The 144,179-nt window shown below is 34.5% G+C and overlaps 8 protein-coding genes and 1 long non-coding RNA gene across 9 annotated transcripts; 6 read left to right on the forward strand and 3 right to left on the reverse strand.

Moving 5' to 3' along the window:
* Positions 1–23,359: 23,359 nt before the first annotated feature.
* On the forward strand, positions 23,360–31,954 carry LOC133313853 (arginine--tRNA ligase, cytoplasmic-like). The gene is made up of 17 exons (XM_061515261.1): positions 23,360–23,588; positions 23,733–23,881; positions 24,047–24,122; positions 24,259–24,360; positions 24,527–24,745; positions 25,306–25,386; positions 26,071–26,154; positions 26,248–26,352; positions 26,860–27,038; positions 28,003–28,087; positions 28,372–28,558; positions 28,726–28,789; positions 29,368–29,437; positions 30,091–30,180; positions 30,778–30,846; positions 31,056–31,157; positions 31,511–31,954. The coding sequence occupies exons 1-17, from the start codon at positions 23,580–23,582 to the stop codon at positions 31,619–31,621; spliced, it is 1,782 nt and encodes a 593-aa protein (XP_061371245.1). The 5' UTR covers positions 23,360–23,579; the 3' UTR covers positions 31,622–31,954.
* Positions 31,955–33,594: 1,640 nt separating this feature from the next.
* Positions 33,595–42,465, forward strand: LOC133313862 (serine/threonine-protein kinase VPS15). Its single transcript, XM_061515275.1, has 11 exons — positions 33,595–34,036; positions 34,887–35,009; positions 35,122–35,167; positions 35,310–35,470; positions 36,173–36,252; positions 37,015–37,120; positions 37,243–37,419; positions 37,518–40,640; positions 41,160–41,407; positions 41,491–41,590; positions 42,158–42,465. The coding sequence occupies exons 1-11, from the start codon at positions 33,764–33,766 to the stop codon at positions 42,332–42,334; spliced, it is 4,614 nt and encodes a 1,537-aa protein (XP_061371259.1). The 5' UTR covers positions 33,595–33,763; the 3' UTR covers positions 42,335–42,465.
* A 1,553-nt stretch (positions 42,466–44,018) lies between these two features.
* LOC133313860 (probable glutamate carboxypeptidase LAMP1) lies at positions 44,019–50,455 on the reverse strand. Its single transcript, XM_061515273.1, has 12 exons — positions 49,326–50,455; positions 48,655–48,722; positions 48,421–48,502; positions 48,225–48,317; positions 47,987–48,139; positions 47,803–47,871; positions 47,497–47,584; positions 46,750–46,842; positions 45,485–45,573; positions 45,255–45,371; positions 44,988–45,128; positions 44,019–44,464 (listed from the first exon to the last, which is right to left on the reverse strand). Exons 1-12 carry the CDS (start codon positions 50,268–50,270, stop codon positions 44,282–44,284), a joined length of 2,121 nt encoding a protein of 706 aa, XP_061371257.1. The 5' UTR covers positions 50,271–50,455; the 3' UTR covers positions 44,019–44,281.
* A 9,119-nt stretch (positions 50,456–59,574) lies between these two features.
* LOC133313874 (probable pectinesterase 53) lies at positions 59,575–64,243 on the forward strand. The gene is made up of 5 exons (XM_061515289.1): positions 59,575–59,936; positions 60,277–60,466; positions 60,839–61,045; positions 61,472–61,707; positions 64,096–64,243. Exons 1-5 carry the CDS (start codon positions 59,575–59,577, stop codon positions 64,241–64,243), a joined length of 1,143 nt encoding a protein of 380 aa, XP_061371273.1.
* Positions 64,244–68,266: 4,023 nt separating this feature from the next.
* LOC133313878 (protein IQ-domain 26-like) lies at positions 68,267–70,124 on the reverse strand. The gene is made up of 3 exons (XM_061515292.1): positions 69,699–70,124; positions 69,301–69,510; positions 68,267–68,965 (listed from the first exon to the last, which is right to left on the reverse strand). Exons 1-3 carry the CDS (start codon positions 70,122–70,124, stop codon positions 68,267–68,269), a joined length of 1,335 nt encoding a protein of 444 aa, XP_061371276.1.
* Positions 70,125–83,057: 12,933 nt separating this feature from the next.
* LOC133313880 (pentatricopeptide repeat-containing protein At2g17033-like) lies at positions 83,058–83,942 on the forward strand. Its single transcript, XM_061515293.1, is given in 4 exon segments — positions 83,058–83,090; positions 83,220–83,547; positions 83,550–83,859; positions 83,861–83,942. Coding segments are annotated over 4 exon segments (753 nt in total).
* Positions 83,943–84,161: 219 nt separating this feature from the next.
* On the forward strand, positions 84,162–85,569 carry LOC133313875 (uncharacterized). Its single transcript, XR_009751864.1, has 4 exons — positions 84,162–84,335; positions 84,504–84,728; positions 84,924–85,079; positions 85,246–85,569. It is a non-coding gene; the product is annotated as an uncharacterized LOC133313875 (long non-coding RNA).
* A 16,989-nt stretch (positions 85,570–102,558) lies between these two features.
* LOC133313881 (protein DETOXIFICATION 51-like) lies at positions 102,559–104,088 on the reverse strand. Its single transcript, XM_061515294.1, has one exon. It carries the CDS (start codon positions 104,086–104,088, stop codon positions 102,559–102,561), a length of 1,530 nt encoding a protein of 509 aa, XP_061371278.1.
* Positions 104,089–134,555: 30,467 nt separating this feature from the next.
* Positions 134,556–139,183, forward strand: LOC133313857 (hexokinase-1-like). Its single transcript, XM_061515268.1, has 9 exons — positions 134,556–134,980; positions 135,672–135,822; positions 135,900–136,082; positions 136,388–136,462; positions 136,659–136,814; positions 136,943–137,041; positions 137,112–137,242; positions 138,312–138,393; positions 138,614–139,183. Exons 1-9 carry the CDS (start codon positions 134,706–134,708, stop codon positions 138,959–138,961), a joined length of 1,500 nt encoding a protein of 499 aa, XP_061371252.1. The 5' UTR covers positions 134,556–134,705; the 3' UTR covers positions 138,962–139,183.
* The last annotated feature ends 4,996 nt before the right edge of the window (positions 139,184–144,179 follow it).

Consider the following 144,179-nt stretch of genomic DNA (forward strand, 5'->3'; position numbering starts at 1 on the left):
GGACACGTGTGCGGTTGTGAATTAAAATTAAAGAGTGTGCCAATAATACAACTTTTAGAAAAGTTATTTGTCTTATTGTATAATTATGTTTGGTGAGGTGTTCTTTACATGCCTATAAAAGGAATCCATTTGTGTGCTTGTATCCTGAGAATGAATTTGAAAGAAATAAAAATTTGTGTGTTTTCTCTATGAGTTTTTAAATAGTTTTTTTTTTTCTCTCTGAAAACTTAATATAATGTTCTTACTATAATTACTAATCTCTGAATTAGAAAGTTAGTATGCTCTACACTTGCCATGCAAAGGGATCCTGTGTATCATCATATATCTAAATGTAAATAACAGAAATATTAACGGTACACTCTTTAACATGTTTTTTTAATATATGTTTTAATATTAAATAAATTTTATATGATTTTTATCAAATAAATTTCTCATGTAAATAATTATTATTTTTAAGAGATTATGAACGCTTAACTTCTCAACTTGAAGACCGTTTAAATGATAACAATGGCTTCCAAAATCAAGTAAGTTATGACCATGTTAACTAACCTGTGTGTCGTACATTTGCCGAAGAAAATGGCATGAAAGTTAATGTTTTTTTTCTCGTAAACAAAGTTAATGGCTTTTAAGTTATATGTTTGTGGGTTTTAAATTAGAAATAAATTAGTGTATTACCCGTGCGATGTACGAAGAAAAAAGATCAAAAATTTTGTCGACCGTTGTAGTTGGTTAATCGCAATGCAAACCTTATATTTACAAAAAATGGTGGTGCTATTTTATTCTATTTTTTAGGTGAAAAAAACTACAGCGTTGACATAAAACTTTGCAAATATCAACCATAAATAAAAATCTGCTATTCAGAGTGATCAATTATTATGCAAATCAAATATAGTTATCTACTCGACGAGTTATGTAAAAAATAAATACGCCATAATAGACTATGTTAACATGAGGATGGCAAAAAGAAAAAGAAAAATACATACAACTTATTGCTAACTATAACAGCCACCAATAAAATCAATGTAACAGTCAGACTAAGCAAATATGGAATTAAAAGATCAGCTTGTACCTAAAATAAGAAAACACTATTAATTCAATGTTATTTCGCAGCAATCATTGGAGGGATGAGTTCAACACGTACCAAACATGTGATTTCTTATGATTATGCATTACCAGAGACATCCTCTTCTACTATCATATTTATGTCTGCGATACAGAATGCAAATACTCATTAAATCGATTATACTAATATGTTAACACCCAAAAGTAATAGTTTCAGCACAAAATAAAAATTGGACTAATTTTTTTGTTAGAACCCAAAAAACGTTGTCTGAAAGAGATTTGAAAGCAACTTAACCAAATGGGCATGTATGAGTCATATTTTTTGCTTACATTAGAACAATTGTGTTTGAACAGCATCAAGTCCACTCACTAATCGTTGAAATACTTCTTTGTAGATGATGTTAAAGGTACTATTTGTAACACAACTATTATCATCAAGTATCAATATATTAAAATTTGTTTGAAATAAATACCCGAGTACTTAACTCCTTCTCCAATTTAATCTTCTTACGAAGATGCACAACCGAACAATTAGATTTGTCTTCAACGGAATCAGTAAAATTCACAAAAGGTAAGGTGTCAACAAAGACAGGGAAATTTCAGCATCATTGGTATTCTCATAGATTTGACTCTCAACATCCTAGTAATAAATTAACTCTATAATAATTTTTTTAAAATTAACTCCAAGTAGTAACATTTGATTCTATCAGCATTCATTTGCATAACATTTTGCCGGTAGTGTTTGGTAGAGGTTTTCTTTGAAGATATCTATGCATCTGAGATTGGCATTTTATGGTGTCCTTGTTTGGTAGAAGACATTCAAAAAATTTGCTAGCAAACCAATTTGCCCAGCTTTAGACAATTGTGTGGAAATTGGGACCAGAAACACTGTGCAACAATACCACTTCCAATGTGGTATTCGAAGATAACCGACTAAATGGAAGAAAGAAGACCAAAAAGATTGTGCAACAATACCACTTTCTCGGTAGTATTTCGACATGCCAAACAACTTTTTTTTTAACTTTCCTACCAAACTCACTTTCTCACAATATTCCTAGTAATTGCATTTCCCTCCTAAAAAAATAATTTTCCCTTACCAAATGCCCCCATCTATGATTGTTATTTTGTGTGTCTACCTTTGTAGTAGGTAATGGCTATAACTGTTATTTTGTGGTTTCAAATTAACAGAACAGTGACCAAAATGTCACTGTTCATCAACTTTTTTACCTAAATGTCACGCGAACAGTGTTATTTCTCAAAATCTACCACGGGGGCAAGTTCGCTACTCGGTGTAGCGAACTCGGTTTGCTACCCGGTGTAGCGAACTCGGTTTGCTAACGTGTCACATTTCTAGTGAATAACAAGTACCAAGTAAAAAAAAAAGGGATGGAGTTCGCTACATTAGGTAGCGAACTTGGTTAAAACCAAGTTCGCGGTGTCCACTAGAAATTTGACACGTCTGCAAACCGAGTTCGCTACACCGGGTAACGAACTTGCACCCGTGGCAGATTGGGAAATAACATTGTTCGCGTGGCATTTAGGTAAAAAAGTTGGTGAACAGTGACATTTTGGTCACTGTTCCCAAATTAACACCATCATCAATCTTCAAGTCAATTTATAAGATAAATATACTGTATTTTCCTCCCATAATTTTTAAAAAATATCATTTTGTATTAGTTTTGAAATATTTTTTTCTTCATTTTTAATTTTTAAGATACTAATAAAAAGTTACTCAAATAATTTTTTAATATGCCATGTGAAAATATACTAAATTTAAATAACATAAATTGTATCAATGTATTACTTACATGGACTGATGTAGTGACGGACCAAGAAAATTATATGAAGGGCGGCGAAAATTTAATAAATTCAACTTATAGAATTTTAAATAAAATATAATTTAACAAGTATATTAAATTGACGAATTTAACACAAATTACTTCATTGCCATGTGCCATGTCAACAATGAAAAGTAGGAGAATCACAATCTTAAACCAAAAAACATGTACAACGGTCTCAAGAGATGCACCTATTAAATAATTTTAATAACAAATATAATCACATAATTAAAATAAATCCGAAAAGAGGGGGAAGCTCGTAGAACCCAACCTAAAACTAACATCATAAAGTTCCATAATGCCCACATCACTACAGACCCATATACTTCAGTTATCAAGCACCATAAAGCTAAACAAATAAATTCCAAAAATTATTGCAAACTATAAATATTTTATACCCATTTTTTTCTTTCACTTTCTGTTGGTTTTTGAGCATACGAACAGCATGAAATTACAAAAAGATCAAAACTTTACAAAGAGAAAGTGAAAATACTCAAAACAGGACAATGGGTATCAAGCTTCTCATGCTAACAGATTTTGGGTATCAAATGAAGCAAAAGAAGGAGACTCAGAAAGTGAAGTCGAAAGCTTTGAACAAAAAGACTGTACCGATCATCAATAAGATGAAATCAATGCAACTCATTTCAGATCCAAAGGGCACACAATACTAGTTTTACTAAAGTAACCCACCAGTTATGAAAAATGAAATATACTATATATTTTTTTGGGATGTAGATATTTTTTTCAGATTTTAGAGGGGGGCGGCCGCCCATGCACGCCCCCCATGTAGGTCCGCCCTTAGACTGATGGATATAACAAATGTCATTTCACGTGATAAATCTCATTTTTTAAAAATAGCATCTCACAATAACTGAAATAAATTTATATAAGCATCGCATCGTCATTACTAGTGGAGAAACTGAAGTAAATATTTAGTGCATCATATATATTGAATTTAGTTTATTTGTCTATTTATTTTTTTAGTGTATGGATAAAAAATATCATATTATTTAAAATAAATAATATAATATAATATTTTTTTATCCAAATGTCACAAATTAATTAGATAGATGCTATGATATGATGCACTAAAGATTTATTAAATTTGCCCATTAGATTAGCCCAATTATTTTTTTAATATACCTTTTTACCGTGACCAACCCGTCCCAAACCTAGTGCCTCTTTAAATCATCTCTTTTTTAAGCTAAAAATTACTTATAAGCTAAGCCAGACCAAACAAATTTTGAGAAAAGTCATTAAAATGAAAATCTATTTTTTTTATAACGAAGAAAAAAACTAAAGCTAAAAGCTCATAGGAGGAGTTTTTTTTAAGCTTTTATCTGCTTTTCTTAAATTATATGTTTTTAAAAAATAAAATAAAAAGCTATAGAGATAGAGAGATAGTTTTCTTGAAATATGTGCTTTTAAGCAAAAAATTTTATGTAATTACTAAGAAAATGTTATACTTACAACCTATTTTTCTTACTACCTCTTACTACCAAATTGTAATCGTTAATTTCTGTCAATCTAACGATTATAATTTATTAAAAATTAATAATTAATTAATAAGTATGACCCCATAAATTACAACTGTTAGTTTGACGAAAATCAACAGTTAAGATTTAGTAGCAAGAGATAGTAAGAAAATGATATAGTAAGTATAACCTCTTCCAATTACTAAACAATTTTTAACTTTTTTTTAAACACTTTTTTTTTAGCTTTAGCTTATATGTAGCTTCTAACTTTAAAAAGAGATGATCCAAACAATTTCCTTGTCTTTTTAACAAATTCAAGGAAAAAATCCTAAGGTGATGTTTGGTAGGTGTATATATTTTATTTTCCAAGAAAAGTGGCTGTGGCAATATAATATGGGATAGGTTATTGTGCCTACCTTTATTGTGCCTACCTTTGCCTACCTTTTTCGTTACCATTTGATTACAATTTAATCCAACGGTCCATATTTGCGAAATAAAATAAATCTTTTTTCTCCTTTCTTTCTCCTCACTTCCTCTCACACCCTTTCTCTCTCCTCCCCTTCCTCTCTTCCACTACGCCATACCTATTTTTTTTCCTTCGTTGTTGGTGTCTGCCGCCGTGGACAATTTTTGCTTTAGGATTATCATTCACACATTTTCTTTGGCGGGGATGCACTGTGAAGTGTTTGCTTTGCTTAGAGATGTCGTTGGATATTGTAACGAGGCCAAGTACAATGCTTTCAAATTATTTTCAGATTTGCTGGATTCACGCCACCATGTGGAAAGATCCATTATTGTGTTTGATATGCTCATAAAAGTATTTGCAACCAACTCTATGCTTGAAAATGCTCTTCATGTGTATATGAGTGCTAAGCATGTTCACGGCGGCAGAAACAACCGATTAACGGAAAATTTTATCACGAGCAATAAAAAGGAAGAAGCTATACAAACGATAAAAAAATAAAAAACCTGTTTTATTTCGCATTAAAAAGAAGCTACAAGCGAATTGTTAAGTGATTTAAAATTATGATATTCAACATTGGGTTGGTCGTGATTTAAAATTAATTCACAACCAAATCGGACGATCCATTTGGAGAGTATGAATATTCATACTAAATCTTATTTTGTATGTAGTTCGTGACTGAATTCAATCATCCTCCAACAATCTGATCCTTATTTCATACAAAATATTATTCATGCAAAATTCAATCTGATTCTTATTCCAAATTTGAGACTCCAAACCATTGTCAATGATTCATACCCTCTTAATCTAATTCTGTCAATTACAAGTGTATCAAGAAGGATGATTTTGATTCTGATGTCACAGAGAGGAAGAGAAAAGGGGGAGGAGAGAGAAATGGTGAGGGGAAATGAGAGAGAAGAAATGGTAAAAAGATTGATTTTATCTAGTAAATCTCTATCGTTGGATGATACTGTAATCTAACAGTGTTGAGGGAGGTAGCAAAAGTAGGCAAAATAGGAGTAGGTAGAATTACCTATCCCATATAATATTTACATGTTTGGTACAAAGACATTTATAAGTATCCTAGAAAAAAATTATTCTTGGAATTTCACATAACACACAAAAATGGCAACGTAGATGGCCATCGAAAATGTGGTATTCTAGGATACCAGTCTAGTAGGGAAAAGTTTTGTGAAATTTGAGACAAAATTACACTCCTCAAACAAAAAATCGTGCCCTAGTCATCGACTGAATCATACCCATATGTTCCAACAACAAGGCTCCGCTTATCCTCTGAGACACAAAATCGATTTGTGTGAAACTTAGCCAGTGAAGTAGCTTCTCATATGTTCCAACATACCCATAGTATAAGCTTATGCAGCAGAACCCCTTAATATATCAAAATGATGTATAACTTAATCATACCTAAGGGGTGGGATTAGGCCTGATAAGGGGTTGATGTATTAATATTGCTTACGAGTACAATTCTCAAGAACTAATATATTATTTTAATATTAATATATTAAAATATTTTTGTAATATATTAATTTTTAAAATATTAGAGGATATTATCTTATACAATACCATACCAAACGCTGGATAATATTAGAGGATATTATCTTATACTATCAGGCATTATCTTATACTATGCATCAAATATACCCTTAGGACAAAACATGGTATTCATGCAGTTTACAAAATGAATTATGAAATAATACAATTTTTAATATATCATCAAATTAATATACAGTTAGTCCGAGTTGGCAAAATAGGGTCGGTCTAACGGGTCGACCTACCCTGCCCACCAAACGAGACAAGGATGGATTATGTTTTACAATTTGTCAGCTCGCGTATTCTGTCCCGTCTAACTCGCCTAACCCATTTTTTTAATTTTTACTTTACACTTTTCAAAAGCGAGTAGGGCAGGTTGCCACCTCAGTAGTGTTGGGCTTCCTCCTTCAATGCTAAGCACAAGCCCATTGAGGGGTTTCCCAAAAATCCTAAACCTTAAACCCTAAATTCCACTTGCTCTATATATTCATTAGTTGATGGTGGAGGCTAGGTAAGATGAGAGAGATTTGATATTTGAGAGAAAATTGTTTGAGATTTGAGAGCAAAACTTTATGCTTTGTATTTGAGAGATCTCTAGAGAGAGTTTGAGTTAAACATCTCTAGGGTAGTTTGATTATCACCATTGTTGGAGAGGTTGAGTTAACCACCACATTGGTGTATTTGATTCTTTGTAACCATTATTTTCATAGTGGATTTTTGATTTGGACTAGGTCCCGTGGATTTTTACTTCTTCATTGGATAAGGTTTTCCCACGTTAAAACTGCTTGTGTTCTCTCTCTCTCCTTCTCTCTCTCCCGTTTTGTTTTGATTTTTCCGTTGCGCTGCCCGACCTGGTGAAGTTCAGGCCGAGGTATTGCCGAGATTCGAGATCGAGGATCTTGTTGATTGACTTCCGCAAAAGGCTGCTTAGCCGATCTGAGGAAACTGAGTTCCCAACAGTGGTATCAGAGCCCGAGTTCGACGGGTTTTGAGGGAGACGAGATGGAGACCAGTGGCATAACCAATGATGGAGACATGTTCAAGCTGACCGCAGACAATTTCACCTATTGGAGACCGATGATGGAAGATCATCTCTACTGCAAAGATTTACATAAGCCCATTACCCTTGATAAGAAACCGGAAGGCAAAACCGATAAGGAGTGGGAGATTCAGAGTCGTAAGGCAGTAGCTACGATAAGAAAATATATTGACAAGAGCCTCTTTGAGCACGTGTCCGAGTTCACGAACGCGTATGAGTTGTGGACGAAGTTGGAGTCCATGATTCAGAACAATACTCCCAGGAACAAAGCACACCTGGTTCGCCGACTTGTGAAGTTTGAATACAAGGACGACATGAGTATGATTGAACACCTCAACACCTACAAAGTTATTGTGAATCAGCTGTCAAAGGCTGAGATGAAAATTGATGACGAGATGCAGGCCTTGCTGCTGTTGAGCTCGCTGCCAGAAAGCTGGGATACTCTAGTGGTGACCTTGAATAATTCGACTGTAGATGGAAAATTGGAGATGGATGTCGTGACAGACAGCCTCTTGGGCGAAGAAGCCAGGAGAAGAGAACGAGATATTTCGAGCACGTCTGAGGCCAATATTGCTGAGAACAGAGGTAAATCCGACTCCCGGGGTAGAAGCAAGAGTCGGGGTCGAGAGCATGATAGAAGAGGAAAGTCCAGAGGTCGGTCAAAGCCGAGATATGAGTTGAAGTGCTTTTACCGTGGAAAGACAGGTCATAAGAAGCCAAACTGCTGAACTTTGCAAAATGATAAGAAGAACGGCTCTGTGAAGCCGGATCAGATTATTCCCAAGAAGAGGGAAGACAAGAGCACCACTGCGGTGGCTACCAACTTGAATGCCGAGATATTCCTCTTAGGTGAGGATAATTATTTGAATGTTGCATATGATGACTGCACCTAGATTGTTGACTCTGGTGCCTCCTTCCACGTTACTCCACACAAAGGTTTTTTCTCCTCTTACCAAGGTGGTGGTTTTGGAGTCGTGAAGATGGGAAATCAAGTGACTAGCAAGATTGTTAGTGTCGGTGATGTAACCCTGACCACAGATGTCAGATGCCGACTTGTGTTGAAGGATGTGAGACATGTACCTGATATGCGATTGAACCTAATCTCGGTAGGCAAACTTGACGATGTCGGGTTAGTGAACTACTTCAGTAGTGTGAGATGGAAGCTAGCCAAGGGAAACTTGGTCGTGGCCCGAGGTAAGAAGGAAGGCTCCTTGTACGTGATGCAAGGAAAGATCAATGGCAGAGAAGCCAATTCTGTACGAGATGAACCTAGCTTGGAGCTATGGCACAAGCGCCTCGGCCATATGAGCGACAAATGGCTCCAAATCCTGAACAAGAAAGGATTACTGACCGAGTTGAAAGGCCAAGCGTTAGAGAGTTGCACGCACTGCCTAGCTGGAAAGCAGCATCGAGTTTCTTTTGTGAGACCGGATCAACCTAGACGACACATGTATATTATTAACCTCGTCCATACTGATGTCTGATCCATGTCGGAAAGATCCCTTGGAGGAGCTCAGTACTTTGTTTCATTTATTGATGACCATTCCAGCAAAGTGTGGGTATATTTGTTGAAGTCTAAAGACCAGGTACTCCAATCCTTTAAAGAATTCCATGCAATGGGTGAAAGGGAGACTGGCAAGAAATTGAAGATGGTCTGATATGATAATGGTGGTGAGTATTGCGGCCCATTTGATGCATACTGCAGAGCGGCCGGGATCCGACTTGAGAAGACGCCCCCAAAACTCCACAGTTGAATGGACTGGCTGAGAGGATGAACCGAACAATTGAAGAGAAGGTCCGAAGCATGTTATCCAATGTCAGATTGCCGAAATCATTTTGGGGAGAAGCCGTCAGAACTGCTGTTGACTTGATCAATCTCTCACCATCACAGCCACTTGAAGGAGAAATTTCAGAAGAAGTCTAGATAGGTCTAAAAGCGGCCTATAATCAATTGAAAGTGTTTGGATGCCGAGCTTTCGTGCATATCCCTAAAGATGAAAGGGAAAAACTTGATACGAAGACAAAAGAATGCATCTATCTTGGTTTGTCGATATGAGTTCGGGTTTCGACTTTGGGATCCAATCAATAAGAAGATAGTGAGAAGCCGAGATGTGATCTTTCATGAAGATGAGACCATTCATGACATCTCGAAGCCCAATGTCCGGGTTACTGTCCGACGTGAAGAACCCATTCCTTCTGTCCGAGCTGAAGCAGGGGAAGAAAATCAAGAGAATGTAGAAATTGATGACCAGCAACAAGCTGAAGATGACCAAGACACTGAGGTCCGAGTTGATGTTGAGATCCAGGATGAGAATGATGAACCGAGTTCTCAAGTTGAAGAACAGCCGAGATATCCAACTCGAGAAAAAAGACCCTCTACAAGATACTGATAAGAACCTTGAGGTCACCACCCTAAAAGCTAGCTCAAGGGGTGGGAGTGCCCAAAGCCTTATAAAGGCCATATTAGTTGCCCATCCAATCAATGTGGGACTATATATCTCAACACGCCCCCTCACGCAAGAGCCCTTTGGGCTAGAAGTGTGGAATTGCACAGGCCCAATTTTTTGGTTTACCTTTTGTGTTTTTTTTATTTATTTATTTTAATTCCACTTTTTAAAGCGGGGGCGGTGAGGCTCTGATACCATGATAAGAACCTTGAGGTCACCACCCCAAAAGCTAGCTCAAGGGGTGGTAGTGCCCAAGGCCTTATAAAGGCCATATTAGTTGCCCATCCAATCAATGTGGGACTATATATCTCAACACGCCCCCTCACGCAAGAGCCATTTGGGCTAGAAGCGTGGAATTAAAGTTGGTATCAGAGCTCTCGACCCTGAGGGCTCTGCTTCCGCGCCTATTGTTTTTTTTTACAAAACCTTAATTTCTTTGCCTCTTGCCGCCATCAGCCGCCACCGGAAAAATTTTTCCGGGGACCTTTTGGACCAAGGGGACCACTGTTTACCTTCTTTTTTTCGTTCTATCATTCTACGCAATGTTCCTCCGCCACAAACGACCCAAACACCTCCGACCGCCTTCAACCAGTTCTGTCTTCACCGTTTAGAACCCTTTCCGGTGACTTTTCAACCGCAACCACCCACAGACAGGTGCGCGCTCACCAGACGACCACACCGGAGAAATTTCAGCCGGAGAAGCCTTGCCACGCGCTCTCACGCGCCGCCTCTTTGTCCGAGAGTGAAGCCCACGCGCAGCTGCTTTCTCCGGCGCGTGGAGGCGCGTCCGGCGGTGTTTCTGGACCGGACCACCATCATTCTTCTCGTCTCCTTGTTCTCTTCTGGATCTGTGTTGTTTTCTCAGATCGGACATCGTTTGGTATTTTTTCCGAATTTTTTGGCTTATTAGAGCCTTTTTCGTTGACCTTTTTTTGTGCAGTATGACCTCTTCTCAAAGGAGTTCCTTTACAAAGTTTTATGATGGGGCATCTTCTAAACCTAAGAGAGATGATCGATGATGTTCTTATTGTAAAAGAACAGGTCATATCAAGGATTTATGCTTTCGCCTCCAGGAAAGCAAACTGTCTTAGAAAAGATGGCAAAGATGCGTGGTCAAGCGCATTTTACTTCCTTTGGAATAACTCCTGCGCCTAATGAGACCCAACCTGCATTTCGTCTAGATGAGTTAGAACGAATCCGAACCATCATTGATTATCTGAGTAAGCCATCTGATACTAGTGCTTTGGCTTTGACTGGTATGAGCCCCAAAACTCATTCTTTCCTTTCTTCATGTAATGATTTTAAACATTCCTGGGTTGTTGATTCTGGTGCTACTGATCACATGGCTTGTTGTGCTGACTCCTTTGCTTCTCATCATCCTACCATTGGAACTCATACTATAGCCATAGCTGATGGCTCACATACATCAGTTGCGGGTTCTGGTGACATAAACTTACAGCAGTCCTTACATCTTAAAGATGCTCTTCATGTTCCTAAACTCTCCACGAATCTTCTTTCTATTCATAAAATTACAAAAGATCTGAATTGTACTGTAACCTTCTTCCCTACCCATTGTGTTTTTCAGGATCTTGCCACGGGGAAGACGATTGGTAGTGCTAAAGAGCAAGGAGGGCTGTACTATCTGGTGTCACAATCTCCAACAAATAAAGTAATAGATCACATCTTGATGTCTCATGGTCAATCAACTGCTGATTCTTTGATTTGGCTTCATCATAAGCGCTTGGGACATCCTCCATTTGGTTTACTCAAGTCTTTATTTCCGTCATTGTTTTTATCTAAGCCTGTTGAGTCTTTTCATTGTGATGTTTGTGAGTTTGCTAAGCATCATCGTGTGTCTTTTCCTTCTAGTAGTACTAAGAGTGTTGAACCTTTTGATCTTATTCATTATGATGTTTGGGGTTCTTCTAAAGTCCCTCATGCTTCTGGAAATAGATGGTTTGTTTCTTTTATTGATGATTGCACTCGTGTAACTTGGGTTTACTTAATGCATGAAAAGTCTGAGGTACCACATCTGTTCTTTCAGTTTTATAAAATGGTTGAGACCCAATTTGGTAGAAAAATCAAGAGACTAAGAACAGATAATGGTACTGAATATGATAATCACAGTTTTTCCCAATTTATACGAAATCAAGGTATGATTCATGAACTTACTTGTGTAGACACCCCTCAACAAAATGGGGTTGCTGAAAGAAAAAATCGTCACCTTCTTGAAGTTGCTCGTGCCTTACTGTTTCAAACATATGTACCCAAATGCTATTGGGGAGATGCCATTCTTACTGCAGTGTTCTTGATCAACCGTCTACCCACTCGGGTTCTCGATCATGTAAGTCATATTCACTCCATGACTTCTTTTTTCCTTCTGTTCCAACTTTGCAAAGTCTTCCTCCTCGAGTGTTTGGGTGTGTTGTCTTTGTTCATATTCATAAACAGCATCGCAGTAAATTGGATCCTAGGGCTCTTAAATGTGTCTTCCTTGGATATGCTCCTGATAAGAAGGGCTACAAGTGTTATCACCCTGGTAGTCGGAATTTTTTTGTTTCTATGGATGTTACATTTCAGGAATCTGAGTCCTTTTTCCAAGGTCCTCATCTTCAGGGGGAGAATAATTCACTAGAAGACTCATCACCTTCCTCATCACCTTCCTTCTTTGAATTTGAATCTTCAGTGTCTACTCCTTCACCTGAGTCAGTGTTTCTTCCTCTTGTTCCTGTTCCCAATGTGTCTATGTCTGATCCTCCTGTGACTGATCCTCCTATGACTGATACACAACCCACATTGCCTCAGCAGCAACCTCAATCGTCTGAACCACTGGTAAGTCTTGAATCTCATATTTCTGATCATGATACTTCTGATGACTTACCCATTACTACTGATTTTGATGATTTACCTATTGCTCTTAGAAAAGGAAAAAGATCATGTCCCAAGAAATCTTGTTCCTCTTGTATTCAATACCCTATCTCACATTTTGTTTACTCTGCTAATTTGTCTGTGCAGCACAAAAGCTTTGTTTCAGCACTAGACTCTATTGCAATCCCAAAATCAGTACATGAAGCCTTGAAAGATGGAAATTGGGCTCAAGCCATGCAAGAGGAGATGAATGCATTGGAGAAAAATAAAACATGGGAGGTTATTGATAGACCTACTGGAAAGAAAGCAGTAGGGTGCAGATGGGTTTATGCCCTGAAATATAATTCTGATGGAACTCTTGAGAGATACAAAGCTCGATTAGTTGCCAAAGGTTACTCTCAAACCTATGGCATTGATTATGAAGAAATATTTGCTCCAGTTGCAAAGATGAATACGGTGAGAGTTTTGTTATCCCTTGCTGCCCATTACAATTGGGATATAAACCAATTTGATGTGAAGAATGCTTTCCTCAATGGTGAGTTGGAAGAAGAAGTCTACATGGAAATTCCGCCTGGTTTTGATTCTGTGAAGGGAGAAAATAAAGTTTGTAAATTAAAAAAGGCCTTGTATGGATTAAAGCAGTCACCTCGTGCCTGGTTTGGAAAGTTTACTAAGGTTATGATGACCTTAGGATATAAACAAAGTCAAGGAGATCACACACTTTTTCTAAAGCACTCCCAAAATGGGAAGCTTACTGTACTCCTTGTATATGTTGATGATATTATTATCACAGGTGATGATTTTTTGGAGAGACAGATTCTGCAAACACGGCTTGCCTCTGAGTTTGAAGTCAAAGACCTTGGAAAACTGAGATATTTCCTAGGGATAGAAGTAGCTCATTCGAGCAAAGGAATCTTTATCAGCCAGAGGAAATATGTTCTTGATCTTCTCAAAGAAGCAGGAAAGCTCGGGTGTAAACCCTCTAATACTCCTATTGAGCAGAATCACAAGATGTGCTATGAAGAGGAGAGTCCTCCAGTTGATAAAGGACAATATCAACGGCTAGTTGGGAAATTGATATATTTGGCCCATACTAGACCAGACTTAGCTTATGATGTTAGTGTTGTCAGTCAGTTTATGCACGATCCAAAGGAGAAACATATGCAGGCAGTAGAGAGAATTCTTCAGTATCTGAAAGGTACTCCTGGTAAAGGGTTGTTATTCCGACGTGATGGCAATCTATCTTTAGAAGTCTACACAGATGCTGATTATGCTGGATCCGTGACTGACCGTCGTTCTACCACTGGTTATTGCATGTTTCTTTGTGGTAACTTGGTGACATGGAGAAGTAAGAAACAAGATGTGGTCGCCAGATCAAGTGCAGAAGCTGAATTTCGAGCTATGGCTCAAGGCATTTGTGAGTTACTGTGGCTGAAAATTGTAATTGATGATCTAAAAATAAAATGTGAGGGACCTATGAAGCTGCTATGTGATAATAAGTCCGCTATTTGTATAGCTCATAATCCAGTTCAACATGATCGAACTAAACATATTGAGGTCGACCGCCATTTCATCAAAGGGAAACTTGATAGCGGGTTGATTACCACTCCATACATTTCCACTAGGCGTCAATTAGCTGATCTATTGACAAAGGGGCTTCCTTCAGATAGATTTCAAGAACTTGCTAGCAAGCTAGGAATGATAAATATCTATTCCTCAGCTTGAGGGGGAGTGTTGTAAATAGTAATTATGTAGTCATTTATTAGTAATTATGTAGTCATTTATTTGTATTTATTTAGTCCGTTACTTGTATATTTGGCCAAGCCCATTAGGTCAAAATTAGGTCAAAAAGTTTCTATAAATAGAGACCCCTATGTACAGATTCAAATAAAAATCAATAATATTTCATAACTCTTTTTCAAGTGATACTCATCTAACGAATACACTGTTGTTGCTGAAGACGGTGAGCCTCAAAGATATGATAAGGCTGTGACGAGCTTAGAGAAAGAAGAATGGGAAAAGACAATGCAAGACGAGATGAAGTCTCTGCACGAGAATCAGACTTATGAGATGACCGAGTTGCCTGCAGGAAGACGAGCTCTGAAAAATAAATGGGTCTACAAGATTAAGAATGAAGAGAACAGGCCGAAGCTGAGATACAAAGCCCAGATTCTAGTGAAAGGATGCAATCAGAAGAAGAAATGTGTAGACTTTGAGGAGATTTTTTCTCTTGTAGTGGAAATGACCTCGGTCCGAACTGTGTTAGCCATGACGGCTTCGATGGACCTCGAGGTAGAACAAATGGACGTGAATACGACATTTCTTCACGGTGATTTAGAAGAAGAAATTTATATTGAGCAACCTGAAGGGTTCCGAGCTCCAGACCATAAAGACTTGGTATGTCGGTTGAAGAAGAGCCTCTATGGCTTGAAGCAAGCACCTCGGCAGTGGTACAAGAAGTTTGAATCATTCATGACTGATCACAAGTTTGAGAAGACAGAAGCCGACCACTGCGTATTTGTGAAGAGGTATGAGGCCAGAGATTTTCTGATATTGTTGTTATATGTTGACGACATGCTTATTGTAGGGAAAGACAAATCGAGGATAACCGCCCTGAAAAAGGCGTTGAGCTCATCCTTCGCAATGAAGGACCTCGGCCCTGCAAAGCAGATTCTCGGAATCAAGATTATCCGAGATAGACAAAAGAAGCTAATGTGGCTGAGTCAAGAGAAGTATATTGAGAAGATTCTGAAGAGATTCAGCATGGACAAAGCCAAAACAGTGAGCACCCCCTTAGCCGGACATATAAAGTTGAACCAGAAGCAATGTTCGAGATCTGATGAAGACAAAGATGAGATGATGAAGGTCCCCTACCAATCCGCCATCGGAAGCTTGATGTATGCAATGGTTTGCACTAGACCCGACTTGGCGTATGCTGTTGGAATGGTAAGCCGGTATTTGTCTAACCCTGGCAAAGAGCACTGGGAAGCAGTGAAGTGGATATTCAAATACTTCCGAGGTACGACCGACTTATGTCTCCGATTTAGAGAAGGCAAAGCCAAATTGCAAGGCTACTCGGATTCTGATTAAGGGGGAGATTCCGACTCGAGGAAATCGACGACGGAATACTTGATGAGATTTGCCGGAGGAGCTGTCTCTTGGCAATCAAGACTTCAGAAGTGTGTTGCACTATCGACAACTGAGGCTGAGTACATTGCCGCGACTGAGGCAAGCAAAGAGATGCTGTGGATGAAGAAGTTCCTCATGGAACTCGGCCATGATCAAGACAAGTACGAGCTGAGTTGTGACAATCAAAGCGCAATCCATCTTGCGAAGAATTTGACCTATCACTCCCGCACTAAGCACATTGATGTGAGGTATCATTGGATCCGAGATGTGGTGGAGAGCTCGAACTCGGCAAAGTGCACACTGACCAAAATTGGTCCGACATGATGACAAAGCCGGTTCCAGCAAGGAAATTTGAAGACTACTGTGAAGGAGCCGAGTTGATGTTGAAGCCGACGCATTGAAATCGGAGGGGGAGATTTGTTGGGCTTCCTCCTTCAATGCTAAGCCCAATCCCATGGAGGGGTTTCCCAAAAACCCTAAACCTTAAACCCTAAATTCCACTCCTCTATATATTCATTAGTTGAGGGTGGAGGCTAGGTAAGATGAGAGAGATTTGATATTTGAGAGAAAATTGTTTAAGATTTGAGAGCAAAGCTTTATGCTTTGTATTTGAGAGATCTCTAGAGACAGTTTGAGTGAAACATCTCTAGGGTAGTTTGATTATCACTATTGTTGGAGAGGTTGAGTTAACCACCACATTGGTGTATTTGATTATTTGTAACCATTATATTCATAGTGGATTTTGGATCTGGACTAGGTCCCGTGGGTTTTTACTTCTTCATTGGAGAAGGTTTTCCCACGTTAAAACTGCTTGTGTTCTCTCTCTTTCCTTCTCTCTCTCCCGTTTTGTTTAGATTTTTCCGCTGCGCTGCCCAACCTGGTGAAGTTCAGGCCGAGATATTGCCGAGATCCGAGATCGAGGATCTTGTTGATTGACTTCCGCAAAAGGCTGCTTAGCCGATCTAAGGGAACTGAGTTCCCAACAAGTAGGTCCCGCACGAAATGCATACAAGACTAACTACATATGTTTCTAATGCAAAATTATTACACTAATAATAGGTCATGTATTATAAACCCTAAATCCTAATCATAATCCCTAAACTTATGTACTTTGTGGGAAACTTTTTGGAATATGAATTTGGACATTGCATGGTCAGAATCATGCCATGTCTTTTTTTTTTTTTTTGTAAATAAAGAGGGGCTAAGCCCCATAAACAGAAAAAAATTACAAATCAGAAACTAACAAGCTAGACATATTTCTAGCATCAGCAACTATAAGTTCCATCAACTGAGGAGGAGGATCTTTAAAAATCTTGAAATGGAGATTATTAGTCTGCCCAGCTTTAGCTAACCAATGAGCACATTTGTTGTTTTCTCTCTTGGTATGAGCAAGATGAATAGTCCAATCTGCTTTTAACCATAATCTCAATCTGCTAGTGACTTGAGAGTCCCTAGGATCTTCATGCTGCTCCTTTAACATCTGGATGGCTTGGCTAGAATCACATTCTAGCTCTATTCTTTTTAATCCTGTTCCCCAAAGCAGTTCCAAACCTTTCAGTAATCCCCATAATTCTGCATCAAGAGGATTGCAGGAACCTAAATTACAATAGAAGCTTCCCAAAAAGGATCCATTGTGATCTCTTAATATACCACCACAACTAGCTTTTTTCATGCCACTAGAAGAAGCTCCATCACAATTCAACTTAACCCACCCTTGCTTAGGGGCTGTCCAAACGCTATCGTTGGAATCACCTCGGCGCTGATAAATTCGGGCTTGCAGAATCTGTTGGACAAACATCCAAATTGAAGCCTGCGATTGCTCATCATGACAGAAATGATCTTCATGGATCTCCAAATTTCTCCACTTCCACAAAAACCAACAAGTAGTAAAGAAAATATCCCTCTAGTCCTTCACTTTATTGGAGGACCACATGTTATCGATATTTAAAGTCAACCAATCCTGCAAATTTGAATTCATAAAGGAATTGGGTATCGAACCTGTAAACCAAGATTGCCAAATTTTCCTAGCATGTCTACAATCACGAAGAACATGAATAATAGTTTCCTCATGATTTGGACAACTTGGACAGACATTTGAACCTCCACTCCACTTACTGGTTCTGCTGCGCACTGAAAGTTTAGCAAGCAAAGTCATCCACATAAACATTTTCACTCGTTCAGGTCCCTTCCACGACCAAACTTTTTTCCATAAGCTAGTGTGAACATCTACTGGGAAGTTCATAAGATTACAGTAAGCGACCTTAACCAAAGAAGTTGAGTGATGATTATTGATCCAAACTAATCTATCCTCCCCATTCCTTGGAATAAGCCTGGGATGATTTGTTACTGCATCAGCCAAATCTGACTCCAGAAATTGATGAACAACTTCAAGACGGAAACCATCATCCACCATGTAATCTGCAATTGATTTCTGACTCTCCTCCCACGGCACCTGATTGCTCGACAACTGCTGCAAATTTTCCTCCCATCCCAACCAGTTATCAGTCCAAAGCTTTACTTCAGAACCATCTGCTATTTCCCATCTAAGACCAGCAAGGAAATTACTCCAACATTTAGCAAGATCACGCCAAAGTTTAGAGTCATATGATTTTGCCTTTATACCTCTCCTTAAGTCTTGACCTCTACCATACTTGGCTACTAAAATCTTAACCCATAAATCATTTTCTTAGTTAACACCTTCCACGCCAGTTTATGAATATAAGCTTCATTTTGGAGTCGAAGATTAATTATTCCTAAACCACCTCTATCTTTGGGTTTATACATTTGATCCCAAGCTACTAAATGAGCCCGCCTTCTGCTATCCTGATCTCCCCAAATGAAAGCCCTTTGTATCTGCTCAATTTCATCACAAAACGTTATTGGTAAAAGACCATTCTGCATATGGAAAGAAGGGATTGCAACAATGACCGATTTCACCAAAGTAACTCGACCAGCAAAAGAAAGGCAATGGCTTTTCCAACCATCCAGTTTTGAACGTATCCTATCCTTGATAGCTCCATAGTCTGCTTTAATATATCTCCCTTGTTTAACAATAAAGCCTAAATATCTGCCAATACTAGAAGTGCGCTTAAAGCCCATTCTGTTGACAATCCTTGCAGCAACTTGAGTATCAGTATTCGGGGAAAAATAAATCAAAGATTTATTTGCACTAACACTTTGCCCCGACATCTCACAAAAGAGATTAATACAATCCATAATCACCTTAGCTTGCTCCATATCTGCTTCCGCGAAGAGAATGATATCATCTGCAAATAAAAGGTGGGATACACTCGGCCCTCTTCTGCAGACTCTAATAGGCTTCCACGAACCCATAGTCACTTTTTCAGCGATCAAGTGGGAAAGCTTCTCAACACACAACACAAAAATATAAGGAGAGATTGGATCCCCTTGATGAATTCCTCTCTGAGGAACTATGCAATCCGAAGCCACACCATTTATCAAGACCCTCAAACGATTATAAGTTATAGAAGCCATTATAACACCAATCATCCAATCAGGAAACTGAACTTCAATAAGCACTTTATAGATAAAACTCCAACTGAGTTTATCATAAGCTTTTTCAAGGTCCAGTTTGATTGCTATTGTACCTTTCTTTCCTTTTACTCTCCCCATAGAATGAACCAGCTCCTTTGCTACTATAATATTATCCTGAAGCTGACGATTTGGCACGAAGCTAGCTTGGTAAGGAGAAAATAAATTCTCCATTGTAAGCTTAAGCCTATCCACAATGATCTTGCTCGTACCCTTATAAATGACATTACACAAAGAAATAGGCCTGAATTGAGAAACATACATTGGCTTAGGAACTTTGGGGATCAAAGTGATCAGAGTACCGTTGACTTCCTCAATGCTGGAAGGGTTTTCTGCGTAATACTTGATATCTCTCCAAATCTTTTCAACCAATAAATATTGCATGCTAACTATGTAAGACTTGTCAACTACAACGAGTGTGACATGTACAAGACTTGTCAACATATAACAACCGTAAGTATCACATGGCTGATAGGGAATGGATTCTCTCATGTAGAATAAAACATGATATGATTATGTGGGAAGATCACAATCATAAAAAAATAAATCAACGGTTATGATTTTGTAACTACCTATTATACTATTCTTTTTTTTCTTCCTTTATTACCATTGATCCACTTTTGTATGATTATAACTCTCCCATAAACATGTTATTTTTTCTTCACATGAGAGGATCCAGATCCTGGCTGACGTGCAGTACTAGTCTTGTCTAGTCAATGTATGAAAATGACTATTATATGTTTGAAAAGTAAATTACTCTAGTATTTATACAAAAAAGTAAATTACTTTAGTAATTAATTTTTAAAATTACATTAGTATACTCATTTTGCCCAAATGTAGGCATACCAAAACATTATACACAATTTGAAAATTTTCAATTAGGATGGTGAGAATTTAGCTCATCCCAAAATACTTGCGTCAAACTACATGAATTAGTTTGATTGATTCAGTCAGAACAAAAACACTTTTTATGCTATAAATAAGAATTATGTTATATAAATTAAAAAATTAATTAATTAATTTTAAAATTTTCAATGGGTTATATGGGCTGACCCAATAGGCCAAAATTGACACCGAGCCCTTTTTGCACAATCAGCATTATCTTACGTGTACCTTACTGCATAGAACCCGCCCCCACCGTTCTGTCAAAAAGGCCCGTGAGTTTTTAGCCCTCATTTAGTAGGGTTTTTTTCCAGCCCTCGTTCCTTTTGAGTTACAGAAGGGTGAACCGCATCAAAACCTAGGATCTGTTTGATTTCTGTTTTGTAAAACAGTTTTTTAGTTTTCGGAAAAAAAAAACAAAAAAACTCGTTTGGTAAGACTTGTTTTGTAAAAAATGTTTTGAAAACTATAACTGTTTTTTTTTTAATTTTTAAAATCAAATTTAGAGAACATGTGAGTTGTTTTTGTTTTCTGTTTTGGTTTTTAACTTTCAAAAAGAAAAAGTATAGAAAACAACTGTTTCCATAACTATTTTACAAAACAGTTTTAAGAACAAAAAAACCAGAACACAATCAAACAGGGCCCTAATTTCTCTTTATTGTCGTTCTTCTTCTCCACGCCCGATTTTTCCTCCTCCTCCTTCTCTTAGTTCTTCTTCTCTTCTGATTTCTTCTTGCTTCAACTAGTGCTTCTTCTTCTTTACAAAGGTACGGTTTCCATTCACAAGTTTTTTTTCTCCTGAATGGCTTTATATGTTTTTCTTAGGATTTTTCTGCATGTTATCTTAGGATTTTTCTGCTTGCTTCATATGTTATCATTGGGTGTTTGTCCTTTAACTTTGAAATTTCATCGGGGTCTTTTTTCTTTTTCAATTTAAGTTGTGCTATTGAGTAACTTTAAGGCTTCTTGTTTGAATTTTTCTTTGATTTTGTGGATTTGTTCGCAGAGCTTGATATACCAGCTTTGCAAGGGTGTTGTTTTCTGCCACTGTCATCGAATCTTGCATTGGTATAGCTGAATTTTCTTCCTTCTTCATTTACTTCTCAAGTAATCATATATGATTCTAATGAAAATTTATCTAGTGAAGATTTACTTGAAAATATCCCACGGTAATTCCTGATAACCACAAATGTCAGTCATAATTTTTAGGCATTAAATACATTAGTTCTACACAAATATTGGGTATTTGTTGTTTTGAAGGACCAATGAGATTTTTGTATTCTCATCAACCATTTGGTATTTTTTTTTTGTTCAAACTGATATGCCTTTGTTGCCTTGGTTCTAAAACTTTTAAGGATGGTACTGGCTGATGAGTATTTTGACTTGATCTGGTCTTGATAAAGTTTATTGTTTCCTCATCTCGTATGGATAAAGTTTTAGAAGTTTTAAGAAGCTATCTAGCAACTCAAAGATTTTGTCGGTATCTTCCGAATGGATTATGGGAATAATTGTTTTTGTCATCTATTGGCGAGTTATCATTCTCAAATTGTTTCATTAGTATTAACTGTCACAGTTAATTGATTTTACCATATCTTCTTCGTATCAACTCAATAATTATAATTAATTTCATTTATCATGGAGGCTTTATGAGTTCATACTCTGGTCTTGGAAGCTTTAGCTATGCTGCATTTTATTCACCTTTTTGTGAAGGAGATAAACCAGAGTTACGTCACAAGACACCAGTTGAAATCGTATTTCACTGCAACAATTTGGTAGGAAAAACAAAAAAGGCATTTTGTACATACGTATATACAAATCAAAATACTTCTTTGGAAAAGACAATTTGTACTGTGAGTACAAGACCCTGAAGTCTCTCAAAGGAGCTGATATTGCAAAAATGTGAGTAACAATATGGAAAAGGGATTTATACAAAACAAAATACAGCTTCTTCCTCTCTTGGCATTTTTTAACTTGTTTGTTATTCACCTTTGTGCTTTTTCTGGTTAAGTTCTCGTGTATTTCTTAAGGCAATTAGATTTCATTGCAAACTTTATATTCACAATATTAGAAGCAAAATGATTATTGACATGATCTGTTCTCCTTCAATATTCTCTATGGAGGGGGAAGGCATGAATATTTTTATTTTTTTTTTCCTGAAAAGACTTTCCTATTTAAAACCCTTTGGAACTAGGAAATTAGTCCTTACTAGTGGCGAAATTGGAGTAAATTTTTAGTGCATCAGATATATTATATTAAGTATTTTTGTCTATTTAGTTGGTAATATATAAATAAAAAATATCACATTATTTAAAAAAAAGTAAATAATAAAATATTTTTTATCCATATATCACAAAATAATTGATAGATTCTATGATATGATGCAATAAAAATTTATTAAACTGGCCTCACCCATCTTCATTTGGCAGATTGGATTTTCTGTGCTGAAGAATCTGTTATTTAAGAATTTTTTGTTTTTGTTTTTCTTTTTAACACTAGATTTGAATAACTGAAAAGCTATATAGGACCGAACACGAGACACGTGACACAATACGACACGTTAATTCTAAAAAATGTTAGATTTTGATATTAAATAATATTTTTTATTTATGTACTGAATATTATATTTAATATTCAATAATTTACCAAAAAAATGAATCTAAACTTATAATATTCATAAATTTTGCAAAGAAACATAAGATATCCCAGATATTTTATATTAAATTCAATAAAATGGTAATCACAATCCAACGAATCTAATAGTTGGAACTAAAAACTGAACGTAACGCAACCTTTGAACCTTTTTTTGAATTTTTATAACGCGTGTTGGAGTGTCGGGGTGTCCGAAACTGTCGGAAAGTGTCGGACACGACACGTCAGAATTTTTGAAGTGTCGGTGCTTCATAGCTGAAAAGTCCATGCGAAATTAAAAAAATAAAAATAAAATCATTCTGTACCGTAGTAGTGGTGGTCCCCACATGAATCAATTGAATTTGCTCCTAAAAAAAGAAGAAGCAACTAGGGTTAGTGTGCTTAAAACCCTCTTACTAGGACGCGCCGTCTCATTTTCTTTCACTTTCCTTTTCCTTGTTTTATGCTGAATTAAGCTCCCTCTCTTTCTATTCTTCTTCATTGCTTCAATGTTGTTAAAATTATTTCAAGGCCTGATTCACTAACACGACACCGTTTTGTTCGATTATTGTTGTTGTTGTTGTGTACACAGATTCACCAAAGGTTGCATATAGCAGTGCAACTAAGACACAATCCATATCCACCATGTTAATTGTAAGTTCATTGAGTTCCCATTTCCTAAATTAAAATAAATTATTTATTTATTTGTTTAATTTGTTTTCACTTTCAACACTGAATTGTTTTGTTGTTGCGCATGAAAATAAGATGGTGCTTTTTTGCTTATGTTTTTGGATGTAGGAAATAGATAATCCTTCTAGTGTCAAAAGGCAGTTAGCGAAGCTCTTTGAGGAATCTCTGAGGAAAACTGTCCCTGATGAGCCAGATGTAGTGCCCTTGGTTGATGCTTGCGTTGCAAAATCTGGTGTAAGATTTGCTGATTATCAATGGTGAGTTCAGTTTTTTTTATCCTTTACTAAGGTATATGTGAAATTTAAGGGTTTTTTTTTAAATTGCATTGTGCATGTCCAAAATATTGCAACTACCCATATAAGCAAATTAATGACTCGTGGTTCCTTTCTAAAGCTAACTAATTTCTCTTTTTCTTGATGCAGTAATAATGCAATGAGCCTATGGGCTAAGGTGAAAGGAAAGCAGACAGGATTTAGGGGTCCCCCATCTATTGGAAAGGTATAATTCCCTTACTTTTTGTTCCCCCCTACCCGTATGTATTTTCTTTTCAATCCTATTACTAATTACTGATTTTGAAATTAGATTATGATTCGATATCGTCAAATGATAACATGTATGTTTTTTGTTTGTGTAGGCCATCATTGACAATCTTCCGGCATCCGAAATGATAGAATCGTGCTCAACTGCCGGTCCCGGATTTGTCAATGTTGTCTTATCAAAGAAATATATCGCGCAGGTGACTGCTTTTTCTGTCTTCTAGTTATAAATTGGAAATATAATGTACCATGTGTCTGAGTTGATTGGAAGGGTGCTCGTATGAAGAGAGTTAAGTTTTTGTTTGGATTATTGAGCTTATTGAAGAGATCCATTAGTACTTAAAAAGAAGAAATTCCCTCCTGCAGAGAGTACAGAAGATGCTAAGTGATGGTATTGATGCTTTGTCACCTCGACTCCCAATCAAGAGGGTTCTGATTGATTTTTCCTCACCGAATATAGCAAAGGAAATGCATGTTGGTCACCTGAGATCTACCATTATTGGGGATACATTATGTCGAATGCTTGAATTTTGTCGCGTGGAATGTGTTATCCGCCGAAATCATATTGGTGACTGGGGAACACAGGTAGATTTGTCTTTCGAAGTCATGCTATTTTTGTGCCATAAAGTTGAAATTAGTGCATGTTTAATATGAGGTTAAATGTTTTCTGCCATTTCTTGTGACTAGATCTTTGCTATACCCCGTCAAAGCTAGGTTTCTTAATATACCTCATGACTTTGAGTAATTCATTAGCGGCAATCATTTAACTTGACAAGCCTATGTTTGTTAGCATTACTTGGTGGCTTGAAAACTAGTTATGTTTGGGACAAGGCCAAGGGCTAATGTAAGTTGATTTTTCTAACTGTCTTCACGATCAAGAACATGTATCACATTCCTTCTTGTAATTGGATGAAGTTATAATGTGTGTTCTCTGATATTCATATCTGTTGTTTAACCTAAAACAGCTGATGTCCTAAGAAATTGTTCCATCCCCGAGGAAAATAGTATAGATATTGAATTATTTCATTTAGTTACTAAAGTAGGCATGTCCATTGATTTTTCATAGGAGCAGAGCATTTTGATTATCTCTCTTCTCATTTTGTTATTCGCACCATAAGGCTCAATTCCGTGCATTTGCTTTGCAGTTTGGGATGCTGATTTCATACCTCTTTGAAAATTTTCCAAACGCAGATGATGTTAATGAAGCAGCCATTGGAGATCTTCAGGTGAGAAAAAAAATATTAAAATGCACTTTATTCCAATTTTTCTTATTTAGGTGTTTAATCATATGTTCTTATGTTGGTACTTCTGTTCATATCTTACATTGTTTTTAGTTCATTTGCCGCATGCTCATCTCATTCTAATTGATTAATTTGATGATGGAAGTAAAAACTATAACATTCCATGTTATTAAGGAGTAAACATGCTATAAATGCCATTAAACCTAGCTAGAAAATATGTACTTCTATTTTCACTCAAGCAAAGCCTTATAAAAAGCATTTGGTTTCTCTGCGTATATTGCTGTAAATAGTTGTTTATGCTTTGTTTGCGAATAATCTTTTTTAACATATAGATTTGCCATTTGAAATCAGCTCCAAATTTCTATTGTCATTTTTCCTTTTCTTTTTAAGTTGAAAGACGTTAAGGAGTTAAGTCAGAAATAATTGTTTGGGTTTATGTTTGACTATGAATATTGCTCTTTGTCAATTATTATAAATGAACCATCAACCCTGAAATGACAATGTTAATAGATCTTGAGGGATACTGTTCTCATTAATTGTCTCTAAGTTTCTTCGTATGGTTTTTGTCACATACATATGAGATATGATGATAATAAAACATCTGTGTTTCACTGGAAAAGTGAATATTATCAGTGATTATGAAGCTCATTTAAATTGGTGCTTTTTTAGGCATTCTATAAAGCCTCGAAAGTGAAGTTTGATAGTGATCCTGAATTTAAGCTGAGGGCACAACAGGCAGTGGTCAAGCTCCAGGTAAATTATACCTTGAGATTTTCCCTTTCTCCTGCAATGTGATCTTTGTGAACATGGTTTTTAATTTGATGCATGTATTAATTTTGATTTCAGGGGGGAGAACTTAGTTATCGCAAGGCATGGCAACAAATTTGTGATGTTAGTAGGACTGAATTTGACAAGGTCTATCAACGGCTTGGAGTTCGATTGGAGGAAAGGGTAAGGGTTCTAGTTTCCTTTTTTTTACTGATTCTGGAGTTTAACTGTGATGTCCATTTTTTGGTACCTTCCAGGAGGAATTTCCAAGCTGTTTTGTCAATCAATTATTAGACCACTAAGAACTCTATGCTTGCCTAATATTTGTTAGGTTATTCAGTTCATGTTGTGGCTTTGGTTTTGTCCGTTTGCTTAAAATAACCTTAGGAACTGGCATAGTCTCTCTTTCCAATAAGATGTTTGCTAACTTTGGTTTCCTATTGGAATTGCATTCTCAACTAAGTTTAAAATATGTATTTTGTATTAAACGTGGTTCCTCCATTTGCTTGATTGATTTCCAGGCTTTAGCATTTGCGGGAAAGTTATCTTTATTGTGTGTATACAGTGTTGCTATAAATCAGTTGAATATATTTAGTTTATTATGTTGCAGTGATTACAGATATTTTTACTTGAATCAGTAGTTGTGACATTTTTATACAGTGTACTGAAAGATGATATATTTGGTCACAGGGAGAGAGCTTCTATAATCCATATATACCTATGGTTTTGGAGAAACTGGATAAATTAGGACTGATTGAAGAAAATGATGGCGCTCGTGTGATATTTGTTGAGGGTGTAAACATACCACTTATTGCTGTGAAGAGTGATGGTGGCTACAACTATTGTACAACTGATCTAGCAGCACTTTGGTTAGTTTTACTACTTTAGTTTTTCATACATATTTTTGGAAATCATATTAAAGAGGGCGAGTTTAGAGCAGTGGTAAAGTTACTCTTTTGTGACTGAAAGGACACAGGTTTTGAATTCAGGAAATTGCTTCTTTGCAAATATGTATGGGTAAGACTGCGTACAAGGATTGTTCTCACCCCTAGCCTTGCTAGTCGGGCTTTAATGGGGAGTAGTTTATAGAGGGAAAGCTTGGAGTAGTGGTAAAACTACTCCTTTGTGACTGAAAGTCATAGATTTGAATCCGGGAAATAGCCTCTTTGCATATATGCAAGGTTAAGGCTGCGTACAAGGATCGTCTTCACTTTACCTACACTAGAATGGGTTTAATGGGGAGTTTTTTCTTTTTGGAAATCCTATTAGAGTTGTTGGCACACTTTGAAAGGTCACGGTTTCGAATCCAGGAAACAACTTCTTTGTATATATGTAAGGGTAAGGTTGCATACAAGGATTGTCCTCACCCCACCTTCGCCAGACATGGTTAAACGGGGAGTGCCCCCCTTCCCTCTCTCTCCTGCCGGAAATCATGTTAGAGTTGCTGGCATACTTGAGTGGTCAAACTTTGCTATGAATTATGTCAAATTTATCTTGTATGTCTATGAGGGTGACTCTTGGAGCAATTGTATAGTTGCTCCCTTGTGACCAGAAAATCACAGATTCAAGTCTTGAAATCAGCCTCTTTGCAAAAAATGTAAGGGTAAGGCTACGAACAATCGACCCTCCGCCCATCTTTGCAAAGTTGTGGAGTCTTTATCAATGGGGTTTGCCTTTTTTTTTTTTTTTTATCTTGGATATCTCTAAACTGCCCTTCATGTAAATTTTGGGATACCTATTTTTATATCTGCATTTTTGTAAGTACGAAACAGGAAATATTTCTACTGAAGAAAATGAACTGTTTTGCTTATCTGAGCTACTTGAACCATATAGGTATCGTCTGAATGAAGAAAAACTCGAGTGGATTGTATATGTTACCGACGTTGGGCAATTTCAACACTTTGATATGCTATGGAGGGTATGTCTCAAGTGATGATTTCATGGTATCTTATGGTTACTGCATTTTATTGTTGTCACAAGAACCCTTTCTACTTGCTTTTGCCAGTAGGGAGCTGTCCTTGGTTATTTATTAACTTGTCTGTGTTTTGCTGGTGGCATCCTTAAAAAATTATTTTCTGTTCAAATTGCTTTTCTTTGTTGCAATAAATAATCAGTAATTTCATAGTACTTTTTCATTTTTTGAAAAGTGAGAAGTCATGGAAAATTACATATTGCTAATGCTATTGCCAATATTCCTATCAGGCCTATAGGCGTGCAGGTTGGCTGCCAAAAGATGAAAATGAATATCCAAAATGTACTCACATAGGTTTTGGTCTTGTTCTTGGGGATGATGGAAAAAGATTCCGAAGTCGCAGCAGTGAGGTTGTTCGATTGGTTGATTTGCTTGATGAAGCTAAAAGGCGCTGTAAAGTTGCCCTTCTTGAACGAGGTAAAGTATCAGTTGCCTAGTGCTAACTTCTTCCTTATCCATGATGTGAATTCATGCTTGATTAAGATCTAGAAATGCATGTGCTTATATTAATCTTATTTAGTGAGATTGTAGTCATCAGAAACTTAATCTTATGATATGCAAATCCTATGTTCTTTTGGATACAGCTAAAGATTGGTCCGAGGAGGAGATAGAAAAAACAGCAGAGACAATTGGTTATGGGGCTGTTAAGTAGGTTCCTTTAACTCTGTTTTTGTAGGACTATATTATTTGTGTTAATGTGGAGTCGGATGTATTGGCTAACTAGTTCCTGTTGACTGAATTTTTAAAAGTGTTATGTACACAGTTTCTTTTCTTATTTATTTTTTATTTTCCCTCGATCTCTTTTTGCTTTTTATTTGGATTCATCAACTGCCAACTTCATTATTTTAGATATAGGTGATGTTGATGTTATATACATAGTGCTTTTAATTCTGAGCTAATGCTCTGAATCTTGTTAAAAAGTACTAGTTTTCACTTTGATGTTTCTGATTATTTGTGCTAAATGCTAAATAGAATGATCATAACAAAAGTAAAGCATGAGTTTGCTAGGTTACCTTTTTGTGATTTTTCCTGCTAAATGCCTGACCAGGTATTGTTTTTTTGTTCGACAGTTATGAGGATTTGTTTCAGTAACTTATGGTTCTACATATGGTTTTTCTTTGAATTAACAAGTCTTTCACTTGTAGTTTGCTTATGCCTATGATGAGAATGCTAAACGAGTTGTAGCCTTGTAGCCCCTTATGTTTGTCTTTATTTTGTGTTTTCAGGTATGCTGACTTGAAGATCAACAGATTAACGAATTACACATTCAACTTTGATCAGATGCTTAATGATAAGGTGCATTAACTACATGCAAATTTCGAGTGTGTGCCTGTGAGAAATTACAACGAAGGAGCTAGCAGATTCAGTGACCATTATTTATGGCCCTATCCTGCTTTTTTTTCCACATAACAAGAATTGTTTGAATTATAGGGTAACTTTCAAGAGTAATTTGTGGTTGATAGCCATTGTTGAAAATATCAATGTTTTGAAACTATGGTTGTGAGAAGTTACAGTGAAGGAGCTAGTAGATTTAATGATCATTATTTATAGGCTCTCTCGCGCTCTTTTTTCCCCATAATAAGGATTATCTGATGTATAGGGTAACTTCCTAGAGTAATGGTCTAAATTTTGATAAAATACAAACACATGGATAACAAACCATTTGATTTCTGATAACCCAATTTCTGTGATGTTCTCTTTAGTGGTTATCACTTGCAGTTGACCCTTGAAATTGCATACTTCACTTTAGTGGTTGAAAGTTTTTGTTTTTTGGTTTTGTTTTTGTTTTTGTTTTTGTTTTTGTTTTTTTAAATTTCTGTCTAAAGAGTTGAGATATGTCCATGAAATTTTCATTAGCAGTTGTTGACCTCTTTCTTCATCCGCAACAAAACTAATTACTGATCGGAAGTCTATTTATGTCTCACTTTCCTAATCTTGTTTTGAAACAGGGGAATACCGCTGTTTATTTGCAGTATGCACATGCTAGGATCTGTTCCATTATCAGGAAATCTGGTAAAGACATAGAAGAAGTAAAGCGAGTAAGTTTATTTTTCTTCCCAGGATTATGACTTACCAGTTTATTAAATATTTATTATAAAAAGCTAATATTTGATTTAATTATTTTGGTATTATATGTTTAGTAATGCTTAATTTTACAATATGATATACAAGTATAAGAGTTGTGCGGTAGGTTTGTACCCTACCATGGTTGACTTGATACCAGTGAGTTCAGCAGTCATGTAATATAATTGTGATATAACTTACTATTTGATGGAACCCAGAAAAATATTACTGAAATTGATTTAAACAGAAATGGAGACAAGCTCCTTACAAAGATTAAATGCATAAAAAATACACCAAAAGACCTCAATTCACCCTTAGAACCAACTACCCTAGGCTCCAAGAGATCCCCAAATTCCCCACTCACCAAATGCTCAATACATGCCTACCTCACTACACACACTTCCCTCCTTTTATCCTATTCTTTTAGAATATTCTAGAACAATCCCTTACTTACTAACTAATTATCTCAGGCCCATCAGTATTTCATGTGTTTATATGTAGTCAGTGAGCTAGATACCAACTTGTGCATATTTCTTCCTGTCAACTTCATGTTTTTGAAATTGTTGTGACAGAATGGGAATATAGTGTTGGTTCATGAAGATGAACGTGCATTGGGGCTTCATTTGGTACAATTTCCCGAGGTAGGACATGTCAATAGTAAATGTTCTTCTTCTTGAGCTTTGGACATTTGCGTAATAGACTTGTAACATTTATAACTTTGCTGCTGGGGCTCCATTTTCTTTGAGCAAAAGACTTGAGATATCATATGATTAAAGCGGCTGGTCATTCCTGCATATTTTTCTATAATCTAAAAGATACTTACACTCATGTGGGCTCTGTTATTTTTCAGGCTTTTGAGGAAGCATGCGTCAATTTATTGCCCAATGTGTTGTGTGAATACCTCTATAATTTGGCCGAAATCTTTACAAAAAAATTTTATACGAATTGTCAGGTATACTTCTAAAGCCATTTGCTTATGCTGCCTATTTAAGTTTCTATGCCCTTTCTATTCCTATTTACTAGTGATTGAGGTATGCTTAAACCTGCCAGTGGAAAATTTGTTTTATTTCCGTGACTCGTGTTAAAGATTAGAGTACCTCGTGATATTTTGTAAAGTATTATCAGCTGATATCTCTCCTTTATCCATAATATTTTCTCGGAATATTACTTCCGATGGGGTTTCATACATAATCTAGATTTCTATGTAAGGTGCGGTGAAAGAATAAAGTTTTGATTTAAGCTTGTACCAATTTTTTTTTTTTTTTTTTGATTTAAGCCATCTAATTTAACTCTTACCATTGTCAGGTTGTTGGGTCGGCTGAGGAAGCTAGTAGACTCTTGCTATGTGAAGCAACTGCAATTGTGATGAGGAAGTGCTTTTATCTCCTTGGTATTGAGCCTGTTTACAAGTTATAACCCATCTGAAGGGGATTCAAATGCAAATTTTTGCATCTGACATATTTTTTGGTGCACAAGTATTGGAAACTTCCAAAATGGAAAATTGTTTAAATTATCTATTCTCTTTTCGTTTTTTTGTATTTGAGGTTGAAAGCAGGAAAGTAGTGAATGATTGATAGCAATTTTACTGACAAGGTCCACTGAAATTGGTTTAGATGCTATATGATGTATATTTCTTTTAAGGGTTTTATAAGAGTTATGTTGTAAAAAAAGTGATTGTGTTATGTTATAGAGATTTGTTTTGCGTGCCGAAGTTTTTTTTTTTGCTGCGAGCTTCACAAAATGTTGTGTGTAGGAAATTTTTTGTGGTCATGTTAAATGATAGATGATAAACCCTTTTAACTGATGTTTGAGCCTTTGAACGTGTAAATTTCATTCTACGGTTGTTTTTTTTTTTAACTTCTTCCTTTTGTTGTTTATTTATTAACTTGTCTGAGGAAGTCCTCTATAGTCTATACCATGAGATTCTTAACGTGTTACTTTTTGACTCGTGGAGGAGAGCAACCTAGCACAATTTGATTACTTGTATGTAGATGATGATGGGAGATAATTTTTTTTATTTGTCAAATGAATGCAATTCGTAAAGGAAATTGAATATTTAAAAAGGTATAGATTAATTGGCAGAATGTAATGGCAACAAAAAGTAATTCATACGCATTAATACGAATGAAGAACGTCTGGAACGATAGAAAGTAATACTTACTAAACGTTTAATCAATGCTAGTCTTTTAGAAACGCCCGTTGAGAAAATATTCGTTTCTCATTTAGAATAAAGAAGAGAAAAGTTCTAATTGTGTACTGTGTTTGGTACTTAATTTTTTTTATTTTTATACAAAAGTGAAACTTGAATATTGAATACATAACTTAATATAAACTAGTTAAACTTCTTCTTACTATGAAAACGAGTTTCTTTTTGTTAATTAATAAAAATCATTACACAGATAAAAAAAAACCGTTCGGTAGATACTAGGTTTTTAGAAATTACCGTTAAGAAAATATTAGTATATCATTTTGATTAAAGTAGGGAAAAGTTCTAATTGTGTCCTCGTTTTTTTTTTTTTTTTTTTGGTGTTAATTGTGTCCTCTTTGGATAATAGTACTTCGGTATTTAATTTTTAATAATATGGAAACGTGCTCCCTTTGTTAATAAAAATTAAGGAAAAAATATTTATTATTTTAAAGGCTGTGTCTTGATACATGTTTAATGACTTTTTATATTCTCTTTTTTCCAAAGAAAGAGTGAAAATTTTTTGGAGGAGAAGATTATAGTTATAATCTATTTTTGTTTACAACCTCTTACAATCATATCTTAACCGTTGATTTCTATCAATTAACGGTTAAGATTTTCGCAAATCAAATTTATTAATTAATTATTAATTCACAATAAATAATAACCGTTGATTGACGGAAATCAACGGTTAAGATATGATTTTAAGAGGTTGTAAATGAAACTAGGTTGTAAATATAACTTTCTTCTAAAAAACAACCCAAAAATAACAAACATTTTTTTCAAAAAATATTACACTGAAATCATAAGATTAAAAATAACGGCCACAAAAAAATCTTAAAAACAATAATACATTCAAAAGAATGAGGAGAGATATTCTCACTAACAAATTTTTTTACTACCAACTTACTACCTATTTAATCACCGTTAAATTAACATTTTCTCTCTCTTCAAAACCTTTTTAACATTTTTTCTCTTTGATCCAACAGTGATGTGATGGATAATAAGTTATTAGTGATAATTTTTGATAGTTAAAATATGCTAAGTTAAAAAGAATTAGTTAGTTATCAATAGTAGCATTGGATATTATTACTCATTTCATTTTTTATTTTAGTTTTTCCTGACGTTGTAAAAGACCTTGTGTTGCACTCATGTACAAAAAGTCCAATGAACGAACCTGTTAGCTAGAACTGTACGCAAAATCAGATGAGCCTGAGAGTACCGGAGAGGGTTCAATCCAGCTTCAAGGTTTCGAGTGTACCAACAAACTCCGAATCCGAAACGTTTTTATTCAATAATCACAAAGCGCGAAACGCAAAACGCGATGGGAAGTTAGGAGTAAGAAAAAGTGCTTCTGCGACGGTGATTCATCGATGGGGAACAAAATCGCGCGAACGACGCAAGTTTCGGCGTCGGAGTACTACCTACACGACTTGCCGTCGACGTACAATCTGGTGCTGAAGGAGGTGCTTGGACGCGGTCGTTTCTTCAAGTCGATTCAGTGCAAGCACGACGAGGGTTTGGTCCTCGTCAAGGTCTATTTCAAGCGTGGTGATTTTCTCGATCTCTCTGATTACGAGCGCCGTCTCTCTCAGATCAAGGACATTTTCAGCGCCATTGAACACCCTCACGTTTGGCCCTTTCAGGTCCGAATTTCCATTACTTTACCTTTTTTTTTGGATTTTGAATTAAGTGCTTGCGTCGTGTTTCTGTTGCTGAATGCTGAGTCTATTTGAATTTGAAGAGCTTAATGTTCTCAACTTTGACGTAACAAAATGAAAATAGTTCAATTTGAAAGAGACATTGTTTTGGTTTATGTAAGTGTGTAGTTTGAGGGAATTTTCATGCTCTGTTTGGATGCTGAAAATACTTGTGCTAATTTGCGCTTTTTTTAGGAAAGAACAGTAAAGAAAAATGAGATGAATGTTCAGATTTATTGGAACCGAAATTTAACCGGCGCGCAAACTACTAAAATTATTGAAGTGAAAAAATATATAGGCATATTTCTTAGGATGAAAAGAATGCTTTTAGCATAGTCAGTGTAAATCTTGTCTATGTTTTTATTTATGTATTATGCATATATACATATAGGGGAGGGATCATTTGACTGTAGAGTAAGATTTAAAAATGTTACTCCTCATCCCAGCCGTTGATTTCTGTTCATCTAACGGTTATCATTTATTTGAAATTAATAATTAATTAATTGTTATAACTTATTAAATTATAACCGTTAGATGGACAGGAATCAACGGCTGGGATGAAAAGTAAGACTTTTAAGTCTTACTCTGGAGTTAAAAGATCCTTCCCTATATATAAATATTTTGTTTTTTCTGCTCAATCTGTTTGGGTTCATCATCCCAACCCAAATAAATTAGGTAATGTTGATGTGTTCGATTAATTGTGTGGAACTTTGTCTACTTTTCCTACTATTTTTTTTTATCTCTCTCAGTAGATCCCTCTAGTTTAGATTCCTCATGTGGCTGTGTCTGCTTGCAGTTTTGGCAAGAAACAGATAAAGCAGCATACCTTTTGAGGCAATATTTCTTTCATAATCTGCATGATCGATTAAGCACTCGGCCTTTTCTTAGTCCCGTTGAGAAGAAATGGTTGGCTTTTCAGGTCTTCTTCACTCATCCACTTTGCTAAAATTTTAGTATCCGATGGCTTTATATTTTAATTAACTGTTTCTTCTGTTTTTTTTTTTTTTTTGGTGTGTGGGGGTTATATGCAGTTGCTTTTAGCTGTAAAACAGTGCCACGAGAAAGGAGTATGTCATGGTAAGTCTTGATTTAATTTAAGCCTAGCCTTCAAAGACATAGAAAATTAGAGAAGAGAGAGTGGAGCTGAGAAGGATCTATTAACTGGCGGTATCTTGTCTTAATGATTTGATGTTATTTGTATAAATTTGCATTTTTGTAGGTGATATCAAGTGTGAGAATGTGCTGATTACGTCCTCGAATTGGCTTTACCTTGCTGACTTTGCATCTTTCAAACCCACTTACATTCCATATGATGACCCATCAGATTTCTCTTTTTTCTTTGATACTGGTGGAAGAAGACTCTGTTATCTAGCTCCTGAGGTTGGTTTCTTTTCCTTCTATTGCTATTTGATTTATTTTTGTTGTATAATATCTTATTTCATTTTGTTAATTCAACCATGATCATGATGCTCTTGTTCTATTATCGAGTTAGAAGTTAGATCTTACATGTTGTCTTGTGAAACTATTGCATATGATATTGCTATGTTTTCTCTCCTTTTTTCAATTAATGTAAATTTTAGTATAAAGATGCATGTAATGCTTACCAGGTAACCTTCTGTTTAGAGGCTTAATTAAATGGTGAAGTAAGCGAGTGACCTTGATGACTCAATTAGACCAAAGACACTTATGTTTATAATTTTTGTCTATCAATATGCTTTAGAATTGAAACTGAGGTGAACCTAAAATCTTTCATGATCTTAGAGAGCCAATATCTAGGCTTTGTTTTTTGTATGTTAACAATTTTGACCTGTACTGTAAAATTATTGTACAGGGATTGTTCATTGTTGTTTATTTAAAACAAAAAAGAAAAAGAAAATGCAATTAGTGTGGCAAAATGTTAACCTTCTGGTGTGCCACTACTTGTGTTATCTTGTTGGTCACTAGTTGTTCTTACTTAACATGGTTATGTTACTAATTCACTCTCATTCTCTCTATTTCTTTCTTTCGTTTATGTTACTAATTCACTCTCGTTCTCTCTATTTCTTTCTTTCGTTCATTTTTTTTGGGGCTATGGCTTTTCAGAGGTTTTACGAACATGGAGGGGAGATGCAGGTGCCACAAGATACCTCATTAAAGCCATCTATGGATATATTTGCTGTTGGGTGAGCATTCTTTGCTGCAAGAATCTTAATCTTGGAGAAAATGTTGTAGTTTTTCAACTATCAACATTTTACATTTCAGGCTGCAAATAGGAATATTTTTGTGCATGAATTTTGATTAACTGACTTTAACAATGGAGAAAAGTATTGTGTATATTTGTTATTTACAATAATATGATCAGCCAGACATTATGCTGCTGTAATTCTGGTGAGGTAGTGTTGATGTTTATTTTGCTATTGAGTTGATTTTTATATAAATTTATGTTCAACCTGAACTCTCTAGGGGGGCGTTTGGTAGAGGAGAAATTTTTTTTTACCAGGGATATACAATTACCGGGGAAATGGTGGGGAAATGATTTTTTTGGGAAAGTTAAAAAAAGTTGTTTGGTAGGCCGAAATATTACAAGGAAAATTTTGGTATAAAATTGCTACTAGTTTGAGTTTGCTGGGGAAATCAAAATACCACCATCAAGGTGGTATTCCCAAGTGGGCATTTTCCTTCATTTTTATACTACAAAAATTTCCCCATCAAATTTTTTTTTCCTAGGCAAATTTTCCCTACTCCCAAACATGGTCATTTGTGAATCCCATCTACTACTTTCCTAGCATTCTCAAAAAAATCCACCTACCAAACACCCCCTAGATTTATTTTGGGAAAGCAGTCATTACTGTGGTGTTGTATATATGGCATTTTTAATTACTGTTTTCTTGTTAATTTTTGTCTTCTAACTTTTCTAAGGTGCAAATATCATTTTTCTTCTTCAGGTGTGTGATTGCTGAACTTTTCCTTGAGGGGCAGCCACTATTTGAACTGTCTCAACTTCTTGCTTATCGTAGAGGGCAATATGATCCAAGTCAACATCTTGAAAAAGTACTCTATTGTGTGTTTGTTTTGTTTGGTCCTCCCATAGTCCCATTAGTAGGGATCCTTTCCTGGCCATGCTCATGACTCAGTGTTTTATATTTTAAATATTGTATTCTCTATGGGTGCAGATACCAGATATTGGAATCCGTAAAATGATACTGCACATGATTCAGTTAGAACCAGAGTTTCGATTTTCTGCTGAAAGATATATAAAGGAATATGCTGCGGTTGTATTTCCGATCTATTTTTCACCATTTCTGCATGATTTTTACCGTTGCTGGATTCCTCTCCATTCTGATATGAGGGTATATGGCTTTGCTGAAATATTTTAGTTCATTAATTATTTGATGCTTCATGTAACTCACTTATTTTTACCTTGCTGCTGTGTGAACAATCTATTTAGGTTTTACTATGTCAAAGTGCTTTCCAGGAGATACTTAAACAAATGATGAACAAGAAGTCATCTGATGATACGGGTGTTACTTCTGGAGAACTTTTGGAACAGATGGTTGCTAAAGAAAGTGTGAGTTTCATGAAGGACTCGCTTATGAAGAGAGAGGACATAGGCAAAGGCTTGGTTCATGATCACTATGAACTTCTTGGTGATATTAGTAGCCTACTGAGGGATGCTAAAAAAAATAATTTTCCATCTGGTCCCAGACATGTAACAGGAAATGCACACAATTCTACCTTTCCTGAAAGTCTAAAAAATATGCAGTCTCCTGGTGAGCTGCTTCAAACTATCTCCAATGCATTTCGAGGAAATGACCATCCATTTCTGAAAAATATTACTATGAATGATTTAAATTCATTGATGTCTGAGTATGATAGTCAATCAGATACATTTGGAACACCTTTTCTACCATTACCAAAGGATAGTATGAGATGTGAAGGCATGGTTTTGATAACTTCTTTGCTCTGCTCCTGCATACGCAATGTCAAGTTGCCTCACTTGAGGAGGGCGGCAATACTCTTGTTGAAGGCTTCTGCGCTATATATCGATGATGAAGATCGTTTACAGCGTGTTATCCCATATGTGATTGCAATGCTTTTGGATCCTGCAGCTATTGTACGTTGCGCTGCTTTAGAGACTTTGTGTGACATTCTGCCCTTAGTGCGAGATTTTCCCCCTAGTGATGCAAAGATATTTCCGGAGTATATTCTTCCAATGCTTTCTATGCTTCCTGATGATCCAGAGGAAAGTGTGAGGATATGCTATGCCAGCAATATAGCTAAGTTGTCACTAACTGCGTATGGATTCTTGATGCACTCAATAAGCTTGAGCGAGGCAGGTGTCCTTGATGAATTGAGTTTGCCACAGAAGCCATTGATATCATCCACTCAGACCTCTGGAAGAATGAAGAGGATAAATGGCGATGTCCAACTTCTGCAGCTGAGGAAATCCATTGCAGAGGTTGTCCAAGAGCTTGTTATGGGTCCAAAGCAAACACCAAATATTCGGAGAGCACTTCTTCAGGACATTGGTAAACTGTGCTTCTTCTTTGGTGTGAGACAGAGTAATGACTCTCTCTTACCTATCCTTCCTGCTTTCTTAAATGATCGAGATGAGCAATTAAGGACAGTATTCTATGAAAAGATTGTTTATGTGTGCTTTTTTGTGGGCCAAAGAAGTGTAGAAGAATATCTATTACCTTACATTGAGCAAGCTTTAAGTGACATGACAGAAGCTGTCATGGTTAGAGCATTAGATTGTTTGACTATTCTATGCAAAAGTGGGTTCTTCCGGAAGAGGATATTGCTTCAAATGATTGAGCGTGGCTTTCCTTTATTGTGTTATCCTAGTGAATGGGTACGAAGATCAACTGTCTCTTTCATTGCTGCTAGCAGTGAGAGCTTGGGTGCAGTAGATTCTTATGTTTTCCTTGCTCCTGTTATACGGCCTTTCCTTCGTAGACAACCTGTGTCTCTTGCTTCAGAGAAGGCTCTTTTGTCATGTCTAAAACCCCCTGTCTCAAGACAGGTTTTCTATGAAGTCTTGGAGAACTCCAGGAGTTCGGACATGTTAGAAAGACAGAGAAAGATATGGTATAGTTCATCACAATCTAAAATATGGGAAATGGATTTACTGAAAAAAGGAATTGATGAGTTGGACTCATTAAAGAACTGGACTGACAAGCAACAAGGTCCTGGGGTTCAACAAACTGTTGGCACTGCCTTCCAACAGCCGGAGCGAACTGATTGTGACAAAGCTGAGGCAAAATTAAGAGATATGGGGGCCTTTATGCATAATGATAGCAATATAGTAGGACATCGTGATCCTCAATGCATGGAGAAGTTACAGTTTTCAGGATTTATGTCACCACATTTTAGTGGTGTAAACAGTTTGACATTTGAAAAGCCATCAGAAGGCATACCTTTGTACTCCTTCAGTATGGACAGGCGAGGCATGGGAATCCCTCCTGCAGCATCTGATTCTCCATTACAAATGAATTCCCTGGGTGTTAGTTCATCTGCGATGCCTTGGGTTAATCCACTTAGTAAGTCCTTTGATTTGGCTAGTTCTGTTCCAGCACCAAAGCTTTTTTCCGGTTCTTTTAGCATCAGCAATGGTTCTAAACAGTTCCATCGAGTGGTACATGAACCAGATCCCAGGGAAAATGACACAGCCTATGTAAACAGCACATTTCAAGATGTGGGATTATCTACTAATATTAAAGGTACTTCAATTGCACTGGAAGATGCAACTGCCCAAACTGATCTGTCAGGATTTCAATCTTTTGCTCGAACATCCATTCCTGATTCTGGTTGGAGGCCCCGTGGGGTGTTGGTTGCACACCTCCAGGAGCACCGTTCAGCTGTCAGTGACATAGCAGTTTCTGGTGATCAAAGCTTCTTTGTGAGCGCATCTGATGACTCTACAGTCAAGATTTGGGATTCCAGAAAGCTGGAAAAGGACATTTCATTCAGGTCCAAGCTAACTTATCACCTGGAGGGAAGCCGTGCGTTATGTGCAACGATGCTTCCATATTCTGCACAAGTAATAGTTGGAGCATCTGATGGATTAATTCATATGTTTTCTATTGATCATATCTCTAGAGGTCTAGGAAATGTTGTTGAGAAGTATTCTGGTATTGCTGACATCACTAAGAAGGATATCAAGGAAGGTGCCTTACTCAGCCTTTTGAATTGCCCTGTGGATAATTATTCCATCATGTATAGCACCCAGAACTGTGGCATTCATCTGTGGGATACTAGATCAAATTCCAATACCTGGACCTTAAAAGCTACTCCTGAGGAGGGCTATGCTTCTTCTCTGGCATCTGGGCCTTGTGGTAATTGGTTTGTGTCAGGGTCTTCAAGGGGTGTTATTACACTTTGGGATCTGAGGTTTCTAATACCTGTGAACTCTTGGCAGTATTCTCTTGCATGCCCTATAGAAAAGATGTGTCTCTTTCTTCCTCCTCCAAATGTTTCTCCGTCTTCAACTGCCAGGCCCCTTGTTTATGTGGCAGCTGGTTGCAATGAAGTTTCTCTTTGGAATGCAGAGAATGGTAGCTGCCACCAGGTATGAAGTTACTGTTATGTTAGTAGAAAATAAAAGCAATATGTGCTAGAACAAAACCCTGTACCAACAAATATTCCAGCTAAGTTCAAATTTCTATTTATCAAGCGATGTGGTTTTCTAATGAAGTTTACCACCTTTTGTTTTTATCACTAGTACTTGGAGTGTTGTATAATTTATAATTGGGAAAAGTATTTGTCTTTTTAAATGACACAACATGTATCATTTCACTCTCACAAAGAGGTGAGACCCACATTTTTTTTTTTTTTTTTTTTGTGAACTCTTTCTCTTCTATAATCTATCTCTTTCTCTCACTTAAAATGACATAACTTTACATCCTTTAAAATGATACACACTTTTCCCTTAATAATTTATGATTTACATTGAGCTGGTTCCATAATGCTTATGATATGATCCTGTACCCTGATTGCTTACAACTATGTTGAATCATGAAATATATTCATATTTCATATTTATAATAATCTGATTATTGTCTTGTACTATTAACAAATCTTCTTGCAGGTATTGAGGATGGCCAATTATGACAGTGATGCAGAAATGTCTGATCTGCCTTGGGCCTTGGCCAGACCTTCAAGTAAACCAACTTCTCAATCAGATCCAAGACGAAATGTTAATCGCAAGTACAGAGTTGATGACCTAAATGAACCTCCTCATCGTCTTCCTGGTATTCGTTCATTACTTCCCTTACCAGGGGGTGATTTACTGACTGGGGGCACTGATTTAAAGATACGACGATGGGATCATTACAGGTTTTGTGCTGAACTTCAATCTTGTTTACTTGTTCTTGTGAAAATGGTCTGATTGAATTTATTTATGTATGCTTTTGTTGCAGTCCTGACAGAAGTTACTGTATTTGTGGACCAAACTTAAAAGGAATGGGAAATGATGATTTTTACGAAACAAAATCTAGTTTTGGAGTGCAAGTTGTACAGGTAATATATGTTTCATTAGATTGTCGTATTCAAGCTTTTTATTTCTTGTGTGCATTGATTTTTTGTTTGAGGGGGGAGGTTCTCAATCAGCATAGGGTGCATTAGCTGTATTTATGGTTCGAACATGCTGAATGAATTATAAATTTGGGTACTTCAACTGTCCTTGAGATATGACCTAGTAGTTTGCTTTCGGTTGGTTCAGCTCAACCATGCCTTTCTTCTTTTTTCTTCTCTCAGCTAATGATCGAGAAATTACACACCCAACTATCATGTATTCCTTGGATAAGTTTTTTTATTTTTTATTTTTTTAAACTACGTTGTGAAGGGGAACAAGGGGTAATGGGCTGCAAGAGGGAATCAATGTTTGATAGGATGACAGATAAGCATGGATAGCAGGAATCTTTACTTTCTCTAATGGCCAAATCTCCTGTTATCCCAGTGGATGTTTTATGGTTTAAATTTATCATGCCTTTGAAGTGCTGTTATATATTGCTTGATTCTCCTCAAAATTTCCAACTTTTTTAGAATATAGGCAGCTAAAATTTCGCCTTCTACTGTTATAAACAGGAGACAAAAAGACGTCCTCTTACAACCAAGCTGACAGCGAAGGCAATTCTTGCAGCTGCTGCCACTGATTCTGCCGGTTGCCATCGTGATTCTATTATTTCCTTGGCTTCTGTAAAGTTAAACCAGAGACTCTTACTGTCTAGTGGCAGAGATGGGGCCATAAAGGTTTGGAAGTAAATTACTAAAGTTCATCTTGGCATTGTTGTACATAAGTAGTGTCAGCTCCTAGTAGTTAAAACTGTACATAAAGTAAGTATAGGAACTAACCCATCAAATCGTCATTAAATCCTCCCTTCTTTAGTTTCCAATTTTTCTGAGTACCCTTGATCTGTACAGCAGGTATTATGAATAGGGAATTAGATAAATTTGATAATTAGTTTTATCCACAATACAACCTTAAGAGTGTTAAGGGCACGAGTAGTTTGTAAGATTAACTATTAACTTTTCTCAATACATCCGTGCTTGATGTTTTAACAAGCAGAGATTTCATCTAACAATTGAATACGTTTTTGTTCAGTATGATATTATTAACACAGGTTTTATATAATCTACTCCTATTTTCCGGGAAAAATTATTTTGCATTTTTGATATTTTTAGATAGACAAGGGAAGTTTCTTTGAAGGTGTCTTCTTTCTTGGCTGGCCTTGTGGTCTTCCGAACACATCAATTTGTATGAGGAATTTCTCTTTAAGAAAGATAAGTGCTTGTTCTTTGAAGATGTTCAAGTCTTGCGGCTCCAATTATTTAATAATCAATAATCGTTTCATATGACAATTAATAAGACCAACCCTCTCGCGTATGGATTATATATCCACCAAGATCTGTTTTCAGCTGTAGGCAATTGTATGTCACTGTCTCCTAAGCGAAGCGACAAGCAAAAGTGGCTTAAAATCTTTATTTTGAATGAATATTACAATATATGGAATTTTCTCAAATAATATTATCAGCACACAAGTTTTTCAGAATTTATCATGATATATGTTAAAAGGGAAAAGTGTTTGTCATATGTTAAATGTGAAAAATATTTTTATTTTTGTTGCAGAAAAAGTTTTTGTTACACACATAAAAGTGAGTGAATTTATTTACCAAAAAAAAAAAAAGTGAGTGAATTTTATTAATTATTTTTTTCTCTGTTCTTTTTATAATGAGATCTATTAATTTTTATGTGGATGTGACCAATTTTTTTTCCCCCTAAACTCATATTATATGAGTTTTATAAGAGCTATGTTGTAGAAAAATTGATTGTGTAATGTTATAGAGATTCGTTTTGTGTGCCGTAATATTCTTTTTTTTTTTCTTCAAAAAATGTGGGCCCACAAAATGTTGTGTACGTAGGAAAGTTTGTTGTGTCATGTTAAATGATAAATACAAATTCCATATTATATATACATAAAGGAGGGAAGAGGAACCATCAATCGAGTATTGTCGAACTATTTCAAAACAAACATCAAACCAGGAAAATCAAACAAGATACAGTTCGACCTAGATATATTTAAGACAGTTACACAACCTCTACCCCTTCAAAATACTGAACGTCCAATGTCTTTATCTTGTCCCTTCAGTCTTTTTTCTCATAGTTCCCTCTCTTTTGTCTCATCGTTCAACTGCCCCACTTTGTTTTGTGTGTCGTTTGTGTCACCAGATTTCTGTACTTCAATATTTGTTCCTTTAAACTTAGAATGATAGAATCAGATTGGCAGGAACTGGGAATAAAAAATGAACATTCCTTGATAGGTTGTCAGTTATGCAGTCCCTTTTTGTTTGGGTGCTGTGTCAATTTTAGTTTCTATCATAGATGTTTTTGAGATATATGCAAGCATGCAATGCAAAAGTGATGGTAGGGACGTTACGTACGTCTAGGTTGATATTCAGAAACTTAATATTTACAATCACGATGAAAAATATCCTATTCGGATCCAAAACTTACATGTTGGTTTCTCATCACAGAAGAGTGACGGCCTTGTAGCTTGAGAAAATCAACTTGCAAAGTGCATTTGACAGATGCTAGGTGGGGAAAATCCTAATTAGCTTCTGAGGTATGAAAGATTTATGAATCTTCCATCATATACACTTATTTATATATGTACGTTATCATCAATAGAAAATGTAAAAGTACATTGATATTCATGTTAGTTGGCCCAAGAGAACTAACGAGGCATGTATGATGACTCTTGAGATTCTCCAAACTTCGTGTTGCACACAATGCCATGATTCTGCAGTATGAAGTTTTTTTGCCATGTTTAGAGCATCATCAATTCCAGGGAAAGATTGGGAGCCATAGTCATTATGTTTTGATGGTCCATAGATCTGAAAAATGGGGGAAATTGAAATTAAAGGTAAGACTTGATAATTTAATGTTTCAATCACTTCCACGAAAAATTTCTACTAGATAGCTAGAATAAGTTCGATCTTCCCCAGCATCATCTTTGAAAGAGGTTTAAAGCATTAATTTTGAATCCGTCCAGCAAGATTGCTTTTCGTGGAGAATATCTGTGATTTATTCAAAAAAAAAAAAAAAAGATAGCTAGAATAACTCTGGAAACGAGAGAAGCTAAAAGGGAGGAGACATTGCCAAATTTTTTCCACTTTGTCTGTTCCTTCAATTTTATGTCTCTCTCTTTTTGTTCTTGTTGATAAAATCCTTCAATTTCATCTTTACTTAAGCACCCTTGGTTTAGTCATAAACCAGAAGAAGAATGAGGGAAGTGGTCTGAAAATGACTTCCTTCTTGAGTAAATACTTAACAAAATGCTTTGCAACTACCCCCCACAAAGAAAGAAAGAAAGAAAGATTTATCCAAAAAAAGAAAGAAAGAAAGAGAGACAGTTACCAAATGCTTATACCATGACCTTCCAAAGAGGCCATCTCTATCAGTGAATGCACGCTCAGCCATCATCAATCTATCATTTAGCTCTCTCACTTTCAAGTGGTCCTTCTTCCATGTTGTCCAACCTTTACTTGCTTCTATTTCCTGTAGAATCACTTTTCAATGTGTTGCACCTCTCCCACAAAAAAAAAAAAACAAAAAAAGTAGAAAAAAGAAAGAAATATGCTACTGGTTATTTAAGAATTATGGTCTAAATACACTCAACAATACCTTTCTTTGGTTCTTTATCTTGATTGCTGCTTTCTCAAGCTCCTTGATGTACGTGAATAATGGAGACAAATTTATGTCTTTATTTGAAATCTCATCTTCTAGTTTTTCCACGCTAAGCTGTGATTTAAATAGTTGGTGTTCTAAATATCTTTCATGCTCTCAAATTCAGTGAGAATTGTCTGTGTAAAATTATGAAGTTTAATAAAAATCACCATCTAATGTGGGCATACCTTGAGCTCCTTAGCATAAGATAGATAATCAAAAGGTAAGAATTCCTCATCTGCTAGCCAAAGTGCTACTAGACCCCAAACACTTGCCGCTGTTTTCCAAAACATAAAATATAAAAATTATTGGGGTAAGTGAATTAATATCTATGCTAATAATCATGTGGTAAAAAGTGGGATTCAATTAAGGCTTACTTTTATTTAATGAAACATAATGACAAAATTCTTGTTGTGTATGCTTATTGTGGAAAATTTAACATGTAAAGAAAATATATATATATATATATATATATATATATATATATATATATATATGGGACAGAATATTCTTACACCAGTGTAAGAGTTAGAAGTCTTACACTCAATCTTGAGCATTGATCCACTTGTATCCAATGGTTCACATTACTAAAAAATTAGAGCCCTTAGATATAAATGAGATCAATGGTCAAGATTGCGAGTGTAACTTACACTGGTGTAAAATGATCCTGACTCTATATATATATATATATATATATATATATATAGTACGAAAAGAAAATTATATCAAATTTTCAAATAAATTGAAGACATAATGATAAAACTAAGGAGAACTTTGTTAAGAACCTTGAGGTCATCACCCCAAAAGCTAGCTCAAAGGGTGGGAGTGCCCAAGACCTTATAAACTCCACATTAGTTGCACATACAACCAATGTGGGTCTATATATCTCAACACGCCCCCTCACACGAGAGCCCATTGGGCTTGAAGAGTGGACAATGCAACAAGCCTAGTCTACCAGTGCTAAGAAATGCCACAAGAGAAAGTGGGGGGCAGCGAGGCTCTGATATCATGTTAAGAACCTTGAGGTCACCACCTCAAAAGCTAGCTCAAAGGGTGAGAGTGCCCAAGGACTTATAAACCTCACATTAGTTGCCCATACAACTAATGTGGGACTATATTTCTCAACACGCCCCCTCATACGAGAGCCCACTGGGCTTGAAGGGTGGACAACATACAAGCCCACCTACACGTGGAAATTCCACTACAAAGAAAGTGGGAGGCGGTGAGATTTCGAACGCTCTGATACCATCAGTTAAGAACCTTGAGGTCACCACCCCAAAAGCTAGCTCAAAGGGTGAGATTGTCCAAGGCCTTATAAACCTCACATTAGTTGCCTATACAACTAATGTGGGACTATATTTCTCAACAAACCTTAATTCATTTTGATGTCAATAGAGTCTTTTGAGATAGATTTTACAGTGACAGAAACTGTAAGAGAATTTATGTGACCAACCTGCAACATGCCTTTGAAACATAGGATCACCGAATTTTTTCATCCAGATGAAATCATCATACAGTGAGTGGTATACCGGGTATGCCGCAACATCTGTGAAAAAAGTTGTTTTCAATGTTCACTCGTCGATGACAAAATGTTACTTCTATCTAGGCATAGAATCCTGAAGTTGCTTATGTTGCTGTACATATTACCCAGTTATCAATGAGCAAATAACGCCCTTGTAAAGTGAGATTGCATGAAAATGGGCAAATAAGGTGTATTTGTGTTACGCAGCGAGGTCAGAGGAACCCAAAATCCTTTACAAAGGATACTTTGGGTCAAATGACAAATCACAATAAGTGAGCTGACACCACGTCTCAATGTAAAATCTTAAGACCTTGAGTCTATGGTCTTTTTCATTTATATAGTACTCATTTTGTCCATTACTTATCAATAAACACTAATTCAAAAGGGAAGCTTTCTCAAATTCTGTTTTGCCCTAGTTTGAGCTTCTTGTTCAGAGATATTTGGACTTTGAAATTTCACCCAGTCTTAAAAGACTTGGACTGGTGCCAATTGAGCTAAAAGCTTCTTGGCATTTGGATTTTGAATTTTTCTAAAAGTATATTATGACTTCTATCTTTCATTTTGTTTATGAGAAATCATTTATCACAGGCTTCACCAGAACAATGACATGTATAGCACAAATGAGATTATTGATATATTTGCATCTTAATGATTAAAGGAATGAGTTTCGTCCTTTACCTCCTCCAAAGGCTATGTCAGCTGCCGGAATTCCGACATGCTGCAAAAAAGCTGCATAATCTGATCCTCCACCTCCTAACCTTCCAAACTTTCAATGCATAGAGAGAAATAGTTTATGAGCATAGATAGATATTCAGATTATACAGCAATTCTAAAGTTTAATCCCCACTTATAACTGGCTAAATTTTTGAAATTAAAAGCAAAGTAAATTGAATGTTTCTAATCTGCAATACTGATTTTGGTCTTCCCTCAGTCTCTTTTAATTAGATTTTTAGCATAAAGATGCAAACAAGTGAATATACTTACCACAGGAGAACTACCAGAACTAGTCCAAGATTCATAAATGCTCTGTGATGAGTTCTCTGGATCTTTGACCTTCAAAAGAATCAATATTAACAAAAGTTGTTGGTGCCACCATCATATATCTTCTTTAACTGATTAAGTACAAAAGAGCTTACTCTAATTATTTTTAGTTCAACTTTTGTGATACCTGCTGAGTTGCTCTTTTGATCAATTCATCAAGTTGTGGAGTAGCACGGGCCTGGAACCCTGGTCCTCCCACTGCACAGTCAGCATTCAAGTATGCAACAGCCTTTGAAGCAAGAATTTCTCTGTTCTCTTCTACCCATTCAGTTGATCCTATCTGGAGGGAATGATCACACAAAATTTTCATCTGGCGTGCAACTTTGTGTAAGAGAAAGTGAGAAAAGAGAGATAAAGAAAATTACAAGGCCATATTCCTCAGCATCCCAATTGCATAAGATAATTGTTCTTCTAGGTTTCCACCCTCTTTTCTGAAGCTTCCCCAGTCTTTGGGCTACCTGAATTTCAGGAGACATGTCAATTGTGCCATTGTGTCCATTTTTATCTCAATGGTTTGGCATGGATAGACAAAACAATGTCCACAAACAAAGCCATTGTTACCTCAAGTAGTGTTGCAGTGCCACTATTGGGATCAACTGCTCCAAATGTCCATGCATCCCTATGGTTACCTAGAATGACAAATCTACAACCAGTTGCAACAGTGACTAGATATAAAAAAAAAAAATTCAAGCAAACAAGGTTGTGAAGTGAATTTTCTAAGTTCTCAATCTTGGCTGCATCATATTTCATTGCTAATTAATGAATGCAAACGATAAATAAGGAATTCTGGCATACCGGTCAGGCTCTTCTGCTCCTTCAATCACACCAATGACATTTTGAATTGTGGCCATAACATCCTGCCCCTGAAAACCAATGTCCAAAAATCCACGTATCAATTCAGTAAGGGGGCGTTTGGTTCAGGAAATTTTTTTGGAATAGTAGGGAAATGAGATAGATAGAGAAATGATTGGAAAGATAGATAAAGTGAGATAGATAGAAAAATGTAAAAAAAAGTTGTTTGGTGGGGAAAAATTTTACTGGGAAAATTAGGTAACTTTATGAAATCAACAGTGCATTAAAAGTCAGATAACCAGTTTTCCGAAAAATCCCACCTTCAAATTGAGTTTCTAAACAGTGCGGATATCTATGTTTCTCATAAATCCAGACAAATTGGATAGATGAATTTTTGGTGAAAAACGTTGAAACAAACATGGTATTTCTAAAAGCCATACTTGAGAAAGATAGATATCCGCTAAAAAGCTCCCAACCAAACACCACCTAAAGGGTTCTTCTTTTATAGCCAATCAGATACCACTGGAGTGGTTTTTGCTTTTGACATTATCACAAGCCCTTTGCTTTTGACATTATCACAAGCCCTTAATTGATAATAAAATGAAAACAGAAAGAAAGGCTTTCAAGTAAGGAATTCATTGAAACTTCCACTAGATAGTAGAGAGATAAGATACCATGTAACTGAGGTTGAGAATTCCTGGTCCTGGTCCAACCCTATAAGTAGGAGCATCTTTGCTTCCTTGCCAATCATCATCTGCAACTTGGCCACCAATTGACATCATTATCTTTTCACCATCTGCTGCTGAAATTGGCAATGACGGTATAAGAGGAACACTTCCTTCCTTCTCCACCTCATCCTTGGAAAGCCTCTCACACTCACCACTACTAGCCCAACCAGGAGTTGTAGGATCCCCTACCCCACCATAAACTGTCCCCACCTGAACCCCACTTGGTGGCAACCACTTGTCATCAGGGAACCACTTTGCCACCCCAGCACCACCATAGTCCTTCCTATCTGAATATATCACCACCCCAACAGCACCTGCATCATATGCATTCTCCACAATATCCCCTCTATAGATTTTCCCATACTTTGCCAATACAACAGTGCCTGAAACATTGACCCCCATATTTTCCAATGTCAAATAGTCCTCAACTCTTCCATAGTTCACGTAAACCACAGGGCCAATGGCAGTGCCTGACTTTGCATAAGCATGGAATGTGGGAACAACCTCTTCTGCAACCTCAGCATAAGGATCACCCTCATAAATTTCTTGGCTGAGACTGAAGCTGGTGGAAGGTTCTGGTGGTGGGTTTGTTAGCACCAAGGAACGAGAAAAAGGGTATGTGAGGGAAACCTTATAGGAAGCCAAGTGTGATGGTATGTTGCAGGAGGTGAAGACTGAGAGAACATAAGCTGCAGCCTCAGCGTTGGCTTCAGAACCTGCTGTGTGGGGTCTGCGGGTGAGAGTTTCAAGGTGGTGGGATATAGAGGCATTGTCTGATAGGGAATTGGATATGAAGAGAGAATGATAGGTAGATTTTGGGGTTGGTGCAATGACAAGTAACAAGTAAGATATAACTATGGCTAATAAGGTGATAGAGCCTGTTTTGATCATGGCATGAGTTCAGAGGAAAGAAACAGATTCTAGTTCTATTACTTGCTATGTGGATAGTTTTTTTTCTTATGCTTATTTGATATTTGAGGGACTTAATCTTGAGCAGGTTTTTTGGCTTCTGTGGTGTTTCTGTTATGGTCTGTTTGAGAGAGAGAGAGAGAGATTGTTATGATGTATTTGCTTTTGTTTAGTTAGCACTAACTGATAACAAAACCAGGTCTAACGTTTATAGTTTGATAAATAAATCTAGGAGATATATCAAATCAAGGAGCATTGGATGCTTTAATCAAAGTCAAAGATAATAGGGATCAAATCAAAGTGTAAGCTATTTTTCATAATTATTATTATTATTAGGGTTAAGTGGATGTCTTTTTAATGGACTTGTGTCCTTTCAGTGTTTAACATTATATTTTACCAATAAGACATAATTATAATATGAAAAGTTGATATTTTTCTCTCTCCATGTCAGCTGAAGTGACTGAGGACAGAGGAAAAATAAAACTTTTCATACTATAACTATGTCTTATCGGTAAGATATAGTGTTAAACACTAAAATGACACAAACTCGTGTCCTTTAATAGCACAAACCTTTTTCCCTTATTATTATCATCATCAATATTTGCTGCTTTTTAGTTTGGCTCCTCATATTTCCCTTATGGCTTTCTCTTGAATGAGATGAATATCAACCTTTGATTTGTTATCTGGAAGTTTTGTATTTGGATATGGAGAACATACCAAAAACTAATACCAAATATTTCCAAGAAAGAAAAATAGCCTCAAAATTGGGAGGATTCATTCATTAAATCAAAATATTAAAAAAGTGTGATTGTTTTTTTTTTTTTTTTTATTTCCCCCTTCAAAACTTATTAGCTGACTTGAATGACATGTATGAATTTACAATAATTTTGAAGAGTTCAAATGGAGAATCTGCAGTGATTCTTCAAACTGGATTTTTAGTACATGTTCAAGGAACCTAATTAAGTAGGATGTCTTTGTCCCTGTATGTGTGTCGTTATGAATCATGACATTGCAACTAGCAATTTTAAAATTCTCATCTGACTCATTCTATTTGTTTTGTTTTTCAAATATCCAAATTTGAATGTCCGTGACTCATTCATGTCCCGGATGTGACTGCCCTTACAAGCATACGTGAACAAAAATTAAGGAGGCTATTCCTATGATTGAGATTCATGAACACTAAATGTTGGAATTATCTTCCTCCTTAATTATCTAGATGGAGACATATTTCAATGAAATATTGAAATGATTCCATTCTTAGAAAATTCTCCTAATAATTATAGAATTATCTAAATCATCGAATAATGGTTTGTTAAACGTTTATAAATAGATTGGAATATCTCCCCAGTACTATCTTTAAAAGGGGTTTAAAGTCTTAATCCTGGATTCACCCTGAATCGGATTAGTTGCGAAGCAATGAACATATTAAAATATTTCCAATAAAAAAACGTATATAAATAGAGGAGAAAAATATGAAAAATGAATCACACCTAAGGAAGTGAGAAAGAATAGTGTTTCTCCTTAAGTCTGAAAAATATGAAAAAAAATATGGAATAAGATCCATCCTTGCCAACACGGACAGTAGCCATTGGATCCCTTTTTGTATGGTCATCAATTTTTCGTTTTATATAATTTTAAAAGTAATTTTCATATTGGGATCAATTAGGAGAAGTTATCCATTTTTTAAAATTGAACTCGTGAACAATAAATACGATTTCCATTAATTTTAATTAAGGGTTTAATGTTTGTAATTTTAACATTTTTCCCATTAATTAATAATAGTTATGAGAAATCTTATTTGCTGTACACGACTTGATGAAATTCTGTTGTTATTATTAGTGATATAAAAGGCACGATTTAATTAAATTGTAACTTCCACCCATCACTTACCTTGAGTTTGTTGTAGGGTTTTACATTTGTCATGAAGATAAGTTAAGTTTCCTGAAGATACCACTTGAGGTGGCCCCATCATGTTTCAAAAAAGAAAAAAAGAAAAAAGGGAGGCACTCCTATCGATGGCTCAGCAGGAAGATGTTTCTATGTCTAGTAACATTATTCTTACATTATGTACCGAAAAAAAAAAAATTATACTTACATTTTCCTTTGTTTTATTATTATTATTATTATTATTATTTTGGTGGATGAATTTGTTTTATTACTAATACTATAGCTATGTGGCGAATGAATTATCATGAATTATTATTATTATTATTAGGGGAAATCAGTTGGTTCATTGTTGTGACTTCAATACTAAACAAATTCAAGCTACTAGGATTGATGGTTTGGATAAGTTGTATTAGGTTGTGTGTTTCATTTTCACTTATATCTTAAAAAAAAAAACTACTAACAAATTCTTTACATGGCAACCATTGCTTACTTGCAATCATGACAAAATCCAACGAGCTTAGCTTGCAGAAAAATTGTCAAAAGTTACTCAACCAGCTTTCGGAGAACTCAGAATGTAACGCCCCATTTTGAGCTGGTTTGTTAACATACAATATGGTAATAAAAGTGCAACATACTTAACTTATTAAGCGAAAGACTTAACAAGGTATCACTATTAATCTCTGTAATTACGTGACTTAACTTTTTCCTTTTGTATTGCCATGCATATTGTATTTCTTATATTAATACAAACTATACAATCCCATATTTGCACAGAATTTTGACTTGATAATCCTGTAATCATGATTAATGGTCAATGACTATCCGAGTATGATAATACATACCATCCCGGATAGAAACCTCACAGACAACATCTTAGCTGTAAACTGGACAATCTAGGGATAATATCCCACTATCATACATGTACTTGAAAACTAGACAAACCAGTCCAAACAGATAACAAACAGTCCAACAACAATGGACCTAGAATCCATCTATGGATTCATACAAAAAAATGGCTCCACGCCAACATTCATATAATTTACTATATCAAGCATAGTTCTATATAAATGCCAACATCAAAATATGTAACTGTATAAAGGCTACACATGCCTTCATTACAAAATATATACATCATATATACACGTCTCTCAAAACAAAAATCAGACTATATACAAATGTGCATGATCATATAACATGCTTCACAAAAAATACAGTCATCCTCAAAATAATAAACATCCACCAGCTGGGTCTTCTAACCTTGTGCAGGCCTCTTGCCTTGTGAGGGCCCCTCTCCTATTACTTGAGTACTGGAAATATGTCCTCAAATGGGGTGAGATTCAATATCTCAGTAAACTCAGGATTTATGGAGTAGTCTCCACCCATGTGTTCACTTCCTGCATTAAAAGTCAGATAACAAAGTATAGAGACATTATATATCTCATCATTAATATACGACTTCTAGGAGCTTGAGTTCTTCCATGGATAGTCTTAACAAATTCCTCTGAGAACCTGAGTCCTCACGAAAGATAAAAAATTCCTCTGAGAACCTTGGTACTCACAGAAGATCATACATGATAAGCCAAAGGCTTTAGTCCCTAAGGACCATATACTTCAAGGCTTGTGTCCCTCACAGAAAGTACACACTTGTAAATGTTCATTGGCCATGAATAATAAATCAGTCAAATCATATCATCTTATAAATATATCCTACATGAATGCAACTATACTATGTATCTAACATTTCCAATCACGCACACATAAAACCATGGTCCCATTGGACCATGGTGGAACAACAAAGAAGGAGAAAAACTTATAAACCAAAAGCTTACCTCTTGTAGCTTCCTTTCTAAGATAGCTTGTAATCCAAGAAACTTATCCAAATGACTTTCGAACTTACTTGCACCCCAAATCACCTATTTCAAGTATGATATTGGAGTCATTAACACATGTCATGTATCAAATATTAACCTAATGGTCAAAACACCAATCCAAACATAATTTAGCATACTTACCCTATTCTTGATTAGCCAAGAACTAGGGCTTCTAATACTTGTTTAATCCAAAGCTTATTCTTCTAGTACTTGATTACTTGTTTCGAGCCTAGATTACCAACCAAAAACAACCAACCCATCAAGGTTAATTTCAAGTGTTAAACTGACTAGTTCAACACTTAACTTTATCATCAAAATTTCGAATATGTTCTTAGGTTGGTTTCATCATTTATCCTTTATTATTGATCAATTCTCATCACATTGACATGCTGATTCAAGCCCATATAAAGTCTAGACCAACAATCCCAATTTATCAAGAATGCTTACATTTTCTAGCTCATCATGAATACTACATCAAAGTAAGGATATATTACCTTACAACTTCTTAAAATGACCCTAAAAATGCATTCCAAGTTCCAATTAAAATTAAACAAACTTCGTACATATGTTTCCTCGCATTGGCCGAAAATCAAGCATAGGAAATTCATCATGAAAGGCTATACAAAAGCTAAGCTTTCTTACCTTAAAAACATTTGGAATAACCTTAGAATCAACTTCTAAGCATCAACCTCAGTCTAGAAAGCTTCCAACACCATTATTCAAACCATAACCGAAAATGAACATGGTTGGTTCATCAACTTTTCAAGCTTTCCAATGGTCACTACAAGACCACTCAACACAACATCAATCAAGGAACACTAACCTCCATCAAACTCTCATAAAACAACCAAAATCATCAACATACAAAAGTCCTTCATAACCTAGAATATTGAACTACAAGAAGCAATGGTTCAAATTTCATTTTCTTACCATGGATGTCTCCAAAATCATTCAAAGATCCTTCTTCAAGCTTGAAAAACTCATCATTTCTCCAAGAAGATAAACAGTACTGAAATCATGAGATGATGATATCTCTCAAACTAAAGCTTCCCAAGGTAAACAAATGGTTGAGTTTTGTTCCTAAAGTCAAGAGCTTCAATTTTCATGACAAGCCCTAAGCTTTTTGGGGGCTAAATGAAGAAATGAAAAGCTTGGTATTTACTCCTATGGTGGCTTTGGTTGCTGCACATGACCGAGGAAGGAGAAGAGAGATTTGGTAAAATATTTAAGTCACTAGCTTCTTTAATAAGCTTTGGTCAAAGTCAATACTTACAAGTTTCTAAAAATTGCAAACTAGTCCTCCAATCTTCAACAATTAATAAGTTAATTTCTAAAAAGATTTAATAATTAATAACATCATTTCAAACCCATGAAATTTCCTAAATAATCTTATTATGACATCATAATTAAGTTTAGGCCAACTTTTGCATATTTGCAATTTGGTCCCTATACTTTCATGTAATAGCACTTTGACCCCTATACTGTTCATATTTGTATTTTTGTCCCCTAAATGATTTGATTGACAAGAATTGTATCCTTATTTACATTTATCACATTAAATCTCATCAAATACTCACATAAACTCACAAATAATTCCCATTTACACAACTTGATAATATATGTTATTACATTCACCCCACGTTTTAAAAATTTTGACCTCAAAATTAAGATCATACCTATCAACTAACTCAGGATATAGTCGGAGAATCTCATCCTCCCACTCACAAGTAATTGGACCTAACCACACACGGTTGAGTCTGGTTTAGATAAGTATTTTGATGGTTAAGTGAAAGCAACGAGATCTTTACTCTGTTATGCGGAATGAAATCAATGGGATGAGATCTTCAATCCTGCAGTTTTGTATTTTGACTGAATCAGGATATGTGGTACTTGCAAGGCACTCTGACGCTCAAATCAATTTTTGTTTAATGAAGTCAAGTATATTGAGAAATATGCATGTATTTGGATCTTGGCTTCTCTATTTACAGTATACGACATGACCTACTTGTTGGCTCAGGATACCACCTTAGTATGGCAACATGATTGATATATCTTTTGATGAGTTAGTTTAAGTTGCTTTTCTTTCCTATCCTTCACACAGGATGCCTTCTGGTGCGCTATGTTACCGAGGCTTAATTGAAAGCTTGTCTTTGTTGTCCGATTATTGGCTAATGAGTTATGAGGTTTATCAAACCTCTACAAATCTAGTTGTTTGCTTTTCGAAATGTTTTTTGGGATTTTGTATAAAGATATCCAACATGTTTTCTTACTAATTAAGTCTATAATTTGATCTTTTAGCTCATGCTCAGTTGTTGTTTCGCCTAGCCCTTTATGGCTTTTAATATAAGTTAAGATCACATTTCAACTCAATAATTTAAGTTATTAGATGAAACCAATGTTATTAAAACCAGTTCAGTCATTGACTGAGTCAAGGTACTGGGTCACTGGTTCAACCAGTGGGTCATTGGTTGAACCGCATGACCCGATTATTATATGTAATTATATAATTTGTATTAAAAAATTATAAACATACTCAAATATCTAAGAAAAATGATAAAAATTTAAAATTGTTTAATATAAAAAATAATAAATCACAAATTATTATCCAATAAAGGATCAAACAAATATAATGATAGTAATACGTGGCTTTAGATTCAGTAAACGACATCTCTAGCTATAAATCAAATTAAAATATTATGCATGGTGCATAATTGAGATAATATTAATGTTGTAGGTACATAACTTATGTAAGTCAATAAGCAAAAAATACTCAAATAAGTCTATTATGATTTTTTTTTTAAAAAAATTTTTGAAATTTTTTTTTTTTGGGATCGGGCCGGATTACCGGTTAACCGATCGGGTCATGATTTTCACAAAAATCGGTCGGGTCGTATCGTATCGATTCTGATGCATGGCCGGTCCGTTGTTTCACCCAGACCAGTTATATGACCGATTTACTGGTCCCAGATCGACCCGATCAACAAGGTCCGATTTTATTATGAAACCTCCATTAATGATTGTATATTATATTTTTTAGCAACAAAGGCTTTAGTTAACTTCAAGTTATAGTAATAATTTAGTAACGTGGATATTAAAAATGTGAATGGGCATGATCTGATGAGTGGTCCACGGAATTTGCCCAAACCTTGTGAATCTGACTCGTCATACACAAATAGAATCACCATTCACCATTGATACAATGGTATGTATGGTGTATTTTTCAACGGGTAATCAGTACCTTCAATTAAATTTTCTTATTTAAAGCTTGTGGTTAAAATTTTTGCCTTTTTTAAAGTCGCTACCAGCTTAGGATTATGTGCTATTTCTTAAGGAAGTCGATTAGGTTAGTTTTTAAGTTTCTTAGCATCCTTTGAAAAATCAATGTACTGTTAGCATTGTCTTTTCCACATACTTTACACATTATATTCTGGGTTAAGTGAGTGTTCTTTTAAAGAACACAAGTTATATCCTTTTAACTATATATTTTTGGAAATGTATAATTTTAATATCAAAATTGTATTTTTTTTTTTTCAGAAACTGTCTATTAACATGAAAAACAAAAAAAAGTATAACTTTATTGTTAACATGAAAAATAAAAAAAGTATAACTTTAATATTATAACTATACATTTTTTAGAGTTAAAAACTATTAAAATAACATAAACTTGTGTCTTTCATAAGGACATCTTTTTTTCCTTATATTCTAAATCACAAACATTGAGTTCAGATTACATCCTTGCACACTAATGTAAGAATCATTATCATGAACCTATTGGGTTTTTGTTATAATATTTTAATTTATATTTAGATGATATTTACTAAATGTAGTATATAATATATTTTTAGGGAATGATTCGTTTACAAATTTTTTTTACAAATTTTTATAAGTTACATTATGTATTTCGGAAGTACATAGTGTAACCTAGTATACTTATGGGAGTACATAGTATAGTTTATAAGAGTTTTTAAATAAAAAATTTGTAAATATAACTCTCCCTTATATTTTAAAATCAATTCTCTTTTTTTGTTTTTTTCAAGTTAACTTTAGCGCATCAACTTTAAATATTTATATTTTACAAACATCAAATTTTAAAAACATAGGAAAATGTTATATTTATAAACTTTTTATTTACAAACTCTTACAAATTATACTATGTCTGACCAGTCACACTTTAATCAAGAGTGTATGACCGGTCATACTTAATGTACTTTGTAAAAAAAATTTGTAAACGAATCGTTCCCAAAAACATAATACATTTCATTGAATATTAAGACGAAAAACAGACATTCATACCCCTTAATTAAGTAAGGGAAATATAAGAATCATGTTGCAGGGATGACACTGTTCATTCCTGCAACAAGGATACGGCGTCGTATCCTGACTTTGGTCTGACTTTTTTTTTTTTAAGCGTGAGACCTACACTTGATTTGTGTGTGTAGGAAAGTGCTCTTGTCATGTCAAATGACAAAAAGGGAACCCATTAAGTAATCATTTTTCTCGTAATTAAATTGCACAATATCTATCAAGATGCTTTGATTGTTACTTTCTTAACATCATTAATTAAGAGTTATGACTTCGGTGTAAAAAAAAAATGGTTATGACTATGGCCTCACCATTGTTGCTTCTGCCAAAGTGCAAAGTCCTTGGGAGGCCACAGAGTTTCTGTGATTCGCCAATTACATGGAATTTAGAATTGAGAATCAATCTGAACCACTACAAGTTATCAAATAACAGTAATCAGCTAAACAACAAGAAGATTAATCTAATTACATTAATTAATGAGGATCCAAATTTAAGGGTAGGTATTAACGGTCATGATTCAAGGGTAGGTATTATCAGCATTCAGCATGCATAAAAGCAGAAAAAGCTCACTTCAAATTTATATATGTATATATTCTCGAAAAGATTATATTTATAAACTTTTTGTTTACAAACTCTTACAAATTATACTATATCTCATCGGTAAAACACTCTTGAGTAGAGTATTACCAATCAAATATAATGTAGTTTGTAAGTTTGTAAAAAAAATAAATTATCAATATAACCCTACTATATATTCTCACATGAAATGTTGTATCATATATTAATCACAACCCAACCCAAACCAACCCATTATCTCAATAATAATATTTTCATGATCAAAGACACACACACACACACAGAGAAAGAGGGGCTCACGGGCCACACCAAACAAACAACAAGAACAAAGGGAAAATGACCAAATATTTCGAAGAGACAACATTTTTATACGCAAAAAGTGCAACCTGTCTTGTGGTTTAGACTTTAGATATTGTTTCTCTCTCTCTCTCTTTCGTTTTCTTCATGGATTTCAGTAGAAGCACCCGTGACCTCTCATTTTCTATCATTGCTTCTCTGAGTCAGCTTTACTTTCCACCCAAAAACAAAGTACCGTAACTTGTATATAAATAAACACCATAGCATGGAACAATTTCTACAGCACTTCAAATTCCAAACACCATTCCTTAATTATTATCTTTCTTTTTTTTTCTTTCACATTCTCTCTGAGAATGTCAAACTTGCATTACATTCTCAATGTGTTAGGAGTTCTCCTTCTTCTGCAAAATCCCATTAAAACACATTGCCATACCAAAGGATTTCAACCAGGACATTCTTCGGGGAATGGTTTATCAATCAATATGACAAGAGTACAGTTTTCAGAACAACAATTCATGAAATGGGTGAACTTTGTTGGTAGCCTCAAACACTCAGTTTTCAAGGCAGCAAAAAATAAGCTTTCTGCTTCTTACACTTTGCACGTTGATAAGAATCCTGCTTTTGGAGATTTTACGTCAATTCAAGAAGCCATTGATTCACTTCCTTTCATAAATCTTGTGAGAGTGGTCATCAAGGTCCATGCAGGGGTTTACACGTGAGTACTACTATATAGTACTATGTTTTCTTGTACTTCAAATTCAATTCTGCAACATTCTGGTCCCTAAGATGGAAAAAGGTTAACATTAACAGCTTTTTTGTTTCTTCTATTGTCTTTTTCCTTCTGATTCCAATCTTCAATCATTCAAATTCTCACAGCATTGGTTTTTGACTGAACAAGATTTTGCAGCTGATTGAACTTTCCTTTCTTTTAACTGTGTCCTTTTTTTTTTTTTTTTGCAAATTATTCTTCTATGTCTTGAAGCAAATTGTGACCAATTCCATTTGAATAAAAGTCTCTGATTTTTCCCTTGCATTTGTGTGTGCTTTATGTCCAGAGAGAAAGTTAACATTCCTACATTGAAATCCTTCATAACCATAGAAGGAGCTGGTGCAGATAAAACCATTGTTCAATGGGGTGACACTGCTCAAACACCTGGTCCTAGAGGGAGGCCAATGGGAACCTATGGTTCAGCAACTTTTGCAGTGAATTCACCTTATTTCATTGCCAAGAACGTCACATTCCAAGTAAGTAACAAGCCCCTTCATTTGTTTACAGAGTAAATATTCTTGCGGGTCTCTAATAAAAAATACGGTCCCCACTTTAGTTTCTTACAAAAAAAATTTATTCTCGAGCTCTTTAAAAAATTCAAAATGGACCCATTTTAGTCCTTTTGAAGGATTAATATGAGTCTTTTTTGAATTTGTGAGGGATCACAATTTCAACTAAATAGGTCCACTTTGAATTTCTTAGGAACCTCGAGACTAATTTTTTTTGTAAGGAACTAAAGTCCTGCGATCATATTTTTTGTTGTTAGGATATTTACTCTTATTTGTATCTAAAATTTAGTTGTGTGTGTGGCTTTTACAAGAAAAATATTGTGTTAACTGTTAATGCAGAATACTACTCCTGTTCCTGCACCAGGAGCAGTTGGAAAGCAAGCTGTGGCATTTAGGATTTCAGCAGACAATGCAGCATTCTTGGGATGCAAATTCTTAGGAGCACAAGATACACTTTATGATCATCTTGGCAGACATTACTATAAGGATTGTTATATTGAAGGCTCTGTTGATTTCATATTTGGCAATTCTCTCTCACTTTTTGAGGTTAGATTTTCTCTCCATAAATCATTAGTTCTAAGTTAGAATGATTTCATTTAATTAACCTTAGGCCTCATCAGCATAACCTAACCAAATTTGTCTCACATTATTTAACAAATGTGAGCAATTAATTTACCTACTATTTACTCACCGACAATTTTTTTTTTTTGTTGATATACAGACACTAATTATCTCTTTGAGACAAATCTGTCGACCGGATTTCCTCACAAACTTTAACTCTTTCTGTCAATTAAGAAATTAATCCCGAATCGAAACTTAGTCATAGTTAAAGCTGCTCGCCCCTCCGAACAAATTTTTTAATTGCAAACAAGTTGTGTTACTTTCTTCTATCCATATTAATTCCGTTAAGTTGTTTTCTAATTAAAAAGAGACGAAATTTGAATATATTATGTTATATTGGTGACACATTAGGGATGTCACGTGCATGCCATAGCACAGAATACAGGGGCACTTACAGCTCAAGGAAGGAGCAGTATATTGGAAGACACGGGGTTCTCATTTGTGAACTGTATGGTCACGGGGTCAGGGGCACTATACCTTGGAAGAGCTTGGGGTCCCTTTTCTCGCGTGGTCTTCGCTTATACCTATATGGACAACATCATCATTCCCAAAGGCTGGTATAACTGGGGTGACCCTAACCGTGAAATGTATGTTCATCCTTCTCACTCATGTACTAATGATTTGATTAGTGGTTACTATTCTTCTAATAAAAAAATAGTGGTTATTAACAATGTAGTGTTAATTCTGACTATTTTTTATTGGCGTTAATGTTTCTAAAGTGAATGTAGATAAGTTATCTATATTCGCTTCCAAAATGATGTTATTTTGGATTAAAAAATTATAATAAAAAAGACTATTATAACCCTGAAATAAATTATAATTACAAAAATAACTTGATTTCAGCATCAAAACGACGTCGTTTTGAGGTCAATGTAAATAAGTTATCTACATTGACCGTAGAAAAAACGAACTCTTTTTTATTTTGAAAAATGATTTAATGTTTCTCATCTCATAAAATATAAAATTATCTCTTACACACAGTGGCGGAGCCACTTAGAGGCAGGGTGAGGATGAGGCCTTGACCAGGGCTAAAATTCAAAAATTAACCATGTTTTATTGTTGATAAATAATCGTGGCTAAGTTTCTGAATAAAATTTAGTATTAGGTCCCACCTAAATTTTTGTTGCCCCTAGCTCAACGAATGAGCTAGCTCTGCCACTGCTTACACACACATAAAATTATATGAAGCTCGTATGAGGTCATATGAGGAGAAAAGAGAAAAAAGAAAATATGGGTTCTATATACTTTTATATTTGTGTAGGAGATAATTTTATCTCTTATAATATGAGAAACATTAAACCTTTGAAAAATATGTTAGTCTATTGATTATGCAAGAAATTTTGTTAACTGATAATTAACTTATCAATAACCATATTGTATAGCTAAAGTGTAGGTTTTGAGATATAAATGATGGGTTTTATAAGAGTTATGTTGTAGGAAAAATGATTGTATTATGTTATAGAGATTCGTTTTGCGTGCCAGAGTTTTTTTTTTTTTTTTGGTTTCAAAAATTGTGGGTCCCACAAAATATTGTGTGTGTAGGAAAATTGTTGTGGTCATGTTAAATGATAGATGCAAAACCCATAAATGATACATTTCAATATAATGAACCTTTCCTTTTCACTTGTTTATTTTTTTTTTTCTTCCCCTCTCATTTGAAGCAGTTGATTCCTATAGGCCATGATTATGATTAAGTAAATGCACGGCCAAAAGGTCATTTTATCTGTACAATTTATTATTTATCCACCGCGAACCAGGTTAAGGACAATGGAAAGGACAATTTGTTGCTCTTAAAAAATTACAACTAGAAAGAATATTTGACATCCTATAAAGTAGATTGAAAATTTCCTCCATTAATCTTGTTCTTATATATCAATTCAGTATTGTTCTGTTCTGAAGAACTTTAACCCCTTCTACACTACTAGTCAATAGAGGGACAATGGGGCGGTGCCACTCACTTAATATCTTACATAAACTATTTGTACTGTATCGGCGTGAAGGTTTGTTTGTCATCTTTGCCCTTCATCTAATGAAGTTCACACTTCAACAAATCACACACAGCCTTCCTTGGAAAATTCGTTCCGTCAAACTCCAATGTCAAGCGGGTCCAGGGGAAGCCCGTGGTGGGGAGCCACCACCAATGAGCTAAGGCTACACCAACCGTAGCAAGTGGATCCGACACCATGTCTCAACCCAAAATCTTAAGGCATTGGGTTTATATACTCTTCACTTAGCTCATTACCAACCAATGTGGGACTCATCACACTTGAATATCTCAACACCATCCTCATTCCTCAGTAGAGTAACTTTATGTTAAATGACAAACAAATCCCTCAGCATCTGCATAATCAGTCTCTGTCGTACTCTTATCAGAAATTAATAATTACTCTATTCTCATAATAGAATAATAAGGGAATATTGGGTATATCCACAAATATGGTGCAATACTACGTGCTATGCTATGAACCCTCCAATAAAATAAAAATTTATTATTTCTCATGTTATAGAAGATAAATTTATCTCTTATACACAGATAAAATTATGTAAGACCTATGTTTTTTTTTTTTCTCACACATGAATCCCACACACTTTTATATATATATATATATATATAGAAGATAAAATTTATTTCTTACAATATGATAAACATTAATCCCATCAAACAAACTAAGAACTTCCGTAAGAATAACAAATACATACCACTTTTGAGGGAAAGGGAAATAAATAGAGGGAGGGTTGTAGTTGTAGCCACCAAAGTTCATGTCTGTATTTGCTAATATAGATAAGGCATAGAAGCATCAAGCATGCGCATAGTGTCTGAAAAGGGCCTCAGCCACCTAATCCTATAGCTTCATATATTATATTTCGTTATTTGCTATACAGCTATAGATTAGACATATTGGGATGCACATGTGAGTGGATTTATAGTTATTTGTTCACATGTTTATGTATTCTATTGGGTCCACCACCACCAGGACTGTATTCTATGGACAGTACAAATGCACAGGACCTGGAGCAAGCTTTGCAGGGAGAGTATCATGGTCAAGAGAACTTACTGATGATGAAGCTAGACCTTTTCTTTCACTTAGCTTTATTGATGGGACTGAATGGATCAAATTTTAGTTGAATTCATACACAGTTTGTTTATTGATTTTTGAGAAAATTTATTTGAATTTCTCTTGAGGAATTTTTTTTTATGTATAAATTATATATTACAAATTTACAATTTAATAGTGATTTTCTTTTTCTTTTTGGATAACTTTAATAGTGATTTTCTGAGTCCCCAATCTCTGGTCCATGAATTAGAATTACAATTCATTTAACTTGGCAGATCTCAACTGCTTCACGATTTTTTTTTTTAATTTTCTTTTACCTATTTGTCAGATAATTACAAGTAGGCTTTAAAATTAGGGGTGAAATTTTTTAACACCGCATTAGAAATTCATGTTTGGGTCGATCTGATTTTAAATTTGTGTTGTATTCGGTTTAAAAAAAAAATTGTGCTTATTGTATGTCAATCCGTAAATGCGAAATTTATCCACATTAATTTCTTTATAGATTATTTGTTCACATTGTATCATGTCAAACCGCATAATTAATAACCCACTTTGAGATTGATGAGATATTTCTATTGTATCAATCAGAAAAATAAATGAGTCAAGTTCATATCGAATATTTTGGCCTATTTTTAAATTCATATTAAATTCGTGACTTGTCCGTCTTAACTTGAATCACCTCCCCTCCTTTAACTAGGGCTGACAAAACGGGCTCGACTCGACGGACCAATCTGCCTAGCCTGCCAAACAAGACAGAGCTGGTTAGTGTAAAAGAGAAGCGGGCTTGGCTCGACTGGTCAACCCGTCCTACCAGCCAAACAGGGCGAGGCGAGTCAAGTTTTTCAACTTATTCTCAAAAGAAAATTGGGGCGGACCGACTCGTTTTTTGGTAGGTCATGGCGGAATGGGGAGGGACAGCCCATTTGACTCCTCTACTTATAACTATATCCATATAATCTTATTTTATTTTTGCCTGCATATCCTATTTGTTTAGTAACCTACATTAATTCTAAATGGGTACACAATTGCTCAGATAATTTATTCAATTTTGGAGAGGTCTTGACATCAACTTCTAAACAAAGCATGCTGCAGCTTTACATCACATGAGCTTCCACATCTGGCCCTACTCTCTTTTTGGATAAAAACTCTGGCCTTACTTAATGTTCAAGAGCAAATAACATAAACTATTTAAGGTTCTCTATCATGACTTATTAACCACCTTATGAATCCATCCTCGCTTGAAATTTGGGCTTGAAATTTGTAAACGTTAGGCCTTTCATAGGCCCATTTTAAGAAAGTAATCTCTCAACAAACACCTTTCATAGGCCTTATGCCAACTTCATATTTTATTCAAACCTTTTGATGGTGAGAGTAGTGTGTCTTCATGGGGTACCCTCAAACGCTAAAGAGGTGGTAGACAGGAAGAGAGAAGTGAATTAGGCATATTCACATATGTTACTGACAAATAGCTCTGTCATCCAGATGCTTGCATCAGGGAAGGGTAAATTTGTACGAATATTTTGGTGTGGAAATTTCATCATCCGGTATTCCAAAAATACCACCTCTTTGGTGGTATTTTGGTATTCTAGGAAGGGAAATTTCAGCATAATTTCTACATAGATGAAAATCTTGGACAAATTAGATGTCAGAGAAAATTTTGTGAAAACTCCTACCAAACATGGATAAATACAAATCCCAAATTCAGTTTCCTGGCATTTTAAAAAAATGACTCCTACCAAACAGTCCCTAAAAGTGTGTGGGATCCACATGGATCCATGTAAGGAGAAGAGAGGAAAAAGAAAAAAAATATGAATTCTATATATTTTTATAGAAAATAAATTTATTTCTTATAACATGAGAAATAATAGGATGAGATATTTTATCAATATATTTTTTTCTTGTATACCTTACTTACGCAACTTTAATATCACTGGATCATAATCTCATTCTTTTTCTCTCCTCTTGATATTTTGATCCAATAATATTAAAAATAAGTAAGTAATATATGTAAAAAATGAATAAAAATAAAAGAACCTATCCGGATAAACAATAAACCTAGTATAAAATTATTAAAAACAAACGCACAAAAAATTGCTATTAGCCTACAAGAATTTGGTCCAAGCCTCCAGGGGTTACTTTCAACAGTGGTAAAAGAAGTTTCAGTTTCAGAATACAATTTCGAGGTGTTATTCAGACGTGTACTTAACTGGACGTGTGTGACAGAGAATACAAAACACGATACGTCAAGTCTCAATCTTATAAGTTTTAAAAAATAAATAAATAAAAATCTCAATCTTATAAAGAAATCAAAGGATTCATAAATGAATGAATGAATAAATAAATAAATAAAAAGATTAGCTCTTTGACAGTCTGTAAATTCAGATTATGAACAAAAGATACATAGTATCATCCAAAATGTTGTTTATGAATGCATCTTAAATTTCTGCTACAGCCTACAATTAATCAATTTTAAACGTCACAGCCTAAATCAAATTTGATTAGACCCCAGTTAGCCGAAGGTTAATAAAAGATAAAAAAAAAAAACATACAAACAGATGCACAATTTTTGAAACCATCAAAGGGGCAAGCATCAACAAGCAATTAAAAATACACAACCCTTCTTGTCTCATATTCCATTCAAAATTCAAAACAATAAAAAACTGTTCATAGCAGAATGAGCCAGAGGACTGTGTCCTTTGACATTAAATATTCCCATCACATTCAATCAAATCTTCAATCATTAATTGCTAACTATTATATGCGAATTGAAAAGGCTGAGCTTAATAACTGATTTTTTCGTGACTCCAATGCTTAGAACACAATCAATGTAGCTTTGCTTTGCTCTCAATGATTTGACAACAAAATTTACTTGATAACCCAAAAGTCTTACATGACATAATGATGTTGTTTCACTTTTAAGAGTTACATGAGTACACTTTTTGACTACACATCTCACACACAATGAACTGTATTAAGCCTTTAGACAAAAAATATAAAATAAAATAAATAGTATTAAACCTTAGCTTACACATGTCAAAGGCCATAAAAATTGCCTTTTTTTTTTTGTATGGAAAAACATTATGTGATGTCGTGGGAGACTTGTTTTTTTTCTATTAGTGACCATTTGATTTTTATGCAATATTTTTTTTTTAATAGATGTGGATCAAAAGGGCCGGCTTGGCTCAGCGGTAAGCTTGCTTGCCGTGGTGTGTCAGGTCGCGGGTTCGAATCAGCCTCTCTGCAAAAGGCAGGGGAAAGACTGCCTAGAGTATTCCCTTCCCCAGACACTCACGAAGTGGGTATTTGAACTGGGTCGGCCCTTTTTTAATAGATGTGGATCCCACATAAATATGTCTACAGCATGAAAAAAATTTGTCCTAACACTTGAGAAAATCGAAACCCTTTTTTTATACATATTAAAGAAAAACATAAATTTTTTATCTGCAGCACACTATCTTACTGATAAAATAAATGTAATTTTTTAATTGACTCATTTTTTGTGTGATCCATTTTTCTTTTGTGGGACTCACTTCTTTTTTTATGAGAGTGGCTGACAAAATTGTCTGCCTGAAAAAAAAAAAAAGTTGGACCCTCCATAGAACAACAAAAGTATAGTTTGAACCATGTTGTAACATAACTCTTGTAAAAACTCTCTTTCATATCCTCCTCTTTTTCTTATAGGCAAGTTGTTTACAGTATTTTACTTTTTGTGAATCTCGTTTTGGAATTGTTTTTATCAGCTACTGGCCTACTTCAGCTGAATTTAGGTTTCATTATCACTAGCAAAACAAGCTCAGCTACCAAATAAAAAAAGAAAAAGAAATCATGTAGGGAGTTCACAGGCAAATTAATTACTCTTGCATTTGATTATAATGACAACATAAGAAAATTCCATGGCCAAACTTCTTACAAAACAATGAGGAACTTGTCATTTTTTCTCCTTCTAATTTGTCTACACACTCAATTGTTTCCCACCCACTTTGTACCTCCAAATTGCAAATCTTGGGGAGCAGAAATAGAGAGTCTACTAACAGTGTGAAAAGCAAAAGAGATCTAACTATGATTATGAATCTATCTTAAGTTGCACCAGTCACCACCCTCTCTGGTGGAAGCACTTTCTATCTGTCTCCCTAGCAGATTCTGTGGACTTGTGAAGCTTACCCATCACAGCATTCTTGAAACTAATGGCTTCTTGAACCTGTGAGCAAGACCTTTGCATTCTAACCCCACTCAAACTATTCCTAGACTCCAACATTTCATTGAGGGAAAGCCTCCTCTTTGGACCTGGTTCTGGCCGTTGCTTTGGAGCACTATGAGACCTCAATTTAGCCTTGAAAGACTGAGTGCTAGCCATGTAATTTGGAAAATTCCCATATTGCCTGAGGAATATATTTTCAGTGCATACACTCTTTGGTGTCATAGGTGCAACTGACCCACAACTACAACGTGGAGTGCTTTGTGCTGTAGAGAATCTGCATTCTTCACCTGTTAACCCCCAATCAAACTCATGCAAATTCCTTTGGTCTGGTGTGGATAAACGAGATGGGTTCCTACATGGAATTGGAAGAGCAGAAGAAAGTGTCTGAAATGATGGGTCATCACCAAAATCTGATATTGAGGTGTTGGTCCTGCGAGACCTTGACTTAGGCCTTCCAGTGTCCACTTCCACTATTTTGGGGCTTTCATAAACACCATTGTTGTTGTAGTTAATTGTGCCATCAAAAGAAGATGAGAGCCTTCTACTGTGTATTGGAGCTGTGTACTCACTCCTAGTGTCATCAAATCTCTCCTGCAAAGAATTTTAATGACAACAATTAGGACAAAAAGTAGCCACCAACCAAGCAAGTGGACATGTTAATTTGTTGCACATAAATGTGAATTCTAGACCTGCAAAGTGTGGCTTAGTTGGTTTGTTGCTAACTCCAAAGGTTTCGGACTGTGAGTCTAAAGGGCTTGAGTTCGACTCCTGTTAAACACACTTTGTGGATAGCGGAGAACTCCTTGCCCTCTCAATCCGCGAAAGGGGATTAGTCCCATCCTATGTGGGGTGGGGATACCCTTGGGTTTACTCAAAAAAAAAAAAAAAAGTGAATTCTAGCTACAATAGATAATATGTATCAATACCATGGATCTTCTTGCTTGGTTTTGGAATCTGTAAGGTTCATTCTTTGTGCTCATGAACCTGCGAGATTTCTGAGACCGAACTGTAGCTTGAGCTCTAATAAGAGCCTGCATACTATGCAGTGTTGCTGTTGCTTGCTTCCTCACTAAATACCCTCTGACAAGTGCCTGTAACTTAACCAATCCTTTTAAGGCTCTCAGTGCCTTTCTTGCCTATTCAGTATTCACAATCCAAAAAAAAAAAAAAACTCATGTCAATTTTTGATATTCCAAAGTGCAAGCAGAAAAAAAGACTAGAGCAAAATTCCAAATCTATGAACATGTTACCACTGAAGTTAAAAACTTGTACAAAACTTTTGATTATGTATTTTGGGCTTAATAAGAAGCAAAGGAAAACTTACAAGGTATCCTCTAAATACTGTTTGAATCTTGATAGTAGCAGCACACATCTCATGTCCACCACCAAACATGGTGGTGCTTCTGCCACGGCTGGTGAGCCTAACCACAGCCACCGCAGCATGTGCAGCAGCCACGGCGGCATCAGCCGCTGCTGCGGTGGCGGCGGCAACAGCAATAGCATGCTTGTTCTGTTCCTTCTCTGTTTCTGTGTGGAAAGATTGTAACCAAGAAGCTTCTGCTGGAGAAATGTTAGGTGGAATAGTTGTTGGATTGTGACATAAAACTTTGGAATTACTCTCAGAATGAGGAGCAGAAGAAGAAGGAGGAGGAGGAAGCCATTTGGGGTCTCCAGAGTTTGAATTTTGTTTGTGTTCTCTGTCTCTTTTTGTACCAAACAAGTTCTTCAACCACCTTGTGGCTCTCCCCATTGGCTCAGTGAGAAGGAACACTGCAAATGATGCTGCCACTGAAAGAAAAAAAGGGTCTTGAAATAGTGAAAACTACAAAAGTTCAGTCATGGTTTTTGAGACAAAAAGGAAAAGGGGTCATGAAGCTTTGCATTTGCAGCTCACAAATTTAGGCCTTTTTTCTTCCATTTCGCGGAAAAGATATAGTTGTTAAATAATGCATTCTTTGAGATCCTCCAAAAGAAATAAGAATAGAGAGAAGATGTAATAAAGAAGAAGAAAAGGAAACAATGTCAATGTGAATGAGCAATGTACTATGTAGTTTTATTATTGGCCTTCGTACAAAGGATGGAAAAAAGAGACATAACAAAAAGAAAAAGAAATGAAATGAAACCGAAAATAACTCTGTCAAGCCCTCGTGAAAAACTGCGTAACATGACAAAAAAACATGTCCACGGAACATGCAGGGAATGGCAAACAAGAACAACCAAAGTTAAGGAAATTATATTATATTCAGATAACCGGTTTTATCAGTAGATAAATTTATCTCCTACGCACACATAAAAGTCTATGGTTATGAGATCCACATTTTCTCTTTCTCTTTACATGAGCCCACATTAACCCCACATATTTTTATGTATGTATGTGTAGTAGATAAAATTTATTTTCTATAATATGAGAAATATTAACCCTTTCATTAAAATGAAATAATTATAAATAATTATAGCGGAAAATATATTTGTTATGTTGCATGACATAATTTTGTTTAATGCAACATATAAAAATGTATGTGGAACCTATTAAAGAAAAAAAAAAAAAATAGGTTCCACCCAATTTTTATGTGTGAACGAGATAAAATTGTTTTAAAGGAATTGACGTGGCCCGTACAAGCGGCAGGGCTTGACATGGGAGTAGTTAACAGATTATATGATTCTATTGTGTTATTTTTTTTTCTTTAGGTGATATTTAGTAGAGGAGAAAATTCTCTTAATAAGGTAAATATAATTATTTGGGAAATGGTAGGAAAGTAAATTTACTGGTAAAGTTGAAAAAAAGTTGTTTGGTAAGATAAAATATTACTGAAAAAATTAATTAAGTTTTCTAAGTTTATATTTGGTTGAAGGTAAAATATTGAAATTATAAAAACAACCCCTTTAATTTTTGAATCTCAAAAAAAGAAAAGAGACGGATGACAACAGTACATCTCAGAGTCATTTTTGTCTCCATTTTACGTTTCTTTTCTCTATTTCCTAGCAAACCCCAAAATACCACATCACAAGTGATTTTCTGTAATAGTAAATTTCTTCAAATTTTGCAAAAAAAACCAAAATGCTGGACAAAGAATTTGCCTGATTATATTTTTTTGGCTCTTGTACCAAACATGGTCAAGAGAGAATATCAGTGCGATGGAAGTTGCCTGAGATCTACAACAAAAAATTCTACCAAATGCCCCCTTAGATCTTCAGGCAAACGATTGGAAGAAAAATAGAAACTAAGTTTAGATATTTAATAGCATTCTTTCGTAAAAGCTGAGAAGGTTGATTCAAGAAAAATTAAAAATCTTATTAAAATAAAAGCTTTTTAATTTTTAATTTTATTTCTTTTGGTGGGTGAATTATATCCACATCTAGGATACGGGAGACATATTTTACAATTATAATACTAACAAAATATTAAAAGATAGTAGTTCAGTTGACATATGAAAACTGAGCATGTGGGAGTGAGAGTATAAATTTAATCCTTCACTACTATTTTTAGGAGGGATTTAAACTTTAAAACCTTAATTCTGAACTCGTTCCGAACATAATTACCACCTGTAAAGAATACCTATGCTTTATTAAAAAAAAAACTAAGAAAGTGAGCCAAAATCAGATAGAAGGGGCAACCTGCCTTTGATAGAATCAGATCCCGAAAAGATAAGAAATAGAATTTTATTAATTAATTTTATCATATAGTCTTTTTGTTAAAACTATTATTTTTGGAAGGTTCTCTCAATAAAATTTAAAATTTTGAGTATGACTCATTTATAATCATGTATAGTCTTATTTAATTTCTAAAACAATAAATATGTATATTATTCACCTTTATTATTTGAAAATAAAAGAGAGAGACTAAAATATGGAAAATTTAAATTTGAATTATTAAATTGATCAAAATAATTTTTAATAATCTAAGTGCATGCTTGGTTTAATATTTTTTAAAGAAAATAACTAGTTTATCAATTTTTTTCAAAAAAATAGATAAAAAGAAGGAATAAATTATTAATAAGTATATATAGATAAATGAATAGTATTTTCCAAGAAAGAAAAAGCAATTAAAAAGTTGCAAGAAAAAGAGAAGAAAAGTAAGAAATTTCCACTTCTCCAATGGGGAACTCAAGATTAAGAAAAAAGATTGGAGAACTCAAGAAGCAAAAAGGTAGAGAAAGATAAAGGGACTCCCCAACAATGAAATATATATCTCCATATGTCTCCCATAACTTTCTGGAGCGACGTGTCCTAAAAATAAAAAAACAGAAGATACCTCATTGTCCTAAGATTTCTGACACACTCGTGAAGCATTCCTATTTTATACCAGCATCCTTTTCCACTTGACTCATTGCAAAATGAATGAGACCCTTTCATTCTATTTTCATACCTAGTTATATTCTAGTGTTTCTTTCTTCAGCTTCCAAGTCCCTAAACCAAAAAAATAAAATAAAAAATAAAAGGGTGTGAATAGGTTTAAAATGAAAGCCAATCATGCATCCTTCCTATGCATGTTGCTATGTTTCAGCATTATAAAGCAGAAGCAATAGAAAAAGTTATCTTTTGCTTGAATATAGTTCTTTTTCTCCCCCAATAGCTAGCCATGCTGCTCCATGCAACCCCCTCCTTTTTTGTGTTTCCTTTATCTCTTTTGTGGGTTGATGAGATCTTTCAATCCGTAGCAGCATCTGATATATCATAGAGTTCTCTTTCATTGAATTTCCTTAATATATTCATTTACCCTCCTTTTTCTCCTACTTTAATTTGAAACCATGGCTTATAAGATGATAAATCTAGCTAACCCATAAGCTACCTAGGCCATGTACATACATCTGGGATGAGATATACATGTGAATGCATTTGTGTATTTCGCAAGGGAGTGGATCCTCTCATGTGCAAAAGTGGTCATTTTATTTGATCACAACCATTCATTTAAAAATTATACACTTTTCTCTCTCTTATCTCATCATCAATGAGTGGTTGTGATCAAGTAACATGACCACTTTTTCACACGAGAGGATCCACTCCCATTTCGTAATCTATTGTTCAAATTAAAAGTTTTAATTATTTGTTCCTTATAATACATTGAAAGGTGAAAACTATATTCATCACCATGACTTCAAATATGTGTCCAAGTTATTCTAAAAACTTATGTGTGCAGTGTGCCGACTCAAAATTGTGCTGTCTGATATCGGTGGGAAGAGAGGATAAAAACTCTTTTTTGGGTAAAGTTTATGTCTACATAAAAATTCAACTGCCTTAAGGTTAGTGTTGGAATCAAAAGTAAAATTGAAATTAAACTCTTGTGTGGATTGGTGCTAGTGGAGATTAATTGACACTATTTATAATTAAATCATTTGGAATCTCCAAGCATGGAAAAATGAGATGTTCTTCTTGAAAAATTGAAAGGTTGCTTTGTAATTCACTCTTAATTGATATTAGAGGTCATGAACCTTATATAAGAAGAGAGAAACAAGATATTGTACTTGAGAGAGAGAGAGAGATGGAGTTGGAAAGTCCATGTGTATAAGAAATGGTGAGAGGGTGTATACAGAGTTCTTGGGTTTGGAATAATCCGAGTATCGTATATTGTGTACTCTGTAACTTCTCATAGTGGATTTGATATTTCTGGTGGACATAGCTTGATTTTGGGTGAAGCAAGTTAAATTATGTGCTTCCGATTTTATTTATACTTTTATGTTGTCAATTTCTGTTATATTTTAATGGAAGAAAAAATCAAGTGATGTTTCCGCTGGATAGGAATAAATCTTGCAAAATTGTTTTTAATATCGGTATGGATTTATTTCCTAACAACTAGTATCAGAGCTTGATTGGCTTTGGTATTTCTTGTTCTTGTTCAAATGGCAGAAAGTATGAGCTCATAATTCAAGATGGAAAGGTTTGATGGCAACATAGTAAAAATTATGAAAAAGCATTGGTTGTCGAGGGAAGAAGAAGGATAGCTTGTAGGGGCTGTTATGAATCCCAAACCAGTGGAAAAAGGACACAATGTTATGGACAAATTGATGAAGATTTTCTCGTAATCTCCAAAGGTGATTGCATTTCTTCTCGTTTGGACGAGTTGTTGTTATGTGCTTGTTTTTTGGTAAAATGAAGTGTAGAAATTATCGTTTAGATGGGAGTATGGTCATATATTCCCTAAATCTTGAAGAAGAAAAATTAAAAGTCGGGTACAATGGCGAGTGCTCGCATAGAGTCTCTTTTGCAATTGGTGCAGAGATGAGAATAATCAGCTTTTGGGTGTAAATGATGGCGAGACTAAGAGGTTGGTTCGAGATTCCTTGCTGGCGTTGATTACTAAATCAGCGGGTTTGAAGCTATACATGTGTATTGGTTGTTTTTAAATCAGATGACGACTTTTGATTGAGTTATGTGTAGTTGGCATTTTAGACCAATGTTCTCTTTTTTTTTCTCTGCATAATATGGTCAAGTGGAAGCTCTTTGATTCAGTGGGAGCGGAGTATTGACTGAATAAGATGTGCATAGAAAGTAGAAGAATTTTTCTTTTGACTCTAAGTGTGAGATTGTTAGTGTTGGAATCAAAAGTAAAATTGGCATTGAACTCTTGCGTGAATTGTTGCTAGTGGAGATTAATTGACACTGTTTATAATTAAATCATTTGGAATCTAGAAAATGAGATGCTCTTCTTGAAAAATTGAAAGGTTGCTTTGTAACTCACTCTTAATTAATACTAGGGTCATGAACCTTTTATAAGAAGAGAGAAGAAAGATATTCTACTTGAGAAAGAGAGGGAGTTTGTGAGAGAAAAAGAGACGGAGTTGGAAAATCTGGGTGTATAAGAAATGGTGAGCATATGTATATTGGGATATCGGGTTTGTTATGATCCCAGTGTTATATATTGTGTACTCTGTAACTTCTTATAGTGGACTTTGATCTCCGAAGAAATCTCTTGTATAAGAATGGTGAGAGGATGTATATATGGGGTACTCAGGTTTGAGATAATCTGAGTGTTGTATATTGTGTATTCTCTAATTTCTTGTAGTGGATTTGATATCTCTGCGGACGTAGCTCGATTTTGGGTAAACCACATTAAATTGGGTGTTTGTGATTTTAATATTATACTTTTATGTGGCCAGTTTATGCTATATTTTAATGGAAGAAATAATCAAGTGATGTTTTGTTGCGTAGGAATAAATCTTGCCATATTGTTTTTAATATCGATCTGGATTTATTTCCCAACACTTAAGCCACCATGATTGGTTTAGTAATGACGAGTTTGGATAGTTTGCATGAGGTCATAAGTTTGAATCTTAGTGCCACCATTGTATTAAAAAAAAATTCAACTCTCTTTCCCTTTTTTATTTTGGTGTTGGAGTTAAGAGTTTTTTTGTTTGTTTAGTTTACGTGTTCAAATTCGAGAAAAACTTTCTTTACAATTTGCAAGGATGAGGTTTTGTACAAAGGTTTCCATCATCCCGCTCTCAGTAGTCGAGATTATTGATTTTTTTATATAAAAATATAGGTGAAGTTAGACAATGATATCCAGCTAATAAAGGTCCTCACTAGGGGTGCTAAACGAATCAGGGGCCTTTCAAGGGCTTTTGGCTCGGCTCGTGAAGGCCTGAGTTTATATGTCTAAAATTGATTGTTGGCACCTGGCTTGAACTTGTATAAAAGCTCATTTAATAAAAAGGCGTCAGCCTCCAATTCAAAAGCTCGGCCTTAGAGCCTCTCAGGCCGGCCTAGTATATTATTATTTTTTATTTTATATTTTTTATACTACTTGTAATAGCTCTCTCTCTCCTCAATCCATTTCACCACATTTTATTGGTTAAACATACTTTTTGAATGGTTGTGTTCTATATTATATTGTTTGGATATACATTGAATTTATAAATATTTATGGAATTACTAGTATTATTGATCGTTGTATTTTCTGTTTGGATAAATTTTTGTTGTTTTATTTTTTTAAAACAGGCTAAATCAGGCTTTTATTTTTTGTAATTAAGTCAGACCACATGCCATAATTATATTTATAATAAGTAATAGGCTTGGTCAAGTTGACACATTTAAACACAAACTTAATTTTTTAAGACCAAAGTTCGGCTCGGCTTGGTCCGTTAACATCCTTAGTCCTCACATTAATGAGCGGGACACCAAAACAAAAAAAGAGGCTTTTTATTTCAGGAAATTTAAGCAATTTTTTTTTTATAGGTTTTAGTTTTATAAATTTTTTAGTGTTAGACTTAAAAAAAAAAACTTTCTAATAATACGAGTAACATTCAATGATTACAAATCTAATTCTTCCATCCAATATAAACCGGATTTACCCATGTAACAAAAAATGATTTTTTCCGACAACATACAGATTAATAATTTTATTTTCTTGTGAAACTTCGTGTACTAGTAAAGTTGATGTTGTCTTGTCTCATTGGTACAACACAAACACTTTTTGAAAGTTTTAAAATCTCACACAGTTGGACATGAACACACTGAGAAAGTGGGAGCGAATCCGGGCCATTGAAAGGGAGAATCCAAATTGAGGTCATGAAGCTTGAATATTATTCATGTTCATACACAGCTTTGAATATTATTTGAAATGCATTTGACTGGTGGCCATTTCCATTTTCAAGAACCAGACTTTCAGTGAAATTCTTTTGTATATGAAGAAAAATATTCAGTACTGTTTATATGTAATGAGAAAGTATGTAGGAGTTTTTCCTCATTTTGTCATCACTGACATCGTATCCTTTGGTTACCTTTTTAATTTCTGCCCAACTGTACTATGAACTAAGAATAAAATCAAATTTACCCTTATGTAAAAAGAAATATTCGAATTTATCTTTATTTGGTTTTTGTGGGTGAAGTACCTAGTTACCCCTTTTTCTTCTTCATTGTTAGTGTTTTTCTTGTCAAATGAAAAAAATAAAACCCTAATAAAATAGTAGAGAATGATGTGGTAACATTGTACATTTCAAGTTTTTTTCTTTTCTTTTTTTTGGAACTCTGCTTTCCTTTTTATTTTATTTTAAAGTTTTAAAGAATTAAGAAAAGTGAGCGTGTTTACACTTTACACGATTAGAATCTAAAATAAATTAAAGTGAACTGTGATTATAAAAAAAAAAAAAAAGTCTTCAGGAAATATGTACAAATTTAGAACTTTATTACAATGAACTTGGATTCTTGGCTTGTCGTAACATATGCATGGATTGAATTTCATAACATGTAGATATTTATTTTAAAATTATTTAAATAAACTAAGGGGCAGGATATACTTACCACCAAAAAAATTTATCACTTTTACAATCAATTTAATCACCGTTGATTTCCGTCAATCTAACGGTTATAATTTATTGAAAATTATTGGATCACATTTATTAATTAATTATTAATCTTCAATAAATTATAACTGTTAGATTGACGAAAATCAAGGTGATTAGATTGTTTGTAAAGGTTGTAAACATTTTTGGTAGTAAGTATATCCTTCCCCATAAACTAAGGGCAGGATATACTTACCATGAAAAAAGTCTACCACCTTTATAACTGTTACACTAATAGGAAAAGATTATATTTACAAATTTTTTGTTTACAAACTACATTAAGTATGACCGGTCATACTTCAATTAAGAGTGTATGACCGGTCATACTTAGTGTAATTTGTAAAAATTAGAGAGTTGTAAACGGATGATTCTTCAAATTAATATATAGCTTATTACCACGTAAAAAGTTTATCATATATAAACTTGATAAAATGTATGAGTGAATTCGTTTTAACTCTTTTAACTAAACCTTATTATATTTTGATATTAATATTGCATGGTTTTATGATTACATTTTTTATGGTTATGAACTGATTTGCTTATAAATGATAGAATTTAATCAATTAAAATAAATGAAACTATGTTTGTAAATTTATTTCCACCGCTTGAAATGGATAAAAATTTAAATATGGGACTTGAACTTCCAAATTAAGAATATTAATTAGAGAAAGGAAGCAAGCCCATATAGTGAAAAGGAATTCAAACATTGCTGCAGCCTGCAGGTGCTTTAATGGCTATTTATGCCATAATAAGTTATCTTTTTAAATATTATTAAAAATGTCATAATAAGTTATTATTTAGGAGAAAAATAAATTATTATCTTTTGGATTACAACATATCACAAACCTTAATAAGTACTTACAATCAAAATGTCAATTTCCAAGCGTGAGTAGCCCATGTGCAAAGTATTCAGGGGGCGTTTGGTTCAGGAGAAATTTTATGAATAATACGGAAATGTTATGCATAGAGAAATGGTTGGAGGATTATGTTTGGTAGAAAAATGTAAAAAAAATTGTTTGGTTGGAAAAAATTTGGTTGGGAAAATCAGGTAACTTTTATAAAGTTTATATTTGGGTGTAGATAAAATATAGATGAAAAAAAAGTTATAATTACAAAAATAACCCTATTTTGTACAAATATAACACAATCAGGGGGTACGTTCGTCAGAAAGCTATTACACGATAATCCCATTTATGTAGATAATGGACAATACCACATGTCAGGTGGGAACATGTTAGCCGGCTATTTCCTCCCAATAGACGTGCAACCATAAGTTGCTGGCAATAAGCTTTATGTAGGCAAATTGGGAAACCCATTAAACCAAACATGGTGATCTTACAAACCCACTTCTCATTTGCCTATCAAATTCATCAAAATCCTCAAACCAAACACACCGTTACAACCTTTTAGTGTATAAAACTATGAAATTTATTAATCTCATGTTGCATGAGATAATTATCTCATACAACAAAGACAAGATAGTAAGATCCACCATTTGTATAAAAAATAATAATAATATGAACACCACTACTTTATCTCTGTTACATGAGATAATTATCTCATGCAACATGATTTTCCTAAAACTATACATGAAAAGATATTGGAATAAACTCAATGGGTGTCGGTTGTAGTGATTAAAAATGGTTGTACGAATTACTAAAAAAAAAAAAAGTTGGTTGTACGAAGAAAGTTCAATCCTTGGAGAAGTATTATTGGAGAGGTATTTAATTTGGTTTATACCACTCCTGAATTAAAATTGTGAAAATAATTTATATATTTCCAAAAAAAAGTTTTTTTTTTTGGAATAATTAATGGGTTCGCTTTTTCTGTCCTTACTGCAGATAAGTTATCTACAGTAAGCTCAATATGATGTCGTTTTGAGCAGAAATCATGATATTTTTGTAATTTTAATTTATTTCAGGATTATAATAGTCTTTATATTTATAATTTTTTAAGATTTCAATACCAAAACGACATTGTTTTAAAAATAAATGCAGATAATTTATCTGCATTAACTACAGAAACATTTTTCTCATAATTAATATAGTTGTCTTTGTATACTTACTTTCTTGCCAATCGCATAGCCTTTTTTACAAGCCCGGTCAATTTCGTGCAACACGTTGAATCTAACTCTTCTATATTCCAAAGATTTCTTGGATACTAAAGTCACACCTGTTCATTAACAGATACAGTGTCCTTTTCTTTTCTTATGGCAGTAGTCTCTGTGCCCAATTTTACCTATTTTGTCTAATTCATTTTTCTGATTTAGTTAAAGGTTAATCATTCATGTTAGATCAAACAATTTACAAGAGTGTTACTCATAGCCAATTGGTCTTGGTAAATAATTGGCATAATTAGATTCAAATCTATGAACATATACTTATCTACACATTCACATGCTCATTCACAACTAAATCAACTTTTTGAGGTTGCTATTCTAAGTTCTTTTTAACTCACACCACTCATGTAAAATTAATTGCTATCAGACAATGGCTAATGGCTATACAATCACCATCCATAGCTGTATTAACAACATTCTCTTACCGCTGCAAACTTAATGCCAAATGTGAAAATGAACAAAACAATGGTTTAGTTCCATTGTACAAATTATGGCAATTTAATTTATTAATTAAAAGGAAATATTTTGTCCCACAACGAATTGGATTTTCTCCTCATGACACCTTGCATTTGATGATGTGCAAACCAAATACATACATATTTATAGAATCTGAGCAAATATATATCTCAAAATAGGAATCAGGATCATCCGTACCAATTTAAGTTATATTTTTAATCTTTTGTCATTTATCTTATTGATATCTACTGACTATGACTTATTAGATATGTGAGTGGCAGTGACAGTCTCTAGAATTTTTATAATGGGAGACAAAAAAAAAATATCAAGGTTATAAGTATTATTAAGAATAATAGGATAAACTAATTATTACAACTATTTTTTAAAAAGGGATTAATTATTAATACTAATAATTTATTATTAATAAATAAATATTATTTTATATATATAATAACAAAAAATTAAAATTTAAGGAAGAACGATAGTCAATACTTACAACTTATGATGCACGGACACGAACACGGGACACGAGATATGACACGACACTCCAACATGTTAATTCTAAAAATTGCTAAATTTCGACACGTTAGAACACGTTTTGATAGTAAATAAAATTTTTAATATATATAATATAGTTAACAATAAGACCTTACCCCAAAAATTATTTAAAAAAAGAAGAAGGGGGTTAATCAAATCAATTCCATTCACAAAAGAGAAAGAATGTAATACAAGCTAAGACGATGACATATTCTCCCTCCTAAATGATCATAACAGAACTCTAGAAATACAAAAGACACAAGGTATCGAGATGCATGTCATAAGTTTGATCCATGGGCAAGGCCTCCTAGGTAACCAAATGAAAATATCCATTCAGTAAGGGTCTCCAATGATGAAAGTCCAACACAACCTCCTTGCAAATGTTGGAGGTATCCATCAGCCTAATCCACAGCCACCAACCCAACCATATGCTCCAAACAATGCTAAGATGCTTCAAATGCCTTTCCGTTATTCAATAGGCCACTCACTATTCTGCAGCTCAAAGTAACAAAAATGTTAACACCAATTCCAATGACAGTGTTAGCATAAGAGATTGTGCTAAGGAAGGCAACAAATTCCATACAAATGAAAACTGGAATGCACCTGCTGCTGTTCAATTGGACAACTTTTTGCTTAACAATGAAATTGGATGCAGTTGCAGTGAATTTGAAAGTTCTAATGTAAGAGGAACCATGCACAAAATGGTTCTCCCTCCAAGCTCTAGCAAAGTGCTCACCCATGTCTATCCAACACGTGTGATTCCAAAACCATTGGAAGCCATATCCAACAATAGTCCCATAGAGGAATCCTCCATCCAACATGCAAGGCCAGAAGACACCATATCCAACAAACGAGTATTGTGAGTTGTGACTCATTAATTTTTCACGGTGATTTTCAAAACAAACAAATGCAATATTTTTTCACATTTATCATATTGAATCAATCAATTTCAAAAACAATGAACCTATATTATTTGGTTAAGACTATACAGCCACCATACTCAGAATCCACAGCACCAGAGAGAACTCAAAAGCAATCAGAGTATGAAGCAATCCTCGATCAAGTAGAAACCCAAATAATGTTATCCCCCCATAGTTATACATCACTTCACACTAGTGAACACGAAAAATTGGACAGGAAAACAATAGTTAAATTGGAAAATGGAAAATTGAAAGAACCATAGCCATTCACACTTCACAGTATCAGCAATAGATGGCATCCCATAAAACAAAATAGATGGCATCCCATAGCCATTCACACTTCACGACAACAAAACATCACAGCAAAATATCATATGAGAATCGAAAGAGACTTACCGGGTTTCTTATTCGAAAGAGACCGGAGATGTAGAGGACGAGCGTAGGAAGAAGAGACGAGAAGTAGAGATCCGACGACGAAGAAGAGATGAGGCAGCGTCCAGTGAACGAGATAGGAATAGGATAGGCACTACAAAAAAATGTGTGATTTGTGGAGGTTATTTATTGGAGGTCATTAAAACCTCCAAAAAATACACACATTGTGGCATTTTCAAGAAACGCCACATTTGGCATTTGACTACCATCGATTAACTGCAACAGATAGAATATGGCAAAGTTTCACAAAACTTATATAAAGCTACTTTCTTATGACACATTGCTATTTTTCCTGGATCTAATTTTTGAAATATAAGAAACTCGTTATGACTTTATTTCTTTTCTCTCCTTATTTTCTTATTATTTCAAACTTCTTCGTCTTCCGTAGAGCTCGGTGCTATTCCTCTCTAAAGCAAATACGATTCGTCAATGGCGAGGTCACCTCCATGGCTGCAATCGAGTTGTGAAAGAAAATTGAGGTAACCTACCTGGTACATCACCTATGTAAACGACATGGTAAACTTCATATTCCCAGATCTCTGTCTATTCCAATCGAAATCCATAAAAAGCTAAACCCTATAATTCGATGATTCTGATTTTAATGCTCTGTCAGTGTCCTCAATTTTCACATTCTCATTTTGCAAGTACTTGATGGTTCAGGCAAACCATTTCACTTGAAACTCCAATTCAAACAACCTTTTAATCTCTTGATTATAATTGCTTGCACAAAGTTTTCTGTTATTTGACTCTTTGATTGATTACTTCTCCATCATGTAAATTCTTTTTTGTTAAATGAGTTTTACATACTATATGTTCTACTGCATTGGAGTTGCTGTGAACTTATTGTTGTTTGGTTTCAATTATTTGTAAAATAATGCCATCTTAATAGTTTGATTGATGCTTATGGGAAGAGTTCGTTTCATTTTAAAAACTTCGCAATCATGTTTTTCTTCAATGCTTTATTTGACTCACTTGTAAAGTTACGGAATGTGGAATTCGGGAAACTCATCTACTGCTTGAATGAACACGGGTATTTTTTTATAGCTTTGATTATTTTTGTTTTAAGGTCTTTTATTGCTCTGTTTATTTATATGTGAGTTTAGTATGAGATTCCCCCACCCCATCCTTTGGCTTTTGAGTTGAAATCTATTATTTACGGGTATGGAAGATTGGGTTTGTTTCAAGATTTGCAGAGAGTTATGGATCAAATGGAGAAAAGTGGGTTCGTTATTGATACTGTTTGTTCCAACATGGTTCTTTCAGCTTTTGGCATTCATGGAAAGCATGTGGAAATGGTTTCTTGGCTTCAGAGGATGAGGAATTCGGGCGTTCCCTTCTTAATCAGAACCTACAATTCTGTATCAAATTCTTGCCCAACGATCATGAGGATGATGATGGAGTTGAATAACTTCCCATTGTCAACTGAAGAGTTGATGGTAGCTTGGAAGGAGGAGAGGCTATGGTAGTTAGGGAGTTACTAGTGTCTTCTGTGATTTTGGAAGAGGTAATGGTGTGGGGTTCTTCGGAGGCAAAATTGGATTTGCATGGATTTCACTTGGGATCATCCTATTTAATTATGATACTTTGGTTGGAGGAGATGCAACGAAGGTTGAATGACTCAAATTGTGGAATTCCTGCAGAAATCACAGTGGTTTGTGGGTCAGGAAAGCATAGCAAAGTTAGAGGAGAATCACCAGTCAAATCCTTGGTTAAAGCGATGATGGTGAATATGAGAGGTTTACTAGATTGATAGGAAGAACAATGGATGCTTTGTTGCCAAAGGTAAAGCTGTGAAAAATTGGTTATGTGAATTAAGGAAGCCATGACTGAACACCAATAATATTAAGTGATCTAAGCTAACACAAATTTTTGGTATTTGTGCATCATAGACAGGAAGTTTGTTACCAAGATTGAATTAGGTAACAACAGAGCTTTTGAGGTAAATTAACTTCTCTATCCTATGCCTGAGCATGCCTCATGGCCTCATTTGTGAAAGTCAATATAAGCTAAGTAGGCTTGTGATTTGATGGACTATAAGAATATTGACTTAAATAAGTTTTCGTCATATAAAGTTGTAACATCAGGATCATGTCAATTTTTTTATTCCATGTTTAGGGAATCTCAATAAATTCATTTGACCTTAAGGGAGAATTGTATCCTATAATCTATGGTGGAGATGCACCACACACTAAAGGAGACTACGATGGATCTATATCCAGGTAACTAGTCCTGATGTCATTTAACTTGAGATGTATAAGTATAACATTATGGTCAAACAAACAGCTGTACAAGTACAGATAGTCCTTAGTGTTCCAAAATATCATTGGTCAATAGCTGAAACATTCTAAAATACTCTAATTTTTTAATGAAAATTTTCCATAATGCAGGTTTTGCTCTGGTGGTACGTTGGACAAAAATAAAGTCAAGGGCAAAATTGTTCTCTGTGAAGGGAGAAGCCTAGCGTTAGGACCTTTCTATGCTGGTGCTGTTGGAGCATTGTTACAAAGTCAATCTTTTAGAGATGATCCTCCCTCTCTTCCTCTGCCAGGATCTTACCTTGACTTGCTGGATGGTACCTCCGTATATAACTACTTAAACTCTACAAGGAAGAGGTCACCCTCTCCACCTTCATCTCTCTCTCTCTCTTTCTCTCTCTCTCTCATCAATGTCCCCATATACTTAGACGACATGCATTTAAGGTTAAAATTGGAATTTGATATTCTATTCATTCTTGCATTTTATTGGGCCAATTAACATGTGTTTGTGTTTGTTTCTGTGATTTTTAAACATGTCCTCACTCTTGGCAGTAAATCTCTCTAATTGGGAGAAGAATAGGGAGAATGAGCGGCGGAGGCTTCTCATGGAGGAAGTTGAGCTGCAGCAGAAAGATGAGGATTGGTGGAAACGATTGAGCAATAAACTTAATGAAAGATGGGCCTCGCGGTAAATTTTGAGTCAACTAGGTGCTTAAATTGATATAATTCCATTGCTTCTGAGAATTTTTTCGTTGCAACTTAGCAATTTCAAATTCAGTTTGTGGTTTCTTAACGTGAATTTTGTTTCATTTCTTTTCTGTCTCAGTTACATTGTGTTAAAACTTAAAAAGTACATATCCCTTATATGACACAGGAAAAAACCAGAAAATATGGAGCTCAGGGTAGGAAAATGGGTGTCATATCTTAAACGTGAGAAGAAATTGGATTCATTAGTTGGTCGCCGTCCAGCTGCTCCTCCAGCCCCAAAAGGACATTGTATATATGGCAATGTCAGAAGTGGTATTTACCTTGTATTTTCCTCTCTCTTTTTTGGCTGATGTTTGTGTTTACCTGTAATGCAAACTTATACCAGCCTGATTTTATTTCTAATTATGGTATTGCTTAAAGTTTCTGGTTGCTTCATTTATGTTACTTGCCAGAGATTGGTGAAATTGTTCATGGTTTGTTCTCCATCTCTAAGCATATTTTAAGATTCAAGTTGTTCAGCACTTCAGCTATTTATGCATTTACTCTAATGAAATATAAGCAAAGAAGATATGCAAAATTTTGCTTGATCAAAAGTACTTTGGACTGTCTTTGTGCTAGAATAAATAAATAAATATACAAACATTCCAGTAACATCTGTTTGACAATGAATGCGCCGCTTTGATTTAATGTGGAATCCTATGTATGGAAAGAACAATCACGATCGATGAAATGATAATATACCCTGATGCCTGAAAAACATTAACAGAATAAAAGATCATCTTACGCCTAATACAATAAGGATATGGTAGTAAGGTTCTTAATGATTTATAGATGTACTATTTAAGATAATATTGTATCTTCAATAAGTTCGAGGCTACTTGTAAAACAGGATAACTTCTAAATTTTGGCCTGCATAAATAGTTATCAATTTTTAGTAACTTTTAGTTTTTAATATCATTTATACATCTCTTTGATTTTTTTATCTTTGAAAACCAAGTTCTATTTAGATATGTATTCAAATATTTGGAATGAATTTTTTTTATCCTTTTGAATGTACCTGGTTTAAAAGAAACGTAAAATTTTAAATAAATTTTTTTTTTAAAAATTTCAACAAATTTGTGGGGGTCTTAAACCTCCAGAAACTGAAACATTTGTGGGGGTTTAGAACCTTCAGAAAATATTTTAACAAATTGTGGCATTGCACATAAAGACCCCACAAAATATGTTGTGGCGTAGACAAAACTGGAGGTCATTGAGGATGCCACAAATGTATTTTGTGGAGGTCAAAGACCCCCACAATATGAAAATATGACCCCCACAAAATGCTTGAATTTTTGTAGTGAGGGTTCTCTTTTGTTTACTTTTTAATTTTTATTAAAAATTTTTTAATAATAATTTTATTTATTTCTTACAAAAAAATGTCAAAACGTGTCCATATACGTTGACCGCATGTCGGATTCGGTCAAAATCGTGTCTTCTTAGTTAACGTGTCTCAACCGCGTGTCGAAACGTTTCCGTGTTGAACACGTGTCCGACACACATTTTTTTCCCAAAAATCCCGTGGCCGTGCTTTAGAGCTTGCAACTACCTTCGGTCCATGCCTGATGAATGATTAAATGCAAGTGAATTAATAATTAAAATTTAATATAAATTTTTTTATACTTAACCCGATGAAAGAATAACTTGTCACTTAGGATACCCAAAAAAAAAGATTGTCAATTCAAATAGGTATTTCTTGCAAAATTTAAAAGTGAAATTTGTGGGAGGCTTGTGGCCTACCAAGTACAAAGCCTTGTCATTGGCTCAGACTACTATCTAAGAAGCAGTAGATTGATTGCTGGTTGTTAGTAGTACATGCCCATCATAGAACTGTTAAGTTCCAGCTAAGAGACTGAGAAGGGGAACAATGACTTTTGTTACTTTTGCCCAAAAAAATTATCAGACTGTCACGTCAACAGTAAATTTTGTCAAAAAATTATACTATGTAGCGAATTTCTACAATTTTGACACGTGGCATTTTTGGTTCTGAGCAGTCTGACGTGGCATATTTCGCTACACTGTGTAGCGAATTATTTGCACACATATTTCGCTACACAATGTAGCGAAATATGTTACGTGGCATTTTGGCAAAATTTACTGTTGGCGTGACAGTCTGGTAATTTTTTTGACCAACAGTGACACTTTGGTCACTGATCCCTGAGAAGGCATTAGGAAATAAATTTTCTAACATTAAAATTTCATATGTCCTATCATACAAAATTTTTATATTTATTTTTTTATTAATAATAATTAAATTTCACTTATTTAATATATACGAAGAAAGAGATAAACACAAAAATTTTATATGATCAAATTATGTGAAATTTTAACATAAACAAATCGACTTCCCTTTTTCTATTTTCAATTTGAATAAAAATACCATATCTACATGTCAATCATATATAAACACCTCTAGCAATGGAAAATTTCTTAGGTACAGCGAATGCACCTATTTGGGTACATTTTTTTTTTTTTAAATGGAAAATTTTCTCTCCTTTAAATCTAGCTTTTAATTTATATTTTTATTTAAGTTCCAATTTTTATTTTTATTTTAAGCAAGACGTCACTGCACCCAAAATTTGTTACTTGCAAAGAACAATTAGGATCATCTTCTTTTTTCACCTATAATCTAGCCTACTCCTAAACAATATTCTACAAGATGAGTTTTTCCCATCCAACTGACAATTAATGACATCCCTAAACATCACTTTGTAGTCCATTTCCCTTTTGAAGCTACATCCATGCTATTTTTCCTTTTCATTCCTTCCTTTTAGCACTACTGGACGCCAATAGGCCAAATTTGCATACCAGTTTTCATTAGCATATTCTATTATTCTTTCTTTAAGAAACAGTTATTTCTCTCTTCCTGTGGCTGATTTTTTTTTTTAGTAATATATGTGTCTGCTTTTCTGTGACCTTTGTTCACTTTGTATGTTAATAATGTAAGGTTAGATGTTGATGATCATGAATGTCAATGAACTATATATATAAAGTATAAGGGGTTTTAGTTTTTCCTTTAACATGACAAGAAAAAATTTCTTACACACAATATTTTATGGGGCCTGCACTTTTTAAAGTAACAAAAAAAAACTAAGGCACGCAAAACGAATCTCTATAACATTACACAATCATTTTTCTTACAACATAACTCTTATAAAAACCAAAGTATAAACCTTAAATATATTATTCTTTTAGGACATGTTTGGTGTATAGTATTGGATAAGGCCTGATAGTATAAAACCTGATTAAATTTTAATACTATCCAATGTTTGATATGATATTGTATAAGATAATATCCTAAAATATTTTAAAACTTAATATATTAAAAAAATTATTTTAATATATTACTATTGAAATGATATATTAGTTTTTTAAAATTGTACTTGTAATCAATATTAATATATCAACCCCTTATCAGGCCTAATCCCACTTTCTTAGGCCTGATTAAGTTATACATCATTTTAATGTATTAAGGGGTTCTGTTGTATAACTTTATACATACGATGGTCACACCAAACAACTGAAAATATCATAATGTATAATATAAGCTTATACTATCAAGCCTTATACATCACACCAAACATGGCAGCCGTTTGTTAATTGCAAGCTTTGGGTAGGAAAAGATCAGGACAATATTGTTAGGCCGTATAAACATGGCACAAAGAGAAGTGATGTTTGCAATGTGCATTATAAGGAAAAGCTTAGACAAAAAAATGTAAAATGGGAAAAACTATCAGATCAAAAGGGAAAACAAAGGAAAAGCTAATTATAGATTCTCATGCCAATGACTGAGGATTGGCATCTTCAATGAATATAATGGGTCAGATAAAGGCGATTCCATTTTGAATTTATAATATTTATTCAAAATACACGATTTATTTTTTTAAGTATTAAATATGTAAATTTGATTAATTATTTTTTTTATATTTAAATCATGGATAATTCTTTAGTATAACGTGATTTATATGTGATAGGAAAACATTCTATTTATTTCCTACACACCTTATGTAGTTCTTAACCCCTCAAAAATTCATTTCTAGACAAATCATGCTCAATAAAAAATAAATTCTTTGATGACCACAAATTAAGGATAGAATTTTAAATGAGCAAAAAAGTTTCATTTTATTTTATTGGGTCTTTTTATATTTATTCCTTTTTTCTTCACTTCATTTTTTAAAGAGTAAAGTACTTCTCCAGTCAATGGAAGATAAGTTATCTCCGGTGAGTACTAAACGATGTCGTTTTGTGACAGAAATTAAGGTATTTTTGTAATTCTAATTTATTGCAGGATTATATTAGTCTTTATCATTATAATTTTTTAATCATACAACTCAAAAATGACATCGTTTTGGACTCACTGAAGATAACGTTATCTCGTTTTCTATTTTTTTAAATATGTAAATAAGATAGAAACATCACTGGGCCTGTAGATATTCACATGTATTTGAGGAAGTTGATGGAAATTTTGGGCCTTTAGAGTATGCCCAATTTTTTCGTTTGGAATTTGGGCTTAATTCTGTCAACGGGGTCATGTAGCCATAACCTTTGTTCTTGCCTTAGTATTATTGAACCTCCATGGCCCTAAATATTTGAATCATACAAAAGTTTTAAGTTTCTCCCAGCATCCCCAATTAAGAGTATGTTTAGTTGGGCTGTGTGACCCCTTTGGCTTTTTGTGATTAGTATTTTTATCTTTGATATGTCCCAAAATTTATAATATATATATATATGTATGGGAAAATATTTTTTCCTTTTAAAGGAGAAATTTTTTCTCATGTTAGTGACTCATAATATATAAGTGGAGCCCAAAAAATAGTGGAGAGAAAATTTTTTTTAAGATGGAACCCACTTATGCTATAAGTCATTAACATGAGAAAAATTTTCTCCTTTAAAAGGAGAAAATGTTTTCCCTATATATATAGGTAAAATAATTTCTGCAGTCGTTTTACGTACAACAACGACACGTGTATGGTTATGATTCTCTACATTTAATGCTTTTATCCTTTGTATGGTTATGATTCCTCGCATTTAATGCTTTCAAGTATATATATTGCAAGTTTTGATTGCTGCACGTACAACAGCTACAGAAATGTAAATCTCATATATATATATATATATATATATATATATATATATATATATATATATATATATATATATATATATATTATTTACAGTTCAAAATACGTAGGTGATAAAATTTACACACAACATTTTTGTTTATGCCTATCTATTAGAGGTGTTCGCGGTCTGGATTGGATCGGTTTTTGAAGAAAAAACATCTGATCCAATCTCTTCGGTTTGATTATGTAATCATCCATTCGGTTTGGATTTTTTTCAAATCCGATCCGATCCAATCCAATTTTTTTCGGTTTGGATTGGATCGGTTTTCGGTTTTTTGAAAATCCTAAAATTTATTCATGATTATTGTGCAAATAACATCTTTTGTATATATTGGCTTTGTAATTTATTTTTTTTAAATATAAAAGCATCAGTAAAAGATAATATAGTTTTTTTTTGGACAATGAGATATGAAAGAAGCTCTACACAAATGAAATTTTGTTGATGAGATGTGATTAGGTTAGGTTTTTTCTTGGTTTTAGTTGATGGGTTTTGGGTTAAGAAATTTTTGGGCTATGATTGGGGAAAGACCCAAGTAGGTAGAAGAGAATTAATATATTAGATTGATTTGAATTGGATCGATTTTCATCAACCCATCCGAAAATCAATCCAATCCAATTAAAATTTGCGGGTTTTTTTTCGGTTTGGAGTTTTTCGATTTTCGGTTTATTCGGTTTTCGGTTCGGTCACTGCGGTTTGAATCGGTTTGGATCGGTTGATGAACACCCCTACTATTTATTTTATTTTTCATGATATAAATTAAAAGTTAGTAACTTGTGATTTAAAAAAAAATACCTAAATCTAGTGGCGGACCTATTTGATTTTTTATGTGTGCAAGTGCACATATAAATTTGGTCATATATTTTTTTTAGTAAAGAAGAGATATATTGTTTAATTAATTATGAGTGTCACTCAAGGAGTAATTTTAGTGGCTGTATTACCAGGAATAAAGCACAGATATTAAAAAAGAAACACATCTTATTTATGCTTATGTTTTTAGTGGTTTTATATCATTAAATTGATTACTATTTTTTTTTGTAATGGGAGGGGCTTAGCCCCAAAAACAAATTACTATTTTTTTATGTTAAGTTCAAGTTTTCTTTTCTTTTGTTGTTTGAGGATTATATCCCTCATATTATATGAATGAAATTTTTTGTCAAGTTATATAATATTAAAGAAAGTGATATGACACATTATTCAATTAATTGGTCTTATCTTTTTTTAACATGACAAAAAATTTGGTTCATGTAACATAAGGGATATAATTTTTTTTTATATTCTTTTATTTTTTAATGCATTTAAAACTTTGTTTAAATTTTTTTTCCAGAAGCACTATCCCCAAATCCCTTCCACTAAATATTCGGACTAAATATGCATACATAAATAAAATTTTTTGGGTTCACTACTGCCAACATCCATTTCTTGTAACTTTGGTCAGCATACATGCATTCTAGGAAGCACCGACATTTCAAAAACTCTGACATGTCGTGTCCGACACTTTTCGACACTCCAACACGCGTTATAGAAATTCAAAAAAGATTCAAAGGTTGCACTGCGTTAAGTTTTTGGTTCCAACTATTAGATTCGTTGGATTACGAATACCATTTTATTGAGTTTAATATAATATATTATATTTCTTTACAAAATTGATGAATATTATAAGTTTAGTTTCATTTTTTTGTTAAATTATTGAATATTAAATATAATATACACTACATAAATTAAAAATATTATTTAATATCAAAACGTGTCCTAACGTGTCGAAATGTAACATTTTTTAAAGTTAACGTGTTGGAGTGTCGTGTCGTATCGTGTCCCGTATCGGTATCGGTGTTACATAGCATGCATTAGTCATGAGATTTGTTATATGATATTTTTGCTCTCGCATAGCATATTTTATCATTTGGCATGGGACTTAAAAAATAATAAGCCTGTGATTTAAGATAAAAAAAAAAAAAACGGGAGTGTGATTTGAAGACATTAATTTTTAACATAATAAAAAAATCATAAAATTTACATATCATATATATAAGACAAGAGCCAATGGATTTCAATGTATATGTCTCCTCTTCCTCAAAAGCATTGAAAATTTCCTCTCAAGCAAGATTTTTTATGCATCCAATAAGCACAAGTGTTTTGAATTTTTTTGAAAATAAAGTAAAATGAATCTACATAAATTTATTTACTTTAAGTTATCAGTTTCAACTAAGTTAACAGTATACTTTTTTTTTTTTTTTTTGATAACAACAGTATACTTTTTTTCATAGGAAGAAAATGACACGGAAGAAAGAAAAGGAAAAAAAAAACAAATAAATAAATAAATTACTTGTGGCATGGCCAGTTGGCTTATCATTTGGAAAAATAATTGTTGCATATCAAATTTTTTACAAGATTAATATATTACTAATTGATAATTAATGTACAAATTATATTACTATATATTTTGTGTTTTTTTTATAGTAATTTTTCTAAGTAAAAGAATTAAAAATTTATCTATATATATTTTTTCCTCTGCATTTTTGCTCCATATTTTCCAAATATTTATTTAATAATAATTTAATGAATTTTATCATTTATTATATATATTCCAATTTTTTATATATTTTATTACAAATGTGTCTGACCTTAGTGATCTAACACAATTTTTTTTTTCAATCTTGTTAAATTTTTTATTTTCACGTAATTATCAAAATAAGTATAGACTAAGTAAATAGCTATGGACGGGCAACTGCTCCATACTTAATAGTTGTTTCTAAATTAAACGTCGCATGTGTTTGTTAGATGCATGACTTGGGGGCACGTGCGTAGGCCTAATTAACGTAAGACCCCCCAATTATATAGAGATTTCATTGCTATCGGCAGGACCTAGCTAGCTATTATTAATTAATGCGGATATATAATTATATTATCTTTAAGTAAAGTCAACTACTTATTTATTTAAAAAAGAAAAGTCAATCATTTGAAAAACAAATCTAATATAATGGTTAAACTTGAAAATAGACTACCTGATTAAAATTACTAAATAATAAAGTAATAACATAATTTGATTTAATAATTTTCAGGCTCATAAAATTATATTAGAAATAAATGAGATTTTTTATTATTTTCCATTGCATTTATTTTTACTATTCTGATTTAGTTTCTATTTTTTTTTTTTTTTTTTGAAATGATTTTGGTCGGCTTTAATTATTTTCTTTAAGAAAATCAGGTTTTGAGGAGACAATTTGACCGGAGTTCAAATCAATTGATGAATTAATTTATTAGATTGATCGGTCTGATTTTCAATGATCTTAAGATAAAAAATAGACCAGAATGAACATTATCGTCATGTTATCACTTAATTAAGTGCATGTCATTTTCAAATCATTTGCCGATAACAAATTATAGTTGAAGTTTTTTTTTCTTAATAACTTGCTCTCTTTTTTCGGTGTTATTTCATTTGGTTTATCGCTTCGTGACTAGTTTGATTCGAGGAGGGTCTCGGGATTAAGACTTTAAATTTCTCCCAAATACGGTATTGAAGAAAATCGAACACATGCTCTCACTCCTACCTACTTAATTAGTTTCCTGACGCCAATTGAAACCTTCATTTGATAATAACTTGCTCTTATGTAACTTGGTTATCTCCATTCTTTCACCTCAATTATATGTATATAAAAAAAAGTAAATGTCAAAAAAAAAATTCTAATCCAAGAAATTTCTCATACAATTTCAGATGGGGAGTAGTGATAAAGTACAAAATTTCCTACATCAATAACTCTGGGATTCAACTTGTGCAGGTAAGATTTGCCTAGAGTTGCAGTTCACTTTTATTACGATTACCAGCTGTTAGGCAAAGCAAAAGTAAAATTAGACAAAGAAGAATATTAATAAAAAATATATATATGAAAATGCCACAATACGCAAAGATTTGCAACACTAGTGCAAGTAAACAAATAAAGAAGAATATTAATTAAAAAATAAAGAATTTCTTCGGTCAACAAAGATAAGTTATCTTCAGTGAGTGCAAAATGACATTATTTTGCGACGGAAATAAGGTATTTTTGTAATTATAATATATTGAATAATTATATTAGTCTTTATCATTACAATTTTTTAATCTTATAACCCCAAAAAGATATCGTTTTGAACTCACTGGAAATTACTTTATCTGACTGAAGAAATACTTTTCTTTTTAAAAAAAATGAAAATGCCACTATACATTCTTCCCTAAATGAATCCGTTGAGTAACAACACTGTTAATTATAAACAAATAAAACTATACAGTTCTTATACACAATCTATTCCTCATGAATGAATGATAAAGTGATTGACAATAAGTTCATTTTTTTTTTAAATCTGTTAGGATGCCGAACCATAATGTCTAATTAAGGTAAAGAAAACTGGCAAAAAATTGATGTAGTATCTCCGGCTAATAAGTTCGATGGTGTAATTTAGGAGTGTGTGTGAGAGCACCTGAAGGTGAGTGTCTGCTTATGAAACACCGACACTTTAAAAATCTTGGCGTGTCGTGTCTGACTTCGACACTTTTCGACACTCTAATACTCGTTTCAAATACTCAAAAAAGATTCAAAGTTTATGTTGCATTGCATTTTGAGTTTCAACTATTAGATTCTTTAGATTGTGATTACCATTTTATTGAGTTTAATATAAACATGTGAGATATCTTATGTTTCTTTGCAAAATTGATGGGTATTATAAGTTTAGCTTTATTTTTTTGTTAAATTATTGAATATTAAATATAACATATGCTACATAAATTAAAAAATATTATATAATATCAAAACGTGTCCTAACATGTTGAAATTTAACATTTTTTATAATTAACGTGTCAGAATGTCGTGTCATGTCGTATCTTGTGTCCCGTGTCAGTGTCGGTTCAACATAGGTGACTGCTTTGGACAAAAGTATTAGGAAGGCTCATAATGATCAACAATATCATTTGACACTATCGTGACCTATTAATTTCAAGCGTTCAAGAGACATCGATCATGGGTCCTAGACCCACAACCAAGGTTTGTGGGCTTGCGGGTTTGATTGCCTAGCCGACTAGCTTCTCATTAAAATAAAGAGTGTATTAAATTAGAGGTAGGGTGTGATTAATCTCGCACCAAGACTTAGGGCCCGTTTGGATGGATTTCCAAAAAAAGTATTTTTTATGTCTTACTTATTTTAGAAGTGTTTTTTACGAAAGCTAAATTCATTTAGATTTTTAAAAAATTATTTGATTTTTAAAAAATTATTTGATTTTTTAAAAAATATATTTGATTTTTTAAAAAATATATTTGATTTTTGACTTCTATTTTTTTTTTAAAAGTTAAGATTTTTAACTTATAAAAAAAGTAAGTTTTTGACTTTTTTTTATGACTTACTCTTTTTAAAAGCATACATTCAAACAGACTTTTTCTGAGAAGTATTTTTTTTTCTGAAAAAAAAAATTAACTTTTAGACATAAAAAAGTCAATCCAAACATGCACTTAGAGTACAAAGATTTTGCCTATGGCGTGAAGCTCAAACCTACTACCGAATACTTGAGTTTAATATTATAAGACTTGGTCCGGTGATCGAACCGGTTGAGGCATTGGATTAGTGGATCACTGGTTCAACCGGCTAAACCGGATAAATATATATAAATTTAAAATTTATATTTCATTTTTCATTTTTTTAAAAAATTATGATATAAAATAAATATTTATTGCATCAAAATAAAAAAACACAAATGCAGTGCCCATTATAATAAAGAAAGTAAAAATAATAGAAATAAAGAATTGTAAATTTAAATAATAAAAAAAAATTAAAAAAGAAGAAGATATAGATAACAAATGAGTGGTTTAAATCAAACTAAAAACCAAAAAGTAAAAACAGCCCATGGTTTTGTGATGTCTTCGAATGGTAAAGAAACCAAAAAGAGTTATGAATCTCTCTCTCTCTCTTTCTCTTTCTCTTTCTCCTGATTTTGAAATCTCAACTTTTCTCTCTATGTCTTCTCTTCAATGCTTGCTGGACATCATGCCGCCGATGCTTTTTTTGATGTCTTCGACTCCTCCTCCTTCTTCTTTGTGTCTTCTCTATGACTACTCCAATGCTTTTTCTTTCTACTCCCAAATAAGTTTTTTTTTTTTTTTTTTTTTCTGAACTGACGAGTCACCGATTTTAGTAAAATAGGTTGATTCCCTCCGATTCATATCGGGTCACATCAAGTCACTTATATCTCCGATCTATTACTCTACCTGGACCGTCACATGATTAGTTTACTTGTTTCCGGTTCAAATTGGCCGGGCCGGCCCGATTTTTGTAACAATGCTTGAGTCACACTCCTACAAGTGTGCCACCCCTTAGTATTAGTACTTGCATTATTCTATATTGACATGGATAAGTCAACTAATCCGATGTTTGTACAAGACGAAGTAAGAGGGATTGGTGAAAATGCCGAGTCAAATAGTGTACAAGAATCACATACACACAAACTTTAAACTAGCATCTTACGGATTAAACAAATCAGGTTGACATGTACTAAATCAAATGTTTCTTTAAGACTTTGGGAAATAAAATTAGGGTCACTTAATCAATATCTTCTCTCTCTATTTTTTTTTTTTTTTTGAAAAGGAATTAATCAAAATCTTCGGTCCAATCATTTTGTGCGCAAGATATAAATATTCATAAAAAAAAGTTGGCTGACTTTGCTACAATGTCAAACACAATCTTATTGTATCATTTTTAAACTCAACCTTCTTTTGTTTGGCTTTGAACATAAATCATGCCAACGAGTTCATATATATATATATATATATATATATATATATATATATATATATATATATATATATATTCAAGTGTAGTTGGTGAAATATATGCCAACATACGATGCATGCAGCACAAAACATGTGTTTTTTGAAGGAGTGATTCGTTTACATCACGAAGAATATGTCAAATATATATAGCATTAATTTGCTTGGTGCACTTTGCAAAGAAGCACGACCCACCTCTCGAAGCTAGAGGACCCCAATTCTTTTAACAAAATCTTATAATATCACGTCAACGATTATTATACAAGATATTAGCTAGTATACTACACACACAACGGTTTTTTCTTCCAAAGTACTCCAGTACATGAAGTTATTATAAAAAGGTAATGACTTTTAAAGAAAATTAATAATGTCAAAATTATGCGAGAAAAAATATCAATACTAGGTTACTTAACATGTTACTTCTACCTATTTAATTAAGTTTAAATTTGAAAGCGCGCACCATGCATGATTATATGTCTTGTCTTACAAATGATAATGTGCTAATTGTTTATTAGCTTAATTTTACCAAAGTTATATTAACTTAATAATGCAATAATTTCTCCCATATGTGAGATTTTTATCACTATTATTATTTCTTCTTTCTTCTCCCTCCTTTATTCTCTTTCAATTCTCTAGCCAATTTGTGAGCTGTATGCACACAATTATTGAGCAAGTAACATATCCAAATTATCCCGCAAAATAAATATAAAAGCTAGGTACTATATATTTTGATTAAACGCGGGATTTTGTCTTCTCGTTACCTTGATTTGATAGCAATAGCATAATCATGGAAATAAATAAACCCACCAGAGGGCAAGTACGGATTAGTACTAACCGGTCCACTTTGCTTTTCACATGTGGTGCAGAAATATAGGGGGCTTTTAGCCTCAGAAACTAGAAAGTGATGGTTCATGCATGGAGTAACAAGAATTGCCATGGGACGCGGGAAGATTGATGATCTTTAAGTGTCTATGAAATTTTGAACAGTGAGTGAGTGAGTGGTAAGTTGAAACACTCACACACACAATTGCAAATTAAAAAGAGAGAAAGAAAAGATAAGTGGAGACACAAATTTACCAAAGTGAGCTTCGTATAGTAATATGCACTATATTTTCTTATCGTACTCATTATAAAACTCAGTTTATTAGAGCAATATAAATAGGTTTAGAAATCTTGAGTAATAGCATCTTTTCATGGATCCCTACTGGTTTTTTTCATCACATCCCGTCAACAAGGGTCATCACGAAGTATAAGTAATACCCAACATAAATAATCCTCTCATGTAATATGAAGCACTTATATAGTTATGTAAGATGAAGTTAGGTAATTTATAGGTAAATTAAGGTTTACATTTTTTTCACTATCTATGAGTTGATTTGTCTATGAATGGATTTTAGAAGCTGTACATGATATCATGTCCCTGAATTCCCATGGTACCAATTATAAGACTAGCGTGGAGAGCGATAGATTCATAGAATTATAAAGATGCTATATGGCTTTGAAAACAACAAAGTGGCCACTGAGGAAGAGTGATTATCCCTCGTGCGCACTCTGCATGAAAAGCTCCTGCTGCTCAATAAACATACAAAACCCTGTTTTGTTTGGTTTCCATAGCTCTCCTCTATGATGATCGATTGGTCTCTTCAGTCTCATTATAGCATATGTTTCCTTGCAGGCCTTCATTATCTATATCGTGGGGACGCAAATCAACCACTTCTTGCCCTTTGGGATTGGAACAGAGATTCTATGGAGAAAAATAATTGAGAGTTTTTAAAAAGGTTCTCCAATGGTCATGGCCAAATATTCCATTTTCATGTTAACGCGTCTCTTCCTTTTTCTTTCCTTTCCGGGCATCAACGTAAATTTTTTTTTTTTTTTTTTTATAAATTACACATATACTACAGGAGAGGCAATTATGTTCTAGTCACAACATCCACATCATGATAGAGTTAGTTCTGTCAAAATATTTTTTTTTCATTACAAGAACTTGAACCAAAAACCTTACTTATATAAGCTGAATCAATCACGTATCACTTGAACCAACCCCAACATAATACTTCAATAGATATGAATAGGAATTTATCAATTGTATACTTATATATATATATGATACTTGGCCAACAAACCAAAACGAATTATCTTCAAGCTAAGAAGCACCGACACTTCAAAATTTCTGACGTGTCGTGTCCGACACTCACCGACTCTCCGACACTTCCCGACACTCCAATACTCATTGCAAAGAGTCAAAAAAGGTTCAAAAGTTACGTTGCGTTGTCTTTTGAGTTTCAACTATTAGATTCGTTGGATTATGATTACTATTTTATTAAATTTAATATAAACATTTAGGATATCTTACTTTTCTTTGTAAAATTTATGAGTATTATGAGTTTAACTTTATTTTTTTGTTAAATTATTGAATATTAAATATAATATACACTACATCAATTAAAAATACTATATAATATCAAAATGTGTCCTAACGTGTCAAAATTTAACATTTTTTAAAATTAACGTGTCGGAGTGTCGTGTCGTATCTCGTGTCTCGTGTCAGTCAATGAAACATAGTCTTCAAGTGGGAACATTTCCCAAATAATGATGTTATATGGAATTGCTAATTCACATATTAAAATTAAATTTATTTTATTTTCATTATACCTATATTTTGATTCTATTATATAAAAAATTGTGAGATATATATATATATATATATATATATATATATATATATATATATATATATATATGGGCAATGAAATTCTTACGTTGCATTATAAGAATTCTATTCCAGCAGACATAGAAAATTGGGGGTCCCACCTGAGAAAAAAAAAAATAGAAAACATGCAGCGCTATTTTCGATGGGAGAGCTGGAGAAAAAAAATCAAATTCCTATGACATAAGATTTAATTTTCCATATATATATATATATATATATATATATATATATATGATTTATTGTTTTTCATGTTACATTGTAGGAGATAAATTTATCTCTTACGATATGAGAAACAATAAATCCATATATATGTGAATAAAAATATGATGTGTAATTAGTATTTTTCTTCTTCAAATGAAAATGTTCTCTTATGTCTTTTCACCTTTATCAAACAAAGTGAACATTTAAAAAAAAAATATGTTTGATTAAACAGATAGAAGCATTATTAAAAATATTAAATACTCTTTTACCAGATAACTCGTTAACAATAAGCATTACCATTTAATTTGATTGCAAATTTCTTAACTACTTTTACATTATTTACTTTGATAGCTTATTCTTTATATTTTTATGTGCTTTCTTTGATACAATTACGCAAAAACTACCCTCCATGACATTCATATCGGTTCTAATTTCCATATAGCTAGCTAATCATCGAAGAGATTACTAGCCGTATATGTCAAGTTAAAAAAATATCTTGATTCCGAATAAGCCAATAGCTTCCTAAAGTACCTCAGTGCAGGTGACAGTGCAGGTGTCGCTACTCGCTATGCGTCCTTCTCGCTGCCAAAAGATAAGATGAAAGGTTAACATGCAGCTCCTCCAGAACCATGCATGTTTCCTTTTTTTTACTGTTTTTTAAAATTTTCTCTGCTCTCTCTTCTGTTGGTGTCAATATGTTTTTGGTATTAACACATTGGTCAGAGGTGGTGGGGGCTCAAAAAACGCTCTCAATATTAACAAGATAAAGGTCGAACAATTTTCTCAGTTATCAAATAATAAAGAGAAATAAAATAGTTTAGGGGATGAGTTATTCTACCTATCATTTTTTCTGTCTACTTTTGCCTACCATCCTCTAACACCGTTAGATCATAATCTCAAGAAGAGAGAAAAAGATAAATGTTAGTTAAAATTCTGATCTAATGATATGTAGAGTTGTAGACAAAGGTAGTCAAAAAAATGGTAGGTAGAATAACATATCCCATAGTTTAGATGAATCTTATAACTTTAGAAGGTTATATACTGAACTTGTTACAAAAAGAAAATGAGGGTCTGAATTGTTGAAAATCGGCAATCACATAAAATTGACAAAAGAGAAAAGAGAACAGAGATTGACATGGTAATTTATCCCGATTCATCCAATTTAGACTACGTCCAACTTGTCTGTATTATATTTACCTCACCGCTACTTGTTACAAGTCACTCGATTTACAAGGAGAATATAAATAGGATTAGAAAAACCTTAACAACAGCTATTCATGAGCCAAAGCTCAAAGTACTAAGAAAAGGAAAAATTACAATAGACCAGAGGCCTACAACAGTACCTAGCATTTACGGCCTGGGGCCCCGCCCGCTCGCCTGGGAGCAGAACCCCAATTGTCTTTCTGCTGACCCCAACAACAAGGCCATCATCAGCATACGAAATATGAACCATACCCAACATGTATTTCAAAATGGTGAAGTATATATGTTGATATAACTGTTAGAGAATAATATCAATTATTAAAAAAATTCTCATTCAATACCTTAAAATTTTGAATTGAAGTAGTGTTTTATTCAAAATAATGACGACCAAAGAGGTAGTGATATGAATAGAGCTCATGTGGATCACCGTAATGGCTTCACATGAGAAGAGAATCAATCGGGGAGATATATTGGGCACGGTTTTGGCTAAGAAAACAAATGAGTAGAGCAACGACGAACTTAGCTAATAACAGAAGATCCTCTTCTCCTGAATTAAGGCCCTTTATTTATAGTATGGATAATATTTCCTCAGAAATGTAATACTATAACCGTTTCAACCCTGTGGGTCTCACTCATTATGTATGGTTGCGTGACCCTGAGGCGAAAAAGATTATATGTGCTAAGTGATTGGGGCTTGCGAGGATCTATTAAAGATAGCCAGGTGAAGTCATTTGACTGGTCCATAACAATTATTATTTTCAACTATCCATAAATTAAGAAATTTGAGGTAACTGAGTCAAATTTTAAGCCTCAACAATAATCTTAATCACATAAAAATGCTCAATACGTAGTCAATACAACTGAATATAATATAAGACTAAATTTTGCACCAATTACCTATAGTATGTAATACTAATAAAATTTCTTTCATACTAAAAAAAATATTAGCATAAAAGTAAAAGTGTGACCATATAACCATGTTAAGATTGATTTTGAACATCAAATAGTCAAGATTGACTCTTCTCGCATTCTTACATTTAAAAAAATAATAATAGAAACCTGGAGTTGCATTTCAAATCCCTGCTGGCTGCATTCGGTTTGGCTAAGACATGCATCCCTTTAAAAAAATTATGGTAATTCACACATTTTCTTTAAAATAACAAACTAAAAATATTTTTCGTTTTAAAAGATATTTATTTCAGTTAAAATGACTACTTTTTATTTGATATTAAAATTAAAAAAAAAATCCCTCACACTTTCTCCAACTATAATTTTTATTGTGTAATTTTTTCTCTCACCATAAAACACTGTAGTTTTGACTCAAATGACACAATTATGTGTCCTTTAAAAAGACAAACATTAAACCCTATAAAAAAAATTACAAAACAAAAATTCAGAATATTACACATCGTCATCAAGTGTCACCAACGCTAATCAACAGTTCTTTCTGGCCGTCCGATCTGTTCCCCGCATCATCAACGGACATTAGTAACCCAGCCCGTGAGGCTTGGTGCTCCCAATCGGTTGTCCTAATCACATACAACATCAGCCCAGCGCAACAAACCTGGGCCGACAACAGGCCCAGCCAAAGCCCACAGAACCCAACCTCAAACCAAAACCCAAGCCCAACCGCCACAGGCATTCCCACCAGATAGAATGCGCTCAGGTTCACGTTTGCTGCCACGTTCGGCCGCGCCGTCCCCCTAACGACGCCGCATCCCACCGTCTGCGGGCAGTTCCCGAGCTCGCAAAGTCCGAGAATCGGCAGAGCCGCCGCCGTCAGCCGCAAAATCTCCTCCTCTCCGGTGAACATCCTCCCCCACAGGTTCCTCATCGCTGACGCAAAAACCATCGCGGAGAATCCCATCACGGTGGCGAGGAACATCGCCACCAATGCCGACAGCCTTGCCCGTGAAGGCCGGTTCGCGCCGAGCTCGTTCCCGACGCGCGTCGACACGGCGAGCCCTAGCGACGATGGAAAAACGTAGATCAACGATGTCGTTTGGATGAGTACACCCATGGCTGCCACGGTGGCAGTGGGGTCCACGAGAATCCCACAAAGCACAATCATGATCTCGTACCACCACCACTCCAAGCAAACGGAAACACAGCTCGGCGCGGCGAGCCGAAGTAGCGGCTTCCAACCATTGAAGCATTCACGGCTCGGCTCGGTCCACGTGGCAAGGTGGACCCCACTTATCCAGACATAGAGCACCAAGAAAATCAGAATGGAGAAGTTGGAGGCGGCGGAGGCGGCGGCGATGCCGGCGACACCGTGTTTGATTAAGAAAAAATTAAACGGCAGGTGGAGTAGTGTTCCTGCAAGGGATGCTAACGTGACTGGGTGGGTGACGCCTTGTGCGCGAAGGTAGACACGGATTGGGTGGAGGAATGAGTTGGTGACGAGGTCGGGGAGTACGAAAATAAGGTAAGTTTGTGACATACGTGTGATGTTTGGTTCTTGGTGCAAGAAAATGAAGATTTTGGACATGTTTAGCCACAACAATGAAATGGGGATGGAACATGTTAAGAGGAAGATAACACAACGATGAAGTGTTATAGAGAGAAGCTTTGGACGGTTTGCTCCGAAGGCTTGTGAGCATAGTGGTTCCATTCCTAAGGATAGTCCTGAGAGAACTGAATAGCCTGTTATGTTTGCGAAGGCTATGGCTAATGAACCCGCTGCTAGTTCAACCTCACCAAGGTGGCCAAGGAAGAGCATCGACACCATTGAACGTGTGTAGAAAATGAGAGCTGTTATGACTATTGGGAAGGACAGAACCATGAGGGATTTCACTTCTGTTATCACCTCTGAGATTGTTGTTGTTGTTGTCACCAACAACTGTGTTTGCTTTTCAGGGTCAATGAAGAGATCGTTGTTATTATCATTGGTTTGCAACGTCGTTGTTGTTGCCTCTCTTTTTGTTCCCTTTGATTCGCACATGTTAGTCTTGTTACGGTTTAACTATATATGTTGAATGAATGAGTATTTGAATGTGAATAATAATACAGGGATGAGTAAGGTTGACGAAGGTTTTTTTTCAAAGGTATGAGATATTGTGTTGAATATATGGTTGGTTACTGAAGAGATACTCTCGTACAGAGCACTCTGTTTATGGTAAGGTGGATTGTTCTTTAGAAACAAAATGGGGATAGCCAAAAACTCTCAAAGTGACAAAATAGTTGATAGATAGAAGAAAGTAATTAGTGCCTTGTGCGTGTGAGTGTGAGTGAGGATGGGTATGCGTATAAATAGAGGATTTCAATTGAAGCCTGGTTTTGATCTCGTTGAATTAAAGTGATTATTGTTTTTCATATTATAGGAAATAATTTTATTTTTCATACACACATAAAAGTGTACAAGATTTATGTTTTTTTTTTCTCTTTTTTTCATAAAATTTTATATGGACTCCTACACACTTTTATCTGTGTAAAAAAAAATTTTATTTCATATAATATGAGAAATATTAATTCCTTAATTAAAATACGTGCTTCCTTTTACTTTTTAAAAAATGACTTTGTGTTCCCATTGCTTGAGTCTGGGAATGAAAGGTTGACATATATAAAGTCAAATTTTTTTATATGCTTATGCATTGCTCATCCATCTCCTCTGCTCCTCCTTTGCTCTTTCATGCCGTACAGTTTGGGTTGAACTTATAAAGAGAAGATAAAAAGAAAATTTTTCATGTGTGATAAAATTATTTTCTATTTTCAAGAAAAGTATTAAACCGTTTTAAATATTATATTTATTTCTCTCTCCATTAATATTAAATAGGTAGAGTATAATTGAAATTTATGAAAATAAATAAATATTATTCCAGGGAGAATCTTGGATGGAACATGTGCTCTCTGGGCGAATCCGACTCCGGGTTAGATCTTTCGCCCGAGGAAACCATCAACTCAGAATATGGGTTTGCAACCCATAATTTTGTATCACCACTCTCTCACCCATGATCACCCCTTGTGATATAACTGCTCTAGGGCCAATTTCTATTACCATAATCATCCCTACGGGCCTTATATATATCGTAACAGTGTCCCACAAGGGATTTTTTTTAGCACATCGCATTCTTGAGCCCTAAAGAGCATTCACAATCTCCAGGTGTACACACATCCCTGATTTCCATACCATCGAACTGTTGATCTAGGATGCTGCACATTTTGTTACTAGTCATCTCTACCTTCATTTCATAATTACAATTACTAGCTCTTCAACTAGACATTCGCAATTCACCTCCGAATAAATATAAAATCCCCCCCGTGAAATTTAACGCAAACATTACCCATTTCTAAAATTCCAATTCATAGTACCACCCAGCTAACAGGCTCAAGTGGTTTTTTTTTTAAAATGAAAATAAATATAAAGTTAAGTTTCATATTGCTTTTAATATAAATAAAGGGTTAAAGATTTCTCCTATTACATTAGAAAAATATCTTCTTCTACACACATTATGTGAGACCCACAAATTTATTGTAAAGTAAAACTTCTTTTGGATCCCTAATAAAAAATACGATTCCCACTTGTTTCTTACAACAACAAAGAGTTAACTTCTAGTCCCTCTACAATTTTAATTCTTTGAAAATGTGGTCTCTCAAAAATTTAATATAGTCTCTAAAAAAGGACTAAAATAAATAATTTTTTATAAGAAACAAAAGTGATAATCATATTTTTTTGTTAGAAATTCAAAAGAAACTTTACTTTTATGTGTCAGAAAAATAAATTATTCTCATTTTACACGAGAAGAGTATCGCGAATAAATAAAAGTGTTAAATTTAAGAATTGCAAAAAGATGTACGATGTCAGTATAATACTGAAAGGGACGATTCCCAATAACGAAAAATTTGTGTCCCTTGCGATTGTAATATTTGCCCAGCTAGCCTGCTCGCTGCCTTAAATAATTGTTTTTAGGTTTTACTGAGGTGCAGTTACTTCTTCAAAAGGCATGAAAGCACAACATTACTCACTAAGGTGACGTACATATATCCTGGATTCCTGGGTCTAGTAAGAATTTTTGACTTCAACCCACTAATTATATCGGTAATGAATCCATCAAAACCAAGAACGTTTTGCTTCCACAAATTAAGTTGTTAATAAATCCATTGGCCTAAGAACGTTTTAACCTTTTGCATATATAGTCAATTAAGGAGGGAAAAAAATACAAAACCTGTCGCAAACGAGAGTGAGTTCTTGCAGGCCAAACACCAATTAATGCCTTGTCTTGCGTTTTATTTTTCAAAATGTCGTGTGATCTGATCCTGCACGCTTATTAATTTAGTTGTATGAGTAAAACACGTAATATGTTTTTATTGCATCCTTGTTCACACATCAAATTAGGTTTCACATTGAGGCTTCAAATTTGGAGTTCATAGAATGAAAGCAAAGCAAGCAAGGTTGGAGTTTATATGCCTAATTTTTTTTCTCGAATTTCTTTCTTGTTTTGCTATAATATTTCTTTAGTTCAAACATCAATTAATAATTGTTATAGACTCACATAAGGGACCAATTGAATGGCAGACCCAATAATGGACAATCCAAGATCTAAATCAATTATAATTACGGATAGTATCCATCAAGGATACTAATCCTAATGCGACAGCATAGCAAACAGGCTTGAACCCTTATCAAAGGCCCACACCGTACTACCCACAAGTAACCTCTATAAATACAATGTAAACCCTAAAGGTACGTTACTCTCTCTCTTACTGTTATTCTGTCACTGTGCGCGCACACACACACCTTTGGCTAACGCCGTTATTAGTTCATTGTGCACAGTAATCTGCTCGACTCAAGGGTATCTCTTGCATGGTGGGGAGTGGTGGTTCTCTGTGGTGTGGTGGGGCTGAGGATGGTGGAGAGAAGAGGAACGCTGCGAGAGAGTGAGAGAGGGAGAGAAAGGGGGTTAGCCGCGAGAGAGAAAAGAATGGGGGAAATTAGGGTTCTAAAATTTTAAAATATGAATTTTGAGTCTGGCGCTGACAGTGTGGATCTCGCGCTGTTAGCGCAGAGCTACTTGAGAATTTTAATTTTCTGGCGCTGACAACGCGAATCTCACGCTTACAGCGCAGAAATTTCGTGTAATTTTGGCGCTGACAGCGCAGATCTCGCGCTGTAAGCGTAGTGCCACTGTGAATTTTGGCAAATTCGCGCTGTTGGCACGGACTGGGTAATCATGAAGTATCTGGAGCTGTCAGCGCCATATTGGCTCCTTAAGCGCGGATGTACTGCCTCTTTTTAATTTGTGGCGCTACTAGTGCCAGTCCCATAATTTTGTTTTTCACTTGTTGTCCTTATTTTCACCATTTACCTCACTTGTTAAAAATTGAAACTAAAATAAATTAAAATAAAAATAGAAAAATGATTATTGGGTTGTCTCCCAACTAGCGTTTGTTTAACATCACGAGCCTGACACAAATAGTCTAAGGTTCAGTGAAGCCAAAGGGACAGAAATCTTATCCCTATTCACCTGTCCTCCATAGTATAGTTTCAACCTACAACCATTAACCTTAAAGGGTTGTATGTGTCTATAGGTGAGATTTCTACTGTGCCATAAGGGTATACCTTTTTAACCACTAAGGGTATACCTTTTTAACCACAAAAGGTCCTGACCAGCGGGATTTGAGTTTACCTGAAAACAATCTCAGTCGAGAATTGTGCAATAATACTTGTTGTCCCGATTCGAATTCTTTTAGAGCTATCTTCTTGTCATGCCACCTCTTTGTGATGCACTTACAGTTGGCCCATTGTACATGGCCTAACCATTGATTCAAGAAGCTCGAAGTCGACTAGAGTTGTGGCCCAATAAAAATGACCCAATTATTGAAAAAGGCAAAGATTTGAAATATAACAAATTACAATCGAATTCCAGTCCAATAAAGCAGCAGATGTTATTGTGATTTGTTCGGGAAGAAAAGGAAAACAACATATTTGGCATGATTTGAGATTAAAGATTTGGGATGTATTTTGAATTATTTATTTGTAATTTTTATTTATTTATAGATGTTAATTAATGTTATATTTATTTTAGGAAATTTTATTAATTTTAGAATTTTAGATTTAGTGTTCAATCAATTTGTAATTAGTCTATAAAAGGGTGCTTATGACCCTTATTTTAGGAGTTAAATTTTGTTATTTGATAATTATAAATTGAGAACCTGAGGGTTACTCTTTTATGAAATCCTTACTTTCTGTTTAGCCACTTTTCTATGCGCTTTCAGCATCATTTGGTATCAGAGCACTAGGTTGCCTTACACCAATGGCTGAACAGAATCGTGGAGGTCGACGACGGCAGAGTCACGAGGGTAGGGAAAGTGGATTCGTTCCTGAAGAATATAGACAATTGCGTCAAATTGACCCGCGAGATATAGAAAATGAAGAGCTCGGAAGGCGAATCCAGGTTTGAAGAAACAACTTGAGCAAGCGTTGACAAGAAAATCTATGTTTTGAAGCGACTATGTGTGCGGGCACAGAGAGAGAGAATTCAAGATTTTGAGCGACGACTCGTGCGGATATGCATGAAAATTCAAATTTTGAAGCAAACTCTTGTGGAGGCGCAAAGCATGAAAATTCAATATTTGGAGCGGCGACTTGCGTGGACAAAGTTGGGCATTCAATCCGAAGAAGGAATGAAATTAGATGATGCATCTGATGGCGAAGAAGCGGACGTCAATCCCTTGGAGATTCTAAACCAGTGACAGAATTGGGAAGTACGACCTGAAAATCAGTCCACTTTTCAAGATATCGAGATGTAAATCAGCATTCCTGACTTTGAAGTCTATGATCATAATCCGGTTTATGATGATGATCCGATCTATGATGATAATCCAATTTATGATGATTATCCGATTGTTGATAATTATCCCATTTATGATGATTATCCAACTTATGATGAAGATTCAGTTTATGATGATAATCCAGTCTATAATAAATTTGATGGTGAATCAGATTATGAAGATCTAATAGAGGAAGATTTATCATTTGAATTTTTGTCTAAAGAAATTCAGTTCAATGGAGATAAACAAGATTCGAGGACGAATCTTTTCCTAGTAGTGGAGAATGATGCACTTACAGTTGGTCCATTGTACATAGCCCAACCATTGATTCAAGAAGCTCGAAGTCGACTAGAGTTGTGGCCCAATAAAAATGACCTAATTATTGAAAAAGGCAATGATTTGAAATATAACAAATTACAATCGAATTCGAGTCCCAATAAAGCAACAAATGTGATTGTGATTTGTTCGGGAAGAAAAGAAAAGCAACATATTTGGCATGATTTGAGATTAAAGATTTGGGATGTATTTTGAATTATTTATTTGTAATTTTTATTTATTTTTAGATGTTAATTAATGTTATATTTATTTGAGTAAACACCCTTTTTAGTCCCTGGCAATAAAAAAGGACTAAATTGGTCCCTGAAAGTACAAGAAAAGGGCCACTCTACATATTTGGGAGTTGACATAAGGACTAACATGGCCCTTTTTTGTAATTTCAGGGACCAATTTGGTCCTTTTTTATTGCCAGGGACTAAAAAGGACTTCATAGATATTGACAGGGACTAAAAAGGGTGTTTACTCTATTTATTTTAGGAAATTTTATTATTTTTAGAGTTTTAGATTTAGAATTTTCAATCAATTTGTAATTAGTCTATAAAAGGGTGCTTATGACCCTTATTTTAGGAGTTGAATTTTGTTATTGATAATTAGAAATTGAGAACCTGAGGGTTACTCTTTTGTGAAATCCTTACTTCCTGTTTAGCCATTTTTCTATGCGCTTTCGGCATCACTTTGTCTTCTCCTTGTATATCCTAGGATTCTCATAAGCAACTAACCTGAACTCATCCAACTCATATAATTGCAATAATCTCTTTTAATTAGCCTTAGTTGGTTCAAAGTTCAGACATTTAGTTGCCCATATAGTCTTATGTTCTAATTCAACAAGGAGATCACAAGACTTACCATACACCAGTTGGAATGGTAACATACCTGTGTGAGTTTTGTAGGCTGTTCTGTATGCCCAGAGTGCATCGTCAAGGTTAAGAATCATAAGTCGTAGAACTTGTAAGCCTATGCCTAGAACATACAAACTCCAGCAATTAATCAAACGAAATCAAGAAAGCAATATTCCTATTGACATGCAAGATTCTAATGCCTATTCAAGATTAGCCAGATCATAAATGAGACTAGGAATTTAAAACAGATTAATTGCATAATTGAAACATGAAAAATAATTATAAAAAGGATTAAACAGCGTTCCGGAACCCATTGGCTCTATCTCGACCTAATTACATAAACTAAATTATCCTAGCATGTTCATAGAAACAAGGATAAAGTATAAAAGATGAAGAGAAATCCTAAAGAAAAGCCTAAAGAATGAGATAACTAGTCTCTACGGCAAAGCCTTGACCGTTCCTCTGCCTTTTCCTCTCCTAAAGCTGTTGTTCTTGCTCCCCAAGTCGTCCAAGAATGAATGGGAATAACCCTAGACTTCTTTTTTTAATAAAATAGATCCATGGGTCTTTAAAATGACATCCTCGTTGACCTTGCTCGTTTTAACGAGCTCGCCGACGAGCAAATTTGACAGCAGCGACATGGTTTCGTATTTTGGGCATAACTTAAGCTATTTTTGTCCAACTGACGTGATCTTGGCTCGTTGGAAAGATAAGAGAAAGATCTACAACTTATATGAAGAACCCGAGATCAAAATCAATCATCTTCAATACTAAAAATTTGCTAGAAGACAGCTGCAGGAAGATTTTCACTAAATCATTGCTCTTCCTTTATCGCTCTACTACTTCTAGCTTTCACTTTGGCTCCAATGCTTTGATTGAAAACATTAAAATCCTATCATCTTTTGCATTTATTAATTATCACTATGCTCTTGATCATATTCATCGTTATTTAATCTATTTTTGATCCTAGAAACATAATGTCTTTGACACTTATTAAAGGCTACGTAGGTGGATGCAGAGGTGAGAGTCGAGAGGTCAACACACCGTGTGAATTTCGTATTTGAATTGGACGGTGTGGATTATGCCAAATGGCATTATCCGTGAGTTACGTGCTAATTTAAGCGCAATACAAGGGAAGACGTGCACCAAAACAGACGCAACTTAGTGCCTGTTGATCTGTTTTGGTGTGCAACTAGTTGCATTAATTAGATTCGTAAATAATTTTCTAATTGCATAAATTTTAATTTTTTTCTATTATATGTAATGTGAATTTTTTTATTGAAAATAATTTATGCACGCTAAAAGAAAAAAAAAACGGAAGTTACATATATTCAAGGTAGAGTCTATTTTGTTTATTTATTTAAACAATGAAATTCAAAGAATATATATATTGTTACAATTTACAAAGTATACGTTACTTTTTCAAAAAAAAAAATTTGGGGGGGGGGGGGGGAGAGGGGGGGATTTATGAAAACTAAAGTTCAAATATATGGACTTTTTTTTTGGTAAAAAAAATCTATTTTACTCCATAAGTACGTGTGTTTTTTTTATTAATTTATTTTATGAATTTTTTATAGTTTAAAAAATATTTATTTAATTTTTTTGAACAAAAAAAAATTAAAAGAAATTCAACATTCGCGTCTCAAAGCGAATGGAATTGAGTAAATTGATATATGTACTCATTTTTTCCAGTTGAGCACAATGTGATTCTTAGAATATAATTGGGTGGAAGAGTTGAAAGAAAAATAAGTAAATAAATTTTCACCTAAACAAAAAGAAAAAATCTATCATGTAAATGTATAAAATTTAGTAACATTATAAATTTGTAGGGTTAGCATTTCTCTTGCAGTATAAGATAAAGTTATCTTGTACAATCCTAAAAAATATTGTTTTGAGATTTGAAAAAAACAAAAGATATTTTAATAAAATTTATTATAAAAAATAAAATTTTTTAAACAACTTGTATTTTTTTCTAAAAAGGGGATGTTTGATAGGAGGTGAAAAAAAAATTCATAGGAAAATGGGTGGAGAAAATTATTTGTCTATGTTTGATAGGAGATGAAGTAAAAATATGGTTGGAAAATTTTGGGAGAAGATTATCAATAAAGGGGTGGAATTATTTTTTTTCATGTGATGAGAAAATTAACACAAATTAATTCAACATTTCCAAACAAAATTTGGCCTATCAAATACCTTTTAGTAACTTACCTAGGAAAAACAAATTCGCATCATATTCTCAAAAAATATTTTTTTGAAATAAATTTTGTTTTCCTCTGTTAAACGCTCCCCTAAAATAATGTTTTTTGGGATTGTTGGAGATCTCATTTTACTTGAAAAACACTTTTTCGAAATTTAATGAAAAAAATGAAGAAGGGTTGTTTCTTGTTTTGGGTGATCCGATTGGGCTACCGGAATTTGCATGGACCCCATAAAAAACGTCAGCAAAAGCTGTTGGGAAAACTCGGTTCCCTCAAGCTCGGCTAAGCAGCCTTTGTGCGGAAGTCAATCAACAAGATCCTGATCTTGGATCTCGGCAATCCCTCGGCCTGAACTTCACCAGGTCAGGCAGCGCAGCGCAGCGGAAATATGAAAACGAAAAATCTCAAAATAGGAGAGAGAGAAGAAGAACTCAACCAGATTTAACGTGGGAAAACCTTCTCTAATGAAGAAATAAAAACCCACGGGACCTAGTCCAGATCAGAAATCCACTATGAAAATAATGGTTACAACGAATCAAATACACCAATGTGGTGGTTAACTCAACCTCTCCAACAATGGTGATAATCAAACTACCCTAGAGATGTTTCACTCAAACACTTTCTAGAGATCTCTCAAATGCAAAGCATAAAGCTTTGCTCAAACAATCAAATAATTCTCTCAAATTTGTTCTTTCAAATCTAACCTAGCCTCCACCCTCAACTAATGAGTATATATAGAGGAGGTGGAAATTAGGGTTAGGGTTTTTAGGAAACCCCTCAAATGGGCTTGGGCTTAGCATTGAAGGAGGAAGCCCAACAAATCTCCCCCTCCGACTTCAATGCGTCGGCTTCAGCATCAACCCGGCTCCTTCACAGCAGTCTTCAAATTTTCTTGCTGGAACCGGCTTTGTCATCATGTCGGACCAATTTTTGTCAGTGTGCACTTTGACGAGTTTGAGCTCTCCACCTTCCACCACATCCCGGATCCAGTGATACCTCACATCAATATGCTTAGTGCAGGAGTGATAGGTTGAATTCTTTGCAAGATGGATTGCGCTTTGATTGTCACAACCCAGCTCGTACTTGTCTTGATCATAGCCGAGTTCCATGAGGAACTTCTTCATCCACAACATCTCTTTGCTTGCCTCAGTAGCGGCAATGTACTCAGCCTCAGTTGTAGATAGTGCAACACATTTCTGAAGTCTTGATTGCCAGGAGACAGCTCATCCGGCAAATCTCATCATGTATCCCGTCGTCGATTTCCTCGAGTCGGCGTCTCCCCCTAAATCAGAATCCGAGTAGCCTTGCAACTCGGCTTTGCCTTCTTCAAATCGGAGACATAAGTCGGTCGTACCTCGGAGGTACTTGAAGATCCACTTCACTGCTTATCAGTGCTCTTTGCCGGGGTTTGACAAATACCGGCTTACCATTCCAAATTGTCGGGGTTTGCATACATCAAGCTTCCGACGGCGGATTGGTATGGGACCTTCATCATCTCATCTTTGTCTTCATCAGATCTCGGACATTGCTTCTGGTTCAGCTTTATGTGTCCGGCTAGGGGGGTGCTAACTGTTTTGGCTTTGTCCATGCTGAATCTCTTCAGAATCTTCTCAATATATTTCTCTTGACTCAGCCACAGTAGCTTCTTCTGTCTATCTCGGATGATCTTGATTCCGAGAATCTGCTTTGCAGGGCCTAGGTCCTTCATTGCGAAGGACGAGCTCAACGCCTTTTTCAGGGCGACTATCCTCGATTTGTCTTTCCCTACAATAAGCATGTCGTCAACATATAACAACAAAATCAGAAAATCTCCAGCCTCATACCTCTTCACAAATACGCAGTGGTCGGCTTCAGTCTTCTCAAACTTATGATCAATCATGAATGATTCAAATTTCTTGTACCACTGCCGAGGTGCTTGCTTCAAGCCATAGAGGCTCTTTTTCAACCGACATACCAAGTCTTCTTGGTCTGGAGCTTGGAATCCTTCAGGTTGCTCCATATATATCTCTTCTTCTAAGTCACCGTGAAGAAATGTCGTCTTCACGTCCATTTGTTCTACCTCGAGGTCCATCGAAGCCGCCATGGCTAACACGGTTCGGACCGAGGTCATTTTCACCACAGGAGAAAAAATCTCCTCAAAGTCTACTCCTTTTTCTGATTGCAGCCTTTCACTACAATCCGGGCTTTGTATCTCGGCTTTTGCCCGTTCTCTTCATTCTTAATCTTGTAGACCCATTTATTTTTCAGAGCTCGTCTTCCTTTAGGCAACTCGGTCAGCTCATAAGTCTGATTCTCGTGCAGAGACTTCATCTCGTCTTGCATTGCCTTTTCCCATTCTTCTTTCTCTGAGCTCATCACAACCTCATCATAACTCTGAGGCTCACCGTCTTCAGCAACAACGGTGTATTCATCAGATGGGTATCTTGTAGAGGGTATTCTTTCTCGAGTTGGATATCTCGGTTGTTCTTCAGCTTGAGAACCCGGTTCATCATTCTCATCCCGGATCTCATCCTCAACTCGGACCTCAATGTCTTGGTCATCTTCAGCTTGTTGCTGATCATCATTTTCTTCATTTTCTTGATTTTCTCCCCCTGCTTCAGCTCGGACAGGAGGGATCACTACAAAGAAACAGGTAATTCGCGGCTGTTCATTTCCCATTTTGCAGCGATTAAACCCGCCTCTAGATACAGCTTGAGGCAGTTTACCAATCGTCGTAGATACAAGCGTCGCGCGGGTTTCTACGTCGATTTCAACTAATCGCTGGTATGACCGCCTCTGGATTTCCACAACGGCTTAAAAAGCAGTTCAACTTCACAAGCAACTATCATTTGGTAAAGACATGGTGGTTAATAACCGCCTCTTAACTATTCAATTGAATTCTTTTATTTTAAAGCCTATTTTCTTAAATTTCACATACAATTTCATATTTATTCAAGAATTAAATTTTAATATTAATAAATGTATTATTGAGATTTATATTTATTCTTGTAAATTTATTAATTTTATTTATTAATATTTTTTAATGTGATGTATACATCAAATATTTTATACATTTAATTTATTCATTATATAAATATTAAAATATTACAAAATCCAAGTCGAAAGTATTACATATGAATTAATAGTAAGTGGAAAACTAAAATAAAGGAAATGGTAGTCCACGACTTTATGCTTTGTAAAAAGCAGAGAAGGATCTTCTTATTTTTGTCATTTAAGCTCCAAACCTGCAGTCATATAAAAAAGATTGTTACTTGGAGGTTTCAAATTTAAAGAATAAAATATATTTCTCATGTTTGTGTCTAGTATGTTTATGTTTTTTTTTTTTTAAGAATAAAAATAAAATCTAAAAATACTACACAGTTATCACAAAAATAACATGTGCAACAACTAACTTATTTGCATTACAAAAAATAATTTAGATAAGATTTTAATTGGAAACTTTCCTCAAACACTTGATATGCAAGTGTACAAAATCGATGCAGTAGCTCTTAAAAGAGAATTAGATTGGGTCTTTGATTGAAATTTGTACCAAAGATAAAGAACAGAATATTATTGAACCCAATTTTATACCTTTCATATCCAGTAACTCTGCATTCTTCTTCCCGATTATGAAATCTTTCTCACAGGCTCAAAGACAAATATACAATAGTTGTAAATTATTAAAATAATAAATGGTTGAAAAATAATAATAATAATAAATAAATAATATCACCGTATGTCCTCTGTTCAATGTGCACAACACCTCCGCTCCTTTGTCCAAGTGAAGAATCGTTGTCGTACTTGTCGCCAGCGATGTCTCATTCCTTCTACCTTGCAACTAAACGATCTCATGGACCTCAGTTTCACTAGATGCGAAGATACACAGTAGCCTGCAATATTTTTTATGCTACACAACACTATGGTCAAGGGACCTTTCCCATTGTGGCCACCACAAGCGGCAACTTAAAGAAAAAGATAAGTGAGACTGTGAGAGACATTAGGTTAGGAAGGGGAAATTATATATGTGTGAGAGGTAATGGAAGAGAGGCGCGAATTTTAAGGTTTAGTTTTAGGAAATAGGGAAATGAAAATAAAGAAAGGGGAACTTAAAATCAAAATTCTTGCCAATCAATTATGTTTTAATTTAATTTAAAAAAAAAAAAGACAAAGGGTCGCGAAATGACTTTAAATCGACGCTGAATTATAGTATATTACGACAATTATAAGAACTGCCTTACTAACAGCCACAAAGTTAAATACAGAGGCGGTTGAACTCAAACCATCGTGAATCGACGGTCGCGGATTGACTATTTTCTTGTAGTGGATGGGTTCTTCACGTCTGACAGTAACCCGGACTCTGGGCTTCGAGATGTCATGAATGTTCTCATGCTCATGAAAGATCACATCTCGACTTCTCACGATCTTCTTATTGATTGGATCCCAAAGTCGGAACCCGAACTCACATCTCGGCGAACCAAGATAAATGCATTCTTTAGTCTTTGCATCAAGTTTGGCCCTTTCATATTTAGGGATATGCACGAAAGCTCGGCATCCAAACACTTTCAGTTGATTATAGGCCGCTTTTCGACCTGTCCAGACTTCTTCTGGAATTTCTCCTTCAAGTGGCCGTGATAGTGAGAGGTTGATCAAGTCAACAGCTGTTTTGACGGCTTCTCCCCAGAATGATTTCGGCAATCCGACATTGGATAACATGCTTCGGACCTTCTCTTCAATAGTTTTGTTCATCCGCTCAGCCAGTCCATTCAGCTGAGGTGTCTTGGGAGGCGTCTTCTCAAGTCGAATCCCGGCCGCTCTGTAGTATGCATAAAAAGGGCCGCAATACTCACCACCATTATCTGATCGGACCACCTTCAATTTCTTGCCAGTCTCCCTTTCAACCATCGCATGGAATTCTTTAAAGGATTAGAGTACCTGGTCTTTAGACTTCAACAAAAATACCCACACTTTGCGTGAATGGTCATTAATAAATGAAACAAAGTACTGAGCTCTTCCAAGGGATCTTTCCGACATGGAGCAAACATCAGTATGGACGAGGTCAAGAATATACCTGCGTCGTCTTGGTTGATCCGGTCTCACAAAAGAAACCCGGTGCTGCTTTCCAGCTAGGCAGTGCGTGCAACTCTCCAACGCTTGGCCTTTCAACCGGGTCAATAATCCTTTTTTGTTCAGGATCTGTAGCCCTTTCTCGTTCATGTGGCCGAGGCGCTTGTGCCATAGCTCCAAGCTAGATTCATCTCGAATAGAATTGGATTCTCCGCCATTGATCTTTCCTTGCATCACGTACAAGGAGCCTTCCTTCTTACCTCGGGCCACGACCAAGTTTCCCTTGGCCAGCTTCCATCTAACACTACCGAAGTAGTTCACTAACCCGGCATCATCAAGTTTGCCTACCGAGATTAGGTTCAAATGCATGTCAGGAACATGCCTCACATCTTTCAACACAAGTCGGCATCCGACATCCGTGGTCAGAGTTACATCACTGACACCAACAATCTTGATGGTCACTTGATTTCCCATCTTCACGACTCCAAAATCACCATCTCGATAAGAGGAGAAAAAACCTTTGTGTGGAGTAACGTGGAATGAGGCACCGGAGTCAACAATCCAGGTGCAGTCATCATAAGCAACATTCAAATAATTATCCTCACCAAGGAGGAATATCTCGGCATCCAGATTTGCAGCCACCGCAGTGGTACTCTTGTCTTCCCTCTTTTTGGGAATAATCTGATCCGGCTTCACAGAGCCGTTCTTCTCATCATTCTGCAGGGTCCAGCAGTTTGGCTTCTTATGGCCTGTCTTTCCACAGTAAAAGCACTTCAACTCATATTTCGGCTTTGACCGACCTTTGGACTTGTCTCGTCTGTCACGACCTCTACCTCGGCTTTTGCTTCTACCGCGGGAGTCAGATTTCCCTTTGTTCTCAGCAACGTTGGCCTCAGACGTACTCGAAGTACCTCGTTCTCTTCTCCTGGATTCTTCGCCCAGGAGGCTGTCTGTCACGACATCCATCTTCAATTTTCCATCTGGAGTCGAGTTATTCAGGGTCACCACCAGAGTATCCCAGCTTTCTGGCAGCGAGCTCAACAACAGCAATGCCTGCAATTCTTCATCAATTTTCATATCAGCCTTTGACAGCTGATTCACAATACCTTTGAAGGTGTTCAATCATGCTCATGTCGTCCTTGTATTCAAGCTTAACAAGTCGGCGAACCAGGTGTGCTTTGTTCCTGGGAGTCTTCTTCTGAATCATGGACTCCAGCTTCGTCCACAGCTCATACGTGTTCGTGAATTCGGACACGTGCTCAAAGAGGCTTTTATCAATATATTTCCTGATCGTGGCTACCGCCTTCCGACTCAGGATTTCCCACTCCTTATCAGTTTTGCCTGCCGGTCTCTCATCAAGGATAATGGGCTCATGTAAATCTTTGCAGTAGAGATGATCTTCCATCATCGGTCTCCAATAAGTGAAGTTGTCTGCGGTCAACTTGAACATATCTCCATCATGAGTTATGCCACTGGTCTCCATCTCGTCTCCTTCAGAACCCGTCGAACTCGGGCTCTGATACCACTGTTGGGAAAACTCGGTTCCCTCAAGCTCGGCTAAGCAGCCTTTGTGCGAAAGTCAATCAACAAGATCCTGATCTCGGATCTCGGCAATCCCTCGGCCTGAACTTCACCAGGTCAGGCAGCGCAGCGGAAATATCAAAACGAAAAATCTCAAAACAGGAGAGAGAGAAGAAGAACACAACCAGATTTAACGTGGGAAAACCTTCTCCAATGAAGAAGTAAAAACCCACGGGACCTAGTCCAGATCAGAAATCCACTATGAAAATAATGGTTACAACGAATCAAATACACCAATGTGGTGGTTAACTCAACCTCTCCAACAATGGTGATAATCAAACTACCCTAGAGATGTTTCACTCAAACACTCTCTAGAGATCTCTCAAATGCAAAGCATAAAGCTTTGCTCAAACAATCAAATAATTCTCTCAAATTTGTTCTCTCAAATCTAACCTAGCCTCCACCCTCAACTAATGAGTATATATAGAGAAGGTGGAAATTAGGGTTAGGGTTTTTAGGAAACCCTTCAAATGGGCTTGGGCTTAGCATTGAAGGAGGAAGCCCAACAAAAGCAACATGAAACTAAATTTGGGGGAGTTCCCCTGTCATATGTCGAAGTGGGTGTCCGTCCATGTTTTTGTTTTTTTCGGTCTTTAAACTCCCAAACACTCCATTGTTTTTGGTTTGGTTAAATCTCCAAAACTCTAGTTTCATGTCACTATTCGTCACCCCCTCACTATTCCTCTCTATCTGTGTTCCCATCTTCCAAAAATAAAAAAGCATCGATGCATGAATGTGGCATTACTAAGTTGTTAGAGAGAAAAATACAACCAATATTTTTGTCAATGAGTAATTAACTAACAAATAATAATATTGGTAGTGATCAGAACAAATTTTTACAACTGGGCCGATCATGTGATCTTCCTCTATATAAATGGTCTGGAAACGCCTTGGTCAGAGCATCTTGCAGTTGAGCAGCTTTAACCCATGAGTCTTCAATGGAACGAGATGAGAGGTGTACCTGCAAGACACTCCGACGCTCAAGTCAGTTATGGTTCAAGCAGGTTTCATCATGTAGAAGAAGATGAGTACTTTTGTGTCAATATGTATGTATTTATAATGGAGAGATAAGCTGCTTTGTGGTGAGATATACTTAGTGATCAGGTTTACTTTGTCTTGGAGCCAAAGTAATATGGCTGTCATGTTTAAATGTTGAGGAGTTTTGCTGAGATAGCCTTTAATATTGTGCAGCTTGGAGAGATGGGCTTTTGCAGCCTTCTTTGATGATGAACTTTCTTAGTAGTAAAAACTTTTAGTTTGGGCCTTGTATTTTGATAATATATATCCAGATCAGGTAGTAATGACAATTTGATTTGAAACGACACGACACAAATACAAATATATTCAACACGAACATAACACAAATTTGAAATTCAGTTAAAACTTTCAACACAAACATGATCAATTAATTTTGAGTTAACACCATACGACATAGATAACCTACAAACTTATAGTGTATCGCTTATTATGCGAGTTGACATAACATAACATCACACAAATAACCTGTAAGAAAATTAATGCAAGTCAATTTCGAATTCGCTGGTTGACATGCGATATGACATGAATTTCTTCCGGTTACTTTTTGTTAACCCTAACACAACACAAATTTGAAGGCGGGTCAACCCGAATATGAATTTTTTATGTCATGTTCCTATTGTGTCAACAGATCATTTTGATAATTGCCACACCTAAATATTGAACTTATATCTTAATCAAAACCTTAATAATGAATTAATAGTCTTTCTATTTATACAATAAGTATAGAATTTCATTCCTCACTCAAATTTTTATTATTGTTATTAATATGGTGAAATTTATGGGTCTAAGATTAATTTTCTCAAAAGAAGAGAGAAACAATAGAGAGAGAGAAAGAGATAGTTAGATAGATATCAACATCATTACATGATTACATGAACTATGATTGGATTGGACTTAAGACATTGAAAGTTAAAACGGTGGTCTCCAAGTTGGCTCACATGGGTCCATGCGCAATTAACGGAGGCTGCACAATATTACAATACGTGACGGTTGGAGGGAAACATGAAACATCCCCTTCATCAAATAGCCTTATTAGAACTAAATGGTAGAAAGGGTAACATAAGAAGATAGAAAAAGTGGTAAAGAAAATTCTTCTTGTACAAAGTGTGACGCAAAAATATGTATTCATTCCCCACCACACCACCCTTCATCTGACAACACTAACAGTCTCACAATTGGGAGGCACCACTTTTTTTTTTGTTTTCTACCATAAGGGAAACCTCACCCCTTTGCACATAGGGTGTGTTTGGTACAGGAGAAATTTTTTGGTGACCAGGAATCATGATTAATGGAAATTCAGTAGAAATTGAGTTTACTTGGAATCTTACGAAATATGTGTTTGGTTCGCCAAAATATTACCGGGAATATTGGGTAAAAATTACTGATTCCATATTTGGTTTAGAACGAAATATGACTTGGAATATGAGGTTATTTTACAAAAATAACCCCAAACTATTTTTACTTTTGTAATTGATAGATTGGGTCTAGATTTTTATGTGTATTGGGGTATTTTTGTCTCAAAATTTATTGTTGTGCTTTCTCTTTACTTGGTATTCTAATTGGTATTCCGAATTACCATATTATTTTTGGTAATCTGAATAGTGACTTTTCTTTATAAATCAAATTACCGGTAATCCTTGGATATCCGGGAATCGTAATTTATTCCTTCTACCGAACGTGGTAATTACATTTACCAAAGAAGGATTACCGGTAATCCTCTCCAAAAACTTGAACCAAACACCCCCTTAATGCAATGTTGTTGTGTAGTGCCTCATTACATCATTGTCACACTGCCCAAAAATCCCTTCTCCACCCTTCGGACCCAGGGCACACATAATCCCACGTAAACTATTTAACCACTTGTGCGTCCCAAATTGCACAATTCTAACATTTATGATTCTTCATAAATACCAATATTCTCTCTCGCATGCTATAAAACTTCTCCTATACTATTCACAAAAATCTAAAGACAAGTATACATTATACAAATTTATTTTGCATTCTGTCTCACGTAGTAACAACATTAACCATTGTGCTAATGTTCTCTCTCTCTCTCACTCACTTTTTTCTTCTTTATTTTATATGTGGAATCATATGAAAAAAATAGTCCCTTCTTAAACAAAACTGCCAATTCAGAGTTAGATATGTCTGAGCTGCAAAAAAACCTATATGATTAAGCTAAGAATGGTGCCAAAATAAAGTGGGATAAATTCTTTCTTTTACTTTTACATTTTTTAAATATGAGAAGTGAATAAAGCCACTATATCCCATTTCCCAAGATTCTGAACCTATCACATCAGGTATAGGTAATATGAAGGGATAATGACCATATTGTCACTTTTTGGGCAAAAATTTATCTGATTGCTATGTCTGGAAATTTTTTTGTCAAAATGCCACGTCACAATCTCGCTAGTCTGACAAGCGGGAATGAACTGAACACGTGTCAGCGTGTGAATGGTCAACCATTCTCGCTGGGCTGTCCAGCTAGAATGACAGAATGCTGACACGTGACAAAAGTACAGGCATTCTCTAGATGTTTGTACTTTTGCCACGTGTCAGCATTTTGTCATTCTAGCTGGGCAGCCCAGCGAGAATGGTTGACCATTCACACGCTGACACGTGTCCAGTCCATTCCCGCTTGTCAGACCAACAAGATTGTGACGTGGCATTTTGACAAAAAATTTCCAGACATGACAATCAGGTAAATTTTTATTAAAGGGATGGCACAATAGTCAATGTCCCTAATATGAATATGTTGATGTGGCAATATAAATTTTTTTTTTTTGAAACATTGTGGCAATATAATTTTAAACTAGGGAGCATAGCAGGTGTTAAACGGGTAGAAGCTTGAGTTTGTGTTTGGGGAACAGGTTTCTTATTGGGCAGTGGGTGGGGGTGGGACCCTGCTTAAGAAGTCATATAGTGGGGCATCTTTATGGTGTGGGAATCCATTGCCACTTGATCATGGAGGCACATGATTTGGAGAAGGCCCAGTAGGATAATAAATTGTGCCTTTAAACTTGTAGTCTTAGTTTATTGCTGATATCTTCCCTTTCTGACTCCTCATTTCATCATAACATTATAATCAAACTGTTTTTCTAGCTACTTCTTAATGTTTATTATTGTTGAGATATATAAAAATAACTAATGTAGCCTCATCCAACGGCTTAAATTTTTTGATTGAATTGGTTCTTACATAGTATCAGAGCCTCGGTGTCACGAGTTCAATCCTCACTGCCCCACTTTCTCTTGTAGAATTTCTTAGCACAGATAGGTGGGCCTATGCATTGTTCACCTTTCAAGTCTAGTGAACTCTTGTGTAAGGGAGCGTGTTGAGATATATAAAAATCATTAACGTAACTTTTGGGTTGAATTGATTCTTTACAATTATATTAGTTTTCTTGGCATATAAATATGAATTTTTATATATATATATTGCACGGAACAGGTTATATTTACAAACTTTTTTGTTTACAAACTCTTACAAACTACACTAAATACGACCGGTCATACTTTAATGATATTACATTTTGCGTAAGACTTGTTTTAGAATTGTCAGCGCAAGCTTATGTTATGTCCCTAATACTATGCCGTAATTGAGAAGTGTAGTTTATCTGTACACGTCCACATTGCATTTTGTCACCCAGGGATTGTGATACAATTCTATCTGGAGTGAAAGCAATGTCTCTGAACAATGGAAGGATCAGGTTCTGATTTGGTAATGTAGACATAAGATTGCGTAGAAGAGAAGCTGAGTACGACATTTGGAGATCTACCTTGCTCTGCATTAAAAAATGGCCTTGGAAGATTTGCTGCAATGGTGGTTTGAAAGGTTTGTGGTTTGCTGCAATATGCCTTGTAACTTATGTGTTCATATTCATTTTTTTAGTGTTAAGGACCAAATAGGGCCTCGATAAATTTGTCAGGGACCAAATAGGGCCTTCGATGCAAGGGTCAGCTGTCCAAATCTCTAAGGAGCATAAGGCATGTTCAAAACGACGTCGTATTGCTTCCATGCTGGCATACTTAACGGTGACTCAGCAAACTAATGTTCCATGTGTGCTCCGTTAGTTGGGTCGTTGGATGCCAAATAACGGAAGGACAAACGTAGCCCTATTTTTGTAAAATTAAGGACCAAAATGAGCCTTTTTTATTGTTGGGGACCAAAAGGGACTTCATGAAAATTGTCAGGGACGAAAAAAGGTATTTACTCTTTAATTTAACATTGTTGGTATCTTATTTTCTTTGTGTATAAGGCTGATTTTCCTTTTCTTTCTTATGATTCCCTTCCTTACGTGGAAACTTTATATGTTTATTATATATGTGTTGTATCTTGCCAAAACTAGCGAATTATAATTCCGAGTTAGAGAGACCCACACGCATGTCATATACCACGTGGGGCGCATTGCTGCACATGGCTATGAGACATTCTTGTCTAAATCACAAGATTGATGAACTTTCTTTAGTTTTCTTCAGCTAAGTCAGAAAAAAAATATCACGCTCATTGAGCTATTTAACTTAAGCTTCAAGCTCTTGGCTTTTCACCCTATATATGGGAACAGTGACCAAAGTGTCACTCTTGTTTAGAAATTGCAGTAAGGCAATTTCATGTTGTTGAGAAATTGCATTATGGAGTGTAATTTCATGTTGATTAGAAATTGCACTAATGTAATTTCATGTTGTTGAGAAATTACATTGAGGACCGATGAGAATTAGTGCATTATATTGTTGATCACATTTTGGCACTAATTCTTACTACACTGCTAGGCCTTGATTCATGAAGATGTAATACTCATTGTATGTGAATATGGAAGATCATATGCTATGATATTTTCGGCATATTGATCGCCATGTTCCTATGATGGGGTTATATTGGATTGGATTGGATTGAGATGCTGGAATTGGAATATTGTTTTTAAAATCGTGGCCACGTAAAATGTTTTTCCTTGTTATTAACCCGATAGAGTCGTTTTCAAATAAAAGTATTTTAAAATAAATTAAGTTAATTAATATTGTCCAAGTGGGAGAATGTTAGAAATTTTATATTTGGGCAATATTAATTTGTTTTTGTGTTTTCTAAAATAATCGGGTTAATGGATATTCCAATTTATTCTACTGTAATAAGCTCATTGTGATCATGTTGAGTTGGGCTTTTAGCATCTTTTGGTATTGGGCCTAGTTGGCAGCACAGTGTAGGCATTAGTGTCTGATTGGGCTTCTGTGATGGGTGGACCCATCAGACACACTGTTGATTAGGGTTTTGCTAGGTCCCCTCTCTAGCCTATTTATATTGGGGTTAAGCCTCATGAGCCGTCATGCTCCCATCGCTGAAGGCTGCCATTCTGAAATAGGTCATAGAGAGGAAGACTCTAGCTGTGACAATCAAGGTTCTTCACTTAGGAGATAAGATGACCCAATCAGGTACACAAATTTCTTTCAGAGTAAAAATTATTATGTGGTGTTTTATATATCATACATATATCGATCTTGGTGTTAAAAATATCTTACATATTCTTCTTTTGGATTTCTGTTCTCCATTTAATTGTTTTGGGACAAATACTTTATTACAGAAACTATAATCTCCTTTTAATTGTTTTGCTATTTGTATTTCTGAACATTTTTCTTTTAGACAGGACATTATAAAACTACACCTAATGGTTACATTATCAAAATGTGGTAAATTTTGATACATAATGTTTTCTTGTAGTCTTTGTTGCCATTTTTTATAAATTTCTTCTCCTAGTGGTCCTGGTAATTTCCTAAATAATTTTTCTCCTATTTCTCTATTAAATATATTTCCTGAAATAGAAGCATTATAAGTAAAATCTTCTAAGAATTGTTCTATATATTGCCAATTTTTAATAGTCATTTGTTCTAATGCTTTTACTGCTTCATATTGTATCTTAATCTGTCCTGAATTAGGATCTTGTCCAGTGCATAACATATGTATTTTATTAACAAAATTGAACGGATTTGTTCCTAATGATAATATAGTATTTATCTCTTGCGGATATTCTTCTTCAAATCTTTCCCATATAGCTTTTACAGATTCTCCTAAAAATGTTTCTAAATATCTTAACATTTCTTCTGGATTATGATCAAAATCTTTTCCTATATAATCATTTACTACAATATTTTTCCAAATATTTATTACTTTATCCTATATTTGAGGACTATGTGCTGTTAAATTTAAAAAATTTCCTGATTCTATTGGTTGTAATTGTATAGGTTTTTCTACTGGATATCTTTTTCCCCTGGGTTTAAATTTATTTTCTCTGGTTTCATCATAACTTCTATAAGGTTGTCTTGGAAAATTTCCTGATCTATAAACTCTAGGTTCTGTATAATTTGTTCCTGATGTACCTGGTATATTACTATCTTGTCCTTCCATAAAATTTAAATCTAATATTTTAAAATCTATTTCTCCTTCACTTTCTTAAAATTCTTGTTCAGATTCTTCTTCATATTTTTCTTGTCCAACGAAATTATTGGTTATTTCTATATTATCATCTATGGCCATCATATATTCTTTTTCATATTCTTCTTCTGTTATATCTCTTACTCTAATATTATTATTATTATCTTGATAAATTACTTGTTCTACTTCAATTTTTCTTTTTCTTACTAATTGTTCTTCTAATTCTTCTTCTGTTAATTTATCATATCTTGGAATTATTATCTTATCTTCTATTATTTGTTCATCTTCCATTTGTTTTTCTAACATTCTATCTTTTTCTAATAATATTTTTTGTTTTTGTTCTTCAATTTTGTGTTTATATTTATTTGTATAATATTCATATGAATTTTCAATCCTATACATTAATTCATTACTAATTTCTGTTTCTGTATCTTCTTCTCTGTTAACCCCTTGTCTATAATCTAAGAATCTTACATAGGTTTCTCCTCTTCCATCATTATAAAATACTCCATTTTCTGGAATTAATATATCATTATTTTCTTTGTCTTCAAAGAATTTACTAGTGTTCCATTCTAATCCTGCTAATTCTTGAGAAGATATTTCTTTAGGTTTTATCATTTTAATATTTTTACTTGATATATATTCAATTACATCATATATTTTGATCTTATAATTAATACTTATATTTTGCATAGTTTTTCCTAAAAATCCTATCGTAATTACTAAATTACGGCCACTTATAAATTCTTCAAATCCTTTAGTTTGTATTCCTATTTTAATACTTTTACAAAAATCTTCTATAGGTAATGTCATATTAGGAGTGCAGTAAAAAAGTCCTACATCACTATTTAAATCTACTTTAGTTAAGGATATTAATGATCTTTGTACATCTTTACCCCATCTTTTATCAAAAAGAGTTACTAAAACTTTACATCCAGTTCTACTTCTTACTAATCCTTTTACTCCTATAATAAATAATCCTGTATGTATATAATTTTTATGAGATTTCTTTAATTGTTCTTTGACTTTTTTACTCATGTAGTCTAAAACTACTACTTGGTCTCCTACACATGACACTTGTTCTTCTGAATAATTTCTAAATAGTCCTGTGTTCATAGTGAATCTTCCTACTTCATATAATCTTTTAGGTTCTAATATTTTTAGAGCAGATTCTCTAAACTGTTCTATATTTTTATCTATATCTATTTCTTCTTCTAATTTTATTTTATCTTTATTTTTAATATTGAATATCTCAAGAGGTGATCTAAAACTAGTACTTTTTCTAGGCTGGTCTATAATTGTTCTACTAGTTCCAGGAAAATATGTATTATTCATTTTTATAAACTAAAAAACTACAAGATTGTTTTTGTTTCTTAGGTCTTGGCTGTATAGGTTTTATTTTTTATCAAATTCTTCTACAAGATTATCTATATCTATTTCTTGTCTTTTCAATAAATGACCTTCTAAATTTGTTATTCTTTGGTGTAATGTAACTAATAGTTGTATGATTAAATTATTTTGTGCTATTATGGTTTTATCTTCTTTAGATGTTATATCTAAAGTTTTAAAGAAACCTTTATTATAATCTTCCTCTCTATATGCTTTTATTTTTTCTAATTCTTCTCCAAAATTAAAGTTTTTTGACACGTGGCATTTTTGGTTCTGACGTGGCATATTTTGCTGCACTGTGTAGCGAATTATTTGCACACATATTTCGCTACACAGTGTAGTGAAATATGTCACGTGGTATTTTGACAAAATTTACTGTTAGCGTGACAGTCTGATAATTTATTTTGCTAACAGTGATAAAATGGTCAATGTTCCCGTGTACACACTGACTTGCTTTTCAATAGTAACACAAACCAAACTAATCAGCACCTTTTTCTAAGTTCAACCAATAAGCATTTCCAAGTTTGACTACTCATTTTCCAGTAACATAGTCAACTATGACTTGATTATTGAGAAAGTGGTTAGTTCACCTTCTTACCCGACCATATACCCTATTCCCAAAGGAAAAGACAGGAAATGTTACAGTGGATTCTTTGTGGCATTTGTTGTTTGTTGCCACGTGGGGTAGCTTTTGCTTAAATGGGATTTTAGTGTTGTATTGGATCAAATATTCTGCTTCTCTTGCAGAGGTAAACATAAAACATGAGTGTTTGTTTCAAATTTTTGGAGATGATTATCGGTAATTTTTTTTTGGTAAATGTAATTATCATGTTTGGTAGAAGGAATAAATTACGATTCCCGGATATCCAAGGATTACCGGTAATTTGATTTATAAAGAAAAGTCACTATTCAGATTACCAAAAATAATATGATAATTCGGAATACCAATCAGAATACCAAGTAAAGGAAAACACAACAATAAATTTTGAGACAAAAATACCCTAATACACATAAAAATCTAGTCCCAATCTATCAATTACAAAAATAAAAATAGTTTGGGGTTATTTTTGTAAAATAACCTCATATTCCAAGTCATATTTCGTTCTAAACCAAATATGGAATCAGTAATTTTTATCCAATTCCCGGTAATATTTTGACGAACCAAACACCTCTTTCGTAAGATTCCAAGTAAACTCAATTTCTACTGTATTCCCATTAATCATGATTCCCAGTCACCAAAAAATTTCTCTTGTACCAAACACACCCTAAACTTAATAGATTTTGCTCTCTACCCCACGTACTAAATAGTGGTCCTGAAAACTGAAAATCAATGTTTTTTCTGAGTTGAAGTATTCCATGATGAAATAAACATGAAATAAATTCCCTTAACACTTCAAAGTTCACAAAGATCCTCTTTCCTAGATTAATTTTCTTGAGCTCTTGGTCAAACAATAAAAAAGAATCAAGTCAGCACCACCCATGATAACAATGGAGCATTACAAAGATGATATTATGTTGACAAAATAGATATAGTAGTGTAGGAATCAGGGAACATTTTCACAAGGGGGGTGCAAATTCAACCAAAATGAATATGGGAATGATTATAGTTAGATGCGGTAGGATTTTGGGGGATCAGTTTTTCTTGCATATGTTCTAAGCACATTATAATTGGCCTACAATATGTAGAGGTTTATAATTAGTTCATATGTAATGAGTCATATTACAGAATCATTCTGATTGAATCCAATGAGACCATCAAAAGTTCCTAATCAGCTCCACCAAAATAAGAAACATACATACAGAAGTCAACTATAACCTTTATTTTTGCTTTAATGAGTGATTACCGTTGTGATTCAAAACCGCCTTAGAAAAAAACACGTTATCTTGTTGAACAAATTCCTTTGATGCCGGAACTGAGTATATAAGTCCATTTTAACGTCCAATTCCACTGCACAATAGTAAAAAGATCAGAAAAATCATCCTTGAATGTTGGTATATCAACTATCAAGTGTATATATGCAAGCACAAGACTTTTTTTAAATGAAAAAAAAGAAAATGTTATAATTACAAGCATTTTGTTTACAAACTACATCGTATCTGACCGGTAATACACTCTTGAATAGAGTATTACCGGTCAGACATAGTATAGATGGTAAGTTTGTAAAAAAAAAGTTTGTCAATATAACTCTGCACTGAAAAAAATATATACATATAATAATTAAGGTCAAATTTTACTTGCTTCAGAATCTAATTTCATGAAGACTACTTGGGAGATGTCTTTATCTAATTATTAGAGTTGAAAGTAACTATAGATTGAAAAAGAACTTTCAGTTGCACAGTAATTTGAGAGGATGAAAACTATTGGTCATGCTCTTGCATATACAGTAATTGCTTCAGTATATTGTGTGGCTTATGGTTCATTAACTGTTGCTCTCACCAAGTTGTTTTTTCTCCAGTCCCCAACAATCATTATGTAGAATTGTGGCCCTCATGCTCTTCAACCAACAATGGTTGCATTTTGCTAAAATAAGCATCATCCTCTTCCCTCTTTTCTTACCATAGAATCCAAGTTACTCAACCATTATTTGGTTTCTGTCTAATCAGTTTCAATGTAGGAAGAAAAGATGATATCAGTGGTGGGGGTGAGAGAGAATGATTGCTAAATCCTCAACTATGTAGCACGATACCGACACGGGACACGATACGACACGACACTCCGACACGTTAATTTTAAAAAATGTTAGATTTCGACACGTTAGGACACATTTTGATATTAAATAATATTTTTAATTTATGTAGTATATATTATATTTAATATTCAATAATTTAACAAAAAATGAAACTAAACTTATAATTTTCATCAATTTTGCAAAGAAATATAATATATTATATTAAACTCAATAAAATTGTAATCATAATCCAACGAATTTAATAATTTGAACCAAAAACTCAACGCAGTGTAACCTTTGAATTTTTTTTTTAATTTCTATAACGCGTGTTGGAGTGTCGGGGAGTGTCGGAAGTGTCGGACACGACACGTCAGAGTTTTTGAAGTGCCGGTGCTTCCTTGATCCTCAAAGCTATATTTAAATAAAATATCTTCAACATGGCGGCTTAATTAATAGTTAATAATATATAGTTTTTCATATAAGCTGTAAATTTTATTTGAAGAAAAGATCTTCAATTTAAGTAGCTCCCACCCTAGGATTCTCTTTAAAAGAAACAACTACTTATCAATTGTTTTCACTAAACAATTATGTATCAAGCAGAGTTACATATTTTCTAGCAAACGGTTCCTAATGTATCAGTTATTTGATTTAAAAATTATCATACCATAAATGATTATAATCATCATAAAGAATAGATCGGGTTCAAGGTGCTAATAACATAATCCAAAAATTAAATATGCAGAATCTTGATATCTAGCTTTCACTCAAGAAAATGAATAAAGAATAAAATAAAAGTACATGCAAACATCAATACAATGCTCTTTAAGTCTTAACTAGTAACGGGTGGCATTCTCTTTTCCTCCTTCTTTCTGTTTTACTTATTAAACAACCTTTAGGGGGTGTTTGGTTCAAGTTTTTAGAGAGGATTACCGGTAATCCTTCTTTGGTAAATGTAATTACCACGTTTGGTAGAAGGAATAAATTACAATTCCCGGATATCCAAGGATTACCGGTAATTTGATTTATAAAGAAAAGTCACTATTCAGATTACCAAAAATAATATGGTAATTCAGAATACCAATCAGAATACCAAGTAAAGGGAAAGCACAACAATAAATTTTGAGACAAAAATACTCCAATACACATAAAAATCTAGACCCAATCTATCAATCACAAAAATAAAAATAGTTTGGGGTTATTTTTGTAAAATAACCTCATATTCCAAGTCATATTTGGTTCTAAACCAAATATGAAATCAGTAATTTTTACCCAATATTCCCGGTAATATTTTGGCGAACCAAACACATCTTTCGTAAGATTCCAAGTAAACTCAATTTCTACTGAATTCCCATTAATCATGATTCCCGGTCACCAAAAAATTTCTCTTGTACCAAACACACCCTTAAGTGGTTGTTGGGTGGAAATAGACACATAGTGGATGGATGCATTCATATAAGGGTTTTATAAGAGTTATGTTGTAGGAAAAGTGATTGTGTTATGTTATAGAGATTCGTTTTGCGTGCCGAATTTTTTTTTTTTTTTTTTGCTGCGGGCCCCACAAAATGTTGTGTGTGTAGGAAAATTTTTGTGGTCATGTTAAATAATAGATGATAAACCCTTCATATAATCATATCGATTTTGGTAGTTAAATAAGACTTGACCTTTTGAGAAAAGGTTTTGGAGGGCTTTCCCTATATTACCACTGAAACCCACCAAATGGAACCTCAGGCTTCATGGGCCCATCCTAATTATTTCATTCTATTATGCTATGCTGCTTACTTTTGCTGGAGGGCCTGAAAATCCACTACAAAATTCACATTTGGGCTCATGTGGGCTCATATACCTTCTAGTTTTGGGACCAGTCCAATGCCAATGTTAAAGCCTCTCAATCATGTGGGCTCATTGACCCTCAAACCCATGGGCTTATATGGGCTTCAGGATGTGAAACAAATTGTTAGTGAGAGTAACTTTCACCTCAAATAGATGCCAAATATGAATTTGTGTTGGTGGCATTAAGTTTTGAGAGCAGTGTAAGCTGGTACAGGCAGTCTAGAGGAAGTTCGTGGCGAGAGGACCACTACCAATAGGCTAAGACTATTTCAATCGTAGTAAGTAAATTTGATACTATATCTTAATTCAAAACCTTAAGACATTAAGTTCATAGTCCATTTATTTATATACACTTCACTTAATTCATTAACGATCAATATGAGACTTATCACACTTGAATACTTTAACAAGTCCAACCGATTGATTAAAATTTATAACAGTTATCACTAAATCAACTTTATTTATTGATTGGTTATAATATTTGTAGTTTTATATTGATTTATTTTAGAAGTGTCAGCATCAAACATTTTTTCTTTTCTCCAAGTTGGAGCCTTGGAATAAGCAAAAACCTTTTTAAACAACTTGACTTGGTATGAAAAGTACAAATTGACCCCTTCATCGGTGGCCAAATAATTCCAAAATATGTATACAAGATATTAATAGCAGCCCCCCACATGCTCGTGGAAGCTTCCATGTTTGTTTAATCCCTAATATGAAAACGCTATTTGCCTTAATCATTATATTAAAATGATAAAATCACTTTTAGGATGATATGCATGAGTCATTGCCACCCAAAAGTCCATGTTACACAATCTAATATAGTTACCTCACCTATTCATTTTTCCCGAAATGATTCTAACATTTTACATGTCTCTCACGAAACATTTTTTTTTTATGGATAATTCAAGTACCACAGAAAAAAGACGAAGAGTTAGTTCTTTAGCACCCGAATCCAAATAAGAAAACATAAGGTTTATGCATGCATTTGTATTAAAGGAAAATATACTATCATATTGTTGTAAAGTTTTTTTTTTCTGTATACATACATAATTTATGTTTTTTTTTTTAATAAGGGAATGGATTTCATATATAATTGTGTCTATAGTATGATAGGACTTCTCTCCTTAATAAAATTCTTTGTATTAATAGGATATTTGTATCAAATCATGCCAACAACAAAAAGAATGTTGTGAACTCCAACGTAAGAAAAAAAAGAGGAGGGCATGCTACAAAACAAGGTTCTGAAAAAGAGTTGATAAGGCCATTTTTTTTAAGGAAAGCCCACCAACTTGTGTGTGGCCCCACAAGCTCAAAAATACAGAAGCTCCATTCAGGCTGCCTCACGTTTGGCTACTCACATAGGATAGGTATTGTCGTAATTATCTCAATCAAGATCACTTATTTTCCACCTCATCCTTTTTACTATAAAAATAAAACTTGGTTAAAAAAATTAATTAGATTTAAAACTTGGTTAAAAACTAATCTAAATATGAACCCACGGGTTCGATTTTTCTGCCTTTGCACCAGATAAATTTATCTATTAAGGGAGCGTTTGGTTGAGGAGAAATTTTTAAATACTACAGAAATGTAATTACTAAAGAAATGATTGGAAAGTGAGTTTGATAGGAGAATGTAAAAAAAGTTGTTTGGTTGACCGAAATATTACCAGAGAAATTTATTTAAATTTGCAAAATCTATGTTCGAGAGAAACTTCGCACCTTTGAATTCAGAATATGGTAAAGTTGCTTCGGGGTGGGGGACTACTCCTTTGATGGGTGTTGCAATGGCGCTATTTGCGATCTTTCGATCTATTATTTTGGAGATTTATAATTTGTCCATTTTATTGGACGGAATTTCTATGAATTAGATTCACAAGAACCGACTAACTAGCTTTTCAATACAAAAATAAGTCTTTCAGTTATCTCAAAATACCACATCTTAAGTGATATTCTGTTAACACTGAATTTCATCCAAAAATTAACACAAAAGTCATTTCTCCATCGATCCTATTTACTTAATATTTTTTCAGAAACCTAGATCAAACGTGATATTTTCCAATATCCACTTATATTTTTCTATCAATTCCAAAATAAATCTTTTACTAGTTAGAAACATGTCTTCACCGGGATCCGACGTGACAGATAAAGTTTTTTTTTCTACGGTAAAGGCATAAATACTTTTTCCGTTAAATTATCACCAAACATCCGCTAAAACAGTATTTTTTATTATTTTATTATTTATTATTTTTTTAATTTTTCTTCCCTCTCTTTGCTTTCTGTCTTAGTGTCTTATATTGACCATGGCCGCTTGAATAAAAATCTTGCAGTTTCTAAAGACAAAGAGGATTCTGATTAAGATTTGCCTCTTGGGATTTCCTCAACTGAACCAAAAGTTTGTGACTTTAAGAGGTTTTTGTAGTTTCAGGGAGTGACTAAGTTTCCCGCGTTGTAATGGGGAAGTTGGCGGTGGGAGCTACTGCGGTTGTTTGCACGGCGGCGGCATGTGCTGCGGCGGCTCTGGTGGTACGCCACCGCATGAGGAGCTCGGAGAAGTGGGGTCGTGCGGTGGCTATCGTGAAGGAGTTTGAAGAACAGTGTGGTACCCCAATTGGGAAGCTTATACAAGTTGCTGATGCTTTGGAGGTTGAGATGCATGCAGGTCTTGAATCTGAAGGTGGTAGCAAACTCAAGATGTTGATCACCTATGTTGACAATCTTCCAACTGGGTCTGTCTCTTTTCTCTCTATCTTTCAATATCACTATCATTCAAGTTAATATTGTGTGTGCGTGTATGTGTTCGTGTGTGTGTGAGTGTTTTTTTTTTTTTTTTTTTTTTTGTGATTTGGATATATTTGTTCAATAACCTTCTTCTTAAGAATCCAAAGTTTTCTATTAAACACATGAGGATCAGGCTTTTCTGTTTTTGTCTTGCTGCAAAAATGATTTTTGTGTTTTTTTCTTTTTTACATGCTTAGTGATCTTCTAGTTGACTTTTCATATTATCTTTATGAAGTAAATGATAATTCTGACCTTGCTTATTCATGCTGACTGGATAGCTATATGCGACTTTTTTTTCTTTTTCTTTGCTGATCAGTGATGATGATAAAAAGTAAAAACATCCGCTTGTTAATGTTTCAGTCTCATTAAATGATAACAATTTACTCCTAAAGCATTTGATTGTTTATATTGTGTTATGAAGAATATAAAGACAAGATTCAGAAAGAGAAAATTTGAATGATTAAGTATTACATTGTATTTCAATTAATAAAAGATAAATAGATAATTTTTTTTGTCATATGAACTTGTAATTCTTTGGGATAAAGGTGGTGTTGATGTTGATGTTGATGAACTTGTAATTCTTAAAGGTTTCTTTTCTTCCTTTTTGTGTCATTATTTAATTTTCTGTATTATTTATAGGGATGAAAAAGGACTCTTTTATGCATTGGATCTTGGTGGCACAAACTTCCGCTCCCTCCGTGTGCTGTTAGGTGGAAAAGCGAAAGGTGTTGTTAGCCTAGAGTCTGAAGAAGTTTCAATTCCTCCTGAGTTGATGACTGGTTCTTCAAAAGTAAGTCTGTTATGAGAAAATCTGTCAAAACATTGAGCCTGACTACAGTCTGAATTATGTTAATTATGTCATTACAGGACTTATTTGATTTTATAGCAACATCTCTTGCAAAGTTTGTTAGTTCCGAACCTCAAGAGTTTCATCCTCCCCCTGGCAGACAAAGAGAGCTGGGTTTTACCTTCTCATTCCCAGTGAGGCAGACATCAATTGCATCTGGGACTCTAATTAAGTGGACTAAGGGTTTCCGTATTGAGGATGTGGTAATTCTTGTTACCTTGATTCTGTTATATTCAATTATATTTGCATTGCCATTCTCTCTTGTCGTCATTTGTGTTGAATATGATTATTATGGATAATCCAGATACATGTGTGAGTATTTGATCTCTGTCAGCACATGCACTACCACATTCCTTCTGTTATTGTATTACTTTTTTTATGTTCTGATATTACTATGCTAACCGATTATGGTTCACAAATGTATCATATGAACTCTTTTCAAAGAGAGAACTCTTTTCTGGTACTCTGGTGTTTACTCCTTCATGGATTCTGTTTGGGTTGTTTGTAGGTTGGAGAAGATGTAGTGGGTGAACTAACCAAGTCAATGGAAAAAATAGGCCTGCATATGCGTGTTGCAGCTCTAGTCAGTTCTGCTTTCCTCTCTTTACGGTTTCTTTTTTTCCCCTATAAGTTATGCATTGAGAATGATTTTCAGTTTGTTTCCGACAAAAAATTTGGATTAATGAGGTTTTATAGTTTCAATTTCCATTTTCTCTAAATTTCTTGGTTACTTAATATCTTAATCTGCAAACAAAACCTAACTTGGTGATGTGATCTAGGTTAATGATACCGTTGGAACAGTAGCTAGAGGCAGATTCAGCAATCAGGATGTCATTGCTGGCGTGATTCTTGGTACTGGGACAAATGCAGCATATGTAGAGCGTGCACATGCAATCCCAAAATGGCCTGGTCTTCTACCAAAATCAGGAGAGATGGTAAGTAGGTTATGAATATTCATGACATTTTTCTTCTTGTGCAATAAAACTCTGTTTGCCATGATTCTTAGAGGCAGGTACTAATCAGTAGAGTGGTAAATCATGCTGATTATTTACTAATTCTATAGGTTATAAACATGGAGTGGGGTAATTTCTGTTCCTCCCATCTTCCTCTAACAGAATATGATCAAGCTCTCGATGCGGAGAGCTTAAACCCTGGGGAACAGGTAATGATTATCTATCATTGGTTTGAATGACTAATGTGCACCTATAATACTCTTCTACTATTTTGTGTAGATTTTTGAGAAGATAATTTCTGGTATGTATTTGGGGGACATTGTAAGGAGAGCTTTATTGAAGATGGCTGAGGAAGCTGACTTTTTTGGAGACACTGTTCCTCCCAAGTTGAGAATTCCATTCATACTCAAGTATGATACTCACTAATTTTCTTAAATAATACTTGTTTATTTGCTATCTGGCCTTCTTTTGGAATTTTCTTGTATATCTTTGGCCAACAATCTCTCAGAAACTTTTGCATGCTTATCAATTACTTCAATTATTACATTGAGCAAGCTAAGATGCATATTCTGTTCAAAATTCTTCACTTGTGCCGTCTTAGTATCATTTATTTCATTTGAAACAGTGCTGAACCCTCCTTTTTTTTTCCACTTCTATAACATTTCTCAGGATTGCTTGACATAAAAATCATTTTTGTAGTTAATTGCTGGCCACACCATTGACACATTTGTTCATCTTTCTTTTCTTTCATCTTGAAACTAGTAATCAGCACAAGAATGCTGCTATACCAAATTGGGTTATCATTGCCTCTTTTGGGGCATGCTTGGTATTTGGTAGGAAAGGTGTAGATTAGAGAAAGAGTGACAATGGAGAAGGGTGGATTTTATGATTTTTATGTTACCCAAAAAATGTGAGAAATGGTATGATTTGAAAGTTTCTCATCCCCCTCATTTGTTATAGGTGAAAGTTAAAGGAATGACAATGTTTTATACTGATAATCTTTGAATAAATAAAGGTGAACCGTAAGAACATATTTCTATGTTTATTGAATTATTTACTTGACATTTTCATTCAAATTTTGGATGTAAAATTTTATGAATAGTGGAATGGGGATGGTGGTCTCTCCTTTTCCTTTTCTTCATTTCTATTCTCTTACCAATCAAGCATACAGACAGTTTTCACTTCTCATTTTCATTGCCTCATAATCAGTGTTCTTTTGGATGTTTAAGTGAGGTTAAAAATCGATACGGTGAGGTACTAGAACCTATAGGACAATTTTACAAAATTATAATATAACCTAGAAAGCTGTTTATATGCTAATCAAACTTGTTGGTGGTCGTATTTACACCATATCTCCTGGTTGCCCTAATTTGAGTTGTATAAACCTGCATTGTAAGCCACTTTTTCATTTGTTTTTACCATTTATTTTCTTTGCTTTGGAGCTTTCAGAGTTTTCACACATTTTTTATGGATGTATAGGACACCTGACATGTCTGCTATGCATCATGATACATCTTCAGATCTGAAGGTGGTTGGAAACAAATTGAGGGATACATTAGAGGTATGGATTTTTTCTGACCATGTTGAATATAAATATGATTGTTGGTTCACACATTTATATCATCATGTTAATTGTTTCCTTGAATTAGATATAGAAGGCAAGAAACTTTGGAGAATCTACATTATAAATACATTCAAACAGATTATGTTAATGACAAATAAAAGTTTGTCCTCCCCAAAAGAAAGTGGTTAGGTTTTCTCATTTCTTTCCTTTTTGTCAGATCCATAACACATCCCTAAAAATGAGGAAGATGGTTGTGGAACTATGTGATATTGTTGCTATTCGAGGGGCCCGCCTTTCTGCTGCTGGTATTTTAGGCATCCTCAAGAAAATAGGAAGGAACACAATTAAGAATGGGGAGAAACAAAAATCAGTGATAGCATTGGATGGAGGATTATTTGAACACTACACTAAATTCAGAACTTGCTTGGAGAGTACACTAAAGGAGTTGTTGGGAGATGAGGCAGCTGAGACAATTGGTATTGTGCATTCCAATGATGGCTCTGGAATTGGAGCAGCTCTTCTGGCAGCTTCTCACTCCCAGTATTTGGGAGTGGAAAAATCTTGAAGATGTGGTTAATGCCAAGGTAAACAAATGTAACACCAGTTTCAATTTTTTGTATATCTAATAGATCAACAGATTGAAGAAACAAAGCTTTGGTGACAGTGTTTGTCTCCCACATTAAGGAATAATAGAGGAGATGTAAACTTTTGAGTAGGCACGTTTTGCCAATGTAACATGTTTTCAACCAGAATAAACCACGATTTAATTTAGGGTTCTCTTTTTCTACCGTAGATAACTTATTTACATTGAGCCCAAAACGACATTGTTTTGAGGCGGAAATCAAGGTATTTTTGTAATTATAATTTATTTCAGGGTTATAATAGTTTTTTTTATTATAATTTTTTAATTTTTCAATCCAAAACGACGTGTTTTGGGAGCACATCTTTCGTGCAACCGTTGTAGTTACCACTGCCATTAAGAATTAAACATGTGTGTTTAAACAGTGTTTTTGTCTTTTACATTTTATCGTGTGTGATTAGGTGTTTAATTTTTATTGGATAGATGTATACAAAATTGGGTGCAGTGGTAGTATATTAAAAATTTCTGTGTTTTGTTATCAAAAAAAAAAAAAAAATTCCGTGTTTTGGGAGTGAACGTATATAGCTTGTCGTATTTCAGATCTGTGTCCTAGATGTAATCAGTCTAGTGAAACTATCCTTCATACTATTCGCGACTGTCCACAATCAAAGGAAGTATGGTGTATGATAATGCCTCATATAAATCAGCGTGAATTTTTCAACCTCAACCTGCACAATTGGATCATTTCTAATTTAGACAGCTCAAAGGATTGGGGGATGGGGTCGGACTGGCCTCTTTTATTTGGAATCTTAGCCTGGAAAATTTGGAAATGTAGGAATTCTTGGGTTTTTGAAGGTGATCGCCAGAATGCTTATTCACTTATCCGTTCAGCAATTGGTTTCAGAGATAGTGTCGCTCTTGCAGCTAACCCTGTTTTTGGAGCGGGCAATCAACCAAGGAATCGAATAGAGAGATTGGTTGCTTGGTGTTGTCCTCCTGTGGATTGGGTTAAGCTTAATGTTGATGGTGCATGTGATGCTAATGGTACTAGGACTGGGTGTGGAGGAGTTTTTCGCGATGCCTCAGGAACTTGGATCGTCGGATTCTGTAAAAATTTAGGCTCAGGTACAGTTTTGCATGCTGAGTTATGGGCTTGCTTGGTTGGTTTGGAGCTAGCTTGGGATAGAGGTTTTAGGCAAGTTTGGCTCGAAGGAGATTCTCTTTCAGCTCAACAGCTCATTACAAATGGGTGCCACCATGATTACCCTGCGGCTAATTTGGTGAATCGTATTCGAAATTTGATGCAGCGAGATTGGCAGATTTATATGTCTCACATTCACCGTGAAGGAAATAGAGTAGCGGACTTTCTAGCCTCTTACTCTTATGGTTTCTCTTGGGTAATTCAGGAATTTGATTGTCCACCGTCAGGTTGTATTGATAGTCTGTATGGTGACACTATAGGTGTTCACTGGTCTAGGCTTTGTGCCTAGTTTCTTTTTGTTGTGTTTTTGTTTTAATTTCCTATTATTTCCAAAAAAAAAAAAAAAAAAAAAAGAAATATTAAAGCCTTTAATTTATTGACAAAGGTCAAAGATATCAATTCAAAACTTTTCTGAGTTATGAATGAAGAGTTTATTTTGTTCATTATATATTTTGGTTGTCCTATGTGAACTCAGCGAAGCTGATCATTTGAAGAGTGATTACCACTTCCAGAACACCTTGTATTTTGTTTTAACAGAAATAAATAAGGGAAAAAGATGTGTCATTTAAAATGACACATCTTATATCCTTTCACTCTCACAAAGAGGTGAGACTCATCTTTAAAAAAAAATTCACTCATTCTCTCTCACATGATTTATCTCTTTCTTTCACTTAAAATGACATAATTTTATGTCCTTCAAAATTATACACACTTTCCCCATATAGGGTTATTTTTATCTCATTTTACATGAGATAAACAACTTTCCTACACACAAAAAAAGGGGCTAGGTGCCACCACTCTTTTTTCTCTCTCCTCTTACTTGTGGGTCCCACTTATACTTTTATTTCTACAATATAAGATAACTTTTTTTCTACAACATAAGAAAAATATATCCCATAAATATAAGGGAAAAATGTCTCTGCAGTTAATGCAGATAAGTACTCTGCATTTATTCCTAAAACGACGTCGTTTTGGTATTGTAATCTTAAAAAATTATAAATATAAAGACTATTATAATCCTGAAATAAATTAAAATTACAAAAATCACATGATTTCTGCCCAAAAACGACGTCGTATTGAACTTACTATAGATAACTTATCTACAATAACTGCAGAAAAAACGAACCTTAAATATAAACATAAATGGACTAGCAAAATGTAGCATAATTTTTGTGGCAGGTTGTGTGGGTACGAACACACGAGTTTGGATATTGTCTTCTGCCTCTACTTGGTATAGGAAAATCAAATACAAAATTAGGAGCATATTGTACAAAAATAATAATAATTAACTATTTTTTTAGGCTAAGGGCATTTGTGAATGAGAAATAACAGAGATTTGGGGATCCCCAAAGAGAGGTAATATGAAAAACATAACTTTTTGTCTTACAGAATGGTTTGGAAGCAGTGTTTTAAAACTCGGATCGGTCATCGAACCGGTCGAGGTACTGGGTCACTGGTTCAACCGGGTTCACCCGGGTTGACTGATTTTACTGTTCACATATTAAAAATATAAAAATATTACTTATATTAATAAAAATTCATATAAGAAAACTATCAATGAGCTTCAAGAAATAAATTGATTTTCAATGATAGCAAATATTATATACTTCTAAGCTTCTAGCTCTAGACCGTATCCTAATATTGGATTAAACCATGCAATATAAGTTAAATGCACTTTTTGTGCTTGACATGATACGGATAAATTAAATCATGATAACAAATAGTATGCATGAAATATACACTATAAGAAAAAAGTGTCCACCGTTGAGATGAGATCATGAGACCATCAGTGTTTATCACCACTTAACTTCATGAGATATTATAAGATGCAACTAAATTACATAAACGAACTACACTAATCTAAAATACCTTATTATTTTCACCTTACTTTTAATCATATTCATCATAAAATATGAATATGATTTAATTCAAGAGTTCTTATCAACAAAAAAAAAAATTTACCAAAAAAAAAAGGGGAAACCGGTTTAACCCGAGTCAACCGGGTCGCCGAGTCGCCGGGTTTCGGCCGGGTCAACCGGTCCAATCCGGGTTGACTGCATAACCGGTCCAACTACCCGCTCGGACCGGGGAACCCACCGGGTCACCGAGTCCCGGGTCGACCCGGCCGGTCCGAGCCGGATTTTAAAACACTGTTTGGAAGACCATGTAACTCAATATACAACTGACACATCCACATGTTAATACTTCATTCCCTATAAAGTTTGTTTGAAGCGAAAGTTGGGTGGTTGAGACTAATCCTTATATTCGGATTTATTTTTATATATTTGTAAAGAGATTATTTTTTGAATTTAAATTCATGACATTTTGGTGTGAGAGCAATTTTACCACTGTTACTGTTTGTGGACATTTTACTGATATTTTTTCATTTTTTTTTTAAAATCAAAACGGTGTCGGAGCATTAAAGAAACAAAAATTGAATTTGTATGCATGATGAATGGAAACAAGTTCTATACCTAATGACTTGTCGCATTTTTTAAGAAAGTTAGAAAACTAAGCTTTACAAAATTTGTATATTATTTTGTCATTTATTAAAGACCATTTGAGTTTTGACTTAGGTTCATTTTAATTCTTATATAATTACTTTTATGTATAAGTATCTTCTCCCTCAATCAATTTTGGGGGCTTTGAAGAGATTATGTAAACAAACTTGAAAGGAATTATTACTTAAGGCCCTATTTGCTTTCAAAGGATTGGGATCGATATAATTGATTAACTAAAAATGATTGTGTTGATCGCGTTATTGGAAAGACTAATTTTATGCAAGAGTTGTTGGTTGAGTAGCAATTCAGTTACATCTAAGAATTTTATGTGAGTTGTTGGTTTAGTGACGATCCAATTAGATTTGAGGATTTTATTTGTTGAAAATAATGAATTCTTTTTTTTTTTTTTTGGAGTTACCCAACCCTAATTATCTCTTTGAGACGAGTTGGCTCCCTCCGGTATCCCCACGAGCTTCGACTCTTTGAGTCGGCTATGGGACTAATCCGGAGTGCGGGGGAACAGTGATGGCTAAAGGTTCAGCCCCTCCCCAAGAATGCATTAGGATTTCATATATTTGTTGGTATATATCAAAAAAAGAAAATACTAATTTTCATTAAGGGCATTATTGTTTCTTCTCACTTCAATTAAAACCCAATAATCTTCACCAATGGATATTAGCTGAATTTTTTTCGTCATGTTACTTAATAGCTTTGTTTGTATTTGGGAGACTACGGAAAGAAAACCCAACCAAAAAAAAAAAGCAATAATCTTTTCAATACTTCCAATTTGCATATGCAAGCAACTCTTATCAAAATATTAAGCTTTGGGTGAAAGAATTTTATATTTCTAACAATAATCATTATTCCATCAACTTATATTTTTTTTTTAAAAATATTTCAGTCGGCTTATTGCTTCGCAATTAATCCGATGACGAGTTCCGAGACTAAGGCTTTAAATTCCTTTTAGTAACAACATCACAGAAACCAACTTTTTTATTTTTATAGTAGTGATTATTGTAAAGAACTTTGGGATACACCACCTCAAAAGCTAGCTCAAATGATGGGAGTGACCAAGGCCTTATAAAGGCAACATTAGTTGCACATACAACCAATGTGGGACTATATATCTCAACACGCCCCCTCACACGAGAGCCTATTGGGCTAGAAACGTGGATATTGCACAAGGCTCAATTTTTGAGATACACTACCCCAGAAACTACCTCAAAATGTTAGAGTGACTAAGACCTTATAAACTCCACATTAGTTGCGGCAAAAAATTAAAATAATGTAATTAATTAAAATAATTACGCATTTAATGCTGTTTTGTTAAAAATTACACATCTGTTGCACAATGAGACGCCCTCTTTGGACGTCACATGTGACGCCCCAGTGAGGCGTCTCTCTCCTAGAGAAGACGCCCCAGTGGGGCGTCACATGTGACGCCCAAAGAGGGCGTCTCATGTGCAACCTATATATACCCCACTTTCCTTTTTTCACTCCT

This window comes from Gastrolobium bilobum, unplaced genomic scaffold (assembly GCF_033153095.1).
Source record: "Gastrolobium bilobum isolate Gb01-03AN ecotype WA unplaced genomic scaffold, APGP_CSIRO_Gbil_v1 utg17977, whole genome shotgun sequence".
NCBI lineage: Eukaryota > Viridiplantae > Streptophyta > Magnoliopsida > Fabales > Fabaceae > Gastrolobium > Gastrolobium bilobum.

What these genes read in the sequence shown, in the direction of transcription:
- LOC133313878 (XM_061515292.1), bottom strand. Translation starts at nt 70,124, where the DNA reads ATGGGGAGAGCCACAAGGTGGTTGAAGAACTTGTTTGGTACAAAAAGA. An exon ending in CAGTATTTAGAGGATACCTT is followed by an intron (nt 69,511 to 69,698) that starts GTAAGTTTTCCT and finishes AATACTGAATAG; the next exon opens with GCAAGAAAGGCACTGAGAGC. An exon ending in ACCAAGCAAGAAGATCCATG is followed by an intron (nt 68,966 to 69,300) that starts GTATTGATACAT and finishes AATTCTTTGCAG; the next exon opens with GAGAGATTTGATGACACTAG.
- LOC133313860 (XM_061515273.1), bottom strand. Translation starts at nt 50,270, where the DNA reads ATGATCAAAACAGGCTCTATCACCTTATTAGCCATAGTTATATCTTAC. An exon ending in AGATAAAGAACCAAAGAAAG is followed by an intron (nt 45,129 to 45,254) that starts GTATTGTTGAGT and finishes GTGATTCTACAG; the next exon opens with GAAATAGAAGCAAGTAAAGG. An exon ending in GGTCATGGTATAAGCATTTG is followed by an intron (nt 44,465 to 44,987) that starts GTAACTGTCTCT and finishes CCCATTTTTCAG; the next exon opens with ATCTATGGACCATCAAAACA.
- LOC133313881 (XM_061515294.1), bottom strand. Translation starts at nt 104,088, where the DNA reads ATGTGCGAATCAAAGGGAACAAAAAGAGAGGCAACAACAACGACGTTG.
- LOC133313853 (XM_061515261.1), top strand. An exon ending in TTGGTGACTGGGGAACACAG is followed by an intron (nt 24,746 to 25,305) that starts GTAGATTTGTCT and finishes TTTGCTTTGCAG; the next exon opens with TTTGGGATGCTGATTTCATA. An exon ending in ATTGGTTATGGGGCTGTTAA is followed by an intron (nt 28,790 to 29,367) that starts GTAGGTTCCTTT and finishes TTGTGTTTTCAG; the next exon opens with GTATGCTGACTTGAAGATCA.
- LOC133313857 (XM_061515268.1), top strand. Translation starts at nt 134,706, where the DNA reads ATGGGGAAGTTGGCGGTGGGAGCTACTGCGGTTGTTTGCACGGCGGCG. An exon ending in GCTTAAACCCTGGGGAACAG is followed by an intron (nt 137,042 to 137,111) that starts GTAATGATTATC and finishes TATTTTGTGTAG; the next exon opens with ATTTTTGAGAAGATAATTTC. An exon ending in AATTGAGGGATACATTAGAG is followed by an intron (nt 138,394 to 138,613) that starts GTATGGATTTTT and finishes CCTTTTTGTCAG; the next exon opens with ATCCATAACACATCCCTAAA.
- LOC133313874 (XM_061515289.1), top strand. Translation starts at nt 59,575, where the DNA reads ATGTCAAACTTGCATTACATTCTCAATGTGTTAGGAGTTCTCCTTCTT. An exon ending in CCAAGAACGTCACATTCCAA is followed by an intron (nt 60,467 to 60,838) that starts GTAAGTAACAAG and finishes CTGTTAATGCAG; the next exon opens with AATACTACTCCTGTTCCTGC. An exon ending in GGTGACCCTAACCGTGAAAT is followed by an intron (nt 61,708 to 64,095) that starts GTATGTTCATCC and finishes CACCACCACCAG; the next exon opens with GACTGTATTCTATGGACAGT.
- LOC133313862 (XM_061515275.1), top strand. Translation starts at nt 33,764, where the DNA reads ATGGGGAACAAAATCGCGCGAACGACGCAAGTTTCGGCGTCGGAGTAC. An exon ending in AGAAATGGTTGGCTTTTCAG is followed by an intron (nt 35,010 to 35,121) that starts GTCTTCTTCACT and finishes GGTTATATGCAG; the next exon opens with TTGCTTTTAGCTGTAAAACA. An exon ending in CAAGTCAACATCTTGAAAAA is followed by an intron (nt 37,121 to 37,242) that starts GTACTCTATTGT and finishes CTATGGGTGCAG; the next exon opens with ATACCAGATATTGGAATCCG.